This window comes from Ananas comosus, linkage group 16 (genome assembly GCF_001540865.1).
Source record: "Ananas comosus cultivar F153 linkage group 16, ASM154086v1, whole genome shotgun sequence".
NCBI classification, from domain to species: domain Eukaryota; kingdom Viridiplantae; phylum Streptophyta; class Magnoliopsida; order Poales; family Bromeliaceae; genus Ananas; species Ananas comosus.
This window is the reverse complement of record NC_033636.1, coordinates 3,440,291-3,568,336: the sequence shown is the minus strand read 5'-3', so window position 1 is coordinate 3,568,336 and position 128,046 is coordinate 3,440,291. Positions and strand designations below refer to the sequence as shown.

General features: G+C 40.1%; 1 protein-coding gene and 1 long non-coding RNA gene across 4 annotated transcripts; one reads left to right on the top strand and one right to left on the bottom strand.

Moving 5' to 3' along the window:
* On the bottom strand, positions 6,717-62,876 carry LOC109722335 (CRM-domain containing factor CFM3, chloroplastic/mitochondrial). 2 transcript variants are annotated; one of them, XM_020250358.1, is made up of 9 exons: positions 61,845-62,875; positions 55,255-55,747; positions 55,033-55,163; positions 19,834-20,178; positions 18,748-18,904; positions 18,383-18,675; positions 18,209-18,268; positions 6,989-7,066; positions 6,717-6,919 (listed from the first exon to the last, which is right to left on the bottom strand). In XM_020250358.1, the coding sequence occupies exons 1-9, from the start codon at positions 62,736-62,738 to the stop codon at positions 6,824-6,826; spliced, it is 2,547 nt and encodes an 848-aa protein (XP_020105947.1). In that variant the 5' UTR covers positions 62,739-62,875; the 3' UTR covers positions 6,717-6,823. The 2 variants fall into 2 exon arrangements, with proteins under 2 accessions (XP_020105947.1, XP_020105948.1); XM_020250359.1 differs by lacking the exon at positions 6,717-6,919 and having other exon boundaries at positions 7,065-7,190; positions 61,845-62,876.
* Positions 119,505-121,125, top strand: LOC109722475. 2 transcript variants are annotated; one of them, XR_002219482.1, is made up of 4 exons: positions 119,505-119,887; positions 120,020-120,085; positions 120,845-120,969; positions 121,073-121,125. It is a non-coding gene; the product is annotated as an uncharacterized LOC109722475 (long non-coding RNA). The 2 variants fall into 2 exon arrangements; XR_002219481.1 differs by lacking the exon at positions 121,073-121,125 and having other exon boundaries at positions 120,845-121,061.

Below are 128,046 nucleotides of genomic sequence, written 5' to 3'. Positions count from 1 at the left end.
TGATGAAGCTTAAGTTAATAACTTATTTTAATTAATTTAGTTGCGAGAATTGCACACTTCAATGATATATTTATAGTCTAATGAGCGATCAACTCTACATTCAAAATTTTTTTTGAATACCCAAAATATAATTGGTTGGCTTTTAATTTTAACAATTAGATATTCTAAAATTTATTAGATAATTTAACAAATTTTTTTCTTCAAATGAAATTATTAATTGAATAAAATCGATAGATACTCAACTCTATCTTTGTCTAGAATAAAAATAAAAGATCAAAAGATAAATTACACTTTTCATCCTCAAAACTATAAGACCGTGACACTTTAGTTCTCGAACTTTAATGTGTTATAGTTTAAATTATAAGGCATGTGACACTTTCATCCTCAAACTTGAATTAGTTACAATTTCTGGCTTGAAATATGAGGTATATCATTTTAATCCTCAACGTTTACTGCTGCTATAAATATAATTTATTATTCTTATGGTCTTGCCCTTATTTTTTTAATCATTCTTATACTTTTATTTTTATATTTTTATTACAACAGTAGTTGCTTCTTCTTCAATTGCTTTTTTATTTAAATAAATCTTTGACAATTTTTTTCGTGCTATTTTTTATTTAATTTTATTTATTTATTTATTTTTACGAAATCGACCAGCCGCAACACGCGAGTGCCTTCACTAGTACATACAAGAAAAGATCAAACCGGTGGCCATCACAAGCATAAGAGAATTACTATAGTCATCTCTAACATTTACGGAACCATCTAATTTTGCATTCATAGCGTTCTAACACTACAAGACATCTTTTACATTATTGTAACAAAATAGCATCCACTACATTGGTCCACTGCTATGAAAACTTGCTTCCAATAAGAGAGTTCACTATCTAACTTGTAATGCCCTTTTCACAAATAGGCATGGTAAGATCTGTAATAAAAAACAACAACAAATAGGGTGAAAACTATATAAAATAGTGTTCAGTGGGTACAGCTACCACCGAGAGAGGCGCTTTGTACATACTAGGTCTAAACGAGGTCTGATAGGATATGGAGATGATAATAAGCAATGACAGAAGTAAGATGCTATAGATGGCATGCACATGCATCAAGTTTTCCTAAAAATAGTAAGACTAGTACCATCATGTCCAATGTAATTAACATATGCATCGACTTCTCATGAAGGTGCTAGAGGTCACGAAGGGAAATACAAGAGCATGCATGATCCATTTGTTCACTCAACAAGTATACATGCATCAACAATTCAATTTGAATACCAACGATATTTTACCCAATTACCTGCAGGGGACTGACCCAAGGTCCAGTCCTAGGTTGCGCTTCGCCTTCTGGGTCGTTTCTATTGCATCAATCACCCAGACACTTGCATCGCATCCATCACTTATTTTCGCACTCAACAACAAAGCTTTAGTCAAATGCTTATGATAAAAAAATTATATTCACAACAGACTGATCACCCAGAGCTCTCTTGCTCAATCATCATTTCCTCAGTCTCAAAATACTTTGTCCGTGTCCATCATGTTATCCCGTGTACTCATATATGTCCAGTTACCATGTCCTTGACATCCTAGCAACAATAACAATGTGACGATTTAACTACTATAAGTTCTAATCTTCTCCGGTATGTGTCACGTCCTAAGTCCACAGTGGATGCTCCCCGGGTATGTTTACAGATTTGCGGCACGACCAGAATTTCTTCCATGCACACGGAGTATCATGCTAATCAAAGTTTCTTTACAAATCACGTTAGTAATTCATCCACTAGCCATGCATTGAAATGTAAATCAAGAAATAATACCTTTAACATAAAGATACCATACTAATCATGGGTTACACACAAGGAAAGGGGTTATTTAGATGTGGCGAGGTGATCCAAACACTTCTGATGTATAGCACAATCTATCTATTGAATTAAAAAGTACAAAATATATGAAGTAAAAAGATAAAAAAAACATCAAGGAGTGTAGCAAAGCCATTCTTCTTAAGACTTAATCCCGTCTGCACTGTTCGAGCAACTTGGTGTGCACTGGGTCAACAAATAGCCTCGCAGGATATATAATAAAATATAAACTCCAATTATGTTTACAAACACGAAGTCGAACCTTTGAGCATTCACTCGATTAAATTGCTAAGAAGAAATAGAATTAGAAATAAGAAAGAAATTATTGTGAATGGAGAATTGAACTTCTGATCTATACTTCAGCAGTCAACTGATTCAACTCTATGGGTGTGTTTGGTTCGAAGTCGGAGTCGGAATCGGAATCAGAATCAAAATAAGCTGGAATCGGAATCGGAATGACTCATTACCTAATTCTGTTTGGTTCATCACCTGAATCGGAATCGGAATATATCATTCCCATTGTCGGTATTTGGTTCAGGTGGATATAAAAAACGTAATCAAATTAAAATACTAACATTATATTTATAATATATTAATTTAAATTCAAATTAAAAATTAAATATTCAAAATTTACATCAAAATTTTGAAATAATATCAAAATTTTAAATCTATTTTTTTTAAAAAAAATTAAACTTTGAAGTTGAGTGGATAATTCAAAATATGAAACTAAATTTTGATTTATTCAAATTATTACAATTTAAATTTTAATTTGAATCCATAAATTTAATTTAAGTTTGAAATAAAATTTGAATAAAATTTTATATAAATTAAAATTTAATTTAAATTCAAATTCATAAGTTAGATTCGAAATACTTGATTAAATTTTAATTTTTAATTTAAATTTAAATTAAAATTTAAAAATATATATTTAATTTTTAAATTTTAACTCATATTTTAATTAAAAAAATTAAAAAAATAAATTTAATCCGAATAAATATCCATTCCGTCCAGATTCAACTTTCAATCCGGCCTCCTAGACCGGATTGAAAAAGAGATGATTGGAGGATTCCCATTCCACTCGGGAATCGGAATCGGAATGGGACTCCCACGTACCAAATACCCACAAATGGATTTACCCATTTCGATTCCAATTCCAGGGTGAAAAAAAAGCGAACCAAACACGCCCTATAGGTTTATATAGACCACGAATAGGTGCTTCATTAAATAACAATTTATGAACGGGCGTTACATGAAGTGTCTTTTCAATTTGTTACTTTTTATTTGATCATAACTACCAATTAATTAGTAGTACCTTTTTGACTATTTGATAACTAAATCTAACAAACATATGCACAAAAAGAACATAGTATAAAGTTGTCTTTTCATGCCTAATAATTTCACTAAAAGTCACATCCTTTCACATTCATTTACTAAGAGTTTCCTCAATCCCTTCGCTAATTAAGAGTTGTATATATTCACTAAATATCAAAGGACAAATTAAATAACTACATTATTTTAAGAGTTTTCTCACAATTCTCCACCAATTTTTAAAATACGTCGAAATGCATAATCAAAATAAAGCAAAATATATACATGAAGAATCAAAAATAAAAAATTCTTGACAATTTTAAAAATCCTATGCATAGAGATGTATTAAACTTAAACCTACAATTAGTGAAGACACATCAAAATTAGTCATAATTGAAGAGTAGACAAGTCTTTGAACCAACAATTATTTTTGACTAACCAGATGTCATGCCCCGACATTGCCATTTTAGTTGGGCACGTACACAGATCGCTGGACGAACAAAGTTTCTCCTATTTGCCCAAGACATAAACAAAACAAGTACATTAAATTTCACACGGAAAAAATAACGTAATATAGTTTTGCACGAGAGCAAATCACAAAAGCGAGAATTTAAACCTAGCTATTACAACACTTGGATCATTCACATTTTACATACATTTCTCCACTTTATACATTACATAAATTCCTCAAAATACAACTTGCTCTCAATTACATTTCTGTTGGAAAAAAATAATAGCCAAATCAAAGCGCAAAAATCAATTAGATTTTCACATATCTCTTTCACTGCAAAATGCATTACGATTACCACGATCGGATCTCGTCTTGTTTTACGAACTCGTTGATTCGCCAACAACCTGTCTCAATTTGTTGCACGTTATTCTTGCTCATTGTAATCCGGCTACTAGAATTGATCGTATAGCACACCGCCCAAAATCCCTAGGGATTCTGATGATGCCCTAAAGCGAACCCGATAGAGAGAATTTTTTTTGGAGAGATTATTCGAACTTTTTTTTGCATCTTGTATATGGCCAATACCTGATGTATTTATAGGCCATAAAGGAGACATTAATCCTAATCCTATTCTGACTGAGTCTTACACAAATAGAAATTTAAATAGATTAGGAAATTCTATCTCTTAGATTTATTCCTTATCCCATGTGGTCTAGGAACATTTTAGATAAGTACCAATATTTATTCCTTATTCCATATGGATTAGAAATATTTTAGATAAGTCCTAATACGGACGAATTCAAACATCTCCCACTCATACACACTTGGTACTTATTTATATTTTCTGATTCCAAATATATTCTCATCTCATTCTACTCTTCATACAGAAAATGGTCCGTGTGATCAATAATGAGAAGAATCAAAAAGTGAGGAGTGTTATATTAAGCCACCATCCTACTAACATAATACTACAACTTCAAATCAAATTCCTAAACTATACCAGATCATAGCATCTCTTATCCCATAGAGCAAGTTAGATCTCTCTCATCAATGCATTTGTACTGATGATTATGTTGACAATAAATATCAACATAATCACCCGAGTCACAAATCATAGGTGTATTGTCAAATGATTTCTCCTTAGATGCCTCATATCAATCAATTTCAACTTGACTGCATTCATAGACATGTTCTGCTCGATCGAATCAATCATGGCCTTTGGATATCATACTAAAGTAGCATCACCAAGTATCCACTTCATGACATGGTTCTTAGTCCCAAAGGGCATGCAAAGGTCACACAGCGACACGGATCAATTTCGTCACTCTCTAAAATAGTGATCGATCTTGCACATATGGTATGAACGTATGCTATGGTGGAGCTACCTCTAAGAACATGTCATGCTCAAAACACCATACGAATGTCGGTTCTATTGCAACGCAAGACAACAAACCTTAAGACAATCACCTACATAGTGCCTTCTTTACATTCGGCTTCATACAGGCCAAGTAGAGTTGTGGACCATCTCTACTGTCGACTTTATATAGTCTCATCTTAGCTCATCTAAGGCGATATTCAAGATTTAAACACTTGGCAACTCGTTTAATGCAAAGTGGGCCACCTGCATTACTAACTGCATTTGTTTGATCTTATTTGTCTCATCTTGCTCGCTCTCCTAGCGACAGGGCAATCACCCGTGTGAGAGGGCTGATAAAGGGCTTGATGACAATTATTCTCATAAGGATATTGTGCACTAATTTAAAATTCAAAAAAGAACGATGACAAATATCTTTATTAGCAAAATATTAATACAAGATATATAAAGGTCAAATCCTAAACAATCCCAATCCCCTTACGTGTCTATGAAAAATATCTCTAATAAGTGGTTTGGTAAATAGATTTGCTATTATATCATTAGTAGATATAAATTTAATTACAATCTGACCTTGTGCAACTATATCTCTAATTACAATATGCTACCATGATACTTTGGATCCTTTGCATAAGCTAGCGCTGTTTTGTTGTCACAATAGATAATAATAGCATCATCTGCACACTCTATTACATTCAAATTTATCATAAATCTCCTTAGCCAAACAGCCTCTTGTACTGCTGTTGTACATGCAATGTACTTCGACTCCATAGTCGACAAGGAGATACATACATGGTTGTTTCCTGCTATACCATGAAATAGCAGCTCCTCCAGCATATTCTGAGAAAGATTTGCATTCATCTCTATCTATGAATCCATCAGCGTCAGTGTATCCCATCAATCTAAGCTTTCCTCCATAATAGCATAGAGCAAGGTTCGTAGTACCTCGTAGGTATTTGAAAATTCTTTTATCTGCTTGCCAATGTGCCGCACTAGGATTACTCTGATATTGAGCTCTTAGCATAGAGCAAGGTTCGCAGTACCTCGCAGGTATCTAAAAATTCTTTTACCTGCTTGCTAATGTGCCGCACCAGGATTACTCTGATTTTGACTAACCATGCCAACAGTAAAACATATGTCTGGTCGAGTACACATCATTACATACATCAAGCTACCGACTACACTCGCATATGGGACTTTTTCCATCTGCTTTCTCTCTTCTTCTATTTTACGGCATTGTTCAAGGCTATTTCCATTGGAGTATCAATAGGTTTCGAATTATGTATTCGTAATCACTCCAAAATTCTTTTGATATAAGTTTCTTGAGACAAACTTAAGAATTTTCTAAATCGATCCCTATGGATCTTGACTCCCAATGCATAATCTGCTTGTCCCATGTCCTTCATCTAAAGCCTGGGTAAAGTGGATATAAAAGATTTACAGCCCACCATTGGATTGGATGTGCACACAGCATTTCTCTAGCTTGGCGGAGGCGTTTCCTATGCATGAATATTTCAACAGATGGAGATCGCAGGCGAGTAGATTGCTGATAGATTTCAAATGACGAGCGCACCACAAGCAAATCTAAATGACTCGTGAACCAAGTCACTAGTTCCCATATTGGTCTAATATAATATTCTGTACCACCTTCAAATAAAAGTATAAGGAAGATGAGGATTAATACCATATTTAAAATGAATTTTCTATCAGCAACAAAGAATAACAACAAATAGAAGGAAAAACACAAGGTAAATAATAAATTTCTTTAACAAGAGATTGTACAGTAAGTCTTTTTGTCTTGTCCAGATATACAATTAGGTAGGTAGAGCAGTTTTGATTACACCTCGGATTTTTTGTCAGTGCTACAATCATAATTAGCAATATCACCATATTCATCATCACTGGATTCAGTAAAGGCCTCTTCATCTGCAATCTGAAAAACAGTTCGAAAGATATGTAAGCGTTTGAAAATAGATGCAACAGATAACACAGAAATGGCTACCTGATTGTTGCTGAAAGTGACACAAGATTCATTTTCTCTTGAATAATCTGTGTCTCCTTCATCATCTTCTGAGATACGCTGTGTTACTCATGACAACATTGAAATTGTTTTTACAATCAACCAGTCAAAGTCAAGAGAATAACTTGAAAAACGAAGGAATAAACAAAGATCTTCAATTACTGGCCTGTACAGACTAGATAAGCTGCATAAAATGCTGCCATTACTAACATAAAAGGGACCAAAATAGGTTGACAACTAATAATCAAAGATAACACAAGGAACAGTGAATTAAGTTTCAGTTTTGGTTTCCATCTAGAAGTATCACATATAGAAGTTTTTGAGATTTCGGCGGCTTAGGCTGGTTTCAGCAAAACCGGAAAGAAAGAATTTAGAAAATAATAAAAATAACTAAAATTATGAAAACTAAAAATAAAGTTAAATGACAAATTTTCAGTGGAATTGGAGAAAATGGGGCATGTTATTTTGGGTAATTTCATAGTTTCACTAGTTTGGTTCGCGAAATCCTTAGAAACTACAGAGTATGGAGAACACAACTAGAATTATACTAGAACCCCTCTATTGTTGTATTCTACTTTAATATTTCATTACAGACACGTTCTCCGTTAAGTATAACTACTATGGATCGAACACTAGTTTGCCACACCCATAACTGTTAGTTCTTGCCAACATTCTGAAGCTATACTGAAGTACCCTAGTTTAGAAAAATCAAATCTGATAATCAAAGTCTGAGAAATTGAAGAATACGTATTGTTTGTACTATAAAATATTTAAGAAGCTTAATCTTCCGAATTCCCTATATTCAAGAAGAGCAGTTTGAGCTAGGCTGAAAAGTTTGATTCTTATCTACAAAATGAGTTTCAACTTTTTAGCTATTAGAACGTATATTCTAAAAGAGACTTCGCTCGTTGAATTCAAAATGTTTATCTCAATTTTGCCCTTAAAGAGGTCCCGTATTTACTTAAATATCTTCAAGGAAAGGTTCTCTTTCATATTAGTCGCCCAAATCTTTCAATATTGCATATTAGTCCCTCAAATCTTTCAGTATTCGTCCTGAAAATATCTATTGTTATGCATACTAGTCCTTCGGATACTTCGGACAGTTTTTTCTGAAACAAGCTTGTTTGAGTTGTGAAAAGTGATTTTTGCCTCAGAATTCCTGCACTTACCAGATGCCTACACTTTCTCTTCCAAGTCTCCTCCTCCCAACCTTTTTACTCTCAAATTATTTATATATAATAATAACATCTAATAACAATGACCGCATTACATAATTCAGATCCATGAAAATATTGCAGATCTCAAATTTGCTATTTTTAAGTAACTAGTTTCTCTATTATTTTCTTATCAATGTTAACTCGATCTTGACTTGATGCAGGACGGTTTAGGAATCTAAAGAGTTACTAAAATTCGGATTGAACTATTCTTAGAAATCAAACTTAAAAAAAAACATGACAAATCCAATAAAACTTCCATGTTTAATCCACCGAACCTTAATCAGACTCGGATTCAATTCAGGATATAAATCAGACTCAGGTTCAAGTTAGGCTTCTAGTAACGGTCCATCGTCTAACCAAATATTTCAAATACGGTTCCGACGACAAGTTCGAAAAGGACCCAATTCTCCATCAACTCTCCCCGGCTTGGAAAAATTCGGCTCCACCGAATTGCGACTACTGTATTCTTCATAAAGTTTTGGGTCGATCTTCTGAAGCTCTTCTTCTGTGACGCACGTCGTGTCCTCATAAGGCCTGTACAACCACTTGACTAAAAATGTGCGATCTCCTCCATCTTGCGTGGACACAATATGGTTATTGAGTATCAATTCGATTGCATCTTTCTTTTTCTGCAAAGAAGGGCTTGAAAGACAAGGTGAAGGTGGAATAGGACTATCAAATGAAGGAAATTTTGAGTCATTTATATCTTCATGATAGGATGTTAGGTCTTCAATATTGTAAGTGGAGCTAATCCCTATGTCGGGTGACAGCTCCAACAAATAGGCATTAGAACTGATTTTCTTTAGAATTTTAAACAGACCCATTCGTCATGCATGCAATTTCTTAACGGCTCCTTTTGGAAGCCTTTCAGGTCTAATTCTCACGATAACCACATCTCCTTTTTAAATTCATCGATACTCCGTCGTACATCAGCAGATTTCTTATAAGTTTCATTACTAAGACTTACCCGTCTCCGAATTTCATTATGTAATTCTCGTATATGTTGAGCAAAGAGTCGGCATGTTCACTACTTCGGTAACCTATAGGTAAAGGTCCTAAATCAAGAGGTTTTCATCGATTATATCTAGTAACAATTTCAGAAGGACTCATGCCGGTTGTTCGGTTAATGGAACTACTGTATGCAAATTCAACTATAGGAAGAATAGTGTCCCAATTTCTAATGTTTTCTCCAACTAAACATCTTAATAAAGCACCTAAACTTCGGTTGACAACTTCAGTTTGTCCGTTTGTTTGGGGGTGGTGCGCAGATGAAAAGCGCAATTTTGTTTTTATTATTTTCCAAAGAGTTTTCCAAAAATAACTAACAAATTGGACATCTCTATCGATAGCTATTGTTTTGGGCACCCCATGCAATCTTACAATCTCAGCAAAAAATAAATAGGCAACGTGAGAGGCATCGGATGTTTTCCTACATGGTATAAAATGTGCCATTTTAGAAAATCGATCAACAACAACCATAACTGAATCATGCTTTCTAATGGTCTTGGGTAAACCTAAAGCAAAGTCCATACTAAGGTCTTGCCAAGGTGAATGTGGTACGGGTAGGTAAGGATGTATATAATCTAGTATTTTGCTGCTTGTCCTTAGCTTGCTGGCATGTCCCACACCTCTCGATAATTCTTGCAACATCCTGTTTCAAGCTAGGCTAGTAAAACCTACCTTCTAACTGTGAGGAAGTGAATCCTCGACGTATGTAACCGAACCCTGATCAAAATCGACGTAGGGTTGGTTCGAAACGCTTCGAAAAATGGCTTAGAAGGGAAATGGAGGACCTTGGAGAGCAATGTGTGCAAATCTGCAAAGTTGCAGAAAATTCGTGCTCTCCGGGTCCGGACCCTCTACAGGGTCCGGATCCCGTAGCTGCGAAATGCCCAGTGCGGGCTGTGCACTATTTGGCTAGTTGAGGGTGTTTGTTGCAATTGTGCATGAGTAGAGTTGAAAGAGTGGTGTTAGGGCTCATTCTCTTCACACTCTCATTTCCAACCACAAAAGAAGCTCTCTCTCTCTAAGAAGCTCTCTCTCTCTCTCTAGGAGTGGATCAAGAGGAGGGATTGGAGGAGATTTGGAGCAAGAAGGTGAAGCTCCATCTTCTTCTTCTTCCTTTGCTTGGAGGGAAAGGCTTGTAGAGGTAAGCTCTTAGCCCTCTCATGGTGGATTGTTAGGGTTTGGCTTAGGCCTCTTAGAACCTAGCTAAATGGAAACCTTAGATGCTAAATAAATGCTATTTGTTTGAATCAAGAGATTGTATTGGGTATTCTTGCAATAGTTGCATCCTAGGGCTAAGAAGAGGGTTTTTGCTTATAAGTGGTTTGAGCTAAATTGACCCTATGTATCTTCAATTGAAGGTAAAGTTAACATTGTGGGCAACTCAAATTGAAGTTCCTACGATCGGGTGACGAGTAATCGAAGAAAAGGACCGTTTTTGCTTCGTTTCCGCCTTGAGCGCCGAGGCAACGTCCAAAAATCACAAAATTGGAATTCTAGCATCGCGGCATCACCAAAAGGTGGAGGGTGCTATCCAAAGTAATCGGACTTCTTTCTATGTCCAAGTATTGTTGAGCATACATTTCTATATATGATATCTTGCATTATAGGAAGTGTTGAGTAGTTGTATTACCATTCCCTTGCATGCTTCCATAGTAGTATTAGAATTTGTGGGTTGAACACGTAATCTAGTGGTCGCATGAGGATTGGGTTATGACATTGAATCCTATAGTGAAAGAACTTGGACAATAAAGTTTATGTAAACGAGTGGCATGTGAATTAGTGTGGTAGAGGCACTTAAACATGATTACATAAATGAGTGGCATTTGATCTAGTGTGGTAGAAACACTTGGAAAACATAATGATATGAACGAGTGGCATTTGGACTTAGTGTGGTAGAAACACTATGACGTGGACCTAAGGATAGTAGATTTCCCGAGTTGCCAATGTGACATTTGAATCTAGTGCGGTAGAAGCAATATGGCCCTTGTAGATAGGGCTCTATAGACGAGGATTGAATCATACTCAGTCTGTTTTCACTTGGGATGGTCGCTCCACACAAGCAGTGGTTTACGGAGATGTCACATTAGGGGCAGACGTAGTTGTCCCGCAGACGGTCTCGGTGTGCGAGTGCAGATTCTCCTCACCTATAAGATTTTGAGAAGTGAGTCGAGGTGTAACCTTCGGGTTAGCCAAGCAGATTGGGTGACAATTAAAAGGATGGAATCGTAAAGCATGCATTCACACCATGACATGAACATAGAGACATGTTAGTAGTTTTCCTAGCTATGTGCATATCTTATCCATAATATTGTTGAAGCATAGTAGTATGCTAGATGAATTAATTGCTATGTAGAGTTAGCATTTATCACATCATGTTGATCGAGGCATAGTAGTATAAGAGTAGAATTTATACTATACTAGCAGTTTCTTTATCATATCTATCTATTTATCTATCTACTAATGCCTGCTTAGACCTAGTGGGAAGATCGGCGGAGTCGGGGCCGAACCCACTGGAAACTATTCGTAGTTCTCATCGCACTTTGTTGCAGGGCCTAGCGAGAGCGGACCGGCAGTTGATCGCGGTAAGGGCATAGCACCCTAGCTAGATAGCAGCTTTCCTTAATGCATTAGTAGACCATGTATAGATGTGAGGACATGATGTATATGTATTTTGGAGAGTTGTGGATGTATATTTCTCACGAGATGAAAATGTAATAAAGATGTATCTATTTTGGTGATGATGTAAACCCAATGTAAATGTGGATGTAAATGTAATAGATAGCTTTCTCTCTCTTTTGCTCTTGTTTGTATTGTACTTGCGATGCTTCATGTATGTTTTATGTCTTCCTGGGCGACAAAAATGTTCATGATCTTGTTGTGGAGCCTTGGGCAGACAGGGGAGATGCTGTCCGTTCGGCGTCTGTTCAATGTATCCAAACCGACCAAATTAGTGGTTGTGGGGCATGGCACTACCATTGCTATGGTCTTGTCCCGTCCGAAGTGGCCTACTAATCCTCCAGCATGCAGCTCTAACACAATAAAATCGCGTAGTGATCCGTGGGGTATGCATAGTCGACTTCCCCAAAAAAGATACTGATCGTGTAAGACATGATCATTACTGGTGATCATACCCTCCACAAGTGAAGCATAAATTTCACCAAAGTTGGGGCAATTAGGATAGTCTTCCTTAATTCTCCCGAAGCCTATAACATTCACATCTGTCGATCGAATAGTGCCAACTATCTTGCTTAGTGCGTCCGCAGTTTCTATACCAGCACGATGTTTGAGAACGAACGTGTATTCTTGAAGGAACTCTACCTATTTAGCGTGCCGAAATCCTAACATTTTTTGTGAGTTTAGGTACCTAAGGGCCCGATGGTCAGAAAAAAGAATGAATTCCTAGGCAAACGGTAGTGCCTCCAATGTCTAAGTGCTTGAACAACGGCATATAGTTCTCTGCCATAAGTAGAATACTTTTGTTTGACTTTATTTAACTTTTCACTAAAATAAGTTGAGATGCCCTTCTTGGCTCAATACTCACACCTATGCCTAAGCCTAATGCATCACATGCAACGTCAATCACTTTCTCAAAATTAGGTAGTCTTAGAACTGGGGCTTCAATCATTCGTTCCTTAATCTCTGTAAAAGCTTTTACAGCTGATTGGGTCCACTTGAACTCTTATTTCTTCAAACAATTAGTGATGGGAGCCATTACAATGCTAAAACCTTTAATGAACCTATGGTAAAAGGCTGCTAAACCGTGCAAACTTCTAGCTTCGTGAAAATATGAAGGCTCGGACCAATCCCTAATGGCTCTAACTTTCTCAGAGTCTGAAGAAACTCCCTCAGAGGATACAATGAATCCGAGAAAAATAACTTGTGATTGCATAAAGAGCACTTTTTCATGTGAATATATAATTTCTCTTAACACAAAACTTAAAAAACTTGTCGAACATGCTCCAAGTGCTCACGCTCTGTCTTGCTATACATCAAGACATCATCGAAGTACACAACTAAAAACTTTCCAATAAAAGGCCTGAAGACTTGATTCATGACTCTCATAAATGTACTAGGGGCATTGGATAATCCAAAAGGCATTACTAACCACTCATACAAACCCTCTTTTGTCTTAAAAGCATTTTTCCATTCGTCCCCCAGTCTAACTCTAATTTGGTGGTAACCGCTCCTCAAATCAATTTTTGTAAAAATAGTAGATCCCGTCATCATATCTAGCATATTATCTAGTCGAGGAATGGGAATCGGTATTTAATGGTAATTTTGTTTATTGCTCTACTGTCCACACACATACGACATGTCCCGTCTTTTTTCAGTGTCAAGGGTGCTCTCGCGAATAAATCCCTTCCTAACTAATTCGTCAACTTGTCGCTTCAACTCTGCATGTTCTTTTGGTTCATCCTATAATGGGGCAGATTTGGCAATGATGCTCCAAGGACTAAGTCTATGGCATGTTGAATATCTCTCAAAGGTGGAAGCTCATCGGGTAACTCTTCAAGTGTTAAGTCACTAAACTCAGTTACTTAACACTAAACTCAGTTAGAAGGTCCCTAAGAATTAAGGGTATCTCAAGTATGTCAATGGGGACTTCGGAATTTTTCAAGTGACTAGTGCATACACAACTCCTGTTTCTACTTCTCTACAAAACCCTTTTTTATTCAAAATGTGCAGAGATCTGGTTGTTTCGACTTTAGGTACACTAGAGGAACTCGATTCTAGGGTTCCCATAGTCGTTCATGATGGATTCTTTGAGGTTCTAAGAGAAGCTATCTTGCTGGGATTTAGTACGACCTTCTTTCCTTTGGGAACGAAATAATAAGTGTTTGGTCGACCATAGTGCGTAACATTCATATCATACATCCAAGGTCTGCCTAATAGGACATGTGCAACATCCATAGGAAGAACGTCGCACCAAATTTGGTCTTCATATGTAGCAAATCTTTGGGTAATAGGCATCGAAGTTCTGTCTACCCAAGCTACTTTGTAAAGAGAAGGATGAGGTTCAAGCTTCAAGTTCATTATTTCGATGGCGGATTTCGATACCACATTCATGCAACTTCCTCCATCAATAATGACTTTGCAACTTTTATCCTCGCATTTTGTATTAGTATGAAATATTGTGGTGCGTCTCCAATCGTCATCTAACTTATAGGTGTAGCTAGAACACATCGCATAACCTCTTAAAAGCCATTTTCGTTCTCGTCATATGTCTGCTCTAAATCTTCCTCGTCACTAACAATCTCATCTACAATATGTTCAACTTCCTTTAGGTCTTCTTCATTGGGTTGAATAACCATATTTCTCTTAGGAGACTCGTAGGAGTAGTGACCTACCTTATGGCAGTTGAAGCACCTACCGACTGTTCGATCAGATTTTGAACGCTCGCTAGCTACTAACTTACCTTTATCATCATGGCGGTTTGATGGACATGTTTGGGTTCAGGTTATTAGCCTTAGGATTCCTATCGGTCCATTTTCTAGAATTTGTCTCACCAGCTTGGGAGGAAAATCTCTTAGGTGGTGCCTTAAGGTATCGTTCATATTCTAGTGCAAGTTGAAAGGCTTCTTCAACACTAGAGGCTCTATGGCGTGTAATTTCTCGTTGCAAGTCCTCACACAACCCTTGTCGAAATCTTAGAAGGGTGGTCATCATCTCATCTTCTTGAACATCACACCTATGTTTCAATTCATCGAAACGAGTCATATATTCGGCCACAGAAAGTGACCCTTGGCACAATGAATTCAATTGCTCGTAAAGGTGTTGCTTATAGGTTGGTGGTACTAGCAAGGTTTTAAGTACCCGTCGGCACGGGCCGTATCTACCGTGCCGTACTGTACCAACAAGTTACCGGCACGATACAGACTCCGTGCCGGTGGCACAGCCCAAAGCCCTCTATTCTTTAAATTAGTAAGTAATTTCCTCAATAAAGTTCAAAAAATGTAATAAAAAGACATAATAAATAGTAAGAATATTTTGTTGCTAAATAAAATAAATATTTCATGTTATTATGTGTCGGTACACAAAAATTTTTTTGACCGGCACGCATCGGCACGGCTCGGCACGCACCGTGCCGTGCCAACAAGTTTCCGGCACAACCCCATGCCACGGCACTTAAATCCTTGGGTGGTAGGTATTTCTCCATAAGCTTAGCTTTCATCTCTACCCATAAGGTAATAGGTTCTTGCTTTAGCCGCTCAAGTTGTCTTTCAACACCAATCCGATATTGCCTGGCAGCACCGGTCAATTTCATCTTAGCAACCCTAACGCGACGGTAATCAGACATATCATACCAATCAAAGTATTGCTCCATGTCAACTAACCAATCAGTGAAGGCTTTTGGATCAAGTTTTCCATCAAAAGAAGGGACATCTACCTTGACCCTTCGGGTTATGTCTATGGTACCGTCTCTATCGTGTCGGTCTCGATCTACCTGACCATAGGCATGTAGTTGCGGTCTCCTATGTGCATGTGGAACAAGACATACAAATTGGTTTGATTCATTGTTGCAGGTTTCTCTATTTGGTGGTGTGTGCACCCTGGACCCTTCACCGGTTTGTGGAATTCCCTGGATACTATTATCCCCGTTTTGGACTCGATCTCTAGCCTGTGGATTTTCTGTAGTTGTTCGAGTTTCAAGATCTCGCACCTCAATAGCTAGATTTTGAAAGTCTGTATGAAGTGTTTCAAGTGTGATCATTTTCTCTAAAATTGACTTCATTATAAGGGTATTTGGGTCGTCTACAGATTCATCCCTAAACTTGGCTCCTGATCGGGTCGTCACGATAAAACCTAGTCTCTGATACCAAATTTGTGCAGAATGGTTTAGGAATCTCTGATACCAAATTTGACAGGACGGTTTAGGAATCTCGAGAATTACTTAAAATTTGGATTGAATGATTCTTCGAAATCAAACTAAAAGAAATAAATGACAAATCCAATAAAACTTCCATGTTTAACCCACCAAACCTTAATCAGACTCAGATTCAATTCAGGATCTGAATCAGACTCAGGTTCAAGTTAGGCTTCTAGTAACGTTCCATCGTCCAACCAAATATTTTGAAGACGGTTCCGACAACAAGTATAAGTTCGAAAAGGACCCGATTCTCCATCATGACTTCTATGTAGGTGGAAAAGGCGAAAATTTTTAGGTTCTTTCACAGATGCTTGAATGGCATTGTTTATAAACTATAAATGGCTATAGGTGCAGAAATGTTCTAATAGTGGTTTCATTTTAGATGACTACCACCATTAGAGCATATTCTTAAAAATTTCTTAGACATGCTGTCATTTTTTAAGGACTAACATGCACCACTAAGGATGTTTTCATGGACTATCAAGCAAATAGCAAAATTTGATGGACTATTGTGCGATATAGAAAAAATGTCAGAGGCTAAATATGAAAGTAATGGGGAAGTAAATTATTTTCATTTCTTGAAAAAGAAAAGAAAACTAATTAAGCTGAGGACCTAAATGACATCAAAGTCAATAAGGCCGCTATATTACATACAGTATGTTATATATAAAGAAAGCTTTGAGTAGCCTTTGGAAGGATTTGGCCTCAAACTCATTAGTTTCACCCGAAAAACCAAAAGCATGCTCTGTTTGTGATAAGGTTCAGCCGAACGGATCAAAAGAGATTCATTTCAATCTAAACTTCAAAGGAAAGGTTAGGTGTCATCTGTATCCACATTAAAACTGTTGAAAAAAGATATAGAGAACATTTGTTTTCCCTAGAAAGCAAAATTTATGTTCATTGATGTTTGGTTCAAGTAAACTGAAAATAGTTTTTAAGGCATATACCTGTTTAGTTTCCTTGAAACTACAAGGAAGAGAATGAATAAGGAAGAGAGAGGATTTTAACTTTTGGCTAGCCTTTCCCCAAAAAAGAATGAAAAAGTAAAAAGAAAATGAAAATAGATGTTTTCCGTAAACATAAAACTGTTTCAATCAAAACTCACTTGACGTGGAACAAAACACTTCGAAAACTACCTGTCGTCCCAAAAAAAGTTTTCATACCTATACATGGAACCAAAACACCAGCTTATTCAACAATTGGAACAATAGAAAAGGAATACTAGAAAACTGAATGCGAGACATGCAATCGTGTTAATTTTCTATCCAAAACTAAGTCAAGAAAATTTTGAGACATTCATGGGTGTAAATGCATTCATAGAAAGTTTTGATTATAATGTGTTTTCGTCATAGTCATCAGCCCATCATTATAAGCATGCTTCATACTCTCATGCAATTCCAGGTCTTAAAAAGTAGGCAAACATTATTATTGCCTGTGAAACTTGTTTTATGTGGTCCATCATATCCTACCGACATCTTCAAAGAACATGCAACTAGACGGTAAGCAGTATGTCGTTGACCCTTCCTCTAAACTACATGTTGGGAACATATAGGTTTGATTTAAGGGCTAAGACTCCTCTTGATCGCAGATTTTTTCTTCAATCTCTCTGACTACAAATCATTCCTGAATAAGATAGGTTGTCCCCACTAACACGGACCGCCAAGATGACCGAGAAGTACACATGGTCTACAGAGGTGCCTTCAACACTAGGTCTGGTACAGCAAGAGCCTTCAACTTCTCTTTATTTAAAGAAGTCCATTGTTATCATAGAGATTGCAAAAAAAATGAACAAACCAATTTTGCTTGATTCTGGTCCTAAACATCAAACTACTAATTCTGCCCATGAACTACTAAACAATGACTAATAACAAACTGAAGCAATACAAGGATTAGCCACATAACGTTGACTAGAGGGAAAATACAAATTTAACTGCTGAAGAGTAAGATCAAAAAGAAGGATTACTAGCAAGGAAAATCTAAGCTATAAAAATGGTTGCTACAGAACTATATTTTAGAAAGTAAGCACTTCATATAGCAGGCATTAAATTGTTCTAAAGTACTAGGTTTTAATATATATGCTATGCCAAACATAATAAATTGGATACTGACCAACTCAAATTTCATCTGTTTTATGGTGCTCTCCAGCTCGGTTATGTGTTGGCTGAGGGCCTGCATTAATCATTCAAAACAAAATTACAACAAAAAATAGAAGAATTACTTCTTGAGTAATTCTGAGAGTGTGGAACATGTTCTGTTATAGCACTTTTGGAGACAGTAACAAACCTCGTGGCGCTGCATTGCAACTGCACGCTTTAATGCCTTAGCCTTTGTTAAAAGATTTCTAGGCCTCAGGTTGATGGGCCTCTGATAGTTTTTTCCACGGTAATAAATAAGTGCAAATCCTTTCGGAACTCTTTCAATTGCGACTAGAATCCCACCACTCTCGTACTCCAGCAGTCGTGCTGTGTCCTCAACAAAAGAAAGAGTCTTCTGTTTTGATATTAGTTTCACTAGTTCTCTATGTTTCCAATGCAAATGCATATTTTCAATTACACCATCAAAAACACCACGAATACCTAAAACAAAGAAAGATGACAATTAGCCAGTAGATAGGAGCAATCTGCCAAGAAGATGTGCTAGAAACAAACCAAGAGGCAAATATGACTTCATTCGCAAACCAATCCTCCGATACACAGACTGTTCTTCATCAGTTATCATTTCGCGGTCATCAGATGGATTTACTGGAACCATGGATGCTTCAATTTTAGCTAGCAATCTCTCAGCTCTCAATTTCTTTGCTTGGGCCTGTTCCAAAAATCATCAACTGAGAAATAAAAAAGTATTTGGGGGGAAAAAGGCCACTTCACCCAGTGTCTCAACTCTCAAATAACCCCCTGCTTCAGAAATTTAAATGATGTCAAACCTGCACTTCAATTTTGTCTCAATAGGCCCTTCCGTTAGGATTTCAAGCTCATTTGAGCTTGACATACTGAGATAGCACATTTTCAAGCTCATTTAAGCTCCTTCAAACACACACCTTCCAGTATCAAAACCCAAGAGGAACCATGAAAAAGCATTCGTGTGAGAGAATTAAGCATGTTTAATGTCAAATGATCTCACCACATCATCACCGTTCGTACTTCCATCAAAAGTTAATGGAACTCCCAAATGATTAGACCTATTTGACACATGACTAAAACACAGGATTGATATTATTTAAATTTTTTATGCAAAGGGGGGGGAGGGGGTGGGGGGTGTGGGGTTTGAGACACAGTAAAGTGCAGGGGGGGTTTTATAATTAAGCAAAAATAAAAAGTCTCGCAACATTGCGAAGGTAACAAAAGAAAAGGAAATATGGTTCCTGTTAACACGAGTACAGCATATCACAGAAATATGTTGGATCATTCATAAGTCATATTTGGACAGTGTAAATAATTTGGATTCACATCCCAAGGCTGAAACATCTCTACTTCCATTCTGAACACAGTTAATGAAAAGTAAAGAAGGCATAAACAATAACAATAGCATAGTGGAATCAATATATACTGAATAAAAGAGTAAACAAGAAAGAGAGTACACTATTGAGGAAATTTAGAAGGCTTTTTTCAGAAAATGGTATTCTTATATAGCAACTAGCATGGGAACTGATGAATTGGTATCCCTTTTATTAGTTAGAGGTATCCCTCTTATTAGTTAGATGAAAAACTGGACAATGTCAAGGATAAGAAGCTTACAATTGAAAGTTTATGTTCTATCCTCTTGAAGAGTCTGGCTTTGTCAGATCTAGAAGCTTCTTCCTTCAGCTTCTCTTGCACCTCGAAAGTTATTTTTTTCCCCCAACGAGCCTGAGCCTGCTCAAATTCAGCTAAAGTGCCAGCAAGAGCATGTCCATTAAATTTGTCTACAGAAGACTCCCCTATAAGATTGTTTCTTATCCTCTCTTCTACAGTTTGAGTATCCTCTGTCAATTCCTGCCTTTCAGCCAAAGCAGTAGCCACAGAAGTCGGGAGAAAGTCCTTCCCACGGTACATAACAATGTAAAATTTGTTTCGGAGAAGCAATACTCCTCCTGTGAGTTTCTGAAAGTAAAAAATTTGATGACAATTCACGTTGACATGTGTATCCATAATAAGACTATAGCTTCCGTCAGTTTCCAATTTACGCCTTTTCAGGTAGCCAGACTTAACTACCAAAGAGATAGCATACCAAAGAGATAGCACACAAACGAAGCACATGCAGTGTAATGAGAGATGTATACAGTTGAAAATACAGCAGTTATAAGAACATGCATCTTGTTGGATATAACAGCAAGCATTACAAGTACAAATAATTTTGTTTTGATACATGCAGTTGAGAATTTATACTTACAAATTTTATCATTTATAGATGGGTGGTGAGATTACACCCAATATAATAGAAAAAGATATTTTTGTCCAAAAGATGATTAGAGAGGTAAGTTTACCCTCTTTTTTTTTTTCCTTAAGTCACTCTCTCAATCTATTACAGATGGAACTGCAATCAATTTTCGTGTATAACTGTAGCTCCAACTGCCACAATTGAGTCTCCTTATATAGTTCCAACTGCAGTAGTTGGATTCAAATGCATCAAAACCAAACATCGTACTTGGATCTATATATAGTTACAACCATGGTTGAAGGTGCCGCCCCGTGCCGTACGGCACGGGGCGTGCCGTACCGTGCCCCCAAGAAGGGGGCACAGTACAGGGGGGGGTCTCGGACCCCCCCTGGGTGCCGCGGCACAAGCCGCGTGCCGCTCGAGACAAAGCGGCACGCGGCCATGTGCGGCGGCACTGTGCCGCGTGCCGGCCTTTTTTCTTTTTTTTTTAGTTTTTTGGTTTTTTTTTTTTTTTGGTTTTGTCTCTTTTTTTTTGTTCTCTGGGATACAGAGCCTTCGCCCGGCCATCTATATTGCCTTTTGTTCACTTTTCTTTTATTAAATTAAAAACTTAAAATTTTACTTCTTATTTATCAATATAAAAGCAAATTTTTAGTTGATAAATCCGATCCATACCGCGGGGGGCTTCTTCGCAAATTATTTTGTCAAAATTTGTCGCACCGCGAAGTTTTCGATGAATCAGGGGAACAAAAATTGATCTCCTAAACAAATTTTGATTAGATATTTTTTAAAAGAATAAAAAAAATATGGATGTAATTGCGGTACTATTCTCGTTGTTCTAGTTATTATATACTTCCTAATCGAATCAATANAAAACCAAGGTCATTCGAAAATATTACAATAAAACTTTCTAAATCCGTTCAATAATAATTAAAAACGATACATATCGAATAATATGAGTAGTTAATTGTACGTACATTCGTAAAACATATATTTCATGTTGATATGGACTACATCTTATATTTAATTTTAAGAAAATAAAAATAAAAAAAAATAAACTTTTCATGTTGATATGAACGACATTGTTAACTTTTAAGAAAACAAAAATTAAAAAAATATTAAATTTTTTAATATTGTCTATTTTACTATCTTTTAAAATAAAAAAGATTTTTGCAAAGTTTTAGATATATAACTAAGCTAATCCTTCATATATTATTGATCTTGTTGATCTTATCATGGCGTTAATGTAGAAACTTAAATAAATTCGTGCCAAAGCGTGCCAGTAGGAGGTCGTGCGTATCTGTCGGCACGCAAGCGTGCCACGTGTCGGCACGCAAGCGTGCCCGTGCCGTACCGTGCCAAGGACGTAGCGGCACGCCCCCGTGCCACGGCACTTTAAACCTTGGTTACAACTGCAATCCAGTTTCAACTATATGCAATCAACCAGCCCATTAATGCATCGCATGTAAGAGCTTTAACCTCATTATGAGATATCAATACAACTAATTAAAAAAAGGCAATTGTTCTCTTACAAAAAAAATAAGGGATAATATCTAATATGTCCTTTAGAACTTCAAGAATATTACCCCTAAATGACCAAAATACTCTTTTTCGTTTCAAAAAATTCATTTAAATATCCCTTCTCCTCGAGGTTTACTAATAGGATTGGGTTTTAGAAGGTATGTTGGGTACTGAGAGGTAAATTTGAAAATTTTCAATAGTAAGCGGCATTTAAGCAAAAGGCCCAAAAACTAATGTAATTAAAGGACATTAATATTTCATACTTATTTCATACTTATTTCATTTTAATCCTCAAGAAAATAGTCTCATATTCATAATGATGAGAGGATTACTATTGAATGTAGCATTTTTTTTTTTTTTTAGGTAAGTAACATTATTGGTTCCCAAAATATGAGGGGCGTGATACTTTGGTCTTCGAACCTTAATTTGTTACAATCTCTGGCTCCAACTTTTTGAATTGCTGCAATCAAGTCCCACAACCCAATTTAATTGGCTAAATAGTGATAAATTGTTGATGCAGAAATGATATAGCATCTTAACTATTACAACATCATCAATTACAATACTTCCACATTTTTTCTGCATCAATAATTTGCCAACATTTAGCCAATCAAATTGGATTGTGTGACTTGATTACAAAAATTCAAAAAGTATGGGCCTAAAATTGCAACAAATTAAAATTTGAGGACTAAAATGTCACGTTCTTCATAGTTTGAGGACAAAATAGTAATTTACCCATTTTTTTATTTTGCAAGTTAACATATTAAAGCTAGCACCCAATTTAAAGTCGATGAACACAAGATAGAACCTTATCACCTCTAAAGAAATTTCACCAACCACGGAACTCAAAATTATCGAGCTGAAATGTCTAACCAAACTGAGTTATATTAATTTCACTAGTAGTTAATGTCTAACCACTGGGTTATATTAATTTCCCTAGTAGTTAAATTTTGGTATGATAAGTTTTAGCTGAAATGATCATTGAATGTCCTAAATCTCAATTGAAACTAGTCATGATTTTTTTTCTAAGACCACGTGCTGAGTTTTGTAGCAATCCGATGTTCAAACCACTTGTCTAGTCAATCGGAGCAACGACTCGCGAGATTTTAGAACATTCAAATTGGCCAATGACCACTAGAATAAACGAATTACAAAACATGCACCATTTGAAACAAGAATTCATTTTCAAATTGATGCTAAAGTTATGTCAGTCCGACACCTAAGCAGTTAAAATTAGGCCTGAATATGACCCTTGAGATTTTTGCTCTGTAGGATATTTAGTAAGAGAAGTTGTTAGAAAACTAAATAGAAAAATACAATTATGACTATTTTTTTAGGCGGGTTCAAATAACAAATTTTAGCATAAGTCGGTGTAATAACCGAGATTTTGACCAATAAAGAGAGAATGGAAATTTTGAATTTCGAAATGTGAATTTATATATATATATATATATATATATATATATATATATATATATATAGTATATAGAACTAGGCTACTATACTATCGGTAGCACGGAGCGGCTCCGTGCTACCAAGTTGTTTCGATGATGCGGCTTCCAAATCGACGATCGGCTCCGTTAGACTTGATCTACACTATTGAAAGTATTTAGAACTAAATTTCATAATTTTTCGATATCATTTACCTATCAAACAAGTAGTCTAAAATTGAACGGCTGAAATAAAAATCTCATGAAAAATGATGATAAAAAATTTAAATTCAAGATCAGATATACTGATCTTATCTCTAAATAGTGAAAAAATTTTCTATAAAATTTCATCGCATTTAGATTGGTTTACACGTTAAACTCACAAAAACACCACATCGCCATTAAAATTGTCAATTTTGAGATCTTTTGATCACTAGTCAAATGATGTCGAAAAAATCTGAAATTTAGTTTCCAAATACTTTCAATAGTGTAGATCAAGTCTAACGGAGCGATCGTCGATTTGGAAGCTGCCATCATCGAAAACAACTTGGTAGCACGGAGCACTCCGTGCTACCGATAGCATAATAGCCGGACTCTATATATTATTATATATATATATTGTGTGTGTGTGTGTGTGTGTGTTGTGTGTATATATGTGAAATGCAATGAGGGTTGGGTTCGTCGTAAATCGGCGACAAAATTGGACTAAATGAAACGCTAGATTCGATGCCCCAGTCGTGCTTAACGCGCCTGGTGCGATCCGTTCGGAAATCCGACGGACGGATCTTCGGGAATCACGAAATGTTCGCTGAGAGGTCAAATTGGCAAACGAAAAAATCATAAAACCCCAATCTTTTAGTGCACCGTTTTGCGCGATTTTGAACGTCGAGGTACGTGCGCGCATATTACACGCACTGGCAGGGACGGTTGAAATTTTATAGTTTTGGGTGGACTAAATTGCAATTAAACTACTACATATATAAAGTAGCTAGGGTTCCCATGAGAAACCCTAACCCTAATCCACCCCCAGCTAACCTAAACGACACCCCTGCATCCTTGCCCTTCCCGTGCGCGCGCCCTGACCGCCGGCGAGCAACTCCGGCCGCCAAAAAACCCATCAACACCTCTCTCTCAACTCCCCTCGGCTACCCTCTCCTCCCTCTTTGCCGAAGTTGGTTGGAAAGCTGTCACAACCCTCTGGAAGCTTTCCTGTCACGCCCCGGATTACACGTTTCCCGGGCCACTGACAAATCATCCGTATACAAAGAAAATTTTCACTGTATATGAAGCGAAGCTGTACTGAATCTGTAAACAAACAACACTACAACCAGTAGTATAGAGCTGCTAGAATGAACTAGATAAAACAACAAGTTCCATATATATACGTAGCATCCAGGTACAAAAGTACTCGCACTAGCGAGTCCAACATCCGTATATACATAAACTCAAAATAATAAAAGCATCACTACCTACAGAAGGTACTCGACTAACTCTGGCTCGTCTGGTAGGGCTCTAACTCGCGACGCTCTTGCCACGATCAGGATCAGCAGCAGCAGTGGCCGAAGACGACGGCTCTGCAAAACGAAAGGAAGCAACTGGGCGTGAGAACTACTGTAAAAACAAGTAGTCCTCAGTGGGTGCCGCCCTTAACACCGTCGATCCACCCACCAAGTCTACAGAAGGAAGCAAAGATAGTAGAAAAAGCTGAAAGAAATCTACAGCTAAATGCCACTACACAATCATTCTCTACACTAACCAACTGTAGTAAAAGTGAATCCTGATTCAATCTCACTGGGGACTGTAAGCATACCCGTCCCTGGGACTGTGAACACACCCGTCCCGCCTGTCGAAGCTAAAGCTACCTCCACCCTAAGCAGTTAGTGGATAGCAAGTCCAATCAGGACACCTCGACATCAACGCAGAAGCACTAAGCCCGACTCCGGAGTGGCACTCGTGGGCGCGACCCAACCGATTATGCAAGCGTATCTCTGTCGAGCTCAATCAGGCTCTCACAGGCTAAAGTCAAGTAAACCGGGTCCAAAGGAACTAACAACCAACAAGTCACATGCTCTCAGCACAATCTAATGCCAAAACAGCAATCTGGGTCTACCGTCAACCCCGACGGCACCCAACAGTCCGGAACGGTCTGAACACTACTGTAAAGATAGGCTCGGCATTCCAGCACGAATGTAACAGCAATCTACACTACCTGAGGTATCCACCACACTCATACTGCGGCGATACAAAATAACAACGGCTCCTAAAGCTAAATCTGGTAGTGTAAGCATATGACGGGTTATAATCGTCGTTTTTTCCAAAGTCATGTCCAAGTCCAACATGTGTAGTAGATACTAGCAAAATATACGGCTCCAATTCAGATTTTGAAGATAACAATATGAAATCCATGAATCGAGCAATCTAAATGTACTAAACAATACGATAAACACATGCGAATATAAAGCTACTTGGGAGGTAAACCGACGATTAACTCACCTCAAAAGCTACTCCTAATCCGGCACGACGTCGAGAACAGCGGAATCGCACCCTCGCCCGGCCTCTCTACAACGCTACGACGACGAAGACATGCTCGAACGGCACCGCGGCGCGACGTCGACAACGATCCACACCACCCGGGCCCCTCCTCCGCACGTACGGCCAAGCTCAAGAGAGAGAGAGAGCACAGCTAGAACATCTCCTCTCTGCTTCTCTCTATCCTATAGAGGAGGGAAAAGGGGTGGGTGAAAACAACGAGGGAAGAAAATACCAAAAAGCCCTCTTACCTACCCTGGCGTACCGGTACACAGGCGGTTGTACCGGTACAAATGGCAACCCAAGAGCAGCTGCGCAAGATCTGGCGAAGTGTACCGGTACGCCCCTGATGGTTGTACCGGTACAGAAAGTGTACCGGTACGCCTTGATGGTTGTACCGATACAACAAGCAGAAAATCTGCAATTTGCAGATTCCAATGCTAAGTCCTGCTCTCGCGTCCCCGCTGAGTCCGTTTGGCGTCCATTTCGCGCTAACGCGACTCAGACTTGTCCCGACACTCTCCCGACGTGTCGACAAGCCTCAACCACTGTACTCCAAAGATACCACATTTCCCCTTGGCTGAGGCCTATCTCCGGCGCCGTCTCCGCCGAGCCCCGCTCGCCACCGTAGCCCCCTGTACAAGCTGCGGCCAGCCCAAGCCAACTCGGGCGAGCTGACCTAGGCTCGGGACTCGCGCGCGGTGGAAGCCCTAGCTCGGTCGCCCCGTCGTCATCTGGCCGTCGGCGACCTCCTGTGTGCATCCCCGCCGTCCCCGAGCGCCGCTGGCCGCCGCCCAAGCTCCCTGCGGCCGTCGAGGACACATGCGGGCCGAGCTTGAGCCCGCAGTGTCTCCGCGCACCGCCGCCGCCCACCGTCGGGCGCGCCACCCCTCCCTCGGCCTCCGGCAACGGATCATCGTCACCATGTGCTCTTCGGCCACCGCGCGGCTGCCGTGGACCATTGAACCCGAGATCTAGTTGGTGGGTTGGATCTCCGCCGCGCGCCACCGGCTGTTGCCGGTTGTCGGCCAGCACCTTCCTCGGACCCCACCGACTGGCCGCACCCGTCCACGGCCGGAGCGCCCGCCGTCCGGCTGCCGGCGACCAACCCTTGCTCTCATTGCTCCGGTAAGGCTGTTTTTAAATTCCAGCACTTTATTTTGGGGTTTCGGTCGCCTTTCCGGAGATCCGAAGGCACCCCGATGAATGTGGAAGTGAGCACGATTATCCACATTTCGTACTGAACATCGTGCTCACCTCCGTTGGGGTCAACGATGCCCTGGTTTGCGAGTTTGACGCGATTTAGGCACTGTGCGCGCTGTTTCGCTGAAGTTCACGTCGCTTGCGTGCTCGCCACAGTGGCCGACAGTGCTCCGAAGGGTGAGCACGGCCTCCGGCACGCCAAGACCTGTTAGCAGGTGTCTCGGCTTGGCTGATTGACCTCTGGCTTGCGTGGATAGACCATAAAAGCCCAGAAATCACATAAAATAATGTGATTTCATAGAATCGGGAGGGCTTTTATGCAAATGTGTTGGTTGTGGTCGCTGTGGGCAGCGTGTGCGAGCTGTGGGTGACCTCTGGACTGGTTGTCCAAGGCCCCAAGCCTTTCCGGAAATCAAATGTGGATTTNTCGCGTGCCCGCTGAGTCCGTTTGGCGTCCATTTCGCGCTAACGCGACTCAGACTTGTCCCGACACTCTCCTGACGTGTCGACAAGCCTCAACCACTGTACTCCAAAGATACCACATTTCCCCTTGGCTGAGGCCTATCTCCGGCGCCGTCCCCGCCGAGCCCCGCTCGCCGCCGTAGCCCCCTGTACAAGCTGCGGCCAGCCCAAGCCAACTCGGGCGAGCTGACCTAGGCTCGGGACTCGCGCGCGGTGGAAGCCCTAGCTCGGCCGTCCCGTCATCATCTGGCCGTCGGCAACCTCCTGTGTGCATCCCCGCCGTCCCCGAGCGCCGCTGGCCGCCGCCCAAGCTCCCTGCGGCCGTCGAGGACACGTGCGGGCCGAGCTTAAGCCCGCAGCGTCTCCGCGCACCGCCGCCGCCCACCGTCGGGCGCGCCACCCCTCCCTCGGCCTCCGGCAACGGATCACCGTCAACATGTGCTCCTTCGGCCACCGCGCGGCCGCCGTGGACCATTGAACCCGAGATCTAGTTGGTGGGTTGGATCTCCGCCGCGCGCCATCGGCTGTTGCCGGACCCCACCGACTGGCCGCACCCGTCCACGGCCGGAGCGCCAGCCGTCCGGCTGCCGGCGACCAACCCTTGCTCTCATTGCTCCGGTAAGGCTGTTTTTAAATTCCAGCACTTTATTTTGGGGTTTCGGTTGCCTTTCCGGCGATCCGAAGGCACCCCGATGACTGTGGAAGTGAGCACGATTATCCTCATTTCGTACTGAACACCGTGCTCACCTCCGTTGGGGTCAACGATGCCCTGGTTTGCGAGTTTGACACGATTTGGGCACTGTGCGCGCTGTTTCGCTTAAGTTCACGTCGCTTGTGTGCTCGCCACAGTGGTCGACAGTGCTCCGAAGGGTGAGCAGGGCCTCCAGCACGCCAAGACCTATTAGCAGGTGTCTCGGCTTGGCTGATTGACCTCTGGCTTGCGTGGACAGACCATAAAAGCCCAGAAATCACATAAAATAATGTGATTTCATGGAATCGGGAGGGCCTTTATGCAAATGTGTTGGTTGTGGTCGCTGTGGGCAGCGTGTGCGAGCTGTGGGTGACCTCTGGACTGGTTGTCCAAGGCCCCAAGCCTTTCCGGAAATCAAATGTGGATTTCCCGTGCGTTTTTCGACGAAATCCGCCGACGGAATGCGGTTTTAGTTCGGAATTCTTTCGACGGTGCCTCGTGAGCAATTGTTTTGTCGCTGAGCCTTGTTGGCTGATCACCCGCGTCGTTTCGGGGGTTCAGAAACGACGGGTGAGCGATGATGGGTTCCGGTGTCGAAAGTGACACTTTCGTGAACCCGGATTGGAACGATCATCCGACGATAATCGTTTCGATGTGAGGCGATGTGTTTGCTGCCAAGAACCATGAATAATGGTGTTTTGTGGCAGCGGATGACTCGTAGTATGAGTCGGTGACTTCCGGGACAGTTAGTGGGCCCCGGCGGAGTTCCGGTGCAGTTTTCGGGACTCCCGGTGAGTTAGGGCAATCGGTTTTGGGAAACCGATTCCCATAGGTTTATTAGTGGGGATTGTTAGTGTTTGGTGATCGTGGGTTGGATTCTAACCCGATGGACCCTTCATAGGTCCAGTTGCTTCTTCCTCCGCAGTCGGAATATCAGTACCATTTAAGTACAGGCGGGTACTTCGACCCAAAGTCGGTACAGTGGTGCACGCTCGGTGACGTTCCTTTCACCCCTTGTTCTTTATATTGCATCTGATATATATATTGAGCCTTGCACCCATGTTGTTCCCGTATTTACTCTACTCGGTTGTTTCCATATTTATTATCATGAGTAGATGTTATCTGCATATGATATCTGTGACCTAGTTGGTCGGTTCTCCTATTTTGTATTTGTGACCTGGTTGGTCGGTTCTTCTATTTGATATCCATGACCTGGTTGGTCGGTTCTTATACCTTATATCTGTGACCTGGTTGGTCGATTAGATTACTTGATGACCTATACGGTCAATGTGCCCTGAGGGGCAGGATTGTCAGCTGGTTGCCGACGGTTGGCCATTGAGCATATCAGCATTGATCACCCGATACTCGTACGCATTTCACGAACACCAGCGGTCTAATCCACCGCTAGAGGGTGTTCTTTTCCGGAAAAATGGTTGCAGATGTCAACCCGTGAGCCCAAGAGAGGTTATATGCATGGTAGAGTAGTAGTGGCACAGGCTTGAGGTTTGCGGTGTGGACCAAGAGAGCATTGGTTTCAGATTGGATATTTTTGAACTAGTCGTCCGGTTGATGCATGCATACAGTAGCTGCAATGTTCATATATATACATCTCGTTTACTTGTTTATCATGGCTACTGTATTACCATTATCTATACCCTTGTTTCGTCCTCCGTGACTAGTGAGCACCCCTCGCCCTCGTCGGCTTGCGGTACCCACTGGGAGGGGAGACATATTTACATGTTCTCATCCCCTGCCCCTATTACAGGTGATGCCGCTGGTCCTAGTGGGACGGTTCGTGAGGAGCGCTCGTAGTGGTTCGTTAGAGCTTTCCGTCCCGTCGTCTGGTTTAATTTCTCAAACTCTGGTTTCCTTCAATAAATTAGACAATTTATATGGTTCAACATTTAATATATTTGAATATTTGGGATTTCATTTGGTTTGTGAATGTAATAAAGGATTTATGAATTTTCATGAAATGAAAATGGTTTTCTACCCCTCGTGGTAGCGTGTTTTAAAAAGAAAAGGTTTCTGTGTGGAAAACAGCTTTCAAGAGAGTTTTCATGTGGTTTTCTTGACTTAATATTTCAAAACAAGTTTCCGGGTAGGAAACATTTTAACTGATAGTTGTGGTTTTATAATTAAGACTCTGAATATGAAAATATTGGTGAATGGTGTATGAATGTATGATTGTTTATATATTCAGTTGTCGTGGTTGTATTCCCGTTATGTACCTTGTACTTGTGCGACGCCGTGCAAATACAGAAGAGACTCTGTCCGTGTGAACAGTGAAGTCCCTGTATTTGTGGCAAATCTGGCATACCCTGGGGTCAGATTTGTAAAAAAAAAAATTTAGTCACTTCCGCTGTGTTTTGAAACTTAAAAAGGATCCCGGGGTGTGACAGTCGGCCTCCAGAAGAGTCCAAAGTAAGTCTAAGAAGTCTAAATTTGATTAATTTGCACATTTTTGAAAGATCGGACGGTTTCTTGCAAAATCACTAACCTTTTACTTCCGCCGCCACCTCAAACGCATCTTTATCCTCTCCCAACCCAAGCCATTTCTCTTTTCCCTCTTCCTTTTCTTCTTGTCTCTCGCAACCTTCTCTCTTGTTCCTCTCCTTTCTTTCTATTTATCAATCCTTTTCACCAAACTTTTATTCTTGCATGAAATCATCTTGTTGGAGCTACCAGAATTGAAATCCAAGCTTTCCAAGGAGGTTAGCACATCCCTAGGCTAAGAAAGAGGATTAAACTTACATTATTTCCAGCTTTGATATTTCCTATAAATTTCTATTTGTGGAATTAAAATTCTAAATTTCAAATAGTAGACTCTTTTGGATTTGTTTTTAGTGTCAAACCATGAAAAATTAGTTTGTCTTATAAAAATGTTACTTTAGTCTGTAATAAGAAATTAAACCTAAAAGTAATAGTTCAAGTTTAGCATTATAGATCAAAAAATAAATCCGACCCAATTAATCGAAATATTTAGCAAAGGAGTTTTCAATAGAGGGTTTTCTGCAAAATGGTCAGAACTTGGCCTATTTAATCTCCCATGGCTTTAGTCCCCAATCTTTCCCTTTGCCATAGCCGATCTCTACTCTATTTTCTCCTCTTCTCTGTTCCTATCTCAAATTATTTTCCTTTTGTTGTTCTCTTTCCATTTCGTCTATTTCATCATACCTCCCACGATATATTTAGAGTGAAACTTTTAAAAAGCAAGGCTCAATTTGAAGACATCATCTTCTTCTTATTTTCTACAAAGTGAGGATTCTTCTTTCTTTCTTCTTGGTCTATTCATACATCTATAACCCCTTTACAAGGAACTATATTCATACATCTATATCCCTTTACAAATAACTAAAGAAAATGAGGAAGAAAAGAATAGAAATATAGATTGAGGCGGAAAAAAAAACAACCTCGAGCACAATAGCCTTTGATTCATAACTTTAGCTAGAGTTTTAACCTTGGTTAGTATTAAGGGAAGAGCCATTCATCGATCTTTACGAAAGAAAAATTTTGGTACAATAGGCTAAACAATCTTGGGAATGATTTGTGATTTTTGGAATTTATACAGGGACTAAATTGTAAATTGCTTATAACTTTTTTGTTATGAAATTTTTTTTTTATTAATAGACTTAAAAGATATTATACTTATAAAAAGTCTTCCAAAAAATTATTTACAAAATTAGGCTTATGCGGTGAATGAATTACCACTTTCTAAATGCGGTAAATCATTCATCTCTTTCTCTAAAGCATTGAAATTATTTTTTAAGACTAATAGTATAAATCTTTCGAAGTTTGGATATAGAAATATATTAGTTTGGTAGAAACGGTAAATTTCATTTACCACTTTTCGAAAGTGGTGATACAGTAAATTATTCACCGCTTAGTCTAGTTTTACAAATAAAAATGTGGGACGCCTATTCTTAGAATTAAAAAAATTCTGTAAGCCTACTCGCCGATAAACCCTTTTTTGTTATAACTCCAAGTGGAATGATTCAAGTACCACTAGATTTCTAATAAAATTTTGGTCGTAGCCGCAGTATCAAATCAACCGAAATCAAATTTTAAATTGACTGAAATAATGAGTTTTGAAAAACTTCGCTTAGACCCCGTCTGGTTCGGGAATAAAGCAGGGATAACAAAAGTTATCCCTGCTATTCCGCCAAATGTGGTGTTTTTTTGGCTGGGATATTTTATCTCGGTCCAACCTTGTTATTTTCAATTATCCCCAAATAGCATAGGATATACTATTCCACCCTTTTGGTGGAGCAGTACTATTCCAAGGTTTAATTCCAAGCTTTATTAAGATTTAAAAATAGAAATAGAACTAAATTATATAGAAATTATATCTTATTTATTACAATAAATTATTTTTATTATAAAATTGCTAATTGTACTATATTAATTCATATTATTTAGGGTAAACTTTAAATACCACCCCTATGGTTTCGCACTTTCTCATTTTAGTACCCTATGTTTTAAAGTGTATCAATTTAGTACCCTGTGATTTCATTTTTCTGTTTTCGTCAACTCCTCCGTCAATATTTCATTAAATTATATACAAAAAACTTCAGATACCCAACCTAGGTTTATCGAATATTCACTTTAGTACTTTTTAGTTTTAACTTTGTCACTGATTTAATTAAAAAAATTAGTGGAGAGGTAATAAAAAGAGAAAAATGAAACTATGGGGCACTAAATTGATACACTTTAAACCACAATGTACTACAATAAAAAAGTGCGAAACCACAAGGATGGTATTTGAAGTTTTCCCTATTATTTATATTTATTTTAAATATTATAATAAATTATTTTTATTAAATTTAAGTTTAAGTAGAATTTGCAAATATAAAATTCTTTTTAAAAAATTTATTTTTAATTAAATCATAATTTATAATAAATTATTTTTATAACAATTATTTTTATTAAATTATACTTTATATCAAATTTGACCACCACTTTTTTGCAGTATCCTCTACTATTCCATAAAATTAACCAAAAACAATTTATGTTATTCCTAAGAATAGCAGTTTTATATATCAAACACAATTTTACTTTTATTCCTGACTATCCCGGAAAAGTAAGCTATTCCAAGGATAAAAAAATTTATTCCCAATGTTCGTTATCCACAAACCTAACGAGGCCTTAGAGACTTTGTAAAGCTAGAATAACTTTCTCGTTTTAACTCCATATTTGATGATTAGAGTATCACTGACTCATATTGAAATAAAGAATCAGGCCATGAGATCTAAAAGATTAATAAGTCGTATAACATAAGTAGAATTGAGAATAGTATGCTTTCGCAAGAAATTAATACATATTTGGCTGTTTGGGTTTTAGGGCTTGCCACTTGATTTGTAGACAACTAGTAGTTGATCTATACAATAAAGCATCTTATATTGGAGCGTTAAGATACAGACGCTAATCCTGGTTTGATCTCTCACTATCTTTTGATCCTAATTCATTTTCTAGTTTATTGTTACGATTTCTTTTTTCTATTTTGGCTCTATATTTCGTAATTCCTTATGCCTAGAAAGTATGCTTATATTGTTAGCTTCTGAGTGTAATGTGTATTTCTTTCTCAACACATGTTATTTTCTAAAATTAAACATGCTAGCCATTGATAAGAAATTTTGCATTTATTCTTATTAGCTCCTCATCAAACATTCATTTTTCTATAGAGCAAATAGTTGAAAGTCAAAATTTAGAAAAACTACTAACACCCAAATTGTTGATTAGAAAACCTTAAGCATGTGCATATGATCAAAGCTCATGACATTAGAGTTGTTGTTCTTAAACTGAGTTTGCAACCCTAAGTATTTCAACCTATGAAGTCTTGTTCTTAAACTGGTTGCAACTAAGTACTCAATCCCAAAAAAGACTACACCATTCTTACACAAGGACCACAACCCTAAGATCGGCGCTTCCTTCCGAAGTGGAATAGTTCATATGTGCCTACGTGGTTAAATGGCAAATAAGTCGCATCTTAACGGCAGTGTAGTAACCAAGGATTTTTTTAAATTTGAAAAGTTGGGAGACACAAGCGTGGACAATCATTTTACGTGAGTGGGATTTACTTTATTCATTTAGAGGGGCTCTTGTGCGAAGTACCTGTTGACTTGAACTGGAGGAGCTGTGGAGAATTATGCAACAGCTCAAGGGCTAGGGTGCAATATCCATGCCATAAAAAAGTGAACCTAGAGGACCTAGGATTTGTTTTGGCACTTAAGCCTAACCCTCACCCTGGCCACCCTTTCTCTCTCAAGCCGCCACCACTGCCACCGCCAGCTCCCGGCCTATCTATCCCTTGTCGTCTTTACGCTGGTGGCACCCTCTCCTCCACTCCAGCATCCTCATTTCAGCTCGCACGGCCACCTTTCCTTGGCCAAACTCCACCCTTCCCCAGCCAAATTGCATGTTCTCCCTTGCTCTTACTTCTTCCCTGTAGCCCGCGATCGCTTGCTGGGATCTCCATGGTGGTGAATCGGGGCCATGCTACGCCATGCTCCCTCCCACGCCCATCAGATCAATTTCCGATGGAAGCTTTCGATAAACAAACTAAACCCTCTCGTTCTATTCTCTTATCGCATGTGAAGGATTTAGATAGCTTTGTTTTGATATGTTTTGTCTTGAATTGATTGTTTGCCAATCGATCTTGGCCAATCCTTATTCGATCTGACCAGTAGTGGTCATGCCACCATAGGCGGGTGCTCCAATCCTTGTTGATGCTTGGTCGATCCTTTTGTGTTGAGGTCTATCATGCATAGGTGGGTGCATCGATATGAAGTCGGTACTCTACAGTTATCATACAATATAACTTGTTTGAAATTATCATACTAGAGCATCACTTATGGTCCATTATCCTGTATACCTGATGCCTTATACCAATTTACAGTCCCTGGTTTAGTTACAATATGCCTTCTTGAGATATGCATCTTTTCTTATTATACATTGATATTTGAGTTCTAGAGAAGGGGTGCTTATTATCTGGTTATTAGACATGCTTGTGACCATAGATTTTGCTTGGATTCATTGATACTCCATGAGACTTCTCTTGGTTTCTTGCCAAAGCTTAGATATTGGACCAATACAGAGTTTTGAGCATATCACACTATAATTGACGTTGCTCCCTGCGCATTCATGAATTGTGAGACATATTAAGATTCAATTTGAGTTCTGGAAAAAAAAAAAAAAAAAATCTATTTCAATGTCATTAATTGGCCACTGGCATGGCAGTGATTCAACGGATATATTGGTTCTCCTCGCCCGGTATGCGACTCGTGGTCAAGGGTATGTTGGTATTTTCTCGCCTAACGGATGAATTACAGTCGAGTGGAATTAAGACTGAGGTGCATGTGAGACGTCCTTCTCCTCAGACCTAGATGTGAGCAGACTAATGATTGACTCGAGACCGAGTCGGGTGGTATAGCTTGGCAAAGATAAAAGAACCTTAGGAATGGTTTGTGAAATAGAAAGTAGAAATTGTAGCTCTATTTGCATGGATTTCATGTTGCATTTAGTTGAGGCATAAGCATGATAGTTGTTAGTTGTTTACAGTTATATATTTGTATATATATATGTATATATATATATATATATATATATATATATATATTGGACAAGTGTACATATGTATATGTATATGTATATATATATATATATGTACATATACATATACATATACATATGTACACTTGTCCAATATATATATATATATATAATATATATATATATGTATATACATATATATATATATATATATATAATTATATATATATTGGACTTACTTGTGTTGCCTCCTTTGGACCTGATGGGTTGAGCTTTTTCCTTGGGTGGTCGTACCCACTGGGAACTATGTATATAGTTCTCACCCCTATTTTTTTCAGGTCTACACGTGAACGGCACGGCGACTAGAGGAATGGACATAGCTCGGTAGATAGCGCCCTACTACTTGAGACCAGAGATAGAAATATCTTGAGTCGGCCTAGCTTAGGGATGCAGAAAAGAAAAGAATGAAATAATTTATAATAAAGCTGGTTGGATTTGGAAGTTGAATGTAATGTTAAAATAAAAATTGAGATAAATGCTTGTAATAACTTAGCGACTATGTTGTTGATACCTTCCTTATACAATCTATGTATGAATTTTGTTCCTGTTTGGAACCTCGTGAATTATACTATTTGCGACGTCTTGGACGTACTGGAAAAACTCTATCCGTTCGGCGGCCTGTCGGCGCGCCCATCCGACCAAAGAGGCGGGTCCCAGGGCATGACATTTAAGATGTACTATGATTTCAAAATGTGTTTCAAAACAAAATATTTATCAAAAGAGTTCCTAGCATGTGACGGATTAAGTTGGTATCGAAGTATAGGTTGAACCATAGACAAACCAAAGATACTCTGGCTCGCGAGAGTATGGGGTTGTGGGTTGGATATTTTGTTTAGTTGTTGTGGACATGTTCAGCTAGTTGGTTATTACTTTATATTGGAGGATGAGATGTGTAGATTAATGTATTTAGAGTTGTAAAACTCGATTTAGTTCATGTAGACCATACTTCCGCTGTTCTGTTCAGTTGGTACAGGTTTTGTTGTATGTTGCTTTGTATCCCGACGTCATTTACGTATAGGGAAGACTAAGTGTCCGTGTGGCGCGTAAAGCTATCCAAAATACCCGATATACCATACCCAACCTGAACCCTACCTAGACCCAAATGGACCCAATAAAAAAGGAATAGTATACGGGCAAAAAGAAAAACCCATTAAAGTATCGGATACGGGTCCGGATACTTTATACCCATACCCGACTTACACCCGACCCGAACCCGACCTTTTAATGGATAGGGTCCGCAATAATTTTCAAATTCGGACTCGGACCCAAACCCGAACCCAGTGAAATACCCAATAGTAAATAAAAAATATTTGAAGTCGATGGATTAATTTCAATAGGACTTACGAGGGGTCTCTGTGTACTTTCATCCCAATGAAACCTAGCCTCTTTGTTTACCCCTTTCCTTTAAAAAAAAAATAACTCATTTTTTTAACCCTAGCCGCTCTGTTTACTACTTGAATTTTCTAAATAGGGATCCCTATTTATTCCTGGAGTCAAGGAAAAGAGTTAAAAAAAAAAAAATCAAACCCTAGCCACTCTCTTTGCCTCTCTGATTCCTCTAACTGGGTGCAACTCATTAAAACGCGAGTCTCTGGGAGCAACTCCGATCCCTATTTCTGGTTTGTCCATAGACTGTTTAATAATCTATAAAAAATATGTGCATACAAGTACTCGTACCCGATCTAGACCCGACATGTACCGGAACCGTACCCAATCTTAAGTGAGTAGTATACAAATAGTCACCACCCAGACCCGCTCAAATACACGTATATTAGTAACTTAAATGCCTAGACCCGAACCCGACCAGAAGTTAAATAGGTAGGGCATATATTTTTTTTCCTACCTATTTCTTTTTAAGGTACTGGTACAGTATATCAACTATCCAGACTCGACCTGGTCGACAAACACCTTTAGTGGCGGGTCTGTGCACGCTCTGGGCGAGATTTTGAATAATTTTAATGAGTTTTCGCTGTACTCTAATTTCAAAATGTGTTTCAAAGCAAAATGGTTATCAAAAGAGGCCTGAGGCGTGATTTTTTGTGACTATCATTTTGTCTGATTCTTTGTTAGGTTTTGTAGCCTTGCATATTTGCTTTTCTAGCAGGTTTGCGGCATTTGGTACACCTTAGCTTTTGGGCGTGACACTTACCATAATGTTTGTAATACCATAAAACTTCATGAATAGAATCTTCAACTTTAACACCTTGTATGTAGCGTACTAAAGTTTGACAAATTTTGCGAAGTTCTAGTGAAAAATAGTATTTTAATACTCTTTGGAAAGTTTTGGATGATTTTCTTATGAGTTGGGTTGGTTCTAGCACAAAATTGGTGCGAAAATGAAAGTTTCTAAAATGTCTGCTAATGTCATTGAAGTTTCTGGAACCAAGGAAGCCAGGTTTGGAGCTCGAGCAGACGATTTGTGCCCAAACTTTTTGTTTCTGCGATAGTCACAAGGGAGTTCTGTAACTGGGGCCAAGCTTCGGAGCTAGTAAGTTGAGCTCCGGAGCTCCAACATGGTTTTCGGGATGGCAATGTTTGAGTTTTGCAAAACTAGGTGGTGAGCTCTAAATCCGACAGAGGAGCTTTGGAGCAGCGAAACGAGATCCAGAGCCAGCTTTGCTACGGGCTAAAACTGCTTTGTGTTGCAATTTCTTTTTGTTGGAAGGTTTCCTGAGATTTTGTTACATCCCATTATATGCTCCCTTTCTCTCCTCTTTCTTTTTCACTTCTCTACCAAAGAGAAAAAGGCTTGAGCCCTTCTCTTTCAACTTTATGTTCTTCTTTTTGCGCACTTATTCTTCCTCCTCCACGGCACTCCTTCCTCTACCTCATCTTTTTCATCTAGAGGCTTCTACCTCCCTAAAGCTTGGAGTTGAAGCTAGAGCTTAGGAAGAGGATTTCTTGAAACTTCCGATCCTCAATTTTGATACTTTGAACCTAGATTAGGGTCGTGGTAGAGGAAAGCTCTCATGCTTTGAGCACCTAGTAGGCTAGTAGTGTGATTTTTGGGAGATTTTAGAGGTTTTAGTAGAATGTTGAGCATCAGGGTTTAAATTGCTGATTTTTGATTTAGGGGCTTTTCGATGAAATTGATAGGTAATAAGCCTTCTTGTAGGTCGGATCAGAGATCTCAACAACAAGATCAGGTTTACAAAAACGATTTAACAAATTGAGTTGAGTTCTTCACATTCTAATGTGATCTTAAAAATTTTTAAAATAAGCGTCTTTGATAGTTCTAAGTTGGTTAGAACTCTTCCCTTAGGGTAGAAATAGGACTCGACAACTTAGAACAAGTTTACGATGAGAATTCACTGACCTACGGTGGGTGCAACCTAATCAAAATTGGTGATCTTCTTCTATGTCATCTATATCCCCCTTTGAGTATAATTTCTTGATAATTATGACACTAAACTCCTATTTGTTGATATGGAACTTTGGACTGTGTATTGGCAAAACTATAGAAGAAAAAGATGATGTATATATTTATATTTTATGTTTCAAGTTATGAAACTCTTAAGGTGAGATGTAAAGAGATTGTATGTCATTTTGGGACTCTTATGTGTAGAATGTTATTATTCTTAAGTTTAGATAGTTGTTATACTTACGATACTCATCAACTTGCATTTCTTCTTTTATACAATGTCGTATAAAGGTTATTGAAATTGATTGGTTATTGACGCTTTGTGTGCATGAGGGCGTCCTCGTAGACAAAACGGGTCTGTGCACGTGCCCAAGGAAAGCTTCCATTGTAGTCCGAGGTGTGACATTGTATGCTTAGGATGCACATCTTGCATTGTTAGTGGAGGCATAGTAGTTCTTAAATTGTTATTATTTATCTTGCTTTGTATTTTGTTTCAGTTGTTATATACTATATAGTTTCTACTTGCTCTTATAACGATTCTTATTGGACCTAATGAGTACAAATCGCCTCTCTTAGCAGCTATACCCACTGGGAACCAAAGATTTATGCCCATCGGCACAACCATATCTACCGTACCATACCGTGTCAATAAGATATTGGCACAATATAAGCCCCTTACCGGTGGCACAGCTCAAAACTCTATTCTTTAAATTAGTAAGTAATTTTTCCAATAAAGTATAAAAGACTTCATAAAGATACATAATAAGCAATTAGAATATTTTCTCGCTAAAGAAAATAAATACTTCATGCAAATAGGTGGTGGCACACACGTATTTTTTGTGAACAGCACGCATCGGTACGGTCCAGCACGCATTGTGTTGTACCATGCCGGTAAGTTTTCGGTAAGACCGCATGCCACGCCACTTAAATCCTTACTGGGAACTATTATATATAGCTTGCGCCACTCAATGTTTACTTTTCCAAAGTGGGGCCTCAGCTAAGAGTGAGTGGACCATCGAGTGAGAAATAGTTAGAACTTAGATAGCATCAAATGGTGTTATTTAAGAAGTAAAACATCTTATATTAACATATTTAACCTTATTATGATTATATTTGTAATAAATATTAAAATGTTTTAGTTTTAAACTTATGCTGACATGGAAGATGTTAGGTAAGTTTTATGTTCCAAAGCTAACTTAATGCTTACGTACAAGCACTTGCATGAGAATATGTTTAAAATGTGGTTGCATTAGTGATCCTGCAGATAAGTTTTTTGGTCTTATGCAAATTACCAAATTGTTACACAGGCCGCTTGTCATCCAGCATTTTGCACGTACAAGGGAGACTTTGCCGGTGCAGTGGATCTGTTGCGCACCTGATTTTCTTCCACAACGGGGAGTGACACAAGCATTCATTCTCTAGCACACTAAGTTCCTTTAAATTCGAGACAATTGAAATTGGAATTCTTTTTGGAAAAGAGCTTCTCCCATCCGATCGGACTGTTCTAGTAAAGAATACCCACACCGCCCTCTTTTGGCAGCATTCGATGACTATCTACACATTGACTAGCTTTCCATACAAGTAGACAAGTGCTTCAATATAGGTACTTAGGTATGGTCACTATGTTTTGAGATCACATCGGCCAAACTAGTGCAAATGCTTACAGACAAAAACATTGGCATTATGATGATAGATCAGATATGAACCACATTTATGGTCCAATGGTCATAAAAGATAATCATGAATGTTCAACGATTGATAGTGCAACAAAAGATGGCCTTACAGCCTCAAAGAATCAAGGAAACACCTGAGATCTGAATGTACAACGAGGGATAATGCCACAGAATGTGGCCTTGCAGTCTCAGAGAATTAAGAAAAGGCCTGATCAAGTCTATAGGAGGAAGCAGATTCTCACTTAAAACTCGGACATTTCCAAACCCTTTATTTATGGATTGGATAAAGACTAGGTGTGGCTCTATTTTCATTCATTGGACAGCATTATTCAAAGTTCATATTTTACACTCGATTGTATTTTGAGATGATCATGCCAACATTGAATACCTACAACGCAATTTAAAAAGATAAAAGACTACAGTTTCCTAGTTTGTTAAAACGTGACAAGAGAATAAAAGTAACTATGTAAGTAATTCCCATAAGTTAATAACTTTTGATGAGTTCTGAAAATAGCAATTTTGGAAGTCAAGGGTTTTTTAGTGCAATAGGCTTCTCCTAAAATTTTATTCTAAAAATAGACCTGTTAAATTTTATTTATAAATATGATCCTATAAAAGCGGTGAATGGTTCACCGCTTTTATTTTTTTTCTGCTCCTAATGAGGAGTTATAAATGCAGTGAATCATTCACCGCATTTAGAGGTCTATTTTTATAACTATTTTTTTAAAAAAAAAATTTTTACAATTATAAAAATCGATAGGATTATTTATAAAAAAAATTCGAAGTCAGTGATACTACCTACCTATAATGAAGTTTAAAAAGAGGAAAAAAAAAAAAAAGAAAGAAAAAAAGGATCTAACATCTCTTCAATTTAGATTTGAACATTTCCATGAGATCAATTATGCTCATTCAATACTAGCTTTCAACCGGATTTTTTAGTGCAATAATCTTCTCCTAAAATTTTATTCTAAAAATAAACCTGTTAAATTTTTATTTATAAATATAGTCCTATGAAAGCGGTGAATGATTCACCGGTGAATCATTCACCACTTTCTTTCTTTTTCTCACTTCTTTCTATGTTTCTACGATGGTAAAAGAAGTGAATGGTTCACCGCTTTTATTCTTTTTCTACTCCTAATAAGAAGTTATGAATGCGGTGAATCATTCACCGCATTTAGAGATCTATTTTTATAATTATTTTTTTAAAAAAATTATTTTTACAATTATAAAAATTGAAAGGATTATTTATTAAAAAAAAATCCTTTCAACCTATGATAAAGAGAAGTTCTAAGCCATTCCACAGATCGTTAAAGTAAATAAGAGGTCGTTTGGTTGCACGTATTTGCAACTGCACTACAGTAGTTCGAACTACGTCCAAATTGGGCGCAGCTCCAAATGCAGCAATTGGAGAGTAATTTTAATCAAAAGTTAAGTTTGTCTAAACAGAAAAAAAGAGGATAATTTTAACACCTTATATATATATATAAAGAGAGAGAGAGAGAGAGAGAGAGTCTAGCTACTATACTCTTATGAGTATAGGCCTTTTTTAACTCATTAAGTTTTCAGCCTTAGATCTTTCTCTTTGACCATTTCCATCCGTTAGATCATACTATTCAACCAACCACCCACTCAACCCTAGGGGACTACTATCATCCTAACCGCACATCCCTTCATCCAACAGTCAAAAACTTATGAGTACAAAGGGCTCTATACTCATAAGAGTATAGTAGCCCTAGCCTCTAAATCAAGATCTTAAGTGCCCGTCGGCATGGGCCGTATCCACCATACCAATAAGATACCTGCACGATACAGATCTCGTGCTGATGGCACAGCTCAAAACTCTCTATTTCTTAAATTAGTAAGTAATTTCCTCAATAAAGTTCAAAAGATGTGATAAAAAGACATAATAAATAGTTAGAATATTTTGTTGCTAAAGAAAATAAATATTTCATGCTATTATGTGTCGGAACACAAGAATTTGTTTGACCAGCACACATCAGCACGGCTCGACACGCACCGTGTTCCGGCACGACCTTATGCCACGGCACTTAAATCCTTGCTCTAAATATATATATATAGAACTAGGCTAGAATACTATTGATAACACCAAGTCATTGGTGTTATTAAGTTTTCGGCCCTTGGATGAAGCGATATACGGTTAGGATGATAGCGGTCCCCTAGAGCTGAGTGGGTGGTTGGTTAAATAGTATGATATAACGGGTGAAAATGGTCAAAGGGATTGATCTAACGGCAGAAAACTTGATAGCACCTGGTGCTTGGTACTATCGATAGCATTGTAGCCGGACAATATAAATATATATGTATACATATATGTATACATCATATATGTATACATATGATGTATACATATGTATACATATATGTATACATATGATGTATATACACACACATCATATGTATATATACATATATATGTATATATACATATATATATATATATATATATATATCTATATACCGAGCTCCGGTACTATAGTGTTGGTTTCGATCTAGCGGTTCAAGCAACGATCCACACCGTTAAATATGATTAGGGTCATATGAATTTTCTAGGAATAAAATTTGAGTTTTTTTCGATAATCGTTTACTTGTAATATAAAATATAATAAAAATGGACGATGGACATTGAATAATCTTTAAATTTGAGTATAGACATTTAAATTCAAGATCAAGAATTTAACCTTAATCTATATAGTTTAAAAGTATTTTCTATCAAAAATTTGAAGAATTTAGATTCGTCTACACCGTTCAACTCCAAAACTTGTCATAATAAGCCATTGAAAATAGATAATTTTGAAATAGTTTGATCATAAAGTAAACTATGTCGAAAAAATATAAAATTTTATTTCTAGAAAACTTTAAATACAGAATCAAGTTTTAACGGTGTGGATCATTGGTTTTGAACGCCCTAAGATCGAAAACCAACACTACATAGTCCTAGAGCTCGATACTAGTAGATAGTATGACGTAGCCTAATTCTATATATATATATATATATAATATTATATATAATATATATAATATATCACACCACAGCACACATCATATGTTATATATATGTGTGTTGTGTATATGATATATATACTATATATTATAATATATATATATTATACCTATATATATATATATATACACATATATATATATATATATAGTGTCCCTGGTGTATGGTTGCTTGTGAGATCTCAGCATCTGAGGCTTGTCGACATATCTGGAGAGTGTCGAAACAAGTCGGAGTGGTTTTAGCGCAAAATAAATGCAAAGTAGACTCAACGTGAGGCAAGGGTAGAATTCTGACACGGAAATCCGCAAAGTGCAGGATTTCAGTGTTGAGTACCGGTACTCTAAGAGTACCAGTACCCCAGTAGAATTACAGAATAGGATGCTCTCGGGTTTGTGTGAGGTGATGCTGAGTACCGGTACCGACCTGTCGAGTACCGAAATCGAGCTCGGGTACCGGTACTGCATCGGGCTGGTACCGGTACCCAGCGCCCGAAGCTGCAGGCTGAGGGCCCGAGTACCGATATTCAGGTGGAGTGCCAATACTCCAGCTGGACTTTTGAGTAGGTAAGGGACAGTTTGGTCATTTTATTGGTCGTGCATTCCCATGTTTATCCCCAGCCTTTATATTCACAGAGAGCTTTATAGCAAGGTATTCTTCTTCTTTCCCTCTCTCTCTAGCTGGTTGACTCGTACGTTGTGGAGGTCGCGGCTCGAGCTCGGGTGGATTTCGACGTTGCTCCGGAGGGCCGTTCGAGAGCGTGGGCGTCGCGATTGCGTCGTTGGAGGTCGGGCGAGCGCGTGGGTTCCCTCCTTTTGACTTCTCGCAGTGGTTGGACGAGCTTTTCGAGATGGGTTGATGTTTGCCGAAATCATCGGATTTCCTTCTAAGTCCTAGCATCGTTAACTTGTTATATTGGTTTTGTTTCTTTTGCTAGTACTCGAATTCATGGAATTTGTATGTTAGAACATAAAATTTGAATTTGGAGTTAAGCTAATGATTGCAGGCATGTTGGACTTGGAAAATGACTTAGGAGAAAACCATTTAACCCTACACTGTCATTTTTCTGAAAAGTTACCAGATTTAGTTTTAAAAGCTGTGGTTCTTTTGTATCGCCGCTGTTAGTATGCGGTGGATATTCAGATTAGTGTAGGATGAGTTTACGCTCGTGCTAGGAGGCCGAGCTCATTTTACAGTTGAGTGTAGACTGTTTAGTACTGTTGGTTATCGTCGTGGTTGACAGGGAACCCAGATTTTTATATTCTACATCAGATTGTGCCAAGGGCACGTGAGCTTTGGTTGTTAGACCAGCTAGACCCATTTGCGTTGACTACAGCCTGTGAGAGCCTGATTGAGCTCGGCAAAAACACGCTTGCATACTTGGTTGGGTCGCGCCCGGAGTGCCGCTTCAGAGTCTGGCTACCTTGTTTTGCGTTGATGTCGTAGTAGTCCAGGTTGGACTTTTGCTCTCTACCGGCTACCCGAGGGTGGTGTACGGTGTAGCTTAGACAGGCGAGACGAGTGTATCACAGTCCCTAGTGAGATTGGGTCAGTGTGATGCATGTTTTTATTTACAGATAGCCTGTGTTGGTTAGAGATAGTATAATGGAATGTAGCTGTAGAGTTTTTCCAACTTTCCTTACTATCCTTTATACCTATTTCTGTAGACTTAGTGGGTGAGTCGTTGAGGTCGGCGGCGTTACCAACTGAGGACTACTTGTTTTACAGTAGTTCTCACACCCAGTTGTTGACACTTTTTTGTAGAGCCTTCGTCTGCAACTACTACTATTGCTGATTCCGACCGCGGGAAGGGAGTCGCAAGCTAGTTTCTTCCTACCCTTGGTTGCTGTGCTAGCGGAGTATCCGTCTGAGGTAGTGGATTTTGTTCATGTACATACTGTGTTCGGTTTACTCGTTGGAGCGAGGTGATAGTGTTGGTCCGGAGTTTTGTATGTACTATGAACCTTATGTTATATATACATGTTTTAGTTTAGCAGCTCTATACTTCTAGTTATAGCTATGATTTGATTACAGGTACAATTATCGCTTCGTAGATATTGAAAATTCCTTTATATACGGCGGGAATACGGCGGGTCTATAGATGTGCCCGGAAAAACATGGTAATCCGGAGCGTGACAATATATATATATATATATATATATATATAAGTTGAGTGTACGTGCAAATGCACGTAACGATTTTAATTAATTTATTGTAAATAATAAAAATTTATAAATCATATTTATTAAAAAATTTAGAATAAAATATTTTGTAATTTTATATGTTATATTTTTATTAGAAATACTACAATATCTTATATTATGTTTCTTGTGATACTGATATGCATTAAATATTTTTATATATTTATATATTTTTTTATTTCTAAAAATCTAAGATTTAAGTAAGTGTTTTAAACTAAAAGAATAAAAATTTAATTGACATTTATTTCAAAATTTAAAATTTAATTTTGATCCATTATATAATTAAAATTTTTTAATTGATATATCAAAAATCAAAAATTAAATTTAATTAACGATTTAAACTCAACTTTAAATTTTAATGTAAAATAAATAGATAAAAGTGCTATTTTTTAACCAATTGATCATAACCGTTCATTTTTATTTCAAATATTTTTAACCAATTGATCATAAACGTTAGTAGAATTGAATTTATAGATGGATATAAATATTTTTTTTAACAAATTGTTCATTACCATTCGTTCTTATTTGAGATAATTTTTTACAAATTGATCATAAATTTGTACATCATATTAATTCAAAAATATGATTTACAAATTTATCAACCAATCTATCTTTTAAATTATTTTCGTTGTAATATGTTGATAGTCCCAAAATTCAAAGTTTTAAATTAATTTTAAATTTTTAATTGAAATATAGATTTAAAAGTAGGTATTCTGGCAAAAATTTGAATAAGTATGAATTTTTTTCTACTTTAGAGATAAAAGAAATTTAACAAATTTTGAATTAAAATATATATTCATAGTAGATATCTTTCGGTTGGCAAAAATTTGGATAAATATATTTTTTTCTATTTTAGAGATAAAGAGAAATTAAAAGTTTGTTTCATTACGTTATTTATTTTACGTAAGGAAAGAGAAATCAATTTTTTTTCCCGCAAAAAAAAGGATCTGTCGACAGACTGAAATTTGAAATGTGTTTTTATATCTGGTATAGAAGATAGTATAGATATTATGTGTTTTTATATATAGTATAGAAAATGGTATAGATATTATATTATAAATAGAGATAAAGAAGAATTTACAAATTTTGGATTAAATTCACAGTAGATATTCAAAAATTTGGATAAGCATAAATTTTTTTTCTATTATAGAAATAAAGAAGAATTAAAAGTTTGTTTAATTCTGTTATTTATTTTATGTAAGGAAGGGGGAATCAATTTTTTTTCCCGCCAAAAAATGAGTCTGTCTACAAACCGAAATTTGAAATACATGCTTTTATATATAGTACAGATATATATATATATATATAGAACTAGGCTGGAATACTATTAATAGCACCAATGACTTGGTGCTATTAAGTTTTTCGCCCTTGAATTAAAAGATGTGCGGTTAGGATGATGTAGGCCCTCTACGGTTGAGTGAGTGGTTGGTTGAATAGTATAATCGAACGGATGAAAATGATAAAAGAGGTAAATCTAACGGTAGAAAACTTGATAGCACCAAATGCTTCGTGCTATTAATAGTATCCCAGCTGGATATATATATATATACATATATATATATATGGAGTTGAGCTAGAATACTATCAATAGCAAATGGGCTCTGTTGCCACCTATTTGTTTTCGATGATGGAGCCTTCAAATCGACGATCGGCACCGTTAAACATAATCTATACCACTTGAAGTGTTTATAAATCAAATTTCAAATCTTTTCGACATCATTTGCCTAATGATTAAAGGATTTCAAAATTTGTAATTTTAATAGTCGATATAAGGCGTTTTCTCGTTTAACGGTGTAAATATATTCAAATTATTGAATTTTTGTTAGAAAATTCTTTAAACTATTTAAAACAAGATCTACACTCTTGATCTTAATTACAAGACTCCTATCATCATTTTTTAAAGAATATTCATTTTCAGCCGTTTATTTTTGTGTCCACTCGATGAATAAGAGAACAATATAAAAAATACATGAAATTTGATTTCTAAACACTTCAAGTGGTATAGATCATATTCAACGGTGCCGATCGTCGATTTGGAGGCTCCATCATCGAAAACAAATAGGTGGCAACGGAGCCCATTTGCTATCGATAGTATTCTAGCTCAACTCTATATATTTATGTATGTATATACTATTTATGTGTGTATATACTATATATGTATGTATATACATGTATATACATACATACATACATGTATATACATATACATACATATACATACATATATACATACATATACATCAAGGATTAAAGTGCCGTGGCACGGGGTCGTGCCGGAAACTTGCTGGCACGGTACGGCACGGTGCGTGCCGAGCCGTGCCGATACGTGCCGGTCAAAAAAATTCTTGCGTGCCGACACATAATAGCATGAAATATTTATTTTCTTTAGCAACAAAATATTCAAACTATTTGTTATGTCTTTTTATCACATCTTTTGAACTTTATTGAAAAAATTGCTTGCTAATTTAAAAAATAAAGGGTTTTGAACTGTGCCATTGACACGGGGTCTGTATCGTGCCGGTATCTTGTTGGCACGGTACGGCACGGTGGATACGGCCCGTGCCGACGGGCACTTAAAACCTTGATATACATACATATATATACATACATATATATATATAAAGTGTGTGTATATATATATATATAAAGTGATGAATTTGGTAAATGCATTGTTCAATCGCATACAACTAAATAAATAATTTATAGCCACAGTGCTTTTTACTACATCCAATCAAACAAAATGTATGTAACTATAATTACTACATTTCCAACTCCATGCATCTCCAACTACACTACTTTTACAATTAAATTGAACCAAACGGCCCCTCAATGTGCCTATCATGTAGCTCTAATCTATAGATATAATGAATCGAGAGTTTTACTGTGGCCTACGTGGCCGCTTCTCAGCACCCCCCTCTCTGTCGTTTCTTCTCGAGCGGGCGCGGGTGCGGGTGCGGGCGCGAAAGGGGTGCGAGCGAGTGCCGGGAGCTGGTCGCTTGCACGTGGGGGAGAGAGAGAGAGAGAGCCAAGGGGTAAGGAGAAAGAGAGAGAGAGAGGCGAGGGGCCTACTATGTGCGGGCGACCCGCACCCCCTCGCGCACGCGCGCGTGAGAAGGAGAGAGATCTCTCTCTCCCCCCCTCTCCCCCCCTTCCCGGCTCTCTCCCTCTCTCTTCCTCTCTCCCCAGCGCGAGCGGGCGGGGGCGCAGAGGGGGCNTCTGTCGTTTCTTCTCGAGTGGGCGCGGGCGTGAAAGGGGTGCGAGCGGGTGCCGGGAGCTGGTCGCTTGCACGTGGGGAGAGAGAGAGAGAGCCAAGGGGTAAGGAGAAAGAGAGAGAGAGAGAGAGGTGAGGGGCCTACTATGTGCGGGCGACCCGCACCTCCTCGCGCACGCGCGCGTGAGAAGGAGAGAGATCTCTCTCTCCCCCCCTCTCCCCCCCTTCCCGGCTCTCTCCCTCTCTCTTCCTCTCTCCCCAGCGCGAGCGGGCGGGGGCGCAGAGGGGGCAAGCGCGGGCACAAGCGTGCAGACGAGAGCAGGCGCGGGCGAGCGTGCGGCGCGTGAGGGCACGAGTCGACACGGACGCAGCCCGCGCGGGCGTGGGCGTGGGCGTGGGCGTGGGCGTGGGCGTAGGCGCGCGCAAGGGGTGCGAGCAGCGTAGGCGGCCCACGCCGCGCGGGTTGGGTCCCGACGCGGGCGCGGGGAGTGATCTCCGCGCTCTCTCCCTCACCGGCGCCGTGCCCTCTCCCTAGCGCCGGGATCTGCAGTGTGAACTTCGCCGGCACCGCACCCTCTCCTTGGCACCCTCTCCGACCTCCCGCTGGCGAACCCCAATGCCCTCTCCCTGCTGCCCGCGCCCTGTTCGACGAAATGCCGAGTTGATCATGTGTCAAAGATTTTGGCGCATGTACTAGCTTAATTGTTATTGACTGAAAAGTTCCGGGACTTGCTAATTTGGTAAGTTTCGTGGTGATAAGACCTGTCCTGTTTGATAGCTTTTTTGGATCTTGAACATTCTCTTTTTTGTCCTCCCTTCTCTTAGAACACTCTATGTAATCACCCTCTGAGATTGTATATGCTGAGATTAGGTAGATGGCAGCAAGAATCTTCATTCTAATTAAATGTGATGATATTGCATATGCGTCAATCTTCTACCTAACCTCGAATATTTAGTCCTCACATTTTTCTTTAGTTTTGGAGAAGAAGCTCTCCTTCTCTCTATTTTTTTTATTCCCTATGATTTAGTTGTGCTTCTTGGTGTTGACTTTAGAATGAATCTGGCTTTATTGCTGTTGTTCCTGATTTGCATTTATATAGTTTAGTTCTTCTTGGTGTTGCCTTCGGAATTAATCTTACCCTATTGCTGTTATTCTTGCTTCGCAACTCCTCTTAACTTTTGATTTTTTTACAGGTTGTTATGGACTATCTTTTAAAAGTGCTTCCCACTTATTTTTACTTTATTTTCTCTTTAAATGATGTTATGTTTTTTGCCCTCAGTTTGATTTGGATGATTTTTTTTTTTTTGAGAGAAAAGTAGCATGCTATCCGCTTTGTTTATTTCTTTTTACAAACTAATTTAGCTGGAAATGTGAATCAACTAGAATTCGAACTTGGGATTTCAGGTACCAACTAGCAAGCCTTTTGCCACTTGCGCTCGGAAGAGTCGGTGGTGATTTGAATGGTTAATAATGCTTTGTCATGGTATTGGTTCCATTCTTTTATTCTCGCATTTGCTAACTGCATTGTTTATTTTTTTGCCAGCTACCCTATTTATTACTTTTTTAAATCTTTTTATCTCTGGAGCCTAAGATGATAGTAATGGTTTACATTAAAAAAGAGGTTGATCCCGCTATCGAAACATCTTCAAGGTGGAAAGTTTTCTTAAATACCCAAACTTCCTTAAATAAGTTTTTATTTGTTGCATAATATTGAGGATTTTATTTCTTTTGGAATTGTTGTGTTTTTCTTCGCAATTTTGCCGCTGCTGTTGAAAATTTATTCGAAAACCCTATATATATATATATATATAGAACTAGGCTACTAAGCTATTAATAGCACCAAGTTATTGGTGCTACCAAATTTTTGGCCATTGGATTAAGAGATGTGCGGTTAGGATGATGTGGGCCCCTAGGGTTGAGTGGGTGGTTGGTTGAATAGTATGATCTAACGGGTGAAAATGATCAAAAGGTAGATCTAACGGCGGAAAACTTGGTAGCACCAAGTGCTTCGTGCTATTAATAGCACAGTAGCTGGACTCTATATATATATATATAGCTAGGGCTACTATACTCTTATGAGTATAGAGCATTTCGTACTATACTCTTATGAGTATATATATTATTCATATATGTGGAATTTTAATGCTAAATTATTTATTTGTATTTTTTGTTTCAGTTAAGCTGCTGGATCAGGTAAAGGCCATAAGTGAAGACATATAGTCAATAGCAACATTCTAATCAATAATAATAATACAACTGTCATGTAAAAAAGAAAATTTAAACATTCTCCAATGTATGTTTAATTTTTATAACATATGTCGTCTATTTTGTGATTTTTTTTTTTGTTTTGATTTCTATCCCATCGGTGGCAGTGGCGGTGGCGGCGACGGCGACAGCGCCGCCACAGCGAGCTCGGCCGCAAAGCTCTGCCTCTTCGCCCCAGCAATTGTCGACGAGGGCGGCGAGATAGACGTATCTTTTTCCTTCAAATCGCTGAATCCCATCGTATAAGCCTCAAACTCCCAATTCCCACTAAAATTGAACCTAACTTGCGACAATTTTTTACGTTTATTTTGATAATTTGGTGCTTAATTAGTTCGATGGAATTACATGTTCTCGCGGACTGTTTGGTATAATGTTTACATAGATACACCACACGCACTAGGCCGCCATATTTCTCAATGCTGTAGCATCGGAATCATATTTCTCCTTCTAATCTTTCAAAATGTTTAGGTTGTTGATGTTGATTCTATTTCAAACCTGAGGAGCGAGCTCGGGCACCAGCTAGCTAAAAGGAGCCAATTCCTGAATCTAAGGTTGATTTTCTATTATTTCCTGACGTATCCATGTCTGTCTTCTGTTGTTTATTTGTCTCTAAGAGTGTAGTATGCAACTTCGAAAATCTTTATTTGGATGCATGACTTGCTTACATGAAAATCTTCGAACAAACAGAGTATGTTCTAATACAACAATGCCGGCCTTTTTTATTATCTACGAGCTTTATGTTATACAATTGTATGGAGATCGTAGACGCACTATATTAATTGATTTGTCTCTACTTCAAAATAACCTTTGCTTCCAACTTTACTATCAGGAAAACTTAATTTCCATTCAAACTACTATTGAATATATCTCCGCTCAACTCTATAAGTGGCTCATATTACTCATTATCCCTACAAAAATTTAGGGGAATTGGAGCAGTGGTGTATAAGATCCCTGAGCTTAACAACGACCAGATGCGGAAAATAAGCCTTCGAAGTGTGGATTTGGAAGACACAACCCCCATCTCACAGGTATGATTTTTTTGTTTACTTTCTCTGAGGTCCATCACCTATATGGCTTGATTAAGAATCACATATTGCTTCATTCCATATACAGAAATATGGCAGTGGTGGGCATCAGAATGCAAGTTCTTTTATGTTAAGATTATCTGAGTTTGAGAGCTGGAAATTACAAACCAAACCTACAGACAAGGCAATCAACTGAGCGTCTTTTGTAGAAAATTTAAAACATAGAATTTAAAATTGTATATTTTACCTTAATTACTAAAGCTAAAATTTTACTGTTTTAAATTTTAAATTTTAGTTCCTACATTTTAGATTTTAAATTTTATATTCAAATTATGAATGCTAACAGTTAAAAATATATATATATTAACTTACTGAAATATTATCTACCCGCCGGCGTCACACTCTTTTTTTAAATTTTATAAACTTAAATTTAAAAATTTAAATGATAACAACGGAAATATAGAAATATATTATTATATACTTTTATCCCAACTTTGGTAAATAATATTGAATAGTTTATTCAAAATATTTTAGAAATTGCGTAAATTTTCCGCCACGAAGCGCGGGCCTTCACTAGTTTGACATAATTTGACACGTTGAAATATTCATCTTTATCTTATCTTTTTTTGTATTACAAAAGAGTTAAATTAATTACAATTTTTTAGGTAATTTAAATGATCCCTCATCTTGCTTCCTTTTTGCCTAAATTGGCACCAGGTTGGTCCCAAATACGCACTCAATAGCATAGTTAATACAGATTCAACAAAAAAAAACAAAACACAAATTATACAGGAGTATTTCAAAAATTATTTTAAAAGCACGAACAAAAATCAGATAATATATATATATATATATATATATATATATATATATATATATATAGATATATATATATAGAACAGGGCTGCTGTGCTCTCAGGAGCACGGAGTGAAAGCACGGAGGCCTCGGTGCTCCTGAGCCATTTTCGATGATGGAGTTTTCGAATCGACGATCGACTCCGTTAAACTTGATCTAGCATATTTGAAGTTTCTAGAAATTAATTTTTGCAATTTTTCGATATCATTTACCTAGCAATCGAAATGATTCAAAATCAATAATTTTTAACGGCTGAAAATAAAAATTCTATAAAAAGTGATGATATAGCACTAAAATTCCGATCAGATATATTGATCTTGTTGTAGATAGTATAAAGAATTTTGTATCAAAATTTCAACTGATTTGAATACTTCTATACCATTAAACTTGAAAACAGCAGATATCAACCATTAAAAATTATGGATTTTGAATACTTTCGATCACTAGGTAAATGATATCAAAAAATCGCAAAAATTATTTTCTAGAAACTTCAAATGCGTTAGATCAAGTCTAACAGAGCCGAGCGTCGATTCGAAAATTCCATCATCGAAAACGGCTCAGGAGCACGGAGGCCTCCGTGCTCCTGAGAGCACAGCAGCCCTTCTCTATATATATATATATATATATATATAGTAGGGCTACTATACTCTTATGAGTATAGAGCCCTTTGTACTCATAAGTTGTTTTCGATGATGGAGCTTCCGAATCGACGATCCACTCCATTAAATATGATCTAGAGTATTTGAAACTTCTAAAAAATAAATAAGGCGATCGTACTCATAAGAGTATAGTAGCCGAACTCTATATATAAGTAGAATACATATTATATTAGTATAATATAATAAAAATCAAAATTATAATTTGGCGATATGGAATAGATATATTATGATCTTCATCCTAATAAATCTATAAATTCAGATAATTATTTTTTATGCAAATTTATAAAACTTTTCTCCATGAAAATTATTTCAACTATATTTGTATGTTCAAATACATAAGCTTTTTAATCAAAAAAAATACATAAGCTTTATAAAGGATGAATTATATGGTTTGTCTACTGAACTTGTTTATTACATCCTACTCAAAAAAGAGTGAATTAATCTACGTCTTCTAAAAAAGTATGGAAGCAGAAAGAACAATTCATCTAAACATACGTGTAGATATAATTAGGGAATTATTAGCAAATTTACTAGGTATGCTCAGTACAATGCCCAAAATATCCTCCTAATATTTGTAACCTGGTAAACAGGAATTAACCACGTAATACAAAATGCTTAAGATCGAGCAAACAACACTGGCATATCAGTCCTATATATTTCCTCTATTAAAGAAGGCCATTTTTTAACCTTATTTTTTACCTAGTCGTCTATAGTCCTACACACAATAAATAACGCCAACTTAAGAACTATCAAATTAAAGTTTCCTAACATTAATCTGCACATCAAGAAAAGTGATACAAACATACATAAGAGCATTGTAGAAGACTTCATGCCAAACATAAACAAGAAGTAGGGCACAAACCTTTAATTCCTCAGCCATTAGCTTGTTATTAGTATTTTGAATTCCCCTTTTGACTGCTATTTTTACTACTAAGCTCTTCTCCCAAAGCTTAAGAATAGCAGCAGCCAAACCTTGATGATGTCTATTTCTCCCTTCACAAAAATAAGGGAGTTAGACAAATAAAATAAGAGAATGAATAGAAAACAAAAAAAATGATAGCTTTGAGTTATAAGTAATTATTACCAAGTGCAAAATGACAAGGAAGAGTCCTGGCAAGCTTCCGTAAATTGGTCATCTCTGAATTCGTAAGTCGTGATCGCATTCCATTAGGGAGCAATCTAAATGGTGTTTTATAGCCCGAAATTTCTTCAGGCAGCAAGTCAGCATCCACAGGTAAAACACTAGTGCCCCACCAATCAAGAAAACGAGGACCTAGCTCATCGAGTAACTGATTATATTCTCGTTCCTCCTCTGTAACGCTATCAGCACATTCAAGGCTCAACTGAGATAGCTTGACCTGTTCCAAAGTGAGGGATGCCACCTGATTGTCATTCTCCTTCAATTTTGCAGTAGCTGAGGTATCTGGAATGAATAGTGAATCATCTTCATAGGATAATTTTGTGGAAGCAGATTTCAAGGATACAGATTGAGATTTTGAAGGTCTTTTATAATTATTCCCTCGATAGACTACCATAACACTTCCTGATCTCCACACAACCAATCCTCCAGTTCGGCGCTGATCAGCAGAGAACAAGATCAGGTAAGTCATCTTATTTGTTTGTTCACCTCAATCAGAAATCTAATTAAGAGGAAACATAAAAGGAAGATTTAGGGGAGTAGTCCTCTCCCAAATTTTTATTTTAAAATTAAACCCACTAAAATTTTATTTATAAATAGTCTTATGATAGAGAGAGAAAAGTGAAACGGTGAATGATTCACCGCATTCGTTAAAATTTTACCGTCCTATAAAAGCGGTGAATGGTTTACTGCTTTTAAAAGCGGTAAACCATTTACCGCTTTCTTCTCTCTTCTATTCCTTTTCTTCCCTCTTTTATGTCTCTGTAACAATATTAGGAGTAGTTATGAAAGCGGTGAATGGTTCACCGCAATTAAATGCGGTGGCTCATTTACCGCCTATATTATTTATTTTTTAAAAAACTCAATTTGATATATTAGAGGTCTATTTTTACAATTTTTTGTTCAAAAGACTAGTTTTATAATTATAAAAATCGATAGGATTATTTATAAATATAATTCAACATAAAATCCAAAAGAAGTGTCCAATATAGCACACAAAAAATAGGTGGCTCAAAATGCAACAAATTGGACAAAATTGATTCCAAAGAGAATGACAATGATCTATGAAGCATAGACACAAAGACAGGACATAGATATGGCACTTCAATAAGCTAATACTACAAATATTCAAATAATATGATACAACGCACTGAGAATACCCCAAAGAATATGGACAAATACATACATGTGCATGTAACAACCCAACCGGCTAGCAATAATAACTCATGGAGCCCAAATCACTAGCTCAAAATGCTTAAATCCAGTTATTATTACTAGGGTCTATGGTCTTTTATACTTCCAATCACAATCTCGTTCCCATCTGATGTGGGACTATTAAGGTGTCACAAACTGATGAATCAGCTCTAATACCAAATGTAACGACTCAACCCGCTAACAATAATAACTCGTTGAGCCCAAACTACTAGCCCAAAATGTTTAAGCCCAGTAACTATTACTAGGGTGTGTGGTCTCTTAAATTCTAAATCGAAACTCCTTTTCCATCTGATGTGAAACAATTGGGGCGTTACAAACTCTCCACGTTTAAACCTTGACGTCCTCGTCAGGTCCAAACCCAAAGTCCAAGCCCGATCACAACTTTGACACCCTCGCCATGTCCAAACTCAAAGTCCGATCACAGACATAATAGACCAAAATTACCAAGCGATGAATGTAACACCCCATATTTTTATTTTATTTATTTATTTGGATTATTTTGCATAATTACAAATTTTGGGGGTTTATGTGCAAATTGGCCTTTAACCCTAATTAATATTAGAACTCCCCATCTCTCTATTTCTCTTATTCGCTCTCTCACCCATATGTGCGCGGCTCTCTCTCATGCTATCCCTTTCTCGCTCTCTCTCTCATTCATGCACGATGGTCGCACGCACGACTTCTTGCTCCTTCTCATCCTCCAAAGTCATCGTCATAGATCTAGGCCGCCACTACTGCACTTCTTGATTGTTGTCTAAGCCGTTTGTATTCTGGTCGACGACATCTAGTTGGCCATCGTTTCATTCGTCGTCTCTAAAAAGGTTTCGTTGATCGAATTGATACTTGGCATTTAACCAAATGATTCTCGGAGTATTTAGAGGTAAGGAGCCTAACATCCGGAAGTTTATTTTTGGTAAAAAATTATAGAAATATGAGACGGTAACGAAAATCGCTTCTTGTATGGTTTTCAAAATAAGGATTAAGCATGCATATAAATTACAAATCATTGAAAAAAAAAATTATTTCTAAAGAGCTTAGATTTGACTGTTGTGCGATTTTAGAAAACGTGCTTTAGAAATTGCACTTAATGCAAATTCAATATTTGATACTTTGTTTCCTCTTAAATTATTGACTGGTAAACAATTTTAAAGTCGTGATGTCTCTTGATATATTGCTATAATGATGTTGGCCATGTCGACATGAATTTGTGATAGAAGCTAGCTTCGATTTTATGACGCACCTCCGAGTGCAATTTCATGACACGTCTTTGGGTGCAAATTTTATGACGCGCCTTCGGGTGCAAATTTTATGACGCGCCTTCGGGTGCAAATTTTATAACCCACCTTCGGATGTAATTCTGTGATGCACCTCCAGGTGCTATTTATACTCATCTTCGGGTGCTTTGGCTTGGTGATCATGCCTTCGGGTGTCTCAATGTGTGTTTAAGACCCTAACAAACGGATCGCTAGTTACCAGAGATTTTCGTTTTCAATTCTAATTTTTGAAGTAAGAATACTTTTGTTAAAGTTCTATTTCTCTTAGTTCTTTTGTAAAACATGCTTCTTTAAGACTCAAAATTTTGAAAAGTGATTTATAAAAATTTACGAAACAATTTATATCTGATTGTTTAGGAAATTTTTTGTTTTGCATACTTAAACTGACTAATGTGATATAAGGTTGCTTACCTAGGTATTGAGTCTAAAGAAAGAATAGAAGTCAAGCGGCCGTCCCAATTTGGGGTCTAGGAAGCCATCGTCCTACATTAACCATTCTACTCATACTTGAGTGGATTTAGACCATGAATTATGAAGGCAAGGTTCAATAGATCTATTGGGGCAGCTTTATTAATCCCATAAGGCATTAATTATAATGCCAATCAAGTAGTTCATGATGCTTGCTGCAATTATGAAATTTTAATGCTTTCTTGTGCATGATGGTGGTTTTTGGGATCATGAAGACAGATATCTAGGAGTTATGAATTTCCCATATCAGCCAATCAATAGCTATAAGAGAGTAACCTTGAATTCATAGCAAACGTAACTACTTAAGGTAAGAACTCGGCCATATAAATCAACTTAGAAGGAAAATAGTTGTAAATAGCAACATGTATGTCTTCCTATTAGCTATGTAATTGGAGCATTGACATTACAAAGCATTAAGAGATCAAAGCACCTCAAACATGGTTCCCTTGCATAGGATTGTTATAAGAGGGGAAAAAAAATTGGAACCTTGCATGCAGTGTCTAGGCATAAAGGAACCGATTTTTAGAATGAAACTACAACATCTCAGATGCAATACTGCTGACAATTGAACAACCATCACTAGTGCTATTAGAATGTTGGGCAATTGCTTATATACCCCTAAAAAGGTCCAGACTTTCTTATTTACCCCGCTTAGAAGGCTAATATAAAAAATGCTTTTTTATCGTTCCAAGTTCTTTGAAATATAATCATAGAGTTAAATTCTGTTAGTAAACTATTAGAAATAGTCGTTATCTCTATGAAATTACTATTTTTCCTTTCAAATATACCTTTCTACCGTCACCAACTTTTTGTATTTGTCCTTAAGTTAGAGGCAAAAGAAGTATTTTGACTTTTTGCCCTTTCTAATATACTCTTCTTCCGTCACTAACTTTTGTTATTTGCCCGTAAGTTAGAGGCAAAAGAGGTATTTTGACTTCTTTTTAACTCTGGTAGAAATTTAAACCCGATTTAACCCGAGATAACTTAATGGGTACTAATAATGGAATTATTTTTTGAGTAACGGAGAAATATACGAGAGATATTTATATGAAACAAAAAAGATAGGGGTATATAAGATATTTTCAAAAGTTTTAAGGGGTATATAGGTAATTATACATAGAATGTTTTCTTAGGTGGTAAGACAAGAAGCTACTGATGATATATTTTAGTTGTGGAAGAGTAAGAAAAAATGTTATATTAGACTTGTACTCTTTGGAAGTTCTCTATGGCAATATCAAATATCGATTATGGTTTCAATGTAATGCTTCATTCTAAATTGATGTAGGGTCACACAAAGGCCAAGGAATCCATTATCATAAAAGAAAAAAGGGGCTAGACAGCTTCTCAAAGTTCATAACATCTAGGATCAAAAAAGTGTTAAGCAACCAACCGTCCCTGGCGCATGTGGCAAAGAGCTTGGTGGTTGGTACCCGAGGTCCCAAGTTTGAATCCTAATTGATTCACATTTCCAGCTAAGTTTATTTCTAAAAGAAATAAATGAAGCGGGTAGCATCAGGTAGCATTCTATCTATCTCTCAAAAAAAGTGTTAAGCAAAAGGCCAACCAACAATCATATTATCATAGCACAAAATGGTCAACTCCAAATAGGTTCATGAAAATGATATCAGTCTGGTGCATAGAATACTTCAAATTGGCTTGTTAGTTATTAGCAAAATTGCCAAAACAAATGTTGGATTTTCAAGATGTGAATTTCAAGGATAGATGAGTGCAACTCTACAAGTCAAGTTCGGTAGCTGTGCTACCATTCCTTTATAGACCATGCATACGGAGTACAAGCATATTGCAGTTCTCTAACATCGAGTACTTCTTATCTAAAAGATCACAACAAAGTTAACCAAGAGGAGCAGGAGATGGACGAATATTAGTCATAACCGCTAATTCTTAGATAATACACATCCATAGCCTGAAACTTCAAATCAATTTTTCAGAAGGTTAGCTGCAGTGTATGTAAGCAATTGGTAAGGCGCATAATGCATATGTATTATGTAGGTGCAAACGTGCATAAGCTCCTCACGATAAAAAGTACGTATAAATGTCAATAATTGTGAGAAAGGGGGTGAAATCGTACATAAGCAGTTCATCAGAAAGAAAGAAAGAAACGCGCTTGTACATGGAACTATGCTAGTCTCACGCATGAAGATTTTATGGCCTGTTAACATATTGAAACAAGCTGTCTGATCATAACGGATGCTATAAGGGAGCTTCTTTAAGCAATTACACGGTAGGAGTTCGCTGTTCATCTATTGTGATATCTCAACAACTTCGATATTTTAGTATAGTAAGCTCCCCTTAGGAGGAGACTTATCATGTTCTAAGAAAAATGATCAAGAGGTTATGCACCATACACTCGTAAATATCTTTTTCATCCTTTCCATCAACAGTGCAAGCAAGACATTCATGCATTCGAACAGGCTCGGATGTTCACAAGTGGATATGTCCAAGGTAAATCTACAGTCAGTAGACTAACGAAATGTAAGGAAATTTTTAAAATAATATATTTTGTTCTCTGATTTTTAGTAAATGGATGCAATTCTTAGTGAATGGATGCAACCTTTAGTGAGTGGATGCGACTCTAAATCAAAAGGTTCAACTATTACTAAGTGAATGTGAAAAGAAGTGGCTTTTAGTGAAAGGATTAGCAAGAAAAGACACAACTATATAGTTTGCCTCTTCGAGCATATGTCCGTTGGAATTAATTCTTATGTTCATTGAACTTAACTAAGTGAATGTGAAAAGATGCGACTCTAAGTCAAAAGGTGAACCTTTAGTGAGTGGATGCGACTCTAAATCAAAAGATTCAACTCTTACTAAGTGAATGTGAAAAGAAGTGACTTTTGGTGAAAGGATTAGCAAGAAAAGACACAACTATATAATGTGCCTTTTCGAGCATATATCCGTTGGAATTAATTATTACATTCATTGAACTTAACTCATATAACTAATTGGTAGTTATGATCAAACGAAGAGTCACAATTGAAAGGTCACTTTACGAAACATTCGTTCATAAAGTATCACTTCATGAAGCCCGTTCGTGATCTATATAAGCCCATAACGTTGATTACTGTAGTACAAACTACAAACAATTGAAGAGTCTCCATTAATAATAATAATAATTTCATTCTTTTTTTTATTCTATTTCTTTTAGCAACTTAATCGAGTGAGTGCCCAAAGGCTCAACTTCCTGTGTGCAAACGCATCTAAGTTTTGTGCTTCATTGCATCCTGGGAGGCTGTTCGTTGACCCAGTGCACCAAATTGTTTGAACAGTGGGGACGGATTAAGCCTTAAGAAGAGTGGCATTGCTACACGCCTTAAAGCCTTTTTCATCTTTCTACTTCATACCTTTTCACTATTTGTTTCCAACACCAAGTGCTAAGCACATTGAATATCATATTACTATCTATCAAATCCACTGCATGACTAGTATCTGCAACCGCTGGACTTGATCAAAAGTGGTTTAGCCAACTGGGACACGTTGGTGTATGATCTTTAGGAGACACAGCAACAGAAATGACCGAGAAAAGAAAAAAAAAGGATCAAGCAAGAACTGGTTACCAACCTCAACGAGTTCATGAGCCGTCTTCATGTCATGGGCCAGTGATTCGTGAAACTTAAGGCGCACCAATTCCGACTTCCTCCATGCATCGTGAATCTTCTCAGCAATGGCCTGCGTTACCCCAGCCTTGGGCACCGTAATCCTCTCCCGTAGTGTCATCCCTAAACGCCTCAGCCGCCTCAGCTCTGAATCCTCAATCGTTAGCTCCGCAAGGGTCGGTGCCTTCACCCTCTTCCTCTTGACCCCATCCTCCGCTGAGCCGTCTTGGCCTTCCTGGACTTTGTGTTCCCTTTCCCACGGCAGCAAAGTCCCGTCAAAATCAGAGGGCAGCTGATCGGGCCGGCTCCATGTCCGCTCCAGCAAGTCGCCCAAGCGCTCGTTCCCGTCCAACGGGATTTCCTCCGCCGCCAGGACGTCCTCATTCTCGTCGAGGCCGTGGCCTAGTCCTAGGATTCGAAGCCGGTGCACGATCCTCTCGATGGAGCCACCCGCACCACCCGGACCCGGTTGGGGGCTGCCATCCGCTGGACGGTCTACGGAGGCGCTTTTGGGGGACGGAGTAGGTGGAAGAGAGTCGAGAGGCGCCCACTGCTGGAGCCATGGAGCAGAGAGGGGCCGGGAACGGGTGGGGGTGGAAGAGGTTGTAGGGTTTCGCTTGCCGTCCTCGTGGTCGGCTGCGGCAGCGGCGTCATCCCAGGGGTACCGCCGCGGGGCCCGCCGGGAGTTGGAATCGCCTCCGCTCTCGGCGACGCGAAGGGAGCCAGAGGCAGAGGCGGAGACAGAGAAGAGGAGGCGGAAGCGGAAGCCGAGAAAGGAGAGGGAGGGACGGGAGCTCCACGGGAGGGAGCGATGGAATGGGAGCTCCGATATCTTGGCCGTGGACGAGGAGAGAGCCATTCTCTACTAATAACTTTGAAGATGTTCGGGGTTCTGCTCACAAAAAGAAGCAAAAGGCGACATGAAAGAGGCAGAGAAAGAGCTGCAAAGAAAAGGCGGATAAGCTGCTTGCGATATTTTGCGTGGAATACAACGGAAATGCTAGTTCTGCAACCAAAAGGTTATGGGCCGTTTGTTTTGGTGTAAGTGGAGTGATATAACTCAAGTTTCATTACTTTCGTTATTTATTTTAATATAAATGAAAAATATAATATAATTTAAATTACGTTAGAGCTCCACCTCACCTACTCTCGACTTCCTCCTCTAAAGTGCCGACTCGACTTTCACTACACTCAACCTCCTCTAAAAAATTTATTAAACAGTAAAACCTAAACTCTACTTCCTTTATAATGGGTTAGAATTACCTTATTTATAATAAATTAGAATTATCTTTAAATAATAATAAAAAAATTAATTATATAATAGATTAAATTTTATAGTGGTAAATTTGCTACTATATTTAGGAGATAATGAGATCCACTTACTTACATCAAAACAAACAACGGAACTCAAAAAACTAATTTTACCAGCACCAAGTTACATCAAAACAAACAACAGAAGTGATTGAATTTAACTTTCAGGCGGTACGAGTTACGTCAAAACAAACAACAAAAAAATAATCACACTTCAGGGAAACTCAAACACCATTACACTTGACTTACGTTGAATCTACAAATACGCCAATCCAAACGCCCCCTATAAGTTGGGGCCGCGGAGGACTTTGTTATAAAATGATACTCCTAAAATTTGTAATTTGAAAATTTACTCTGTCAAAATTTTATTTGAAAACATAATCCTCCTTTCGCTATGTGGGCGTCAGATTAAAAATTTCTTATGAAGATGGTGAATCGTTCATCATCTTTAGTAAGACGGTGAACGATTCACCGCCTTTATAATATATATTGTAAAGACGATAAATGGTTTACAGCCTTTACTAAGGCAGTGAACTATTCACCGCCTTTAGTGCAAAACCCACCTCCAACGCAGATTCGCCTTTCTAAGTGCTGAGGATTGTGCCCTCGAGAAGACGCCGCCTTTCTAAGTGCTGAGGATTGTGCCCTTGAGAAGGCGGTGAACCATTCACCGCCTTGAGTGCAAAACCCCTGAAACCCACCAAAATTTGTCTAAATCACAGATAAGATGGTGAATGATTGACCATCTTCAAGAAAACAGTGAATCATTCACCGTCTTATCTGTGTTTCAGCACCAACTCTGGCACTTAGACAAATTTTGGCAGATTTCTGGTGTTTTGCACTAAAGGCGGTGCAAACAAACCAAACCCCTTTTTTTAGCTAGTTTTTAACAACAATTTGTACAAATTTGAAGCAAGAAATTTCACGAGAACAAAGATTTCAACAAGAAATACAACAAGACAAGTAGAACAACAAGATATAATTAATAGCGTAGGAATATCAACAAAAACACAACAAGATATACAAATATGAACTAAATAAAGAGATATATAATATTATACAATATGTTCGATCTAAATTATATAAATGTTAGTATCTCGATCTTCCTCTCCCTCGACATCCTCGGCCACGTCCTCGTGCACACCTATGTCCACGTCTACGGCTATGATCAACATCAAGGTCAACAGGAGGTACGTCATCAAGTGGCTCGATATCGGCCATCTGATCGATATCCGCGATAATGATGCCCTCAGGATGCTCTAGAATCACCCGAGTCTCCTTTAGCTTAAGTCGATCATCCTCGACAGTGGCCGGTGTAGATGCTAGGCGGGGCTGTTATGATGACGCGCCATTGTAATATACCGAAACTTCGGTAGGTTATACCGAACTTTAGCCAAATTGACTAAAGTGCGAAGTGGATCGCTTCGGAATGCTTCGGAAAGCCCGAAATGCGTTGGAATGGCACTTGAGGGTTGTAGAGGACCTTGGTGAGCAGTTGGGAGAAAATTCTGTAATTTTTGCAGAAAATATGCTCATGGGGTCCGGACCCTATGCAGGGTCCAAACCTCGTAGCCCGAAAATGCCCAGTTTGGGCAGTGTGAGATAAGAGGAGTGGAGGGTGTTTTGTGCAATTGTGTGCAAGTGGGGGCTATTTGGGGGTGATGGTCACTCATCTCTCTCACTTTCCCTCACATTTACTACCAAAGAGGAAACCCTCTCCCTTTCTCTCTCTAAAACTCTCTCTCCTTCTCTCTCTCACTAGGGTGGGTGCAATAGAGGCTCTTGGAGGGACCTTGGTGGAGAAGAAGATTAAGTTGAGGGTGGAGTTTGCTATTGTGCAAGGGTGTGGAAGGAAAACTTGGAATCTAAAGATAGGTTTTCATGTTTTAGCTAGGGTCTAGCTATCTCCTTCTAGTATGTGTTTCTAGGAGATGTAATGCTTGGTTTTCTCCATGTTTCTCCATGTTTGAGGACTTGATGGGAAAAGATGACAGAATCTAGGGTTGTGTTAGGGTTTTGTGCAAAAGAGATCTAAGTTTGGAATTGATCTCTTGTAGCCCTAACTGACGAGTAAATCGACGCGTTGGGAGACTCGGTTCAAAGATCCGACGAGCCTACGCAAAGAAATTAGGGAAAAAGCCTATTTTGGCTTCGTTTTGCCGCAGTCAAGGAAAATAGGTGGCTAAAAATCACGGGATTTGAATCATAGCACTTTAGCAACCCTGCAAGGTGGGTGATGCTATCCGAAATCCTTGAATTTTCTTTTATGTCTAAATGTCACTTCTTGAGCACATGTGTGTATATGAAATTCATGCATTGTAGGGTTGAGTTGAGAACATAATGCTTGCATACTTCGAGTACAAGATGCCTATGAGATGTTAGTGAGCTATTGAACAAGTTGTAAACCCTATGAATGTATGAATTGTGACAAGAACCTAGCTGAGGCAAAAAACTTAGTGACATTATGACATGAGTAATGTAGTGTGTGTGGCATTAATGAGTATAGAAATGCTAAAGAAAGCAAAACACTTAGTGTGTGTGGCATTAATGAGACAAATTAATGCAAGAGAGCAAAACACTTACTGTGTGGCATTAATGAGTATAGTAAATGCAAGAACATGGAATACTTAGTGTGTGTGGCATTAATGAGTATAAGGAATGCAAGAGAATGAGATATTTGGCATTGTAGCATATGTGAACATGATATCCTCATAGTTGAGGCATCCTTATAGTTAAGGATTTGAGTGAGCATAATATTCTTATAGTTAAGGATCGGATTGAACTTGACATCCTTATAGTTAAGGATTGGATCATACTCCCCTATAAGTCTTGGCTTGAGGGCCGTCGCACCGCCTCGAGCGATGAGCTCCGGAGTAGTCATCACTGGGTTGGAGTTTCCCCAGAGGACGGTCCCGTCGGGTGTAGCGTATCTCCCCGATAGTAGGGATTTGAGTTGGTGAGTTTTTGTGGGCGAAACCTACGGGTTAGTCAAGAGGATTGGGTATTGGAAAATGGACTTTGCATGCATCATGAGCATTGTAACATACCGAACTTCTAAAGTTATTAAGTTGCGGTGTATATTAGCTTGGAAGAGCTAAAAGCGTGTTCTAAAGAAGTTAGAATGGTTTTAGCATCGATCGGAGCAAAATAGAGTCGAAAACGAGCTAAAACTGAGTTCTGGAGCAAAGTGTACTGGTACAAGTTGATGGTTGTACTAGTACAGCAAGCGACCCAAGGAGAAAAACTTGCTCTCGGGTTTGAGAGGAAAATCGAAAGTGTACCAGTACATCCCCTGGTGTGTACCGGTACAAATGCTATGAAACCGAGAAGCAGTTCTCGGTTTTGGCCTCTGCGTACTCATGTTACCGGTGACACGGGAAAGTGTACCGGTACACTTTGGCAGAACAGCACAGATTTGGTTTGCTGCAAATATGATTGTGTGGGGGGTTTATTTGCAATTGTTATATACTAACAAATAACCCAACCCTCCCTTCACTGCAGCAGCCAACCTTCTCTCCCTCTCTTGTGTCTCTCTCCCTCTCTCAACCGTGAGCAAGAAAAGGGGAAAGAAAAAGAAGAAAAGAGAAGAAAAAAAAGAAGAAAAGAAGGGAGAAAAAGACTAAGAGGAAGAGAGCCATCTTCATCCTCTTCTCCTTGTGCAAGAGAACAAGCTTGGAGAGGTACACGAACACGTTGGTAAAGTCGGTTTGACGATTCGTCGAGCCTACGCGAAGTTATTGAAGAAACTGACCGTTAAAGCGTCGTTTCCGCCTGGAGGGCCGAGGCGACATCCAAAAATTATGAAATCGGAATCATGGGCTCGTGACAACTAACCGTAGACCTATAATTTCCGGATCGGAGATTGGTGGCCGTTCGGGTGGTCACGCGAGAGTTCGGGCCGAACCGGGTCACGGGTGCCGCGGGAGGCCGATTGTAAGTGACTGCAAGCAATCGGAGTGCGAATCGAGGTGGGTTGTGTTTACCGAAGTGACTAGGTCACCTGTATGTCTAAGATGAGTATTTATCATTGATGCATATTATGGTAGCTAATGGTAGAATGTATAAATGCATAAAACGAATACTATGTGAGCTACCAAATAGTGCACGATAACATAGTGTAGATAATGCTAGTGGAAAGCATAAATTAAATGACATATATTAGTCATGTTGCATGCATAGAAATGCTAATGTAAGAATGCTAAAGAAAATGTATGATAAGCGTGTTGTAGTGACTGCTAAAGAGAATGCATGCTAGATAAAGTGCATATTGATATAGAGTAAGAATGCTCAAAGAACACATGATGAACATGTTATAGAAATATTAGTGAGTTCAAGTTGACATATAGAGAACTATGTTAAAGGACATGTGCATGTGGACATATATATATACGTAGATCGAGTGGCATTGAACCTAGTGTCAAAGACATAGGTTGAACAAGAGTAATATTGAACCTAGTGTTAATAAACATAGGTTGAATGTGTGGCATGTAACCTAGTGTTAATAAACATAGGTTGGATAAGAATGATTGTGAACCTAATGTTAGAGAATATAGGTTGAGAATGAACCTAGAGTTAAGTCAACCTAGATTGTGAGATAAAGATAATGAGCCTAGAGATAAAGTAAACCTAGGTTGAGTGGTAAAAGCATTAAGCCTAGAGTCAAGTGGACCTAGAATGAAAAGGATAATGTACCTAAGTAGGTCGATACCATAGGGTTAAGACCAACCCTTGAGTTATGTGAAAGTGGATTTCGGAATCCAAGAGCTTATGGAACACCGAGAGTGGTGTTGGGCGTGTGTAACGATTTCGCTGTCCGGGGCTATACCATCGACGTGGCGTGTGCGACGATTTCGCCGCCGGATGGGTGAGCCGAATTGTGGTTTATACCGGTTGAGCCGGGTTGTGGATTATACCGCTGGTTGACTTGAACCATTGTTCGTGGCGTGTGTGACGATTTCGCCACCGGGTGGCTAAGTCATGGAGCGCGGTGGGCTCTAGTTAGCTGAGGTGCATGTGAGAGTTCCTTCACCTCGAGCCGGACGGAGCGCGGATTATCCGCAGTTGATTGACTCAAGACCGAGTCGAGTGGCATAGTGTGACCAAGATAAGAATAACCTTAGAAAAGAATGGCCAATGAGCAAGTTGTATCTATGAATAAAGAATAAAGAATAAAGAATAGCTAAGAGAAAAGAATAGCTATGAGTAAATAATGGTCAAGGACAAAGAATGACTAAGGTTAAAGAGTAGAATTAAAGTAATCTACTTGGTTGGTTGCATAGTTTCATTTTGCATATTGGGAGGCATGACATTTAGTTCAATATCGCATAAACATTTGTTGTACATTATTGGACTAATATGTTGTAGGGCCTCATTAGACCTATTGGTCGAGCTTTTTCCTTGGGTGGCCGTACCCACTGGGAACCATGGAGTTGGTTCTCACCCCACGTTGTTTTGGGGTGTTACAGGTACACACGTGAGCGGCGCGGCGGTGCAAGGTAAGGGCGTAGCTCCGTAGATAGCGCCCTACCCCAGAGACCAGAGGTAGATATACCCGAGTTGGTGGTCTAGCTTAGGGGTTTAAAGGCAAAGTACAAAACTTGTATTAAGTGATGTAATAACTAGATTGTATTATTGGAAGTTGAATGTAAAAGTTTAAAAATGTAATTGTGTTGTAAAAAGGCATCTAAAGTTGAATGCTGTAATAACTTAGTTGTTTTATGTTTTCGATACTTCCTTATGCAATCTTCTAATGAAATGTGTTCCTGGTTGGAACTTCGTACATTGTATGGATTGCAACGCCTTGGACGTACAGGGGAGACTCTGTCCGCGGTACAGGGAAAACCCTGTCCGTTCGGCGGTCTGTTAACGTGCCCGAACCCGACAAAATAGGCGGGGCACGGGGCGTGACAAGCATCCTTATTGATAACATTTGTTCAGGCATAATAGCTGCATTTGTTTAGCATGGTTACCTATCTATCTGCTTTATTCTTCTACTTATGCCTGATTTAGACCTAGTGGGAAAGTCGGCGAGGTCGGCGGCCGACCCCACTGGAAACTTCGTTGTAGTTCTCACCCCACTATAATCTACAGAGCTGGGGCCAAGTGAGTCGATCGACGATCACGGTAAAGGTATCGCGCCTTAGACAGTAATTACCCGAGTATAGCTTCATACCTGTTATTAGTACCCTTTGTTTATGAAGGGCCAATGTATAAATGGTGCTTACATGTAAAAGCTTATGTTTTGGATGAAAGAAATGCTATGTATTTTTGAGAGCTTATGATGTATAAAATGATAAGAATGAAAGAATGTAAATGTGTATATGCATGTATGTGATTAAAATGAATCATAGTACTTGTATGGATGTTTAGTATAGAACTTTCACTTTTGGCTATTGCTTGCCCTCGTGAAAGCCATGTATATTGTAATACACTGGATCTTCGCAAATTGCGAGGTTCGAGTGTTTGATCTGTATTTCGAGTTTTTCCAAGTATTCTGGAGGATCGCAGATAGCGTTCCGACCCATGGCTCGCATCCCGAGAATTGAGGTTTAAAACTTAGCACCAAAATCCAAAAGATTGGATTTTTGGTCTACTCTCGGATTTGGTTTTGGAGGGCTGTGTACCGGTACACCTTGATGGTTGTACCGGTACAGAAAGTGTACCGGTGACAACTCGATGGTTGTACTGGTACACATGTGGTTATTGGCCAACCCGAGGCTCGTGTTTGCGCATTCGTGGGAGTTGTGCCGGTACACTTTCTCTTGTACCAGTACACTTTGCCAGACTACAAAGATAGCAGTTTTTCAGGGGTGTAATTACATTGTAGCAATTCTATATCAGCCCCCACGCCCCCTAGGGCTTCCCTTGAGCTGAGGAAGGTAGAGAACAAGGTAGGGCTTCCTCTTTCTTCTCCTCTTTGGTCTATTCTTCCCCTTTTGCTTGGGATTTATAGTTTGATCTCCTTTTTTGCTCCTTGGTGCTTCTTCTACCTTGATGAAGGCTTGAAGGCTTGGACTTGGGGCTTGTTGGAGGGAAGATCATCACCCTTTGTGGACTTTGAACCTTGTTTGATGCTTCTAATGAGTTTGGTAGCAAGTCTCTTCCTCTAGATTTTAGTTTTGATGCTTTATGTTAATTGAAACCCTAGAAATGAAAACTTAGGGTTTATTTGGGCATTTTGGATTTAGGACTTTTGGAGCTTGATTTCTTGGATTAGAACCTTCCTCTAGGTTGGATTGGAAGAGTTCTAGCTCCCTTTTGGAGATCAAGAGAGACTATCACCATCTTAGGTAAGTTTTGCCCTTTTTTGTGATTCGGTTAATGATTGATCTATGTGTTGCTCGTAACGTTCATGTAACTCTCCTTTTGTTACCTTTAGGGTGCTAGGAGAATTGTGGACAACTCCTTTCGCGCAAACGAAGGGTCCCGAGGAGACTCGGTGGGTTTGGCCTCACCAAAATGGAATAAATCATCCCTATGATGGTTTTTATTTATCAAAAAATAAAAATGCATGCATATTCATGCTAGATAGAATATTTGAAAATTTTAGAATGCTTAAAATACATCTGTTATGTATATTGCATTCTTAGACCTCTATGTAGTAGAGAGTTCCATGTTGGGTTTAAGCATGTGAATAGTATTCTTATTTGTGGCCTGGAATCATATTTCATTTGGTGAAAATGATATGTGCGTTGCACTCTTGGACTTAGAACTCATGCCTAGCATAGAAGCTAACATAATGTCATAAAGTGGCATTAGACTCGAGTGAAGTATGATTTAGTAAGTAAATATCATAAATGGACATTAGGCTTGGACTATGTATGGATTTAGTAAGCTAATGTTATGAAGGGACATTAGGCTTGGACTATGTATGGATTTAGTAAGCTAATGTCATAAATGGACATTAGGCTTGAATTATGTATGGATTTAGTGAGCTAATGTCATGAAGTGACATTGAGCTTGAGCTATGTGTGAACTTAGTAAGATAATGCCATAAAGGGGCCTTGAATTTGAAATATGCTGGGTTATAGCAATGTTCTAATGTCATAAAGGGGCATTAGACTTAGTGAATATTAGAACTTCACATTGAGACATAGAACTAGACCGTTAGGTTGCTAGTGGCTATTATCATGTTAGAGACATGATGATCGAATTTTTCAGATGATGACTACGCTTGCTTGCCATTTGTGCTCATTCGCACACGCTTGTGAGGGTCGCTTCATTCAAGCCGGCACTTCGAAGTTAGCCTACGCGACTTGTGATGATTACGCTTGCTTGCCATTTGTGCACATTCGCACACGCTTGTGAGGGTCGCTCCCTACAAGCTGGCACTCCGGAGTTAGCCTACGCGACTTGTGATCGCTCGTGTGGTATTGAGAAGCCTACGGGGCCTACATGGATAGACTCATTCCTTTAGTGGGAATGCTGGAGCTACCACGGGCACTTAGGCAGCACAAGCCGGACTACCTTGTGTAGATCCTTAATTAGAAATGAAAATCGACACGGAGTCATATAAGTAATAATCACTACTAGACAGTTCATAGTAGTTGGATTTATTGGGCATTTAGACATATAGTATACTTTATAGTATTGCCGATTGCATTATAGCATACTTATTTGCCATGTTGGAGCATACAAGCCATGTATTAGCATATTGGACAATGATAAGAATAGATGTATACCATGTTGACATCATGTATGCTTGTGACATTGTAGATTAGCATTTCTTTACATGCTTTACATATCATAGCTTACTAGTAGTTCTTTTATCTACTCATGCTTTTGGGCCTAGTGGTGCATTTTGCTCAGGTCAGTAATTGCCCATTGGGAACTATAAATTATAGTTTTCACGCCCTCTGTTTTATGTTTCCTTTAAGAGCCTTCCACTCCGGGAGAGGCAAGGGATCGCGGCAAGGGTGTCGCCTCGAGCTAGCTTGCTTTGGCGAGGGACTTTTTGATAGGTGGTATACCTCTCATTGGTTTTATTTTGGAGAGGTTGAGAGTTGTATCTGTGTATAGAGACCACCCTTTTGTGCGTATTTTGAGACGGTTGCTATATTACACTATGTTATACTTTAATTGAGTAGTTCTCTTTCTTTCATTTCTGTTGGTAGAATTAGTTGTATACTTGCTCTGATATCTCTAGTTACTGCTTACTCTTATCTTTCATACCTCTTTGTTGTAGACGCCTTATATGTACAGGCATATGGCCAGTCTGGGCACGCACCGGGCGGGCCTATGCCGGGTCCCGGGGCGTGACATATATGTATGTTTCTGCTTGCGCAAAATTTATATACATGTTGATGTCTTGTTAAGCCTTGGGCAAACAGAGGAGGTGCTGTCTGTCCGGCGTCTGTTGGCGTACTCGAACCAACCAAATTGGCGGGCTCTGGGCGTGACAGCCATGATGACGAGAATAGACAGATTTAAAGTACACTCGAGAGACTGGTGGCGGAAGTGAGTCCAATGTCAAAAAAGAAAATGTCGAAGGGGCGGCGGGCATAACTCCAGCGTCAGTAGGAGATGGAGATCGTGACACCTGCTGGCTCGATGTCGAATATTGTCACGCCCGAGGACCGGCGGAGGCCCTCCCGGTAGCGTGCCCAGACCCGCCATATGTCTACACATATAAGGCGTCTACAATAAAAGCGGAAGTAAAGCAAGAGATAGAACAAATAGAGAAGTAAAATAACTAGCAACTAATGATATCAGAGCGAGTAAAGTTCTATCATCTACACCAAAGTATAGAAATAAAGCTAGACAATAAAAGAAACAATAAGAAGTACAACATCTGCCTCAANCTGCGCGGGATCGGTCTCTCACTGCGTAGACGCGCTCGGGGACCGGTCTCGCCCGCCAGGGACCGGTTGCCTCAAGGCTGCCGCAGCACTGCTCACTGGGGGACCGGTCTCTCCTTCCAGGGACCGGTCCCCGAGAGTGAAAACTCTCAGAACTTATCCAAAATTCCAGTTTTCGAACTCTTTAGGTCGGAAAACATTCTACAACCCTCCACTAAGTGTGGAAAAGCTCGAAATACATCCAAACACTCGAACCTCGCAATTTGCAAAGGTCCAGTGCGTCACAAATATGGTCCAATAGGAAAAGGTGAATTCGCATTTGATGACCCGATATCGAGGCATAACCTAAATCTCGACCCCCTATATCCATGACAACAGGTATGATAGGAACATGCTCCAGTAACAACTCAATATGGGCACAGATGCCCATCAAAGATGTTAGATGTATGCCCTAGAAGCTAACCAGGTCGACACATATTTTTTTTTAGGACATAAATTTGTATTTGACTTTAAAATATTATGAATAAATTTGGGTTCTTATTCTATTCATGTTTTGTATGTGTCCATGAATCGTCCAAGGAATTAATAAGATGATGATATATATTCTTAAGAGTTGAGAATTTGAGACACGTATCATTGGTGGTTAATTCCTAAATGCTTCCAATCGATAGATCAACACAGGGACGGTGATTGATCTAATAAGATTGGTGCATAGGTCGCTTCCTTTTCTGGGTAGACGAGTCTCGAGTCGACAGTGGGGGGACACTGAAGCGAATATGCAAGTGGTTGTTAGAGAACAAGGGTACCGAGCGTGACCAACGTGAGAAGTCACTTGGATGTCTACTCACTTGTCAGTGACTTACTTAATGTTAAATAGTGTGACTGGTCCTTTGACCTGTGGTGCCTCAGCTATTCACAATGAGGTTACTGTAGTTTGACTGTACATATACTTGATCCCTAGTCATTCGGGTCCTTGCGGTGCATGTTGGCTGCAGTAGGTTCATTATAGGAATAGGGTGTGTACTTATGTAGAATCTATCTTCCTTGGTAGATAGGAGCGTTAGTCCTATGTGATTTATGTGATCGAGTTTAGAAGATCTTAGTCATGGAAGAGTTAATACCCGAAAAGAGTTTCCGATATTAGAAACTCGAGTCGAATAAATTTGACATATGACAGACGACGGGGTTTGACGAGTTATTCCATGACCTCTATCTAGTTGGGACTCATGATAGGAGAACTGTATCATACGATAACTGCACCAAGAGGTTTAGTATTCCATTCTACTGGAATGCCACTATATGCTGCTAGGCGTCACTGGTGGATTGTGAGACTCATGAGAATTATCTACATGATCGATAATTCTCATTTGACTGAATTGGAATTATTTTGATCCACTGAAAGGAGTTTCAGTGATATTGTTGAAAGTGATCAAAATATATCTCACTACCAAATAGAATAGAATCTATGGGTTCACACACATAAGAGGTTGTAACTGATCGGATAGCTAGATCACGATTTTTAAATTGCCGGAGGACCTAATTGTCAATATGTTGATAATTGGACTAATTTATAATTGTTACAAATTAGTGGTATTAAAGTATAAATGTTATAAGAGAGGACTTACTAATAGTTAGTAAATTATGAGAGGATTTATGTGCAAATATTGTATTATTAATTTGATATGATTAAATTAAGATAAAGTTCAAGTCGAATCAGTCGAATCAAATTAGGAAACCAATTAAGGAAAGGATAAATTTAAATCTAGATTTGCACTTATCCTTAATGATTATTATATCATTAAAATGAGGATTATGTCCCTCTATATAAAATACGGGAGTTCTTAGAAAACCCTAGTCATCATCTCTCTTTTTCTTCCTCTCTTCCATCTTCTAGTAAGAAGGACGTCCTTTGCAAGGAAGCTGGCACTTCGGTGAGGACATCAATCAAATCACCAACCTCGTGTGGATACCTATAGAGACCAGACGCATGTGTGGCTTCAAGAGAACCTAATTCCACGATCATCACATTGCGGTGAAGATCTATCCTCGCAAAGGTAAAGATTAGATTTTGCCTTTCCTCTTTAATCTTAAAGAACACGAAGGATTCTAATTGCGTGGTTCTTGAGATCGGATCTCAAGAGTTTTTTTAAAATCAAATTTGTTTAATTTCTTTTTTTGATGCGATTTTACCGTACACATCCTTTCTAACAAAAGACTCTAGCATCGTATGGATTGTAGGCAGATCATGAACTAGCTGTCTAATGCTGTAATGAGTCTGTCATAATGCGTCCACTTGCATTATAAATAAAAACTCACTTTTCCCAAACTATATTAAATATAAGATTAAAATAATAGTTAATATATGGGACTTTATACCAAAGCTCTCTCGGTCTGCTCACGAGGCTGGTAAGTCAATGATAAACGCTGTAATGAATACTTAAAGACATCCAACGATTAGCCATTTTAACTATACAGAAAAAAAAACTCTCAAATCTTCTCTCAAAATATCTAATGAATATAATACAAAAAATTAATAAAGAAAAAAGCTAAGGGACCACATGAAGGCTTCCTTACCCCCGCACAAATTCCAACAAACAGTTTTGACAAGAAAGAGCTCGTATTTTTAAACCTAGCTTAAACTACAATACCTACAAAAACTTTAAACTTAGTTTAAACTAGGCTAATGGCTTAACCTAATTTAAACCTAATTTTTACAAGTCTAACAATGTCAATAATGACAACAATACCTACAATACCTACGATAATAACAATGCCATGGAGCAAGTAGCCAACAATACCTAAAGAGTAATAAAATTAAATAAAAACCTAACTTAAATGAAAATCTAACAATGCCATGGAGCTACCTGCAATGTTTGTTGCTGATGAAGCTACCTGCGACAGCGACCGGCCGTGGCGACCGCGGTAGGGGCGGCGACGACCAACGAGGCCGACAATGGCAGGGGCGGCAGCGACCGGCGAGGGCTCTTGGCAAGGAAGGGGCAGAGAAAAAGAGAGAGAGAGAAAGAGAGAGCGAAAGCACGAGAGAGAGGAAGAGGTGTTGGGGTGGGGTATACCTAATGAAGATGGTGAATCGTTAACCGTCTTCATAAAGCGGTGAATGGTTCATCGCCTTAGTGAAGACGCTGAACGATTCATCATCTTCTCTAGGGCACAGCCCTCATCACTTCATAACGCGGATTTGCGTTCGGTTTGCGCTAAAGGCGATGAATGGTTCACCGCCTTAGTGAATGCGTTGAACCATGCACCGTCTTCTCAAGGGCACAGCCCTCAACATTTGGAAAGGCGGATTTGTGCTGGAGGTGGGTTTTGCCCTAAAGGCGGTGAATGGTTCACCGCCTTAGTGAAGGCGGTGAACCATTCACAGCCTTTATAATATATATTACAAAGGCGGTGAATCGTTCACCGCCTTATTGAAGACGGTGAACGATTCACCTCTTCATAAGAAATTTCTGACCTGGCGCCCACGTGGCGAAAGGAGGGTTTTCTAAATAAAATTTTGATAGGGTCATTTTCCAAATTGCAAATTTTTGGAGGGTCATTTTATAAAAAAGTCCTGGGACGGACTGTCTATTTAGGAAAATAATGTCTATACATTCCTTGTCTGCGTGTACATTTTACATTTACACTTAGTTCGGTTCGGATATAAGCAAAAACTATCTATTATAGAAATAAGTATAAGTTCAGATTGTTACGTCTTCGGATTCCCTTTTTATAAGAAATTATGGTCAAATTTGAAAATAAGATTAGCAGAAATACCATTTTTTTTATAACCTAGAGATGAGACAGACTCGCCATAAATACAGGACCCCATTGTCTAGGTGGACAGAGTTTTTCCTATATTTGTATAGCGTGCCACAACAATACAAGTGTCACGCCCCGGAACCGCTACCAATTTAGTTCGGTTCGGGCATGTCGAACAGATGTCGAACGGACAATACCTCCCCTGTCCGCCCAAGGCTAAGCAACCATAGCATGTATAAGAATTTGCCCAGGAATAGAAATTCTATACATACACAATCAACGAAGGGCACAACCAGTGCCAACAACTAAGAGCAAGAATCCACAAGCATATACAAGTGAAATAAAGAGAGATTACTAGCTATTACATCACATTGCATTCATTTGCCTCAAGTTACATTTACATCTTTTCTAAAATAGGTACATGTTTACTAGGTCATCACCAAAATACATCCATAGCTCTCCAAATCCTCACCTATATAAATCTCTCAAGTACATAGGTGGTGCTAATGCAAAAGGAAAGCTACTATAATGTAGCTACTGCTCGAGCGCGATGCCCTTGCCGCGGTCCTCGCCCGGCGTACTCGTACTAAGCCCTGCAACAAAGTTGGGTGAGAACTATTGTCCATAGTTCCCAGTGGGTTTGGCCGCCGACTTCGCCAATCTTCCCACTATGTCCGAGTAGATAAAAGCAGATAGATAGATAGATAGATAGATATGAAAGCCGTAAATGACATAATAGGAAAACTATGCTACTATGCCCAATCATAAGTCATGTATGCATGCATCATATAGTACTGGTTTACTAACATGCCACTATGTCCATTATCTATGTCCAATAAGCAAATGTTCAATTAACAATGTCGTTCTCTTGCTCAATCAATCCTTGGCGATCCTTTGGGTTCGCCCACGACTCACCTCGCACCTCGTATGGTAAGGAGACTCACATCGCTCTCAAACCCGAGGCCGTCTGCGGGACATCGACTTTGCCCCTCTCTCACCAGACTCCGGAGTGCACGATGACTCGGGTGGAGCGACCACCATAAGTATAAACAGACTGTGAGCATGATCCATCCTCTCAACTCGAGGATACCCTATCAACTAGGGCTACAAGTCACTCGAGAATCCACCTATCCAAGTTTACATGCATAAGTGTTTAGTTACACTATATTCTTGTTCAACAAGTCATTTACGAGGGAATCCATCTATCCCTATGTTCACATGTCACTAGTGTCATTGTACACTACATTAGTTGCCACTCTATCTATTCTCATTCAATGTTCACATGTCACTCGTTATGTCACTAACCATCATCGAGTCATCTCTTTCCTCGGCACTATAGGATTCACTGTCAAAACCCAATCCTCATCTCACCTATATATCAAGCATTCAACTCATGCATAATATCAACTCATGTATAATATCAACTAGTAGGCATAAGGAAAGGAATACAATGCAATCCTACGATGCAACATGCAAGAGATGCAATTCATGGTATGCTAAGATATAGAAAGGAACCTGGTTGCTTCGGGATGACACCCCCCACCTTTCGACGATGTGGAGGTTCCGGAAATGCTACTTGGCACTCGATTTGACGTAATCTCCGCCTCCAAGATGGAAACGAAGCTCGATCGGTCTTGTTTTGCCGATTACTTTTAACCGGCTCGACGAATCGTAAATCCGTCTTCGCCTACGGGTTTAGACACCTATCAATTAGGTTTAGATACCATCAAATGAGATCAAACTCCTCTAATAAGCAAAGCCCCAATTTGGAGCCCTAGGTTTGCACTATAGCAAAACCACTCCAACAAATCCCTAGATTCTAGCCTAGAGGATCTCTTAAGCATGCTGTCATGCCCGCCCCGAAACCACTACCAATTTGGCACGGTTCGGCCGCGGCGACGGGCCGCCGAACGGACAGCACCTCCCCTGTCCGCCCAAGGCTCAACAACAGGAATGTGTACAAGAATTTACCCAGGAATTTAAATTCTAAACATACACATTCACGAGGGCACGAACAGTGCCAACAACACAAAGAGCAAGCGATCCACAAGATAAACAAGTGAAATAAAGAGAGTACTTTGCTAACTATTACAATAGTTCCGTCATTCTCATTTACATCATTATCTTTAAATGATTACATTTTTCATCCAAAATACATAGCTCTCCAATCCTCACCTACAATGATCTCTCTCAATACATAGGTGACTAATGCAAAAAGAAAAGCTACTACACTACCACGGTCTCACTGATCGGGCGCGATGCCCTTGCCGCGGTCCTCTCTCAGCAACCCTGTACCTACCACTGGAAATAGAGTGGGGTGAGAACTATCTTCCATAGTTCCCAGTGGGCTCGGCCGCCGACTCTGCCGATCTCCCCACTAGGTCCAAGTGGGCACAAGCAACAACAGATAGATAGATAGATAGATATGTATCTGAAAGCTGTAAATGCGATAGTAGGAAAACTATGCTACTATGCCCATAATCATGAATATGAATGCATGCATCATATAATAAAGGTTTGCTACCATGCTAACAAATTCGATCCATGTTCGAATAGCTATGTTCAATGACATTGTTAAACCTTTAACCTTTCCATTTACCCAATCTGTGGTGAGGCCCTAGGGCTCGCCCATAACTCACCTTTCAATCCCAAAGTGGGGAGGGAGCTCCAAGTGCACCCAAGCCCGGGACCGTCTGCGGACCTCCATGTGGTCCGGACCTCCAAGTGGTCCTAGTCGCGCGACACTCCGGAGTACTCGACGACAATCCCCTCCATGTGGGGATTGGATGGCTATACCATCCCAAACGCAGACTGTGAGCTAGATCTATCCTCTCCAAGTGAGGATGCCCTACATCTAGGGTCAACAACTCAATCAAGTCCTCTCCAAGTGAGGATACTCTACGACTAGAGTCAATACCCAATCGAATCCTCTCCAAGTGAGGAAGCCCTATCACTAGGGTCAATATCTCTCGCGGAATCATTTGTTCCCGACATTCATGCAACGCTATTTAGGTTGTCTAAATTCATTGTTCACAAGGCATTTTCTAAGGGATCCACCTATCCCTAGGTCCATCGACCTCTAGTGTCATTACACTACATTAATGCCACTCGTCATCATTCAATGTTTGGATGCCACTCGTATGTTCTTTAACCTTAACAATACTTTCTATGTCATCAACACCCCCATCGGGTATATCTCTGTCTTTCGCATCATAGGATCCACGTTCCGACCCAATCCTCACCTATCTAAGTTACCAAGCGTTCCAAGTACACTAGGTTATCATTTAGAAAGTATAAGGAAGGGAGCTACTATGCAATCCTACAATGCATCATGAAGAAATGAGATTAAATGCAATCTAAGACATAGAAAGGAGTCCGAAAGCTTCGGGATGGCACCCCCCACCTTTAATCGATGTAGAGGCTTGGAAAATGCTCCTCGGCAAACTTTACGAAAAGGCTTTAGCCTTCCTTGCCCAATTCCGCACTATCCCGGCCCTATTTTGCCGAGAACTTCACGCCGGCTCGCCGAATGCTAAAACCGACTTCGCCCCCACGTTTTGTGACCTAACAATAGGGTTTCCAAGGCTTCAAATGAGATCAATCTCATACTTTCACAAAAATCCCATTTTGGAGCCCTAGGTTTGCACCCATAGCAAACTATCTAATAAACCCCTAGATTCTTGGGATTGATCTATTTAGAAGCTTGCTTAGGGTCCATTTGACCCATTCCAAGGCATAAAACCCCCAAACCCTAAGTTTTACAAGCTAGGGTTTGTAGCTTACCTCTTGAGCTACACCAATAGAGAGGAGAGAAGGAGAGGGAGATGCTCCAAGCCTTCTCTATCTTGTTCTCCTCCTTCTTCTTCTTCTTCTCCTCCTTTTTCTTCTTCTCTTTCTTCTTCCCCTTCTCTTTTGTTCTTTTTTTTCCTAGAGAGAGAGAGGGAGCAAGAGAGAGTGTGAGAAAAAGAGAAAATGAGAGGGTGTGAGGGAGAGAGAGGGCTCAGCCCACTCTAATAAAGGCCATTTTTCATAGAAACCCCTCAACTTTCTATCCACTGCATAGCCCTTACTGGGCAGTTTTCGCGCGGAGGGACCGGTCTCCCCGACTTGGGACTGGTCCTCGAGAGCTTCCCTCGGGCGCACGCGTTCGGGAACCGGTCTCTCCCCGAGAGACCGGTCCTCGGGAGACCGGTCCTCACTTGAGAGACCGGTCCCCGAGAGCTCAATTTTCAGGACTTAGCCAATTCTTGGCATTTCTCGCTGGGGCAACGTTCGGGAACCGGTCTCTCCCTGCCAGGGACCGATTGCATCAAGCAACCCCGCAACACCCAGGCAAGGGAACCGGTCTCTCACCTCCAGAGACCGGTCCCCGAGAGCAACATCAGCCCAAAAGTGCAGTTTGCACCATTTGCTCTGGCGGACTCAACTCCAAAGCACTTTTTGTGTTTTGGACATTCTTAACTCCCACAAAGGGCATTCTCTCGACAGTCAGTCGATTCTGGGTGAAGTATAATCCTCGGATTTCGAGAATTCACTTCCTTACACATGCTAGGGGTCCATTTGACCCATTAATAAAGCTAGAAATCCAAAACCCTAGATTCTACCATTGCTAGGGTTAGAGCTTACCTCTTAAGCTTGCTCTACGCTAAGGAGAAGATGAAGAAGAGGTAGGTGATCTCCTTCCAAGCTTCCTTCTCTTTCTCCTCCTTCCTTTTCTTCCTCTCCCCTTCTCCTTCTTCTTTGCTACAAGAGAGGGAGAGAGAGCTTCGAGAGAGAGAGAGGAGTGGGTGTGTTTGGGTGAGAATGAGAGAGAAGAGAGGGCTCATCCCCTTTATACCCCTTAACTAATGCAACAATTACATAATAGCTCCTCGACTTTGCTTCTCTCACATAGCCCAGACTGGGCAGTTTTCGTGCTCGGGGACCGGTCCCCGAGAGCAACTCATGCGTGCAGACCTTCTCTGCCGCCCAAACTGCCTACGGGGACTGGTCTCTCCCACCAGGGACCGGTTCCCGAGAGCAATACTTGCGCGCAGAGGATTTCTGCCGCGCACCATGCTTACGGAAACTTGTCCCTCACACCAAGGACCGGTCTCCGAGAGCAGAATCTGCCAAGTGCAGATTTTGGACTGTTTGCTCCTCGGGATCCAATTCTAATGCACTTTTCGTGTTTTAGGCTTCCTTGGCTTTTCCGAAGCATACCCATTCGATAATCAGTCGATTCTGAACGAAGTCCAGCTCTCGAATTTCGAGAATTCACTTCCTTACAACAAGTTACACCCACAACATCTACTCACAATTACAATGCACAGTATACAAACGGATATCAAAAGCCCATTCATTTCACAGCATATGGCTAACCGTCCTTATCACAGCACATGCAAGTATATTTATCATTTGAAATCGTTTTCCATCCAGAAACTTATTTTGAAACACTAGAATTACAAAAAGCTGAAAAACTTTTTAAAAACTGTTTTCCATGCGAAAATCTTTTATCTTATAAAAGCAAGCTACCACGAGGGGTAGAAAACCATTTATTTCACACGAAGCCACAAGTTTTGAAATATTTTTATTCAAGTATAAAATAGGATAACTATCATAAACTGAACCGCATAAATAATCTAAGTGCTGATAAGAAAGTAGGGTAAGGAAGGCAACCACGCTACGCTACCGTTGAGACTGATAGGACTGTCAAGCTACTGCATCTTACATACCGTCCCGACTCTCGCAGCCCAAGTCACCTGAAGGGGGGGGGGGGGTGAGAGACCAGCAAAGGGTTTCCTAGTGGGCACCGCAAGCCGACGAGGGTGAGTGTACTCACTAGCAACCAAAGTATAGCTATAAAAGATACAATAAGTAGGTTCAAGAGGTACAACGCAAGTACAAATATGTAAAGTATCGGCTCCCTGGAGTGTTGTACCAACTTTGATCAAATTGATCAATGCGTGATAAAGTAAGCCATGGGACATGTTTCATATTTGGTCCCGAAGGCTTCGGGCTCGTTACAAGGGACCCCGGATAGTGTTTGTGTAACATACCAGATTTTGGTATAAAATAAAAGTAAATAAAAATAGGGTGAGATACTATTTTTATTGGATGTAGAGGAGTAAAAACATAAGTCAGAAGTGACTTGTGCTGAAATCGGAATGAAAACAGAACATCTAAAATTTTCTGTTGGAAACGAGACAGATAAATTAGCAGAAAATGCACAGTGTCAGAAAATTATGAAAATTGGCGGATAAGTCAGAAATATTTTTATGAGACTAGATTTAAAGTTTTATATTTTTCTGACACCCGTAGAGTGAGAAATAAAATCCGACAGCTATCTGATAAAGATTACAGTTTGGTACAGTTTTCGGTGACCAAATGGGGTCGAAACTGAAAACTTAAAATATATTCTTGCTCAGTACGTAAAACCGAATATGACTGTCAAGTTTGAGCTCAAACGGACATTCAGGGAGTTCCGGCGAAAGATATCAGATTTCAAGCTGCCCGTAGTGAATAGTGCATAGTTGAGGGACTAAGTTGTAAAAAGGGGATTTGTCCCTTTCTTCTTCCTCAGCCGAATGCAACACACACACACACGACACACACACGACACGCACACACACACACACACACGCATGTAAAGGGGAGAGAGAAAACTTCCCTTTCTCTCTCTAAATCTCTCCCAAAATTGGTGGCTTTGGTGGAGATTGAAGCTTGGAGGTGAATCGGCTTCATCTTCTTCATCTTCTCCATGGTTTGGAGCTCATTTTGAGGTAAGCTTTTGCTACCCTTTAATGGTAGATCCTCAACGGTTGGTTTAAATACCTTATAAATGGATTTAGAGGAATCCTAGCATGCTATCTAGATGAATGATGCTTGATTCATGAAGGAATTTGGTGGATTTTTATCTAGTTGTAAACCTAGGGTTCAAAATGCTAATTTTTAAAATATGAGGGTTTGATCTAATTTGACCCTTCGTAAACCTAATTGGTAGGTAACGAAACACGCTGGCGAAGACGGTTCGGCAATCCGACGAGCCGTTGCGAAGTTATTAAAGAAACGAACGTTTAGACTTCGTTTCCGCCTGGAGGGCCGAGGCGACGTCGTAAAATCGTGGAAATGGATTTGGAGCATCATGGCACATAACCGAAGACCTATAATTTCCGGGGCTGCGAAGCGGAAGCACGGTTGTGGCGCAGTTGCAATATTGGGCCGTGCCGGATACGGGTGCCGCGGGAGGCCGATTGCAAGTGTCGACAAGCAATCGGAACGCGAATCGAGGTGGGTTGTGCTTACCGAAGCGACTAGGTCGCCTTTATGTCTAAGCAAATTAAGAATTCGGGTTGATGCATATAAGCGTTAAATAATGCGTGTTAATGTAAATGCTAAGTAGAAATGCATAGTGAGCAAGTTACATAATGCTAGTATTATGTCTATAATGTTTCATTGAGCATATTATTAGTATTCATGTATTATAGGGTATTGGCACTATACCAATGATAATGAAATATTTGAATTTCTATCAATGTTGAGAACCAATGAATAGTAGTATGTGAACATAAAAACCTATAAATGCATGAATTTATTGTGAACCAAGACAATAGTGGATTTGTGACACTATAATCAGAGTATTGGTTAGCATTGAGATTGAACTTATGAAACTACCATAAAGAGCTAGTTAGAGTTAAAGTGTGCAAGTTACATAATGCTAGTAATGCATGATAATAATGTAATGCTAGTAATGCATGATATGATGTAAATGCTGAAATAGATGTATATAAAAGATTATATATATACGCATGTAAACTAGAAGGATGCATGTAAATATAATGCATAGAATGAAATGCATGTTGATAACATATTCATGTAGAAATGAATGTTAGATAAAGTGCCTACTAATGTAGGATATTATGCTAGATTTATGAAACATGAACTTGGTTGATAACTCTAGCTTGATTAGAGAAATGACATTGGAAAATAGGATTGTATAATTGGAACACTCGGTATGGACAGGTAGAATGTGAACTAGATCGAGTGGCATCTAACTATTGTTAAAGAACATAGGTCGTGAGTAGACCTAGAATCAAATAGATCGAGTGGCATCTAACTTATTGTTAAAGAACATAGGTCGTGAGTAGACCTAGAAGCAAATAGATCGAGTGGCATCTAACCTAATGTGAATAAACATAGGTCGGACATAGTGATGTTGAACAACCCAGTGTTAGTGAACATAGGTTGAATAGTAAACCTAGAGTGGCATTGAACCTAGGTTGTTGAGTATAGTGGTAGCAACCACTAGGATGTTCTAGGTCGACGGCATAGGGTTGGCTATGGACCCTCGACCCGTGGAAGTGGATTCCGGAATCCCAGGACTTGTGGAACACCAAGAGTGGTGCGGGGTGTGTGCGACGATTTCACCGCCCGGGGCTAAAGAACCATTGTCGTGGCGTGTGCGACGATTTCGCCGCCGGATGGTTGAGCCAGTTTGTGGATCATGCCGCAGGGTGACTTGAGCCAGAGCCGAGCGTGTGCGACGATTTCGCCGCCGGGTGGCCGAGTCATCGAGTGCGATGGGCTGTTGAGCAGCCAGTGTGCGGACTATCCGCAGAGGATTGACTGAAGACCGAGTCGAGTGGCATAGATGGCTAAGATATGAGTAACCTTAGGAAAGAATCGCCGATGAGCGTAATGTGACTAAGTAAAGACTAGAGAAAAGCTAATGATAAAGAATAGCTAATAAAGTAAAGAACGGCTACAAGTAAAGAATGGCTAATAATATGAAGTAGAATCAAGTAATCTACTTGCACAAAGTTACAGGTATTGCATATTGCATTTTGCGAGGCATGACATTTAGTTCAATATTGAATATATATCTGTTATATGTTATTGGACTAACGTGTTGCAGTGCCTCCTTGGACCTATTGGTCGAGCTTTTCCCTTGGGTGGCCGTACCCACTGGGAACCATGGAGTTGGTTCTCACCCCACGTTGTTTTGGGGTTTTACAGGTTTGCACGTGAGCGGCGCGGCGGCGCGAGGCAAGGGCGTAGCTCCGTAGATAGCGCCCTACCCAGAGACCAGAGATAGTGGTACCCCGAGTAGGCATAGCCTAGGGGTAGAGGGAAATAAAAGAACAAGATGTATCAAATGTGTAATAAATTGTAATAACTCAGATTGTATGTTGGAGAGAAAAGTGTAATTGTGATGTAAGCAAAGTATCAATGTGAATGCTTGTAATAACATAAGATGTGTTTATGTTGTTGATACCTTTCCATATGCAATCTGTATGTTGATTTCTGTTCCTGGTTGGAATATCGTGAATTGTATTGATTGTGACGCCTAGGACGTACAGGGGAAACTCTGTCCGTTCGGCGGTCTGTCGGCGTGCCCGAATCCGACCAAATAGGCGGGTGTCGGGGCGTGACAGTTTGAGTGGTTTTAGCATTATTCGGCGCGAAAACAAATTCAAACCTTGAAATTCCGCAGAACTGGAGCTGGGTATCGGTACTGGAGCTTGGTACCGAAACCCCCCTGCAATTGCAGAAAAAGTTGTTCTCGGGTTTGAGTTTGGGGCCTCGAGTACCAGTACTGAACTGGGGCAGTATCGGTACTAGGAGGCTGCTACTGATACTAAATGCCGGGTACCGGTACCCTATAGAAGGCAGATTTGGCCAACGTTCGGGTTGAAGTACCCGGTTGGTGGTACCGGTACTGGGAAGCCCGGGTACCGGTATTGCTGGCCGCGTACCGGTACCCAATGCCCTGCGTGGAGAGGCTGCTCTCGGGTTGTGGCATCAGCCCGGGGGTACCGGTACTCAAGCCCGAGTACCGGTACCCAGTGTTAAAATATGAAGAATGTGAACAGCTGCAATTACAAATTGTTGAGGGGTCTGTTTGCAATTATGGGAACTTATATACAGTCCCAACACCCTTCACTCTCTCCCACAGTTGAGAATACCCTCTCTTCTTCCTCTCTTCTTATCTCCCTCTCATTCTCTCTCTAGGAACTCTCCAACAAGGTGGATTGGAGGCGTTTGGGAAGGATTTTGGTGTTTAGTGGAGTGGAAAAGAGCTTTAGTGCAAGGTGGAGCTTGAGGTCTAAAAGTGGCCAAGGTAAGGTTTAGCAAGTTTAAACCTAGAGTTTGCTTTGGTTAACCTAGAATTCATGTTTCACTACAAGAAAAAAATAGTATTGGTGGCAAAAATAAGATGGTGACAAAATTTATCGCTACTATATAGTTACCTGTGGTGGCAATAGAAAAAAGTCGCCACGGATTAATTAACTTAAAGTGGCGATCCTAGTTTCACCACTAAATAACTTTTTTGTCGTCACTATTTGGTTATCTATAATGGCAATAAAAAAAATTACCACTAATTAATTAACCAATTAATTAACTTAAAGTGGCGATAGTATTTTTACCACTAAATTACTATTTTGTCGCCACTATTTTCTTATCTATGGTGGCGATAAAAAAAATCTCCACCGATTAATTAATTTCAAGTGGCGAAACTAACTTGTTGCCACTATTTAGTTATTTATGGTGGCGATAAAATAAATCGCCATTGTTTGGTTACCTATAATGGCAATAAAAAAAATTACCACAAATTAATTAAATTTAATTTAATTTTAAAATTAAATTAAATTAATATTTTAATTTAATTTTAAAATTAATAATTTAAATTTTTAGAAAATTAAAAAAATCCTTACTCCCTCAGCTCACTTGGCCTCTAAGGGTTCGTTTGGCCTAGCTTCTAGAAAAGTGAATTCTGCAGAAGTGATTTTAGTTTGGAAAAGTGATTTCTATTAAAAATTGTAGAGCGTTTGGCTTAGTCTGATAGAAAAGTGATTGTGCTGGAGTGATTTTAGAAAGCTGTTTGGCAAAATTTTTTGCTGAAGTGATTTTGTAATGCTATTTAACATTAGTTATTTTTAAAACTAACTAATATCACATGCCAATATTTCAAGTTATCAATAACTATTTAATATAACAAAAGTGTATAATGATAAATATCCATTAGGATAACAATTTATTTAATATAACAAAAGTGTATAATGATAAAAATTTTTTGTCGCCATATATTCTTTAAATTCATCCCGTAGCCACGCGAGTCGCACTTCCGGTTCCTTCAAGTCTATGAATACTTCTTGATTAATCGATTTTTTAAATAAGCGAATGGCAAACATATAAAGTGCACTCATTTGTATAATTTCATTCATCGTCATCAACAAATTCATACAATCTTTAAAACTATAGGTCAAGCTCCCAGATGTGACTGAACGGCTACTTTGAGAATTAAAGCTCTCAACTGCATCGCATATACGTGATAATTGTTGTTGCATATAAGCAGCTGACCCAATTCTATCTTTCTTGTTTTTGTTTTTTTCTCGACTATCTCTTACTCTTTTTTTTCCTTTATCACTTAAAGGAGTAACCTCAGAATCACCGGGTTCAAGATTTATAGCTGCCACATTGATGTCGTCACCTGAGTCTCCACTACCTTCCTCTAAATCACGTGAACGAAATGGATCGGGAGGCATTGTCCCTAAAGCCGGTGTCCATGCCGTGTTACCTAAAGCAACGGTTTTCGAAAACATAACTTGTAGTAGTGCAGCATTCTCCAACCCCGTGTCACGAAACTTTGCAGCTTCAGGTAGTTCCTACATATATTCATATTGTTACATTATATTGTAAAGAAAACATACAGTATGAATAAGCTAAAAATTATATTTTATACTAACCTTTAATTTCTCCTCCCGCTGTAATATACCGAAAACTTCGGTAAACAAATATCGAACTTTAGTCAAATTGATCAAAGTGTGAGGTTGGTACACTTCGAAAAGTCCGAAGGTGTTAGAATGAGTAAAAGTGCATTGAAGGAGGTTTTCAAGAGCTAAAGAATCAAAAATCTGCAAACTGCAGTTTTTTGGCTCTCGGGGACCGGTCCCTGCTTGAGAGATCGGTCCTTGAACGCGTGTGAAACCCAGCAGAGGAGGAAAATTGGCTAAGTCCCAGAAAACAGGCTCTCGGGAACCGGTCCATGCGAGAGAGACCGGTCCCTCTGGTAGAGACCGGTTGCATTGCGCGTGCGCCCTGCTGACTGTGGGGAGAGCTCTCTGGGACCGGTCCCAGGTCGGGGGGACCGGTCCGAGGTCCGGGATTGGCCCAGTCTGAGCTGTATACAGAAGTGAAAGTTGAGGGGCTTATTTGCATTTTTGCTATATGTGGACTATGTATGAGGGGTGTATGAGATATTTTCTCATTTCCCTCTCCCTCACACACCCTCTCCTCTCTCTTTCTCTCACTAGAAGACAAAGAGAAAAAGAAGACAAGGAAAAGAAGGAGAGGTAGAAGAGAAGAAAGGTGAAGAAGAAGACCAAAGAGTGGAGCAACTCCATCTTCCTCTTTGGAGCCAATGAGTGAAAGCTTTGAGGTAAGCTTTGATCTCTTCATGGTAAAACCCTAGTATGAGAACCAAGTGACCTAGAAATGGTTTTAGTAGAACCTTTTGAGCATTTGAAGCTTGTTTTTGCTTCCCAAAGAGATCAAACCATGGATTGGGTGTATGTAGTAAAGTTGTGAAGTGAACCTCAACCTCTCTCATGGTAGAACTCAAACTAGGATTTTGATTGAGCTAACAATGGTTTAGATGGACTCTCTAGAGTAAGTGTATCTGCATGGTCAAAGTAAAGAATGCAAAGAATATGAGACTGAGACACAATGACATACAACCTTAGAGCTAAGGATCATTTGTGCATGACTTTCTTAGAGTTAAGGAACAGATTGAACTGAACACCCTTAGAGTTAAGGATTGATCATACTTACCTATAAGTCATTGCCTGAGAGTGGTCGCTCCCCCTCGGGCGATGCTCTCTGGAGTTTGTCATCACTGGGTTGAGTTACTCAGAGGACGGTCCTAGCGGGAGGAAGCTGAGGGCCCGCGATTATGGACTTTGAGTTGGTGAGTTATTGAGGCGATACCCCCGGGTTAGCCTTGGGATTGAACAAAGAACAAAGAACAAAGAACAAAGAACAAAGAACAAAGACCATGAACCATGCATTCTTCATGAATTTATGTTGAGCATCATTATTGATCGCATTGTTCAGGCATACTAGTTGCATTTGTATAGTTGGTTACATATCTGCTTTCTTTCTATTATGCCTGAGTTAGACCTAGTGGGAAAGTCGGTGAGATTGGGGCCGAACCCACTGGGAACTTCGTTGTAGTTCTCACCCTATCATTTCTACAGAGCCGGGACCGAGCGAGCTGGCGAGCGACCGCGGTAAAGGTATCGCGCCGTAGACAGTGACTATCCGAGTCGGGTTTTGCATTTTATTAGTAGCTACCATGTACTCATCTTTTGTATTTTGAAGATGTTCATGTATCAAGCAAAGAAAGGGTAGAATGTAAAAGTTTCATTTTGAGCAAATGTGATGTAAAAAGAGATGATGCAAAGAATGTATATGATCAAGTTGAATCATAGTACTGATGTAGTAGCTAACTTCCTTTTTCTTTCACTCATGGCAATTGCTTACTCTCGTGTAAGCCGTTTTTGTATGTTTCTGTTTGTGCTCTCTCTTTGATTGAAATGTACATGTGATGAGCCTTGGGTGGACAGGGAAAACTCTGTCCGTTCGGTGTCTGTTTGACGTGCCCGGGCCGGGCCAAATGGGTATCGGTCCCGGGGCGTGACAGATATTGTCGTATCAGAGCCAGAGTGAAAGAGTAGGAAGGGACCTAGAAACCTTTAGGCTTTGAAGACCTTAAGGATCTAGGAAGACGTGAGTGACGTGGAATCAGAGTTAGCGAAAGCATGTGATTGGGTCAAGTTGGGATGTCTCTAATGTGATTAGAGGCTAAGTTTAGATTGCCGTTTGTTCTCTATTTCTTGTGTTGTGTCGGGCGGCCGACGACATAACGAATGGGGCGAGGACAAATGTGTGTTTGCTTTCGCCAGATTGGGTATGGTTAAGTAATGTTGGTTATGTAGCTAATGCCAGTTGCTTTTTTTCATGAAGCAATGGCACCTCGTCGTCGACCCGAGACAAGGTCGATGCCTGAGGAGTTGAACACAATGCCCAAACAATCCGGAGCAAGTGGCGACGGTGGGCTTCGGGAGCAAATGGCCGCGCTTATCGGCGTAGTGCGGCAACAAGCGGAGTTTGTTCAACGTCAAGGAGAGCAGATTCAACGGCTCCAGGAGGCCTTGGAGCGTCAGCAAGCAGCGGCGGCCCAGGCGGGTGTCGAGCATGTCGTACCCCCTGCGGTGGTGCCGAGCGTAGTTGAGGAAGTGGCGGCAGCAGCGGCTGTGCCCATCACGGTAGTACCGGCCGGATCGGGAACCTCAAACCCCGATAATGCGGTGGTAGAAGCGGAGCGGGAGCGCATGTTGGCGGCTCTCATACAGTTCAAGAAGTTCGATCCACCTACCTTCGAAGGCGGTTTGGTGGAGCCGGCGGTCGTGGAGTTATGGATCGACTCGATAGAAACGCTCTTCGAGGATCTCAATACCTCGGAGAAGGATAAAGTGTATCTCGCCAACCATTGTCTCGAGAAGGCAGCGAAGGTATGGTGGAAGCGAGTCAGGCGGGATCGACCTACCGATCTTCCGCCTATGCTTTGGGAGGAGTTCAAAAGAGCGGTGTTCGCGAACTACTTTTCCGATACGGTGAAGCGGAGACTACAAGAAAAGTTTCGCAAGTTGAGACAGGGTGATCGATCGGTGGGAGAATAAGAGCAAGAGTTCTCCCACATTATCAACTGCTTCCCGGATGTAGTACGTGATGATCGGGACCGGGTTGATTGGTTCTTACGAGAACTCCAGCCGAGGATTTATGAGAAGGTGCAAATCCCGAAGTTGACGACCTTTGCGGAGGTCTTCGATAGAGTATTGTGGGCGGAGCACGGTAGCGCCCACGTGCGTGAAGAACGTGAGGCCTTGGCCGAGGTGAAGGACAAGGGCAAGAAGCGGACGGCGGGTGGTGTCGGGGGCTGGCCAAATGCTAAGAAACCCCTTCGGTATCCCCGACAGCAGTCGAGGAACTGGAGACCACCTCGGTGCGTCATATGTGGTGGAGAGCATCGAGTGTCGGCTTGCCCACAGCGCGATGGCAAGTGCTACAAGTGTGGCCAATTGGGACATCTTATACGGGAGTGCCCGAGCTGGACGTCGTCTGCGCCGACGGCGGCATCCGCACCGTCTACCCCGAGACAGCTTGCGGGGTTACCACCAGCGATGTCGGCTGGGCGCGCGTCGTCACCGCGTCAGCCGGAGGGATCGAGAGCGCCTAGTGGTCGAGTTTTTGCCGCTCAAGTGGAGAGGCAACCTGCAGCACCCGATGATGTCGTGGTAGGTATTATTCTGATCAAAGGCATTAGAGCTAGAGCTTTGTTTGACACTGGCGCATCTCATTCATGCATTCATGCATCGTTTGCTCGGACTCACGACATAGAGATAGTCGATAGTCAAGAGGATTGGTGGGTTGATTCTCCCGAACATTCGTTCAGAGTGCGTAAGGAATGTTTGGCTTGCCCGATTCAGATCGGTGATTGGGTTATGCCAATAGATTTGTTGGTACTGAACAGAATGTGGGGATTTGACGTAATCTTGGGGGTCAACTGGCTCACAAAGTATTATGCGATCATAGATTGTGAGCGTAAGGTGATCACTTTTCGTGAGCCTAATCAAGAGGAGCTAGCGTATCGGGCGTGCAAGGGTGCGCGTTTCGCAGCGACCATATCGTCTGTGAGGGCCAAGAGGATGATAAAATGTGGTTGTAAAGTCTACCTGGCGACTATTGTAGACCCTCAAAGGGAGTACCCTGAGTTGGGAAGTATAAGAGTCGCGTGTGAGTTCCCGGATGTGTTTCCGGTGGAGTTACCGGGATTGCCACCGGACCGGGAGGTCGAGTTCGTTATTGACTTGATTCCCGGGGCGGCGCCAATTTCGAAAGCTCCGTATAGAATGGCACCGATGGAGCTAAAGGAGTTAAAGGGCCAATTGCAAGACTTGCTCGATAAAGGCTTCGTTAGGCCGAGCGTGTCACCATGGGGAGCTCCGGTGCTATTTGTCAAGAAGAAGGATGACACACTTCGACTCTGCGTGGATTATCGCGAGTTGAACAAAGTGACGATTAAGAATAAGTACCCGTTGCCAAGGATTGACGATTTATTCAATCAGTTGCAAGGGTCAAGGGTGTATTCAAAGATTGATCTCCAATCGGGGTATCATCAACTAAAGATTAGGCCGAAGGATGTGCACAAAACTGCGTACCGTATGCGGTATGACCATTATGAGTTCACGGTAATGCTGTTTGGGCTTACTAATGCCCCGGCAGCGTTTATGGACTTGATGAATCGAGTCTTCAGGCCGTTGTTGGACCGGTGCGTCGTGGTGTTCATAGACGACGTATTGGTTTACTCCAAGAGCGAGGAAGAGCATGAGGAGCATTTGAGAGCTGTGCTACAAATACTCAGACATGAGAAGCTCTATGCAAAGTTGAAGAAATGTGACTTTTGGCTGAAGGAGGTCACATTCTTGGGTTATCTGGTATCGGGCGCTGGAGTTTCAGTAGATCCGAAGAAAGTAGAGGCAATTAGGGATTGGCCTCGCCCGACAAATGTAGCGGAGGTCCGCAGCTTTCTTGGGCTTGCGAGCTACTACCGGCGGTTCGTGGAGGGGTTCGCCAAAATAACTACTCCACTAACGCGCCTCACCCACAAAGGAGTAAAGTATGTGTGGAGCGACGATTGCGATCGGAGCTTCGAGGAGTTAAAGAACAGGTTGACGTCGACCTCGGTGCTTGCCCTGCCGACTCCGGGGGAGATCTTTGTAGTATATAGTGATGCCTCGTATATTGGTCTCGGGTGTGTGTTAATGCAAAATGGGCGAGTCATTGCATATGTCTGGCGCTAATTGAAGAGTTATGAGAAGAACTACCCGATTCATGACCTTGAGTTAGCCGCGGTGATCTTCACGCTAAAACTGTGGAGGCATTACTTATACGGTGAGCATTGTGAGATCTACACAAATCACAAGAGTCTAAAGTACTTGTTCACCCAAAAGGAATTGAACATGCGACAGCGGCGGTGATTAGAGTTGTTAAAGGACTATGATGTCACTATACTATACCACCTGGAAAAAACCAACGTCGTGGCCGATGCTTTAAGTAGAAAATCGGCGGAGAACTTAGCGATGGCAGTCACGCCTCAACTGCTATTGCACAAGAAAATGCAGCGACTTGGGTTGGAAGTGGTAGCGCCGGGAGTGCCGGCTATACTTGCCGCATTAGTTGTGCAACCGATCCTATTGGAAAGGATCAAGGAACTACAAGCTTCGGATCCTTATCTTCAAAAGGTACGAGATGAAGTCGAGAACGGCAGTGCCGAGGATTTTGGCATTGGAACTGATGGCGCACTCCGATTTCGAAATCGATGGTGTGTGCCTAATGACGATAACATTCGTAGGGCGATTATGCAAGAAGCACATCAATCTCCCTATAGTATACACCCCGGCGGCACTAAAATGTACAGGGACCTAAAAGATCATTATTGGTGGCCGGGCATGAAAAAGGATATTGGGGGTTCGTAGCACAATGTCTAACGTGCCAACAAGTGAAAGCGGAGCGCCGGTTTCCGGCGGGAAAGCTACAAAGTCTATCAATACTCGTTTGGAAATGGGAAGATGCAGCTATGGACTTCATTACCGATTTGCCTCGATCACAACGCGGACACGATGCGGTATGGGTGATAGTGGATCGGTTGACAAAATCGGCACACTTCTTGTCGATACATACTACGTGGCCAGGAGACAAGCTAGCTCAAGTTTATCTCGACGAGATTGTTAGACTTCATGGGGTTCCGGTATCAATTGTATCGGATAGAGACCCCAGGTTCACATCCCACTTTTGGAAGAGCTTGCAAGACGCGCTAGGCACACGGCTTGACTTTAGCATGGCGTTTCATCCTCAAAGCGATGGACAGTCGGAGCGGACAATATAAATCCTTGAGGACTTGCTTCGAGCATGTGTACTAGATTACAAAGGATGATGGCATGATTTCTTGCCTATGGCGGAGTTCGTCTATAATAATAGCTATGAAGAAAGCATCGCTATGGCGCCGTTTGAAGCACTATATGGTCGGAAGTGTCGTTCTCCGATTCATTGGAGCGACGTGGGCGAGAGAACGGCTCTTGGCCCGGATGTAGTGCAGGAGACGGAGGAGAAAGTCCGCCTTGCCTGTCAACGGTTGGCGACGGCGCAATCAAGGCAGAAAAGTTATGCCGATAGGCGAAGAAAGGACTTAGAGTTCGCGGTTGGAGACCGCGTATTTTTGAAAGTGTCACCAATGCGTGGAGTCAAGCGTTTTGGGGTCTGTGGGAAGCTAAGTCCCCGTTATATCGGACCATTTGAGATACTAGAGCGTGTGGGTGCGGTGGCGTACAAGCTCGCACTACCACCAAGACTTGCGGGAGTTCACAACGTATTTCATGTGTCGAATCTCCGAAAGTACATTCGCCACTCGGCACATATATTGGAGTATGAGCCCGTGGAGCTACGTGAAGATATGACTTATGAGGAGTACCCGGTGTGCATCCTCGATAGAGAAGAACGAAAATTGCAGAGTCGCAAAATTTCCTATGTAAAAGTTCAATGGAGCAACCATGCGGTGCAAGAAGCCACTTGGGAGCTCGAGGAGACGATGCGGAAAAAGTATCCGCATTTATTCGAGTCGACGAGCTAAGGTATGCTTAATTTCGCGGACGAAATTATTTTTAAGGGGTGGAGAATGTAATATACCGAAAACTTCGGTAAACAAATATCGAACTTTAGTCAAATTGACCAAAGTGTGAGGTTGGTACACTTTGGAAAGTCCGAAGGTGTTAGAATAAGTAAAAGTGCATTGAGGGAGGTTTTCGAGAGCTAAAGAATCAAAAATCTGCAAACTGCACTTTTTGGGCTCTCGGGGACCGGTCCCTGCTAGAGAGACCGGTCCCCGAACGCGTGTGAAGCCCAGCAGAGGAGGAAAATTGGCTAAGTCCCAGAAAATAGGCTCTCAGGAACCAGTCCCTGCGAGAGATACCAGTCCCCGAGAGACCGGTCCCTCTGGGAGAGACCGGTTGCATTGCGCGTGCACCCTGCTGACTGCGGGGAGAGCTCTCTGGGACCGGTCCCAGGTCGGGGAGACCAGTCCCCGAGCCCGCGATAGGCCCAGTCTGAGCTGTGTACAGAAGTGAAAGTTGAGGGGCTTATTTGCATTTTTGCTATATGTGGGCTATGTATGAGGGGTGTATGAGATATTTTCTCATTTCCCTCTCCCTCACACACCCTCTCTTCTCTCTTTCTCTCACTAGAAGACAAGGAGAAAAAGAAGACAAGGAAAAGAAGGAGAGGTAGAATAGAAGAAAGGTGAAGAAGGAGACCAAGGAGTGGAGCAACTCCATCTTCTTCCTCTTTGGAGCCAAGGAGGGAAAGCTTTGAGGTAAGCTTTGATCTCTTCAGGGTAAAATCCTAGTATGAGAACCAAGTGACCTAAAAATGGTTTTAGTAGAACCTTTTGAGCATTTGAAGCTTGTTTTTGCTTCCCAAAGAGATCAAACCATGGATTGGGTGTATGTAGTAAAGTTGTGAGGTGAACCTCAACCTCTCTCATGGTAGAACCCAAACTAGGGCTTTGATTGAGCTAAGAATGTTTAGATGGACTCTCTAGAGTATAATAAGCTTTCTTTTGCTTATCTTTGAGATCAAAACCTAGGGTTTTGATATATGTGGAGCTAGGGTACCTAAATTTAGGGCTTTTGCTTGTGAGAGTTCAAAGGTGAAATTGCCTCTCTAGAAACCTAATTGGGGACCAAACGAACGCGTTGGTGTGCTCGGATTTACGTTACAAAAAGTTTATGTAAAGTTATGAGCAAAAAAGGCCTAATTTGGCTTCGTTTTGCCGCAGGTAGCGAACGAGGAGTCTAAAAATTCCAAGAAAATCATCGTAGCACCAAAGTAACCCTACGAGGTGGGGTGTCACGCCCTTGGACCGGCGGAGGCCCTCCCGGTAGCGCGTCCGACCCGCCATATGTCTGCACATATAAGGCGTCTACAATAACAGCGGAAATAAAGCAAGAAATAAACTATAACTAGAGATATCAGAGCAAGCATAAGTCTAGATTCTATAATAAAAGTAAAGAGAACATAACTAAACCGATAAAGGTAAAATATAAAGTTATACAATAATCATCTCAAGAATCCAAAAAGGGTGGTCTCTATACATAAACAGGTACAACTCACAACCTCTCACAAAATAAAACCACGAGAGGTAGACCACCTATCAACGCGTCCTCGATGGCAAACTAGCTCGAGGCGATTCCCTTTCCGCGGTCCCTAGCCTCTCCCGGCGTGGAAGGCTCTGAAAACATCAAGAAAAAGAGGGCATGAGAACTATAATTTATAGTTCCCAGTGGGCAATTACTGACCTCAGCTCAGTGCACCACTGGGCCTCAAAAGAAAAGGGTAAGTACGGCAAGTAACAATAATAATAATGATAACTGCGGTATGAAAGCATGTATGTTTACTAAGCTTACTATACCATAAGCATTACGTTGTCAATGTGTTGTACATTTACTCTCTCATAATGAAGAATGTCCAATGCATAAGTAATATGTCCGAACATGGCAACAAGTAAGTATCATGACCCGTTCTATCAATATATGATGATTATGCTCTATCATGGCAACCAAGTATACTATGATGCAATAAGTAAACTATCAAATATACTACATGTCTAGACACTATGCTATAAGCATGTCAAAGTAATCCAACTACTAAGCCTATCTAGTAGTGATTATGTCACGCCCCGCCCCGAAATCACTACCAATTTGGCACGATTCGGCCGCGGCGACAGACCGCCGAACGGACAGCACCTCCCCTGTCCGCCCAAGGCTCCACAACAGGAATGTGTACAAGAATTTACCCAGGACTTTAAACTCTAAACATACACATTCAACGAGGGCACAAACAGTGCCAACAACAAAAAGAGCAGGTAATCCACAAGATATACAAGTGAAATAAAGAGAGAGTACTTTACTAACTATTACAATAGTTGCATTCTTTACATTTGAATTCAAAATACATAGCTCTCCAACCTCACCTACATGAATCTCTCTCAATACATAGGGATGCTAATGCAAAAAGGAAAGCTACTAATACTACCACGGCCTCACTGATCGGGCGCGATGCCTTTGCCGCGGTCCTCTCTCTGCAGCCCTGAACCTACCACTGGAAATAGAGTGGGGTGAGAACTATCTTCCATAGTTCCCAGTGGGCTCGNGTTTGCACCTATAGCAAACCACCCAATAAATCCCTAGATTCTTGGGATTGATCTATTTAGAAGCTAGCTTAGTGTTCATTTGACCCATTTCAAAGCATAAAACCCAAAAACCCTAAGTTTACAAAGCTAGGGTTTAGTAGCTTACCTCTAAAGCTACACCAATGGGAAGAGGAGAGGGAGTTGGAGGTGCTCAAAGCCTTCCTCTTGATCTCCTTCTTCTTCTCCTTCCTTATCTCCTTCTTCTTTTCCTTCCTCTCCTTCTTGTTTTCTTCTCCTTCTTTCCTTTCTAGAGAGAGAGAGAGAGAGCAAGAGAGAAATGAGAGTGAGAGAGAGTGAAATGAGAGAGTGTGAGGGAGAGAGAGGGCTCAGCCCACACAAATAAAGGCCATTTTGCATAAAAGCCCCTCAACTTTCACCCCTGTGCACAGCCCTCACTGGGCAATTTTCGCGCGGAGGGACCGGTCTCCCCGACTTGGGACCGGTCCCTGAGAGCTTCCCTCGGGCGCACGCGTTCGGGAGCCGGTCTCTCCCGGGGAGACCGGTCCTCACCTGGGAGACCGGTCCCCGAGAGCTCAATCTTCAGGACTTAGAAAATTTTTTGGCATCTCTTGTTGGGTCCATGTTCGGGAACCGGTCCCTCCCTGCCAGGGACCGGTTGCATCATGCAACCCCGCAATGCCCAGCCAGGGGAACCGGTCTCTCACCTGCAGAGACCGGTCCCCGAGAGCAACATCAGCCCAATGATGCAGTTTGCCTCATTTGCTCTCGCGGACTCAACTCCAAGGCACTTTTTGTGCTTTGGACATTCCCAACTCCCACAAAGGATATACTTTCGACAATTAGTCGATCCTGGATGAAGTACAATCCTCGTATTTCGAGAATTCACTTCCTTACAGATTATCATTTCCCGATTCAATGACAGTGTTTCCATCATGTTCTAGGACCTACATAAATGTAGTCTGGCTTGTGCCACCTAAGTGTCGGTGGTAGCTCCAGCATTCCCACTCTAGAAATGAGTCTATCCCTCCCGACCCCGTAGGTTTCTCGATACCGCACGAGCGAACATAAGTCGCGTAGGCCAACTCCGTAGTGCCGGCTTGTAGGGAGCGACCCTCACAAGCATGTGCGAATGAGCACAAATGGCAAGCAAGCGTAGTCAAGTCTCAAGTACCCAATCCTCATGTCTCTAACATGGTAAAAATCACTAGCATCTCAAGGATCTAGTTCAATGTCTCAATGTGATGTCCCAACAACCACTATGCTTAGTGTCTCTTTATGACACTCAAGCTTGTTATAAGTTAAGTCCATTTCGTGTTCTATGTTCCAATTATGACATTAATACGAGGTTCTCATATGACCCGAGCTCAATGCCGCTTAATGACATTAACTCAATCCCTCTCAAGTGGTACAAGTACTCAAGCCTCTTAAGGCTTACTAAGAATCCCTCATGTCTCAATTAAGTATAGGTTCAAATGCATGAAACAATGCTCATTTTCTTGTAATAAATATGGTTCCAAATCAAATATAAGAAAGCCAATTGCTAGTGCAAGCTTCACATGCAACTCTCTACTATATAGAGTCCCGAAAACTCATTATACATGACATGGGGATGTTAGGCATTCTAAAATTCACAATAAATACGTTTAGCATGAAAATGCATGAATTTCCACTTTACGAAACATAAATCACCAAATATGAGATTTTCTCATATTGTAGGCTAGGTCAAACCCACCGAACGATGCGCAACCCTTCGTTTGCTCCAACGAGGGTGTCCACTAGCCTTCTAGTATCCTAGAGATGTGAAAACAAAGGTTAAATGAACCTTACGATCAACTACAAGATCAAACATTAACCAACTAAGCATAAGAGCTAAAATCTCACCTAGTATAGAAAGCTCTCTCCAAAGCTCAAATGGAAGCTAGATCCCTTCCAAGGCAACCTAAACCAAGGTTCCAATCCAATTAGATTAGCTCAAAAAGCCTCTAATCAAAAAGCCCCAAATAAACCCTAGATTTCCAATTTCTAGGGTCTCATCTACCATAAGGCAACAAAACTCAAATCTAGAGGGAGAGAACAAGTCACTTACCTCTTAGAAGCTTCAATCCAAGCTCAAAGTCCTCAAACTTCAAAGATCTTCTCTCAACCAAGCTTAAATCCAAGGTCCAAGTCTCAACCAAGGTGGAAAAACCTCCAACAAGCAAAAAGAGAGGTTTAATCTCATTAAAATCCAACCAAAAATCAAGAAAAGAGATGGGAAGGTGTGGAGAGCTCCCACACCTTTCTCCTTGCAGGTGCCAAGCTCAGGGGAGGCCCCTAGGGCGTGGGGATACAAATAGAAGGCCTACAATCGCAAAAACACCCCTGCATTTCGCCCAGATTAGATTCTGCCACTGCGTATCGGTACACGGGCCCGCGTACCGGTACATATCCCACGAAAATGCCAAATCCGAGCCTCGGATTGGCTGAGAAGCTGCCTGTGTACCGGTACACCATCAGCCCCGTACCGGTACAGCCATCAACCCTGTACCGGTACACGGCCTGCTAAAGGCTACCTGAGAACTAACCAAAAATTCGACTTTTCGGATTTTGGTGCTAAGCTTCAGACCTCAATTCTCGGTATTCGAATCATAGGTCGGGACACTATCTACGACCCTCCACAAAGTGTGGAAAAGCTCGGAACACCAATCAAACACTCGAACCTCGCAATTTGCAAAGGTCCAGTGTGTTACGTGGGGGGTGCTTTCCAAACTTGTTGAAATTTCTTTTATGTCTAATGTGTCACTTCTGGAGCATCTATGAGTATGTTGTTGCATGCATAGTAGGGTAAAGAGATGATAATCATGTGAATATTTGCATTTTGTGAGTTCAAGTGCATCATGATATGGTTGAGAACCAATGAGAATATGAAACCCTATATGTGCATGTATGATGATAAGAACTTAGTAAAGTTAAGGAACAAGTGACATATGACATAAGGACAAGGAAATGTTGAGAACGAAAGGCTAAAGTTAGCATAATGTATGATATAAAGAACACTAGAGCTAGTGTATGACATCAAGAGAACAAATGTAATATAACGAATGATGAAAAGCTAGAGTTAGCAAATGTGTGATAATAAAGAATGGCAATGCTAGAGTTAGCATCAAAGTGAAGAACATAAAGAACACTAGAGTTAGTGTTATGATATGAATGAAAGTAAAGAAAGTAAAGAACACTAGAGTTAGTGTATCTGCATGGTCAAAGTAAAGAATGCAAAGAATATGAGATTGAGACACCATGACATACAACCTTAGAGCTAAGGATCATTTGTGCATGACTTCCTTAGAGTTAAGGAACAGATTGAACTGAACATCCTTACAGTTAAGGATTGATCATACTTACCTATAAGTCCTTGCCTGAGAGTGGTCGCTCCCCCTCGGGCTATGCGCTCCGGAGTTTGTCATCACTGGGTTGAGTTACTCAGAGGACGGTCCTAGCGGGAGGAAGCTGAGGTGTCACACCCCGGGACCGGCGGAGGCCCTCCCGGTAGCGTGCCCAGACCTGCCATATGTCTACACATATAAGGTGTCTACAAGAAAAGTGGAAGTAAAAGCAAGAGATGGAACAAATGAAAGAAGTGAAATAACAGGCAACTACTGATATCAGAGCGAGAAAAGTTCTAACATCTATACTAAAAGTAATAGAACATGACTAATACATAAGAGTAAACATAAGTTATACAATATCCGTTTCAAGTACAAAAATGGTGGTCTCTAGTCCGCTGGTAAACTCCCCAACCTCTCGCAGAAAGAAATATAAATCGAGAGGTGGACCACCTAGCAACTCGTCCTCAAGGAAGCTAGCTCGAAGCAACTCCCTTCCCGCGATCCCTGGCTTCACCCTGCGTGGAAGGCTCTGAAAACATCGAGAAAAAGAGGGCGTGAGAACTATAATTTATAGTTCCCAGTGGGCAATTACTGACCTCAGCTCCTGCTTCACTAGGCCCCAAAAAATAAGNATTGAGTTGGGTCACTACTGTTTGAGGTCTCTCGTAGCGGGCTCCCCCTCGCTGGTGAGAGTCCGTTACTGAATATCCATTCATACTAGTTAGGAATTGAGATTCCCACAAGTCAAGTTAGACAAGGAATTGAGATTCTTTCAGTACGTGTTTACTAGGAATCGAGATTCCAACATACAGTAACACAGAGTCAGAGTATAAGAAACGTAAGAAATGAAACTGGTACGTCTATGTGAATGAGATCTCTCAGGTAGATTTGGTAACAATCGAGTTAGTTTTAGGATCAAACTCAAGATGGTACTCTCTCCAACTCCAAGTGAAGTGTTGAAATGATGTATGTGGGTTAGGTACCAAACTAGAGAAACCCTTCGTTTTTGTTCGAAGTTTACGAGTTTTCCAAGATGATTTTGGTAAAGATCCAGTGAACCAAGAGTATGATCCCAAAATGGTACTTCTCTAGTTTCGAATGGAGTTTCGAAAGTGAGTAACCGAGGTTTCTCCTTCTACCTCAACGAGGTGAGAAACCAGAAGAAGAAGTGGAAAGAAGAGAAGATGGAGAGGAAGAAAAGGAACAGAAGAAAAAGAGAAACAGAAGATCACTCTCTTTCTCTCTCCTCTCCCACACACTCCCTCTCCCTTTACTCTTTTATAGAGTATGTGGGGAGTATGTATCAGGTGTATATCGTTTTTACGTTTATTCGGGGAGTTGAAAGTGAAGACATATGTCGAGTCTGACCCGGTTAGGGCCTGGAGCCTGGCCAGGGGGGCTGGACCCTGGCCAGGGTCTCTCGAGAGGGGTGTCAGTCGTCCCGCGTGCGCGTTACGTTGGCCAGAGATGGTCTCCCTGGCCAGAGAGAGCGTACCTGGCCAAGGGCTCTCGGACAAAAGACCCTGAATCGGTTAAAAGGAGGAGACGACCCAAAGTGTGCGCAAGTTCCTGGCTAGAGAGTTCGTCCCTGGCCAGGGGCTCTCGGTTTTTTGACGTCAAACGTCTAAAAACTAAGAAATCGAGAACTTTTGGAGGAAGTTACGTGAAAATGAGTAAGATTGTGGAAGCCTGAAAAGCTTCACATGGTTGGAGTGTGAAACTAGTTAAACTGATTTCAAGCTATAAACAAATGGCTTCAAAAGCCATATAATGTCGCCCTCCTCTTTAATTTCCAATCATATTTTATATTAAAAATCGAATAAGTATGACATACAAAAGAAATGTTATATTACATTGTTATACTTATATACATCCTTGATGGACTTCGACGTTTCAAAGCACTGTGCCCCAACCTCTTACAACGTGATGATGTTCAATACAAAAGCTTTTGGCAACGAAATCCATTGTGCCGTACCTGTGGCCGAAATCCCTGTTACGGAGAGCTAGGTATAGCAAGTGCACTAAATCTCCTTCCATCACCTCTGAGTCCACTGTTGTAGTTACACCGTTTGTATTTAGAACTTAGGCCACTAAGACTCCAATGAGGAAATTCACTATTTCCTTTTTTTTCTCATTCTCTATCAGCTCTTTTTTTGTTTTTGTTCTTTCTATCTTAACCCAGTCGACGAATATACGTTGTTGTTAATAGTGCATATACGCTACGTCAACTCTCGAAATTAAGAGTTTCATCGACAAGTCAGTGTAGACCCTCGAACTGGATATCAAAATTTCTAACATACTTAAACAACTACTGCTACTTACTTTAATATGTTTACTCACGTGAAATATACAAACGGTAAGCGAATAAATTTTTTAGCTAATTAGTTCTTCATAAGTATCTGAACTTCCTTGGCCTTCACGCTGAGCGCACCGATGCCCTACTTAAATTTCTTATATACCGCTGTTTTTTAAAAATAGTAATATGTGAAAACAATATAATTTATTTAACAATAGGATTACCTATAAATAGTAATATGTGAAAACAATATAATTTATCAATAACTATTGAACTTTATAACCGTACACTATAATCAATCAAAATTTTTATTGATTACAATTTATCGTAATGTTTTAGTGAAGTCGTTTTTTAAAACGGTTTGTCGAAAGATTTTAGTGAGGTCGTGTTAGTGAAAAGATAGTCTGATTCGGTTTGCGAGATGTTAAAAATTATCTTTAGTGAAAAGGTTTGATTTTAGTGAAGACGTCTTAAGTGAAAAGATCTTCGATCCGGTTTGCTTGGGAATCTCCGGTTCACTCGACTCCCTCATTCCTAAAAAAATTAAAAGATTTTTAAATTTAATAATTAAAATTTTAATTTAATTTTATAATTAAATTAAATTAAAATTTTAATTTAATTTAAATTAATTAAACACCATTAAAAAAAATAACGGTAATATCCATTGGTTTGTTACCGCTAAATAAAATAGCGGTGGTATTTATTGATTTATCACCGTTGTTCAATCAAAGCGGTGAACTTTAATTAATTAGCCACCTCTAAAAAAAATAGCGGTGGTATCTATTCTTTTATCACCGCTGTTTTATCATTAAATCACCATTTTTATGATAGCGGTGAAATTCAATTAATTAACCAATTAATTAATCACCATTAAAAAAAATAACGGTAATATCTATTGGTTTATCACTGCTGTTTTTTCAATAAATCACCACTTTGATCCTAGCGGTGAAATTCAATTAATTAGGCACCGCTGAAAAAAGATAACGGTGGTGTCCATTGATATATCATCGCTATTTAAAACAGTGGTAGAATAAAAACGGTGGTTATGATAAAAAAAGAACATCACTTTGTACTTAAGATCCAATTGGTTTCGTTTGAGATCCAAATTTGAACGATTTGGAATGGAACCGGTGAAAATCTGGAGTTCGAGGTGGAACGTGATTTCGAGAAAAGGTGAGGTGATTTGTGGTTTTAGGAAGGGTTTGCGGAGGTTAGGTGGAACAACCTCTCAAGGATCTCTCTCTTACTCTCCCTCTATTCTTCTCTCCTTCTTCTCTCCCATAAGAGTTGACACCCTCTCTCACTTCCCACAACCCTGACATATATTCAAGGGTATTAACGTTTGTCTGGGGAGTTGTTAAACATTAACGTCGACAAGTGTAAGAAGTATAAAATTGTGACCCATGGCCATGAGCCCGAACTCATGGCCATGGGGGCCCGACTACGGTGTTGGGCTCTCGTCGGAGAGGTGCGTCCCGTAACCCATGGCCATGCGCCGGTCGTTATGGCCATGGGCCCGAAGGGTCATGGCCATGGTGGTTGGCCCATGAAGTTGGGCTTGCAACCGGTTTAGACGGAAGATATCCCATGGCCATGGGCCGTAAATCATAGTCATCGTCGGAGGATCATGGCTATGACGGGGTCAAGTCATGACCATGAGCTCCGGGGTTTGAGTTTGGGCTCTTGTTGAAAAAGACGTTAACGTCCCCCCAAAGCCATGGTTCGAGGTCATGGCTATGGGTCGAGGTCAAGACGCCTTAAAGTTCCAAACTTAAACAAAAGCGCGGCTTATTACGATTTTGGTGAGTTTGACAGTGCGGGGCTGTGGGCGGATAAACCAGCCTAAGCCCGTGCGGCTGTCTGGCGGCTTGCCTGTCTCAAAGGGGACATGCAGGATCCGCAGTGTTAGTTATGTTAAGTGCTATAAGGTTGGTCCTTGTCTTTAGTTGTATGTCTAACGTATACCTTTCCATAGTTGTTGTATTTGTGTAGAATACAATAATGTTCGTAAGTGTAATCATGAAACGAATGTAGTGTTAATGTGAAAAGAGAGGTTGTATGTTAGACTCAATAATGTTAAATAATGTGTAAACTATGTAGAACAAGAAAATAAAGGGAGATGGGGATCCGATACGGATGAGCCCCATGGTGATAGAGACCAGAGACCCATCCCGCGATAGATGCCTCGATGCGGGAACGGAGCGCGGCGGCGCGGCGAGTGCACGTTTGGACATTTTGGGGTTTTGTTGCACCCCACTCTTGGTTGAGGTACCAAGGGTCACCCATGCCGGTGGGTTCCCTTTTCGAGCTGGTTATCCAGGTTCCTCCGTGACGTTGTGCAATCAGGTTATTGTATATTGTCTATATATAAGTTATAACTTGATTTACAGTACGGAGCGTTTTACGTTATACGTTATGGACATTGAAACACGTTCATCTAATGAACTAAGATGAAGTATAATAATCGGTAAGAAATGAACATCGGCAAGAAATGAAATAATCGATAAGAAATAGTAATCGAAAAGAGATCAGAAATGAATCAGTGTAATGCGAGTAGCCGCTAAGAAAGGATTCCAATGAGTATAGAATCGGTAGATACGGTGAGCTGAGCCAGAAGTCAGTTAGGAGACGCCTATCAGGCGTGTGACCGACGAGTTGTCGGGTAGCGTGAGCTACTGAGCCGGTGGGCCGCCGCTTTAGCAGCGTGTGCGAGCCGAGACCGAGTTCAGTGGGACGCCGTACTAGGTGTTTGACCGAGTTGGTAGGCCGCCGCTTTAGCAGCGTGTGCGGTGCTGTTACCAAGAAATCGGGGCCCGCCACTTTAGCAGCGTGTGTGGGGCGTGGTGAGAACCACAAGGTGTTCAGGACCCTAAGGCCTTAGGTGAAGGTGCCCAGCTCCCAGGTATCGGTTGGGATACGGCAGCTGGATCTTGTAGGATCACCAACGATGGTGATATGAGTTGTTGGATCCAAGTTACGGTGAGATCCAAATGATAAGTTGGATACAAGTGATTGTGACCCAACAAGTTGTAGTGATACAGGCTGGATACAAATAAGTGTAATCCAATCTACGGTGAGCTAGATAAACGAAGATCCAGATGAGTGCTGGATACAAGAAATTGTTATTCAATCTACGGTGAGCTAGATAAACTAAGATCCAGATGAGTGCTGGATACAAGAAATTGTTATCAATCTACGGTGAGCTAGATCAAGTGTAAGATGGACAGGTATGGCTCACAAGGTTAATATGTTAGGATAAAAGGTTACAGTAAAGAGATTAGTTCGATCTCAATAGTTGGTTCAAGTACAAAGTATTTAGATCGTATTATAGGATGTAATCATCCGTGAAATAGATTGTAAGTAAAGATGTACTTATACAATAGTTGTACGTAAAGTAAGATACGTAATATAAATGTACGTAGGAAGATCAAATGTACGCATATATATATTAGAAAATATATGTAGATAAAGTCGTAAATGTAGTATAGTACGTAATGATCGTAATGTAATAATAGTACGTAATGATCGTAATACATTGAACGTGTGAAATTGAGATTGATCGAGAAATACCATCAAAGTATTCAAGTTAGAGTTACGATTGGTTATGAGACTAATATCACAGTGTTTAGGTGATAACAGAACCAAGTGTTATTTAAGTACGTAAATATCCAAAAATACAAGTGTATGATGATAAGTAACCAAGAGTTGTAACTATCTTTAAGTTTATAAAGTAATAGTAACCATATCACGGTTATGGGATATTATGTACTTATGATTATTATACGAGTTACTTTGTAATATCTGTATTATGATCGTAATACATTGAACGAGTGATACGTAAAGATGAATCGTAAATGTAATTGTGCGTAATAAATTGCGAATATACGTAGTTGGGCTTAAGAATTAAACGAATCTGTATTTCCGCTGGATCAGCGAAGCCATTCGTGTTGGGTGGAGCTAAGCGCAAGGCTAACGAACAGCTGTGAACGTTAGCCGGAGGGCGCCGTGGGCATAGGCCGTGCCGGGTTATAACGTTGACGCGGTGTTGGCACGAAGGCGAAGCGTCGGGGCCTTTAATATCCAGAAGCCAATACACGGTACTACGAGGTTTAGGTAAAGGTGCTAAAATGCTGCAGCGGAGCCGGGAGGTCCGCCTTTGCTTCAGATTTGCAAGCAAAGAAATTATTGAAGCGTTGCCGAGCAGCCTAACGGCTTGGCAGAAGCGGTCGCACAAAGCAATGGATGGTTAATCCAAATGCTTCCCAGTTTAATCTAGTTTGGGAGTATAAAATTTTTAATCGTAAAACTTGGGATCCAAATGTTGATCTATTTTTAGGTGGTTTAAGGAAGTACTTAGTTCGTAGTAAGTAGATCTATCGTACGATCCTAAGGAGATTTAGGTAAATATTCCATAAATTTGGTTGGCAACTCCTAGATGGTAATTTCCCATCGTTTTCGAATGGAGTTTTACTCGAGGTTTGGTACCTCTTCTACTTCTTCTACTTCGGCTAAGTGGAGGTTCGAAGTTAGAGGTGGTTTCGGTGGTTAAAACCCTCTCTAAATCTCTCTCTTTCCCTTCAAAAGAGAGAGGGGAAATGTACGCACACACACACACACACACGCACAGCACACACACAGCACACACACACACAACGTAAGCCGACTCCTTCTTCTTTCCCTGTTTAGGGGAAAAATGTTGAATCAGGGAGTTGATACGTGATAAGTGATGCCCGTCGAACTTTAGACTATAGAAAGCGGCCTTGAGGGACTTACAGGCAAACTCGAGTTTGAACTGTCAGTATAAGCCAAAATGCATGACTCGTTCTTATATAAAATTCAAAAGTCAAAGCTGGGGTAAACCAGTGGCTTTTGACATGGTTTGACATTAGAAATAGTCTATCGACAGCCTAAAATAAAGAGTGAGATGCCCACAGTCTTTTTATATTTTGAAATTTAGATCAGAGTATTTTTATAAAGACTGAATAGGCGGTTAAAAGTATTAAAAGACTGTGACACGTAAAAGACGATTAAATAGACAGAGCAAAGGTTGTCTTTTAAAATCTACAAGACAAAAGTAAGGCTAAAGTCGTGTTCAGTGAAGACTGAATACAAAAATGAGGAGATGTAGGTTATTTTTATCATAGAGTGGGATAAAAATAAATGAAAATAAAATATGGTTTTAGACCATACAATGTGTTTGTGATAGGCCCCAGGGAACATTGCTCGGGCTTCGGAAGCCCTGGTTTATACTTTGTACAGGGTACCGAATGAAATAGTGCGTAACTAGTTAAACTAGTTTCAACCATGTTGTGAGGTCCCTCGGCTATGAAATGTATAAACATGAACGCAACATGGAGAACTTGGATGAATAACATAGAAAATATCGATATGAAACCAACGATCACTCATGTGAGTGGGAGCAGCCGAACGCCACGGGTGATCCTTTGGGAAACGACCAGAGAGTGGGGGGGGGGGGGAAGTCCACTGAACCCGACGCTCTCAGCCCTGCCATACATTCTACGTCATCGAACTGTCAGGATAGTCAGAGTTGCCATCGCATCGCACCAACGGAAGGAATGGGATGAAAGAATAGTCGTGAATCTAATAAATACGCCAAGTCAAATACTATCAATAGGATAAAATATGAACTTATTTTTATAAAGTTTTGAACACCGAAGCACACTTTATTTACCAAAAGATGGGGAGCACCATCGAACGAAAATATTCTATTTTCTAAAAGCGTACCTTTTGTCAAAAATTTTTCAAAAAGTCGAAAAACATTAAGATCACAAAGTTTTATTCAAAGACCTACCTTTTGCTAAAGTTTACTATTTATATGAACGTACACGACACTATTCCTGCCAATCGGTATACGACACTTTACTTACCCGAAAACTATAGGCAAACATATGACACGTAACATTAACACTCATCTACAACACCCACATTGAACAACATTCCTTCACTTAAGAGCTTTAAGCTCTCGACCTGAAGCAAGTCTTAGCTGACTAATAGCTTACCCATACGAAGCCTTTTCGGTTCCTTCGGATTTTGTGCTTTTCACGTAATCTTAACTCAGAGGACGGTCCTAGCGGGAGGAAGCTGAGGGCCCGCGATTATGGACTTTGAGTTGGTGAGTTATTGAGGCGATACCCCCGGGTTAGCCTTGGGATTGAACAAAGAACAAAGAACAAAGAACAAAGAACAAAGAACAAAGACCATGAACCATGCATTCTTCATGAATTTATGTTGAGCATCATTATTGATCGCATTGTTCAGGCATACTAGTTGCATTTGTATAGTTGGTTACATATCTGCTTTCTTTCTATTATGCCTGAATTAGACCTAGTGGGAAAGTCGGTGAGATTGGGGCCAAATCCACTGGGAACTTCGTTGTAGTTCTCACTCCATCATTTCTACAGAGCCGGGACCGAGCGAGCCGGCGAGCGACCGCGGTAAAGGTATCGTGCCGTAGACAGTGACTACTCGAGTCGGGTTTTGCATTTTATTAGTAGCTACCATGTACTCATCTTTTGTATTTTGAAGATGTTCATGAATAAAGCAAAGAAAGGGTAGAATGTAAAAGTTTCATTTTGAGCAAATGTGATGTAAAAAGAGATGATACAAAGAATGTATATGATCAAGTTGAATCATAGTACTGATGTAGTAGTTAACTTCCTTTTTCTTTCACTCATGGCAATTGCTTACCCTCGTGTAAGCCGTTTTTGTATGTTTCTGCTTGTGCTCTCTCTTTGATTGAAATGTACATGTGATGAGCCTTGGGCAGATAGGGAAAACTCTGTCCGTTCGGCGTCTGTTTGACGTGCCCGGGCCAGGCCAAATGGGTATTGGTCCCGGGGCGTGACACCCGCCATTCAAGACTGGCATCAATAGTACCCCTTGCATGATTGCATCCTAATCCTGTCTCTTTACCAACTAATTGCATCCATAAAACCCAATCCCTTCTAAGAGAATCCTATTTATTTTTCAATTGTATTTTGTCATAAGCTCTATTTGCTTTCTCTCGAAATTTATTAACCACATTTTGCCATCCAATTCTATTCAAATGAGTATTACGTCGGTTCTTGGCATTGACCTCTTCAACACATATTTCGCAAAAAATTTTAAGCAACGTTGCATCCCACGTAGCCTTAATTTTTTTTTTCTTTTTGGGTAGATGGTTCTCCTTGTGATGAATTCATCTTTCAGATTTCTAATAAACAAATATGGATTAAAAGATAAATACATATAAAAAGTCACTAAATAATTGATACATTCATACAATAAATTTCACAAAATAATCGCTGGAAAATAAATTTCTAGATGCATGCATTCATTTCCTTCCAACACATATTGTACTCAAAAGTTGAGTTGTACCCATTGAATTTGTTGGGTGTTTGCAGGTATAGGCCTAAAAGTGATTTTCATAGCATGTAAACTACTAGTGTTCTTTCATGGTGCTTGGGAGTGAGAGGTAAACCATTGGAGAGTTATCCAAAGCACAGGCTCTTAGCATTTCACATAGAGACTGAGAAATAGCAATAAAGCTTCTTCAGAAAAAGACGGCACACATCCTGCAGTCGAACAACAACCAGCACATAATGGCTTCATTTCAGAGTAGATGTTATTATTATATGCAAAAGAAGCTATTTGCTCTAAATATTCCTCTTTTCCATAAGCAGGATACATATATTACAAGTACTACAAAAATCCACCAAGTCATATTTGCAATCCGACGTTAAATAATCGAAATTTATTAACCATATTTTACTCTTAATCGTTCCCCTCATAAACCTCCAAGTGCTAAAATAATACAAGAGGCCGATGCTCTTCTTCAATCACTACACACCAGAATTGTAACATCCCCTTACACATTTGGAGGGACAATCACCTCTACTCAAGTACCCATAGTGTGATATTTTTCAATGCATAAGTAATTGGCTCTTTATGTCCTTAGGTAGTGATGGACTCCTTGTACATAGGGCACTCGAGAAGAGTTGATCTCTGCATCATTTCGACTAATTTCGGGTGGCCCGTTATCAGATTCACCATTTGCACCATGAAAGAACACTATGAATTGGATAACTCTCCAATGTAAAATATGGCTCTTTCTACAAGAAAGAGCACTTTTTGAGGAATATATGAAAGTTCAAAGTTTACAATGGAACATATATATGTAAATAGCTGTGTTTGTAGAGAGATATAAATGGAAAAGCCCATTTTCTAAACTATGTATTGGACAACAACTAACCAAAGAACTTTACCAATGTTAATAATTTAAAAGCACTATTTGTTTTCTAATTGTGGAAATTAGCTGTAGAAGCACAACCACCTAAAATGGAGGTCATGATGCCCGGATCCGGCTCAAAGGCAGATCCGAGGTTGGATCCGTCGAAGCCGGAGCTCGTCGGCGCGGATCCGGCCAAGCCGGCGGGATTCGTCTTTGCCGGATCACGCCGGCGCTGATCTGGGGCCGGATCTGGTGCCGGGCGCGAATCTGGGGCCGGATCTAGTGCCGGGCACGGATTAGAGAGAGAAATCAAGAGAGGGAGGGAATAAATCTCTATGAAAAAAAAAAACATTCTCCTTGAAAAAAAAAAGGGAGTACCTTGGAGGTTCGCCGGAGAAAAACTCGTCAAAGACTTATTGAAGAAAAAACTCGCTGGTAGAAAAGGCGTCGCTGGAGAGGAAAAATGGAGAGAGATAAAAAAGAGAGGAGGGGAGAGTGATTAGATGAAGAAGAGAGGAGAGGAGTGTTATTTATTTATTTTTTTTTTGAGAGTAGGTCGCTGTGAGTAATGGGAAAGAATAACGGGAGAGATAGTATTATAATTATAAAAGGACATGATAGAATTGTGTTGATTGTTTAAGGGTAATTCTGGTATTTTCATAAAAAAAATTTAAGTGGGTTTCAGCTTGTGCGGGAATCTGTTTTGAAAAGTAGATTTTTTTAGCTTCTGCTTTTGAGAGTTGAAGAATCAGTTTTCAACTTTTAGAAAGCAGAATCAGATTTTTAAAATACCTCTACCAAATACTCTATTGGGCCTAAAAGTCAAATAGCTTGGCCAAACAGGGCCTAAGTCCACTTCCTCTCAGCTACTAAAAGAAAAAACCCAAAGCCCCTGAAAAACCCATTTCCCTCTCCCTCTCCTCTTTGACGATCTCTCGTCGGCAAGCTCGTCAGGGCGAACTCCTTGCCGGCGATCTTGTCACCGGCGAGCTCCTCACCGGAGAACTTCTCATCGGCGACATAGGCGACAAGCTCCTTGTCGGTGAGCTAGCAACGAGCTCCTCATCGCTAATTTTTTTTTTCCGACGAGCCCTTCAAAACGGAGCTTCTTGTCGCCGAGCTCCTCGCAAGTGAGTACCTCACCGCCAATCTCCTCGCCGGTGAACCCTCTCCTTTTGCGCCTCTCCTCCCCTCCAAACCCTCACCGCAGATCTATATGCACTTCTTTTTGCTATGATCGATCTAGATTGGTTGAAGGACGCTAATTTTTTTCGAATTTGCATGAATTTTGCACGTTAGGGTTTTGTTTTCTTTGCCCTTCTTGATGTTGTGTATTCTTTGTTTGATCTCTTGTGAAACAATACGAAAATTTTGTTTTCATATTGTTTAGAACAAGTGCTCTGTGCTTTTATACAAATTGTTTAAGAGAGTAATTAATTACCTCCAAAAACTCTTTAATCAAGGTGGAAACTTATGGAACATCAACAATTAACCTTTATGCGATCACAATTTTTCTATATTGAAAGTTAAGATCATATTATCCCAAATGTGTGGTCTCAAATAAGGAGCCAAATGCCCATCAACATAGCTGGAATTTGTTTGCCTCTGTTGAGATCTATTGCCATCTTTTCTATTACCTTAAAACTAGTAGTAGGAAAATAAAGGTGTAACACACTGGACCTGTGCAAATTGAGAGGTTCGAGTGTTTGATCTGCGTGTCGAGCTTTTTCAGACTTTCTGGAGGGTCATAGACAGTGTTCCGACCTATGGCTCGCATCCCGAGAATTGTGGGTTTAAACTTGTACCAAAATCCCAAAAGGTTGGATTGTTGGTGTGCTCTCGGGTTAGCCTCAGCCAGGCTGTGTACCGGTACAGCCTTGATGGTTGTACCGGTACACAATGAATTTTCTGCCAACCCGAGGCTCGGGTTAGGCAGTTTCGTAGGAGGTGTACCGGTACACTTTCCCGTGTATCGGTACACAATGCAGATTTTGGCTGTTTCGTTGAGGGGTGTTTTTGCAATTGTTGAAACTTCTATTTAAGCACACCCCAGCCCCTTGGGGGCTGTTTTGAGCCCTAGAACAGTGGAGAGCAAGGTAAGAGGAGTTTTCTTTGTTTTCTTCTCCATTTTTGATGAATTTTTGGTGGGTTTTGATCTCTTTCCTTCTCTCTTTCTTGCTTTTTGTGGGTTTTCCACCATTGGAGAAGCTTGAGATCTTGGTTGGAGCTTTTTGGAGATCAACCTTCAACCCTAGAGGACTTGGAGCTTGGCTTTGAGCATTTTGTGAGGTTAGTAAACCTAATCTCCCATTTGGATTAAGTTTTGAAGGTTTCTTTTGAATGAAACCCTAGATTTTGGATTCTGGGCTAGAATTGGGGATTCTTGATTTGTAGCTTCTAGAACCAAATTGATTGGTTTAGAACTTTGATTTAGGTTGGATTTGAAGGAATCTAACTCTCTTTTGGAGTTCGTGGGGGATTCCTTAGCGTTCGGTGAGTTTTCTCCAACCTAGCTAGAGAAGCTTAATGTTTGAGCTTAGCTTTGTTCGTGAGCCTTGTTTGACACTTGTTCCTACATTCTTAGGGTACTAGGAGGCTAGTGGACACCCTCGTTGGAGCAAACAAGAAGTTTCGTTGTCATCGGTGGGTTTGGCTTCTTTGAAATGGGAGGAAATTCCTCCTATGCGGTTAAATGCTTTCATTTACCATAAGTTCGTGCATATTCATGTTTAGTAGCATTTATGAGACTTTTCGAATGCTTAGAACTCATATGTCATGCATCAAGAAAATTTACTCTATATAGTAGAGAGAGACAATGTGCTTTGTTAATATGCATGCGGCGAACATTCTATGAGATGGTAGAAAATCAAGTTTCTTGCTTCGATTTTGACTAGAATTATAAGTGCTTGAACTTAGTATCCATGTTGGGACAAAATGAGCCATAGTGTCATAAAGAGGCACTTAGGCGATCGGGAATTATTAAACTGCAACATAGAGGTTTGATAATAGGCTATGTTTGCACATCACTATATTCCATATTTAAGATATGATGAATAGTGACTTGGCCACGATGACATTTATTATATTCCATGTTTGAGACATGACGACCTAGAGATAGGCCTATGAGAATGGTGACATATTCCATAGTTATTAGACATGAGGATTTGGTACTTGTGACAGATCGTTTGATACTTCCATTGTGCTTATTCGCACATACTTGTGAGGGTCGCTCCTACAAGCCGCACTCGCGGAGATAGCCATCGCGATTCATATTCGCCGTGCGGGATTGGGCGCCGAAGTGGATTGCCGTGGGCCAGGCTCATTCCTAGGGTGGGGATGATGACTACCACGGGGCATTAGGCTCGGCACCGGCCAGACAGCTACGGGTGGGTCTCAGGGCCAAAGACAGCCTTCGTGGGTCTCTTTAGATTTGACTTGAGTATTCATTATGACATGTGGACAGATGATGACTTAGAGTATTACTTGGAAATTGAGCTAGAATAGTAAACAACGGAACTTCTATATTTCATTGTGAAATTATGATAGTTGGAGATTTTACTTCATGCATAGTTGCTTTCATACTTATGCTATTTATGCTTAAGTAAAGATATCATGTTGTAGTAGGTTATTTTTTTTTACTTACCTTTCGCTTTTCTACATTTATAGTCACTGACATCTTTTGTAGCTTTGGGCCTCGTGGTGCATTCACTGAAGTCAGTAATTGCCCACTGGGAACTATTTTTAATAGTTCTCACGCCCCTGTTTTATGGTTTACTTGTCAGAGCCTTCGGCACCGGCGGAGGCACGGAATCGCGGCAAGGGGATCTCTTAGCTAGCTAGCGAGGAGCGGTACTTTGCCTAGGTGGTTTACTCTTTCCTTTTGTAGTTGAGAGAGTGAGAGGTTTTTGTAACCATGTATAGAGACCACCTATGTATCTACCTATAGCACTTGTATCTGGAATTTTCTTGTATCACTTTATGTCTTATTTAGTGGATTTACAGTTTTACCCTTATCCTTTGTTGTAGCATTTAGACATTTATTATGCTCTGATACTCCTAGATGTCTTTTATTATTGCTTGTATTATTATTATTTTTAGACGCCTTATATGTTTTAGACGTATGGCGGATCTGGGCACGTGCCGGGCGGGCTTCCGCTGGGTCCCGGGGCGTGACAAAAGGTATTAGCAACAATTTAATTGTGAAATCTATTGTAAATTAGTATAAATGTAGGTTAATTAATTAATGTGGGAAGCTTCTTTGAAGGCCCTTTTGCAAGTTCCACATGTTGAGGAATAAGAGCCTTTTTGTTAATTGCCAATTGAATTTGCTTTGCTGTAAAGAACTGTACGTAGTTTAATTCCTGTAGGAAAGGTTTACAGACTCTATTCCCATAGAAGTAAGCCTATGTTAAAAAATGAAACAAGATTAATATATTAAAGAAGTATACATCAAAATGTTGAAGCAAGACATCTTAGGGCCAATTATTAGCACTAGGAATGGCTATAAAGCATGGAAAATTAAGTGGCATCCCATGCTTGGCCGTTTCTAATTCCATTTTAAGAACTTATATGCTTACTTAATTCTAGTTTGTATTCGTGGGAAATTAAGTGCCTAGCAATCAGATTGCTGCGATGACAGGAAAGACATTAACAAAGATAAGTAATGCACGCGCACACTTAAGTTTTAAACTTTAGTCTCTGTTGTTTGGGCGAGGCTTTTTGTTGACAGTTTTTCTAACTTCTATATACAAAGGATTTCTCTGTGACTTGCATAATATGTGTTTCTGCTACACTTTGACTTCCAATCGGCTCAATTGGTGAATGTTGAGACACAACAATTATGTGTCTCAGCCAAGGATGGTCCTGGATTTTCATGAAAAATCGCTATTTTCACGTGGCTTACGAGATAGGAATTAAGTTTTTAAAGACCCAAGTTCCTTTCCTCTATAGAGCCTTATTTCTAGGAATTCTAGTTGTCTTGAAAATTAATAGCCACTGAGAAACTTTTCTTCCTTTTTGATCTTTCTGCTTCTTATTTTTTCTGATTTTATGAAACTTTTTAGGAAAATTTAGTTTGTATGTTCAATTTACACTGAACACGTGTTACTTTCCCTTTATATTAAGTTGTCTTCACTACACGGATTTTGTATGTGTACATAGTGATTATATACCTTAATCTTGTGAGATAACCGGAGACCAACATCAAGGAGCAGCTTGTTTCCAGAGGCATCTTTGTGGTCCATGGACTGCATACTTAAGAAAAGGTGCTATAATCTAAATAGTTAAGAAAACAAGAACACTAGTCATGCTGCATTAAAATTAGATAACAGTAGGCCAAAATAAAAATAAAAGCTATTAGCTTCAGGTAGAAAACTGAAGTAGAAGAAAGCAAAGTTAGCAAAATTAGCAACAAAAGACAATAAAAGCTATTAGCTTGCTACTTAATGATCAAAACATACAAATGGTGATTGCTTGTGTTAAATGTTAACTTTGTTCATCTTTCTAACATAAAATGAGATTTGAATGGAAATAAATTTGAAGCAAAGTTTATTTGACATAAAGAATATTGTTGAACTAGCATAATATAAATGACAAGAAACAGTACCAAGAAGCAAGTCAGAGACAACAGGTACAAAATGCCAAAGATAAACTTTAGAGTGCAGTAACATATGATAATTGACAAGAACCCACAAGCCTGCTAAATCATTCTCTAAGGCAAGTTCTCTTTTCTTTGCCTCGTCAAATTTCCTCTTGTATTCCTCTTCCAGAAGCTCTTTTTCAGCTAAAGTGGCTTCTAAAACTGCTTCTCTCTGTTTCCTAGCCTGAAGCTCCATCTTCACATCCTCTAAATCAAGACTAAAGCTCTCTGTATCATCATGAATTGAGCTACCAGCTTCTCTACCCCTACTGGCTGGTCGACTTTTTCTCCCTAGTTTATTATTACCAGCCCGAGAATGTGCCATATCCTGCGCGACCACAAGTTCTTTTTCTAGTCTTGCATTTTCCAATGAGAGCTTGGTAACTTCCTCGGCCAAATTTTTAAGCTCAACAGCGGCAGCAGATGCAAGTTCTTTCGCATAAGAAGATTCTTCCGCTAACTTCTTATTCTGGCTAAGTAACTCGCGGTTATCCTCAACCAGCTTAAGTTGTTTGTTATTTAGCTTCTCGCTTTCAGCCTCCTGCGAAGGTATATCGACACAAGAGAACTTGTTTAAGAGAAAAGCAAGAAAAGGTGAAAAAACAGAAGAACGAGAAAAATATCAGTTCCTTGCACCACTAGAAAGTTACTCTTACTTAAGTACTTGACAGGAATATGATGATAAAAATGTGCTACTATAAAAATGATAATTAAAATGTACTACTACAAAAAAATGATGATAAAAATGTACTACTATGAAAATGACAATGTACCTTGAAAAACTTCTAAGATAAAACAAAATGATTATGATTCATAATTCTAGTCAGTTTGAAAATTAGCACCATGCCAAAACAAAACGAACTAAATATCATGGGCTTGTAGGAATAATCTATAGTTTTATGTAGCCTACCCAGCATGTACCCTCTTTTGTAGGATCTCACATGGGTCGAGCGTTGCCTGTGGAACAGTTGGTTATCTCGATCCTGAGTAAGATTTTCTTATTTCCGACTAATATCATCCCCAGTACAATTTGCTTTTCTTATATTTTATTTATTTATCCGCTGACAAGTTCCTACTTTTCAATAGGTACTATGCTAGTCAGTAGTTGACAGATAAGAGCGATGTGTATAGCTTTGGAGTAGTACTGCTAGAGCTCATCTCAGGAAGAAAGCATATATCTGTTGAAGATTATGGTGCTAAGTGGAACATCGTTCACTGGGTTTGCATCTCAATTTTTAAGACTCTTTTATTCCTTAATACGAATGCAGCTGACGCAATTTTCCTTTGCATGATTTGTGGTTTAGCCTCATCAACGGAACTTATTTTCTAAATGAGTAGATTTACATCTTAAACCAAAAGGGTAGATTGCTCTACTAGTCACAGAACCTTTGGTCTGTGAACTTTAAAGTGCGCCCCGTATTCTTCCTACTATTTTGTTAAAAGGGGAATGTTACTGGTATTCTTGAAACTTAAGAATCAGTGTAGAAATATTGTTCACTGGGTCTGTATTTGCATTCTATGCATTGATGATACTGCATTTATTGAAAACTTTTTTTTTCCTTTGCAGGCAAGGTCATTGATTTGTAAGGGCGACATAGCAAGCGTCATAGATCCATCCCTCAATGGTGCATTCAAAATAGAGTCTGTTTGGAGGGTTGCCAAATGTGCAGTTCTTAGTGTTGAGCTTCGGGGAGCTTTGAGACCAAGTATGCAAGAAGTTGAAGTTGCCATTCAAGATGCAATACAGATCGAGAAGGGAAGCAGGAACTTGCGTGATTCATGTTCAACCTTTTCTACCTTCCGTCCTTCGCTTGACCAATTTTCGTCTGACGCTCTTGAACTTGTGAGTAATTTTACCTCAAAATTAGTCTGCAATTTAACATCCTACTTACATCGCTTGAATTTACATCAATAGTGCCTCCGAGGCGAGCTCTTCGGAGAAGCCCATGCTCAGAAGCTGCTCCATCGCCATTGCTCTGCCTCTTCTTCTGCGGCGGTGGTGGGGTTGCCGGTAGCGCGGGAAATAATCACATGGCGGGAAGGAAGGAAGAAAGCTTTTAACACTCAAACAGTGGAGACTAGATGCTTGAGGAAAAATTGTAGAATGCAATGGGTATAGATCATCCAAGAAGCTGAGATAATTGGAAATTCTTGTGGATACATGAACATTGAGGATGAAGATGATGGGTTTGAGTTAATACGAAATGATACAGAAGGGATTACTATAGATGCTGATGAGTTGAATATTGATTTGCTTAATATCAATGATAGTTTAGATGAATAAGCTAATATTAATTAATTTCAGGTTTGCAAGCTTGTCTCTGTCTTCTTAGAATTGCATTTATTAAAGCTAATATCAATCAGGCATATGTTGTCTGAATAGGAGAAGTCTGTGTGCTAACTAGAGGCTCGGTATAACACTTGTGTGCTTGATTAGGTCCAGGCAACGGTAGTAGTCGTGGACTTGGAATGAATCGAAGACTCGAGCAACTTTGAAGTATAGGTGGGTGATTCGATTCAGCATTGGTACAGAATCACTTGGTTGACATTTTCTTATTCTACCTGATACTCTACCCATGCTTACATATTTAGTATCGTTCTTTACTAGCCTTATTACCTGTTGTTGTGATTACATCGCCCTTAAACTGCCTCACTTCTTGTGATCGTTATCATGCATCCTGGTAGACATGTTCATATTGACTATGATTCTCGACTGGTAGTATCACTGGTACCTGATTATAGACCTCGTATTATTGGTTATGACACATGACAAGTAGGCAAATAACTTGTTTTATATATATGTATATATACATATATGTATATATGTAGAGTTGGGTTGTTTTATGTTCAGTCATGGATTCACGTTGTTAATTTGGATATATGTACCGATTTATTTTGGTTACTTAAGTTTCCTTTCATTGTGCCTGGATCATGATAATCGGTTTTATGTAATGGTTTTGTTTTAGAATAGTTATCTCTTTTCTTGTGATCTCGGATTTAAAAAAAATGCTTTTATGTAAAGGAACCAGAGAATGGAGATGATTTGTATTTTGATTGTGGTGACTGGAGTGATATGTTCGATGTATTCGGAGATTGGAGGGCTTGTCATGTCTGTGGGGTTCGGAGGAAATATTATCAATTATGCTGCTGGTTATTGTAGTGTGAGTCATGTGGTTGATGGTTGTAACAGTAGGATGTGTATATCCTATTTTGATAAATTATTGTATGCTTTGTATCCCAATGGCGTGCATGCATAGCGAAGACTGTTTCCATGTAGACAAGAAGTTTTGTGCAAATGATGTATCTATAGACAAGAAGTTTTGCCTGGACCTAATCAAGCAATTTTTCAAATCCTTCCAGTTAATAGGTGCTCTGCTACTATTGCCGGTATGTATCTATAGATTTCATTTGTTCAATTCTGCTACTATTGCCGGTATGTATCTATAGATTTCATTTCTAATTTAAAGCATATTACTTTAACTGGTTGTAGGTTCACAAAGAGGGGAGGGCCTCAACTAGCTCCTAGACAACCTTGCCAAGAAGTTTAACAGTCATTGCAAGGTTTGCATTTTATTTGTTTCTTTAACACATAGAATGAGATGAGTAGATATAAGGTTTAAGGTATGATTTGTTGCTGCAATTCTAATGGGACTAAACCGTGCTTCTACAAGTAAAATCGATTTCATATTATTTGTTCACGGTAGCTTAACATCAAGCAGTTGTCTTGAATATCTATCTTGGAATATGTCTAGGTTTTCTCAGCTTGATTACAGTAATATTTAGTTAGTTGGCATTTAGTGATATTGTGGTCCTGCTACAATCATTTTTCTGTTTCTGGGATGGTAGTTTTAGAATTATGGTTCATCTATTTTGCAGGCATTCAAAGAATAGAAAAAAATTGTGTATCTAGAAAATATGCCTGTCAGGTACTTTATTATGCATGCAGGCTTGTAGATTGTTTAATTTATATAATTTGCTTTTCTTTCTTTTGTTTGTTGCAGAAAATGAATTGCATTTGAAATAGGAGCCGAAGCATTTTTTTTTTATCATTTTTTAAGTATTTTCTATTTTCAAAGTTGAGAGAGTCAGGAATGAACTGTATATCGAATATTATACTCTATTGCCTTTAAATTGATTTTGCTATTATTTTATTTTTAAGCTGTTGTAGATCAGATGTTAATTAGCCTTTTAAATTATTGCTAAAAGAATAATTTTGTTTACTTTAATATTTTGTTTGTTATTTTGTATATGTTCTGTTTATAAAATATAAGCTGTATATTTTTATATTTAGTTTATTATCTTTTTATTATTGGTGGCCATTTATTGCACAATTGGTGGCGACAAAATGTTGCCTCTTTATTTTCAACTAAGGTGGCGACTGTGATGGTTGCCACGTAAGGTAAATATTTGGTGGCAAAAATGTATTGCCACCTTATCTCCATGAAAGGTGGCGACTAGTAAGGGCCACTAAAAAAGTCATATTTGATGGCGACAAATATCACCACGCTATCTTTAATAAGGCGACGATTAATAGTTACCACTGAAAGTCATATTTGGTGGCGACAAAATATCGCCATGCTATCTTTAATAAAGTGGTGATAAATAATGGTCACTAAAAGTCATATTTGGTGGCGATAAAATGCCGTCATGCTATTTTAAAAAAGGTGGCGATTTTTCATACTTCGCCACAATTTCATTTAGTGGCAACACTTTCGGTGGCAGCTTGTGGCGACTTTAAAAGTCGCCACATTTTGAAAAGGTGGCAACTTTTTATTTATATGGTGGCAACATTACTCGCCACCAATATATAATATTCTTGTAGTGTTTTAGGGTTCTTGTGGTTTAGAAACCTAGGATGATCCATGGCTTCTCATGGTGATTGGTTCTTGACCATGTTAAGGGAAACCCTAGGGTTGAAATTAGAATTTTTGTAGATATGGGATTTAGGGTGAAATTGATTCTTTAATTTCTTAATTGAAGGATAAATCGACACGTTGGGAGGCTCAAAGCGAGGTTCCTACAAGCCTACGGCATACCGTTGGAGAAAAACACCAAATTGTGTTTGTTACCCTTGGGTCGAGTCAAAACGATGTTGATAAATTGCGGGATTCGGTTTCTTGCCTCCTAGCGTCAACCTAAGGTGGGTGGTGCTATTCGAAATTGTTGAGTTTCTTCGTATGTCTATGTTACTATTATTGGCCATGTATATATATATGTAAACTCATGCATTGTAGAGTAGTATGTGTCATGCACTCATTCCTTATATGCTCTTATGGTAAATGTAGAAAATATGAGATGGAACATAGATGTATATGCATAAGGATTGGGTCTTGAGCAGTGGAATCTCTATAGTGCCATGAACCAAATGTGAACTTAGACAACATAGTGACATAAAATGGTGACATTTGGACTAGTGATGTTGATAGCACACATGATATTAGTTGTTAGGGATGGATAGATCCCCGAGTATTGTTGCCCCTAGTTCGTAGGGTATCCTCAAGTTTAGAGAATTGGATTGTACTCACATAGTGTCTGTCGGCTTGGTGGTGGTCGCTCTACCCAAGCAGTGGGCTCTGGAGTTGTCATATGTTGAGTTAACGTTATCTACCCAGCAGACAATCCCGGATGAGCGTAGCTGGGTGTCTCGTCATCTATGGGATTAGTTGTGAGTTGGGTTTAACCTTTGGGTTAATCGGTATGATTGGGTTATAAGTATATAAATGACATACATCAAAAGCATAATGGTTACTTATTCATTATATTATATTGTTGAGGCATAGTAATATGTTAGCATTTCTTACTCTCGTCTTCTTTCTACTTATGCCTACTTAGACCTAGTGGAAAAATCGGGTGGGGTCGGCGGTCGAACCCATTGGGAACTTCTTTTAGTTCTCACCCCTTGTTTTGCAGATCTCAGTCCTAGCGGTGTGGCCGAGGATTGTGGCAAGGGAATAGCGCCCTAAGTAGTGACATCCCGTGCATTAGTATACCTTATATATATTATGTGAGGGATATGTTACATTTTGAAGAGAACTTGTAGTGAGGAAACCATGTATGAACAAATGGTTGTATTTTGGTGAGTTGTAAATGAAAAAGCAAATGAATGGGTGTAATAGTTTAGTTAAATTTCTCTCTTGCTCTTGTTTATTATCCTCGCACAAAATCATGTATGTTGTATGTTTTACTTGGGCAAAACTAGATGTACATAATGTTGTTGAGGCTTGGGCGGTACAGGGGAGACTCTGTCCGTTCGACAGTCTGGGTGCGTGCCCGAGCTGACCAAATTGGCGGTTGCGAGGCATGACAGAACCGGAGTGGTATCAGAGCATGTAAAAGAGAGAAGTTTAGCAAGGACCTAAGAGACCTTAGGACGGTGACCATAAGGATATAGGTGCGTGAGTGACGATGATCAATGACTAGTGGCGGAAGTTAAGATAATTGGGTCTAGTGTTAGTATGTCTCTAATAATGTTTGGGGACGGATCAGGTGTTGTTCATCCTCAATTCAAGGAGGTTATGTTGGCGACCGACAATATAACGTCCAAGGGTGGGAATGAATACGCTTGCGTGCTTTCGCCTAATTTGGTTATGGGTGGTTTGGTTTGTTGATTGTAAGTAATACGTGGGTTAAAGTAATTAACCTAATTGTTGCGTTTCAGGAGACAATGGTGCCCCCGGAGACAATGGTGCCGCCGAAGCCCCCCGAGACGAGATCCAATTTGGCTCCGCCTTCTGAGGTGCCCGAGCATTCTGGGTTTGATATGGTCGAGGATTTGCGTGCGCAGGTGGCTGCACTAATGGGCGTGGTGCAGCAGCAGCAGGAGCAGATTGGACGGCTCCAAGAGTTGGTAGCAACATCTGAAAGTCGGGAGCCGCCCGCACCCACGGAACGCGCTCCTAATGCTGCCGAGGGTGTGCGTATTGCTGCAGTACCTGTCACGCACCACGCCCCGCAACCGCCAATTTGGTCAGGTCGGGCGCGCGGGCGAACCGCCGAACGGATAGAGTTTTTCCTGTCTGCCCAAGGCTCAACAAACATCATGTACATCTAGTTTGCCCAGGTAAAACATGATCAACATACATAATTGCGCGAGTGTAATATAAACAAGAGCAAGAGAGAAATGCTAACTATTACATTCCATGTTTGAACATTTGTATTCAACCACCAAAATACACACATTTGGTTTACATGTTTTACTTCATGATACATATACGTCTCTTCAAAAGTAACCTCACTCAATATACATCATATCTCTCAATAGGTACATGATACTCTAATGCACAGGAGGCTACTATTTAGGGCGCTATGCCCTTACCGCGATCCTCGACAGCTCCGCTCGTGCTAGGCCCTGCAACAAAGTGGGATGAGAACTAACAAAAGTTCCTAGTGGGTTCGGCTGCCGATTCCGCCAATTTTTTCACTAGGTCTAAGCAGGCATAAGTAGAGATATAAACATAGTAATGAAATATGCTAACATACTACTATGCCTCAACAACATGATATGAATGAAGTATCACTATGTTCATGATATATGCCATTCATATGCTTGTCACCCAATCATCTTGGCTAACCATAAGGTTAAGCCCCAACTCACAACCAAATCCCATAGGTGAGGAGACTCTCCGCTGTGCACACTCGAGACCGCCTGTTGGGTAGGTACGTTAACTCATCGTGTGACAACACCGGAGCTCACTGCTTGGGTGGAGCGACCACCGCTAAGCTTAAACAGACTAAGTGAGTATGATCCAATCCACTCAACTCGAGGATACCCTACCAACTAGGGATAACAATACACTCGGGAATCCACATATCCTAATATTCATGTTTTAAGTGTCGTCACTACACTAGTTCCAAATGCCACACTTTTATGTCATTACATTGTTCAAGTTCACCACTTGTTTTTGGCACTATAGGTTTCCACGTCAAGACCCAATCCTCATGCATCCGCTAAATCATGTATCCAACTCACGATTTCTATTCTACCATGGAAGCATGCAAGGAATTGAATTACATTTAACCACATATCCTATAATGCATGATAATCAACATATGAACATATATGCTCAACAATAACAACTTAGACATAAAAGGAAATCCGATTGTTTCGGATAGCACCCCCCATCTCTTGGTGATGCCGAGATGCGAGAATTCAAGCCTCGCAATTAATGAGCGTCGTTTTGGCTCGACCCAACGCAAACAAACCGAAAACTGTACTTTTCCTCAATGACTCGCCGCACGCCTGTAGGAACTCCAATTTGAGTTGTCCACCGTGTCGGTTTTACCTTCAATTAGGTTTGTAATGGATCAATTTAGTTCAAAACCCATCATGAGCAAAAACCCTTATATGAAACCCTAAAATCCATTATTGCAAGAATACACATAACATCTCATGATTCATGCAATAATCTAGTTTATGATTACCTAGGGTTCCAACATAGCTCATTACTAAGGGATTATACCAAACCCTAACACAACAACCTCAAAAACCCATGAGGCTCACCTCAACTCAAGCTTTTTCCCAAGCCAAAGGTGAAGACGATGATGGCTTGATCTCCAAGCAACTCCTTCAAGCAAACTCCAACTCTTGGAGCAAACCCTAGGAGAGAGAGAGAGAAAGAGAGAAGCTTAGAGAGAGAAGTTCTTCTCTTAGGTTGGGAAAGTGTGGGGGAAATGAAGAAATGAGTTAAAACCCATTTATATACACTTCAATTGCACAAATGCACCTACCCCTCACATTTGCTCATGTGCATGTTTTCCCGTGTACGGGGTCCGGACCCTACATGCAGGGTCCGGATAGGGTCCGGACACCAAGAGCATTCCCAATACAAAAATTTTCAAAATTTTCCAATCTTGCTCTCCAAGGTTCCTTTTGGTCCCTTATACCCTTATAAGTCATTCCGATCACTCGGAACACTCAACGAACCTCTCTAAAGCGTCCAATACCACACTTTGGTCAATTTGACGGAAATTCGGTTTAGCGCACCGAAGACTTGGTACTCTACATTCTCCCCCTCAAATAAAATGTTTCGACCTCGAAACTTAGTTCATTTCAAACTAAACTCTTACCTCAACTCAAGTTTTTAAAGAGATGAGGATGATGCTCCTTCATGACATCCTCAAGTTTCCAAGTGGCTTCACGATAATCATGATTACTCCACTGGACCTTGACGTACAGAATCTCACGGTTACGCAACTTCCTCACCTCGCGAGCGAGAATGAATACTGAAAATTCCTCATATGTGATATCCTCTTGAAGTTCGGGCGGTTCAAATAAGAGGACATGCTCCGGGTCATGAACATACTTGCGGAGATTGGATACATGGAACATATTGTAAACTCCCGCAAGTTTAGGCGGCAAGGAAAGCCAGTAAGCCACCGTACCAACTCGTTCCAACACTTCATACGGTCCAATGTGTCACACCCCAGAATCGATCCTATTTGGTCGGTTTGGGTACGTCGAACAGACGTCCAATGGACAGCACCTCCCTTGTCCGCCCAAGGCTCAACACAAGTACAAATCGAGTAAATATTTTGCACATGCGGAAACATACATACATGGCTTGCACGAGAGCAAGCAGTAGCCAAAGTGAAAGTACTAAACTGAGCAATAAACAAGTACAATGATTAACTTTTAACCAAATACATGCATTCAACTTATACATTCACATTCTTTTCTTTAACATCATTTTTTCTCTTATACATCTCATGATATCTCAAAACATATCTCTTTGCATTTAACATAAGCTCTTTTACATCATTCATATTCTTTCATTTACACATCTATAATCATCAAGTACAAAAGATGATATACAAAAGGGTATGCAACTAAATAAAATAAAACCCACTCGGGTGGTCCTTGTCTATGACGCGATACCTTTATCGCGATCGTCGGCCGGCTCACTTGGTCCCGGCTCTGTGGAAATAGTGGGGTGAGAACTACAACAAAGTTTTCAGTGGGTTCGGCCGCCGACTTCGCCGATTTTTCCACTAGGTCTAAATCAGGCATAATAGAAAAACAGGTAGATAGTAACCAAACTAAACAAATGCAGCTAATATGCCTAAATATGATATAATCAATAATTATGCTCAAATAGAATGCTCCTGATGAATGCAAATTATTTTCCAATTTCCAGTCCTTTTGGCTAACCCGTAGGTTTCGCCTCAACCAACAACTTACCAATTCCGATTCCTACTATTGAGCCCTCAGCTTCCTCCCGACGGGACCAATAGACTCACCAACCAAATTCCTAATATCGGGCCCTAAGCTTCTTCCCGACGGGACCGTCCTCTGGGCAACACTAACCCAGTGATGACAACTCCAGAGCTCATCACTCGAGGGGGAGCTACCACCCTCCGAGCTAAGACTTATAGGCGAGTATGATCAATCCTTAACTTTAAGGATACCAAGTTTAATCCAATCCTTCACTATAAGGATGCAATGCTCATATGACCCTTAACTTTAAG

Coding starts and splice junctions, on each gene's coding strand:
- LOC109722335 (XM_020250358.1), bottom strand. CDS start 62,738: ATGGCTCTCTCCTCGTCCACGGCCAAGATATCGGAGCTCCCATTCCAT. Junction 20,179..55,032: donor TAATGGCTGAGGAATTAAAG/GTTTGTGCCCTA, acceptor TTTTACTTTCAG/AAACTCACAGGAGGAGTATT. Junction 6,920..6,988: donor TCACTTTCAGCAACAATCAG/GTAGCCATTTCT, acceptor ACTGTTTTTCAG/ATTGCAGATGAAGAGGCCTT.